This window comes from Dasypus novemcinctus, chromosome 3, assembly GCF_030445035.2.
Source record: "Dasypus novemcinctus isolate mDasNov1 chromosome 3, mDasNov1.1.hap2, whole genome shotgun sequence".
Taxonomy (NCBI): Eukaryota; Metazoa; Chordata; class Mammalia; order Cingulata; family Dasypodidae; genus Dasypus; species Dasypus novemcinctus.
In genome coordinates, this window is record NC_080675.1 from 124,802,636 (window position 1) to 124,946,814 (window position 144,179).

Genomic DNA, 144,179 nt, shown 5'->3' on the forward strand with positions numbered 1-144,179 from the left:
ATTTATTATTGTGACTCGAAACATTTCTTTATTTTTAATTTATTTTTTTTTTTTTTTATTTTTATTTTTATTTAATTTCCCCCCCTCCCCTGGTTGTCTGTTCTTGGTGTCTGTTTTGCTGCGTCTTGTTTCTTTGTCCGCTTCTGTTGTCAGCGGCTTTGTCCGCTTCTGTTGCCGTCAGCGGCACGGGAAGTGTGGGCGGCGCCATTCCTGGGCAGGCTGCTCTTTCTTTTCACGCTGGGCGGCTCTCCTCACGGGAGCACTCCTTGCGCGTGGGGCTCCCCTACGCGGGGGACACCCCTGTGTGGCACAGCACTCCTTGCGTGCATCAGCACTGCGCATGGCCAGCTCCACACGGGTCAAGGAGGCCCGGGGTTTGAACCGCGGACCTCCCATGTGGTAGACGGACGCCCTAACCACTGGGCCAAAGTCCGTTTCCCGGTAGAGCTTTTTTTGCAAAATTTTTTTGCAAAAATTCTCAAGTGCTGGCTCACAAGCAAAACTAATTCTGAATTATTGGCAAAATTCACAAAGATAAATTTTCAGAGTTTTCCTTAGGCCATCCTCAAATGTCTTATGCACATTAAGTGCCCATGAATTGTTGATTGTTAGACGTGATGAGTGGGGAGAGGGATTCTGATAAGTTTTCTCATGAGTCACATAAAGGAATGCGTTTTTAAAAAAAGTCCTAGTACCATTTTGGGAATGGGGGCACTCTGTCTGCAGCTGATATATGCAGAGGCAAGGAAATACATGCAGGGAGAGAGGCAGCTCAGTGTAAGGAGAAGGAACTCCTCCAGAGAAGTTCCCAAACCCTCCTTGCCACATCAAAGGGTCCCAGGCCCTTGAAGAGACTCCTGTCGGCCAGAGGCTGGGGTGAAATAAAACCAGGCCAGGCCTGATGAGCACGTGGCACACCCCACAATCACACAGGGCTGGGGGCACTAACTAGAGATCTGGGATTCATCTGGTCCACAGATACGTTTTGTTTGGTCCACATAAAATTTTTAATAATTTTGGCATTTTCTATTTAAAAATGGGGAGATTCACATAAACATCTGGATTTCTCTTTTCTGTGTAATCAGCATATCTGTCTGTATCTGACCTGTATCCCTACAGGATAAGCAGCTGACTGAAGCTGAGTAGTGGCAGTCCCCAAGCTTGCCCCATTCATTCCTGTCCTGCTTCTCTCACCCACTTTACTTATGTGAGTCCCACAAATGCTTGAGTTTGCAAACACCGATGTAGCTAAAAATCATGGACTGCACACCTTTTATGTGAAGAACCTTTTATGTGAAGGCTACAGAGTTGGCTCTGTCCAGGAATAGAGACGGCATTACATCTCCTGGATAATGCTGTTTGTGGACTGTGGCCAGGATGCTTCTGGTGGGGAGAGCTGGCCTCCCTATAACTGAAATCAGCTGGGTTTCAACTGGGTTCTGCACCGGTGAGAATGCCATGACCACAGTGAATGGGACATCCACAATTAGCTACCTGTGAGGCAGTCAGGCTTCTGGAGTGGCTGATGTGGCCTTGAGGATAAAGTCAGGAAAGAACACGAGAGACAGTACTATCGCTTACATTGGCGTTCATTTATTTTATTACACATTAAAAAAAAAAATAGGGTCTCCTTCCAACAAGCTTAGTTTGCAAATAAAAACAGGTACGAATTGAAAAAATTATGTCTAAGTCCTTTAGCTTGCAAAGGGTCAGGTATAAGTTTTAAAAAAATCTCCCCTTACGTGTATGCCTAATTTCCTAAAAAAAAAAAAATTGTACCTCACAATCTTCAATCAAATCAAGGTCAAGAGGCTAGGTCCTTTCTGCTTCTTTCTGGATATATGAGTTGTCTTCCTGGGAATATTTAGAGTTTCAGACGTTTATCACTTATGGCATTGTAAATGTCCTCAGTCATAGGTACATATATATTTGCTTTGTCATCCAAGAAATACAAGGCATCTTTGACGACTGCGGGGTCAAAGCCCTCCTCCACGAGGGTCACTTTGCGGTGTTTAAAAGTTCCAGTGGTCTCAATGTTGTCCTGAAAAAACAAAACAAAACCAACAACAAACCCACGTTGTGATAGTTTTACAGATTAGTGGCAGGGTGGGCAGCAGGGGTGGGGGCAGGGACATTGGCAACCGCGTGGCATCCCTGGCTCATTTGAGAATTGTGGGAAGTTTCCTATGACACTGATAGCTCCTGTTCTGAGAACACCACTAGGGGGCCATTTGCAGGGGGTATTTTTCATTTCCTGAAATGCTTTAAGATGACGAGTCGGGGAGTGAGGGGCTGTCAACAGTGAAACGCTTGTGCCTGTAGATTTCCCAGCAGCGGGTGGGCAGTGGGTGAAGCTTCAGGTATTACTGGAATAGCTGATAAGTGGTGGGGGTGGGGAAAAGAGACCATCTATACACAGACAACTCTTTTTCAGCCTGTTTGTAAGGCTGAAGACTGGTTTCTCTTCCAGTTAAAAGGTGATGATTGGAGGCCATCTCATGTCTTTCTACCATCTAGTTGCAAAGTGAATGTTGGTTCTTAGGACTATCAAGAGACATAACCCTGTAATCTCAGCAATCTGTGGACTCTTCACATTTGTCTTCTCAAATTTTCAGAAGCAGAATCACAGAGCTTAAAGTCTGACAGTCAGAGTGTTTAACCAGAGGGTTAATGTTTGAGAAAGGAAAAAACAATCCCTCTAGTGATAAAAATTGAGCCCTTGGCTAATGATGCCACATTAAAATTCACACCATAGCAAGGGTAGGCCTTCAGTGGATTCTTCCATTCGTTAAGGCTGGAAACAAAAATAGGAGTCAGAATGTTTCAGTGTTAAGTGATTGTCACACCTTATCAAACAGACTTAGTGAGTTATTTGTTGAATGAACTGGCCTGTTATTTTAAGGAGAAAGGGATTAGGATTGGGTTTCTGCTCGCTGTACTTTGTTATTTCTCCTTCCTTTTCATCCATGACACTCCTTTCTGAGCTTTCTGGAAAGGGAGTGAAAAATTGGCTGACGTGGTCACCATGGTAGGAGGGGAGTTGTTTCCTAAGAGACAGTGGTCTTCAGGAGAAAAGATGATTGACCTTGATAACAAGGGGTCTCACCTGTATTCTTATAAACCGGGGCCTTGCGTAACTAGGCAGGTAATCGGCAATTTGTCTGAAAAGTTTCTGTCCATCAAATTCATGGTCCTCCTTCAACTTGATTGAAGCCATGCCAATTCGACCCTCGTGACCTACAAATAAAGTGAGAAAAATCACGTGTCATAGCTATTTATTTATGATGCTTCAATTTAAGGAACTGTGAACCGAGACAATGTTATGGCATGGGCTTCTTTCAGATGGCTGGAATTTTTGTTTCAAATTTTTATATTGAAGTTACTCTAAAGTGAACGTAATTGCTATGCACTGATCGAATCTTTATTATGTGCCAGGCCTTGCGCTAAGTGTGTTTCATGGATTGTTGTATTTAATTCTTACAACAACCCTCTGAAGTGGTACAGATGTCATCGCCCCTTTGCAGATGAAGAAACCTAGGCTTAAAGATGCTAAGAGACTAGTTGAAGGTAGGTCACACAGTGACTTCTAGGCAGGGTGGGAAACTAAATCCAGGCAGGCTGGCTCCAGACCTGGGCCTGTCATCAGCATCCTTCTCCTTAGCAGCCTAGAAGGAAAGCTGTGGAGCGGGAGGCAGGTCAGACTGGTGGCGAGCGGAAGGTCTTGGGGACTCCAGTCAATAGTCCTTGTTCCACACCACGAATTGCTGCGCTCAGGTTGCTCTTTAGGTTGCAGTGTCAGGTCTGCGGCTCCCCCAGGCACAAACGCCACCTTTGAGACTTACTTATTTAATCAAGCGTCCTGATAGCTTTGCCTCCCTGCATTTCAGGGAAGCTGAGGGACAGGAGGGTGAAGGCGAGGTGCAAGGGCGAGTCATTTTGTGCCCTCGCATTGATGCCCCTTAGTCCTGAGAGGCTCTGCTCTCCACAGAGAAAGCAGAGCCTAATAACGGTTCTCTCCTCCCTCTCCGGCAGGGCGGTAACTGGAGAGGTGTTTAGAACAATTACCATTGTTTTCTTTGGGAGGACAGTAGTAATTAGGTATTACTATAATTTCTACCTGGTCCAACCAACCCAGCGGGAGTCCAGCTCCACTTCCCTCAACTACTTAGCTGTAATCAGAGCCGGGGAAGGAGCCGGCCTTCGTCACCTGGGCCCTAGCTTTTGAAATCTCTCCCATGGTGATTGTGTGTTTACCTATCACTCTAAGGCAGGCAAGTAAAAACAAAAAACAAAACAAAGCCAAAAAACACAGCCCCCCAAAAAACCCCAACAAAACAAAAAACAAAACAAAACAAAACCAAAAGCAAATATTAAAAGAAAGGAAACACACCCTCATTTAATTTGCCTCTTATCTAAGGGAGGGGGTAGCGTACCAGACCGTCTTTCTTTAGGGGTCCCTGGTAGTTATCCTAAAGGCTCCTGTCTCAGGAATCTCAAATGTCTCCATAAGCTCCTTTTAGAATTAAGGTAGGGACTGATGCAACAGAAATTCTCAGTGTCGACTGGCTCCTTGCTTCTTGCTCTGGCAGTGGAAATCCCAGACGGAGAGGTGAATGATCCTGCTGGGTCTTGGGCCTTTCCTCCAACTTCCAGAGTGTGGTTTGGGGCTAGTTCAGCTCCAGCTCCAGGGGAAAGGTTCCAGTATACAGTAGTTCTGAGCTAGGTCTAACGATCACCTCTGGCCATGGGTTCTCTAGAGCTGCACTGTCCAATATGGCATCAATGGTCACATGTGGCTATTAAAATTAAAAATGAGTTATAATTAAATAAAATTTAAACTTCAATTCCTCGGTCACACTAGCCACATTTCAAGCGCTCAATAGTCACATGGGGCTATTGGCTATCATGATGGACGTTGCACAAACAGAACATTTTCATCACTGGAGAAAGCTCTGTTGAGAATAGAAAGTTCTAGAGGGTTGGGCAGTCCTGGTGATACCTAGAAAAAAACTCCGTTCTAGGCCTGAACCTAGAAGTTCACTCCAGTTCCAAAGCTGAGATCTATAAAAGCACTGCTCAGACCTCTATGAGGGGGAAATCACCATGGTGGATGGATGCCTCAAGGGCAGAATCCCTGCATTTCCACACTGGAGTGGGGCCTGGCCGCTGTGGAAGGAAGTCCAGATAACAAGTGAGACCCTGAGAATCTCAGAATCTGAATGGTGGGAGGGACGCAATGTCCATCCTTAATCTTTCACTGCTGCAAAAATTCTCAGGATCTCTGTCAGACAGCCAACCTTCTTTTACATGCCTGAGCTAATGGGATACTCCCTACCCTAGGAGATAGCCCATTCTATTGTTGGGCCCCTACGGGTACAGGAGAATTCTCATGCTAAATTTTGCTCACTGGTCATTTCAACCACTGGGTTTTAGTTCTCATCTCTGGTACAACATGGAAACACACTTGTTCCTTGTACTACCCGATTGTCTTCCAGTCATTTGAAGACCATTATCCTCCTCTTCTTGGCTCTATATTAGTGGCTCCCAAGACTTGCTGGTCATCAGAATCACTTGGGAATTAAAAAAAGACATACAAAAAACAATCCAAGTGATCATCAACTGATGAATAAATTGTGGTGTATCTATACAATGGAATATTATTCAGGCATAAAAAGGACTGAAGCTCTGATACACGCTATGACATGGATGAGCCTTGAAAACATGCAAAGTGAATAAGCCAGACAAATATTGATTCCAATTACATGAAATATCTAGAATCTGCAAATTCATAGAGACATAAATTATACTAGATGTTACCAGAGGATGGGGAGATGGGGGAATGGGCAGTTATGGCTTAATAAGTACAGAATTTCTGTTTGGAGTGATGAAAATTTTTGGAAATAGTGGTGGTGGTTGCACAATACTGTTAATGTAATTAATGACACTGAACTGTACACTTAAAATGATTTTTAAAATGGCAATTTTTATGCTATTTCACTGATATAAAATTAAAAATGAAAACACACACACACAGACAAACAGATTCTGAGATCCAAACCCCAGAGATCCATAAGATCTGGGCTTCGGTGCTTCTCAGATGTTAGTGTTTCCAGCACTGACTGGGACAGCTTGTTAACACGCAGCTCCTGGGCCCGGCCCCCTCTGATTCAGGAGGATTGGAGTGGGCCTCAGAAACTGCACTTCCAACAAGCTCCTGGGTGAAGGTGTCAGTCTGTGGACTCCACTTGGAGGAGGCCTGGGCTAGTTCCTTCCATTCCTTTTTTTTTTAAGGTTTTTTTTTTTTAAATTGTAACATATGTATGTTTTCCATTTTAATCACCATAATGCACACAATTCAGCCAACATGATAATTACATTCACAATATTTTGCCACAATCACCACCATTCATTCTGAAACTTTTCTGTCACCCTAAATGAAATCTCTGTACCATTAAGCAATAACTCTGCATATGTCCCTTCCCCAACCCCAGCCTCTGCTAACCTGTAATCTACTTTCTGCCTTTATATTCTCTTTTATTTCAGCTATTTCATGTAAGTGAAATCATACACTATTTGTTCTTTTGTATCTGGTCTATTTCATGCAATATAATGCTTTCAAGATTCAACCATGTTGTCATAAATGTCAATACATCATTCCTTTTTATGGCTGAACAGTATTCCATTGTATATAACACATTTTGTTTTTCCATCCATCTGTTGATGGACACTGGATTACTTCCACTTTTTGCTATTGTGAACAATGCTGTTATGAACATTGGTGTTCAAATATGTTTGAGTCCCTGCTTTTAAGTCTTTTAGATATATTCTTAGAACTGGGATTGCTGGGTCATATGATAATTTTGTATTAACTTTCTCAGGAACTCTTGAAATGTTTTCCACAGTGGTTGTACAACTTCCCCACCAAAAATGGGCAAGGGTTCCTATTTCTCCACATCCTCACTAACATTTGTTATTTTCCCTTTTGTTTTTTGTTTTCTTTAATAATGGCCATTCTAGTGGATGTGACGTGGTATTCCACTCCATTTTTTTTAGTTCCGCTTTTGTGTTTTCACCCTTGTAAGCTTCAGCCTTTAGAAGTGCACACAACATTCCAGGCGGGGTCTGTGAGCCTGGCAACCATGACTCAAGAACATGTGCTAGTCCAGCCCAAGGTCCAGCGCTCTCTCCTCGGGACTCGCATGATGAGTATTCTGCACCCCTCACACTCCATGGCCTGAGATGTGGCTATGCCTCTCATCGTGTCATTGTCACAGAGCTGGAGAGAAGCAGGCAAGAGAAATCCACCAATATTCTCTAAACTAGGATAGCACAAGGGCATGTGAAAAGGGAACTTTAGAGCTCCACTTTATCATGGGTGAGAATCCTGAATACTGAATCCTGGGGGGAAACTATTGCTACCACCTAATATTTGGGCACAGCTTTGGAGGTTTTACAATGAAAAACTATATACAGTACTTATATAATTACAATGAATTAATTTTTGGGACAATCTTAACGGCAGAGCACATATGATCCCTAAATTTAGTGATTTGCCTGAAGTGAAAAAGCCAGTAAGTGCCAGAGCCTGGACTCAAACTCAGACCGTGGCACACCTCACTCTCTGGGCAGAAGCAGAACATCAGGGGAAGCCTTGGTGACAACATGCTGTATGATGATTTTGAAATTTAGTGGGGGACCTTCTTTACAAGAACAGCCTGGACCAAATCAACTCCTTCCCAGTTTAAATTTTAGCAACTGCACTTGCTCTTGTGTCTCCTAGTTCCAAGTCTGAAAAACATTTTTTCAGCTCTCAAGCATGACACTTCTTTTCTTGAGGCAGGCCAAACACAGCATGGGACCTTGCAGCTCAGAGAGACTTAGCTTGAGAACAGCTGGGGGCTGAACCACAAGGAAGGCCTGGCTCAGAGGCAATGACTTGGCTTTTATAATGGAACATAAACCAGGCATAAGCTCCTTGCTCCCTGGTAGCTGAAAGAGTTGCTTTATTGTCCAGCCGGCAGGAGAAAGAAATGACAAGCTCTGCCCCGAGGTTAAAATTGTTTTCAGACACTGTACTGAATTAGGCCTAGGTTTATAATATCTCTGTGTGTACCTGGCACAGGCACTCCATAGACATTCACTTCTTGGATAAAGTCAACCAGACCCAGTATGTCAGCGACTTCAGTGGTAGCCACATTTTCTCCTTTCCACCTGGGAAAAAAGGCAGTAGTCAGCAGAAGCCACTGGTTTGTGGTCCAGGTTGACTGAGAGAACAGGTGATTCCTTCAGAACCCTGCGGGGTGGCTGCTCTCGTCTTCCCCATCTTGGCCCCCAACTCCCAACTTAGTCACGGTTTGAAAGGCATCATTGCTTAGAGAATAAAAGGCAAGGACACAGGGAAGCAGACTTGGTGCAATGGACAGAGCATCTGCCTACCACATGGGAGGTCCAGGGTTCTAACCCAGAGCATCCTGACCCGTGTAGTGAGCTGGCCCACGCGCAGTGCTGATGTGCACAAGGAGCGCTGTGCCACTCACGAATGTCCCCTGTGTAGGGGAGCCCGACGCACAAGGAGTGTACCCCGTAAGGAGAGCTGCCCCGTGCGAAAGAAAGCGCAGCCTGCCCAGGAGGGGCTTGCACACATGGAGAGCTGACGCTGCAAGATGCCCCAACATAAAGAGACACAGATTCCCGGTGCCACTGTCAAGAATACAAGTGGACACAAAACACACAGCGAATGGACACAGCAGACAACTGGGGGGGATGGGAGGGGAAGAGAGAGAAATAAATAAAAACAAATCTTAAAAATAAACAGTTAAAAAAAAAAAAAGGCAAAGACACAGGCCTAGGTAATAAAATGTGGAATTTAAATCTTGCCACATGAAGCATAATACACAGAATGTTCTAATGTTACAATACAGCCCTGGCCTAAGAAAGGCACTAGAAATCACAAATAAACCTCACCATGTCTTGCTGTGTTTAGGCCTCTTATTTTTCTCATTTGCTAACTTATATTGCTTTCTAATTCAGTTTGTGAACTTCTATTTAATAAAACTTTATACTTGTATTTCTGACTCTTCTGGTAATGTCAAAGTTTTTAATTAGAAAGAAAAAAATCATGCTTTAATTGTAGGGAGAAGGTAATGTTAATACTGAATCAGGTGCTAATTTTCACTCAATAGAGTTAAATTTTGTTTTACATTTAAAAAATTATTTAGATCTCCTAGAAGTATCTAGGCATCTCAAAATATCTGGATAGAAAGTGGCATAATGATATAGACCTTGAGTTGTGGATATTAGAAATGCAAGGGACCTTGAAATGACTCGGACAATCATTTCGTAAATGAAAGAACTGAGGGGAGAAGGTTACCTGTCTTGATCACACAGCTGATCAGAGGCAGAGGCCTGGGGGCTTGGGTCTCCTATCTGGCAATTTCCTTTCTTCCTTAACCAATAATTATGAGTGTCAGACACTGTACTGAGTCCTGGCAGCGGGAGTGGAGTAACAAAAGGCACAGAGCCGTCCTCAAGGAGTTTACGCAAGAAGAAAGTCTGCATTGTGCTGCTGTTGGGATTGAGTAGACCATGAAGGTCTCGTATGAAGATTTTCAAACTCATCGTGCTGACCTGGGGGGTTCTGTGGGAAACCCCTGGAGGAAGACAGAGTAAGAGGGCGGTGGGCAGGTGGGGTTCTGAATGCCTCACCTCCTTTTCAACCAGAGCAGCGCCACATTAATTTGCATTCCATTTTATCTGGAAAAAGCCCATGATTGGAAACAGTGTGAAAATCCCTGGCTGTCCTAAGGGGCCAGTAAGAACAACGGAGAAATAAGAGGAGCTGGATGGACTAAGATTTTCAGACTCCAAAAATCAGACACAGGTTTCCTGCTATAGTCTCATCTGGTGTTATTGCACCAAAAATAAATGAACTGCACGGAAGAGTTACATTACTTATTTCCCTTCTTATTCTCTGGACTACAGACGGTTGAATCACCATGTCAAAGAGATAGAAGGACATAAAGCACCATTAACGAAAGTGGAATGCAATTCCAATGTCTGTCTTAAGCCAAACTGAGCATCTGCTTATTTCCAGCTCACTAATCCAGAGAAACCAACCGGAATGTATCTCCAACTCTGTCGTGGAAGTAGATGAAATTTCCGTGGTCAACCATTAAAAGATCTCCTGTGTTGAAATAGACATCTCCTTTTTTAAAGACATCTCTCAGTTTTTTCTTTTCTGTCTGAGTCTTTGCTCCAGCATAGCCACTAAATGGTGTAAGTTGTGTGATTTTGCAAACAAGGAGTCCCACTTCACCTAAAGGAAAAGAAAATAATATTTTATGTGCTATCAGGAAGCAAATTTTATTATCAACCTTCTCTTAAACTGGTGCTTTACAACACACTGGCTATAAGCTGGCTGCAGCAAGTGTCATTTTTCTATGCATATTTACATATACCTTGTTTATCATGCCTTCCCATATACAGTACATTATTCTCTATGGCCACATATTTGTAATTCTTTTAATGCTACTCTTTTACTGCAGGATTTACACAGACAGACAAATGCACAGAAGTTTAGGCTTAAAAGACCGCCTAAAGCTAAGTTTAATTTTGCAACCATAATTACATATCCCTTCCCACAAAATGCTTACCTCATAAGCAAGAGGTTGCTAAGCTGTGTTTAAAAATGTAATTATGTAAAATGTAGTGGTAAAATGCATTTTTTTTGGCATTTCTATAACTATTTTAGCTCTGATATATTTTTCCATATAGTCATTTTAGCAATAATATCTTAGTCCTTAAAAGTCACTTAGCTAAGGTAAGAAAAAACACCAATTAATTTAACAAAAGTCCACTGTACCTTTGGGAACTCTGATGCAATATCCATTTCCATCTCGAACAGGTTCATCTCTCTCCACGTCATATTTAATCAGCTCATAAGTTATTACTTTCTAGCAAAATTAAAATATATCATTTTTAGTAAAATTCTTTCACATTTTTCCTTTTTACTGTGGTAGAAGATATATGCAGTAAAGTACATAACATGCATGCATCTTAAAGGTACAGCCTGGTGAACAGTTGTGTATGCATATACCCATATAACTACCACCTATGCCAAGATATGAAACATTTTTGTCATCCTAAAAAGTTTCCTCCCGCCCCTTTCCTGTCAATACCCATCCCCTCACGAAGTTAACCACTGCTCTGACTTTTATCACTGTCAATTAGCCAAACTTAAAATAACCGAAATAAATGTCCTCCTTTGGGTCTGCTTCTTTCATCAGCATAATGCCTGTGATATTCATCCATCCACGTTGATGTGTGTCAAGAACTTGCTCTTCTTACTGCTGTGCAGTTGTCCCTAGTATGAATATAACAATTTATTTATATAGCCTCCTGTTAATGGGCAATTGGAGAGTTTTTGGACTATTTCAAATAAAGCTGCTATGAATATTCGTGTACATGTCTTTTGGTGTGCATACCACAAATGAGTTTTGACCCAGGACCCTGTATGTGGGAAGCTGGTGCTCAATCACTGAGCCACATCGGCTCCCTGAGTTTGTTTTCTCGTTTGCTCATTGTTTGCTTTTGTTCTTTAAGGAGGCACAGGGGACCCAACCTGGGATCTCCCATGTGGGAAACAGGCACTTGACCGTTTGTGCCACATCCGCTCCCCACAAATGAGTTTTTAATCTTGTATAACCTTATATCAGTACGCTATTGTTAGATGTTTCACATCTCCAAAGGCATTTCTCAAATATATTAAGGTTCAATGGTATAAATATTTCATTCTCATGACTATAGAATTATTAAAACTCTATTATATTTAATATATACTATAATTCAAAGGCAAAAGAATTTAAGTATTTCAGTAAGAGCAATGAGCATATTATTTTCCTTTATTGACAGAAAAATTGCAAATATGACAGTAATTGGATTTTACTAATACCCATGATTACTGTGTCCATTTCAAATTTACATGCAAATCTACATAATAAGTTAACCTTTTAACAGTAGTGGATAAGGTCATCAAAAAGCAAGTAGCATCCATGCCAACTAATGTAGATTTGTTTATTTACAAGAATGTAAAATAATTTCTGGATAGTAACTAATGCTTCTTTCTTATTTGCAGGGACACCTTCCTTCTTAAAATAAAAAAATGGCTTTGTTTAAAACAGCTATAAACATGGCAATCAACGTGTGAGGAAGGAAAGAACTAGTAATATATGACATCAGCCTCTAAAACCTTCAGGTTTTTTTTCATTACAAAAACTTCTTTGCAACCCATCCTTTTGAGGATCAATAGTAGAAATATGGGTATCTTGCACCATGTCTTAGTTTTACTTGCTATTAGACCAGCTGGAAATTTTAAGAAATTCTCTGAATGCTTGGAGAAAGCCTCATCTTTTTAAAAATAATTTTATTCATATACAGTTCATAAACCTTATAATTCACACTTTTTAAAGTGTACAAGTCAATGTTTTTTAATACTTTTTGCTCTTCTGCTCGTTTTTGATCATTGTCGGCTTGTTGTTTTTTCTCTTTTTTTTTGCTCATTGTCTGCTTGTTGTTGTTGGTTTTTTTTTGCTTGTTGTCTGTTTTTCTTTAGGCGGCACTGGGAACTGAACCCAGGACTCCCATGTGGGAGGCAGGTGCCCAACTGCTCGAGCCACATCTGCTCCCCAGACCTCCCTTTTTTGAATTGGAGTTAGCCCGGGTTTCTAAGGTTTTGACTAGTACAGATTAGACTGGAGTTTACTAAAAAGACCGACCTCTTAGTAGTGGTTACATTTGGGAATAGGAAATCAATTCTCCGTTGTAGCAGTGCTGCCCCATCAAATTTTCTGCCATGATGGAAATGTCCCATACCTGGACTGCTCAATATGGTAGTCACATGTGGCCACTGAGCAATTGAAATGTGGCTAGTATGGATGGAGAACTAAATTTTAAATGTAATGTGCACAATTTAAATTTAAGTAGTCACATGCAGCTAACGGCTACCATACGGGATGGCACAGGTCTGGAGGGCAGTGGACAACCTGCGCAGTACAGGTTTGGCCGTCATTGTCAGAGAGGCTCCTTGGACTTGCCTTGTGATCAGGAACTTAGTGATAGTAATAACTATAGCTAATAATTATTCAAGGCTAGCTGTTATCTTACAGGCATTGGGGCTACTAGCCTCTAAGCGTTCTTTCATAAGTTATTTAAATTTAATTCTTCCGGCGGCAGACTTGGCCCAGTGGTTAGGGTGTCCGTCTACCACAGGGAAGGTCCGCAGTTCAAACCCCGGACCTCCGTGACCCGTGTGGAGCTGGCCCATGCACAGTGCTGATGCGCGCAAGGAGTGCCCTGCCACACAGGGGTGTCCCCCGTGTAGGGGAGCTCCATGCACAAGGAGTGCGCCTCATAAGGAGAGCCGCCCAGCACAAAAGAAAGTGCAGCCTGTCCAGGAATGGTGCCTCACACACGGAGAGCTGACACACAAGATGACGCAACAAAAAGAGACACAGATTCCCGTACAGCTGACAAAAACAGAAGCGGACAAAGACGACAACGCAGCAAATAGACCCAGAGAACAGACAACTGGGGTGGGGGGTGAAGGGGAGAGAAATAAATAAATCTTTAAATTTAATTCTTCCAACAACTCTTTTCCCTTATTAACAATGGATTTTGGCCAGTGACTGGGCTCACATTTTCTCTTTTTCTCTCTCTTTTACAGATCATGAAACTGAGGCTTAAGGAATATAAGTAACTTTCCTGAAGTCACTCAGCCAGTATTTGGTAGAGCTGGGAGTTGAACTCGAGTCAGAGCTCTCTACTCTGCTGGTCAGCCCGTGGGGATGCAGGTTACTGGGGAGCTCCAGTGCGGCTGCTGCGTATCCAGGCAGGATGGGCTGTCTCCAGTGACAGCAGTTGAGTGCTCAAGCCAATGCAGGCTCAGCATTCTCTAAACATTCCTGGTATTTTGAAAAATATAGGTTATCTGGAAGACTGATGGCTTGACCATGAAAGAGGCAAATGGATTGTCCAGAGAAACAGGTAATCAAGTGACTGAGAGGGTAAAAAGACTGCTACATAAGCTGGCATAAAAATAATAATTATTATCCTGGTGGAAATTAAACACAGATTTGTTCACCAGATCCTGGAACTGGGAAGTACCCCAGCTCTCCTTAAAGTCTAAGAGAGTGGTTCTAGAGCCTGGTTGCATAGTTTTTTATTTTGTTTTTTTGAAATACTGAAACCGGTGCTCAACCAATGTGCCACATGGCTCCCGAGTTGGTTTTGTCATTTGTTCGCTTGTTGTTGTTTTTGTTTGTTTGTTTTTAGGAGGCACCAGGAACCAAACCCAGGACCTCCCATGTGGTAAGCAGGCACTCAACTGCTTAAGCCACACAGTGTTTTAAAAAACACTGATGCCAGAGAGCAGATGTGGCTCAAGCAGTTGGGTGCCCATCTCCCACATAGGAGGTCCTGGGTTTGGTTCCCAGTGCCTCATAAAGAAGACAAGCAGGCGCCGCAACAAACAGATGCCTCAATTGCCAGAATGAACAGATGATGCAACCAGCAGGGAACTGAAGTGGCTCAAGTGGTTGGGCCCTCACCTCCCATGCAGGAGGTCCGAGGTTCAGTTCCTGGTGTGCCCTAAAGAAGACGAGCAGACCAGTGAACAGACAGACAAGGGAAGCATCTTGGGGGGAGGGAGATAAAAAAATGTATATACATAAATAAATATATAAATTTATAAATATATATATATATTTATAAAACAACAAAAACAACAACAAAAACACTGATGCCTGGATTTCTGGTTGAATATATAGTGGTGTTAAGACGCTCCAGGGTTTTGTCTACCCAGAGAATAATCTGAACAACTAGCAAAAACTGGCAGAGCCATCTTTCTCAAAATTCCAGAAAACAGTTAAAGGGTTACTGTAACTTTGTGAGGGCCAAATCAAGAAAAAGCAGTTTTAACACAGTAGGAGTACCTCCTGACACTCTTGCTAGCCCCTCCTTCTCCTAACACAGTGTAGAGCCATCCTGCACTCCCACTGTGGGTCCCTGACCAGAGTAACCACTGTGCACACACTAGAGTGCCTGTATATCAGTGCCAACCTATCCAGTGGTAGACTGAAAGGCTGAAACAGGAAACTTGTCCTGAAGGTAGAAAAGCTGCCTGCAGACAGCTAAAGCAGTGCAAGAAACAAGAGTCCAAGCCGCCTGGTTGAAAGGGCTACTTGCACTAAGTGATACAACAGAGCACCCAGGAGGGGATAAAAGTTTATTTCAAAAGGAGTAGGGGGGTATTTGAACTTGTGTCAACTGTAAATGGGATAATTCCTAAGGTCATGAGCAAGCACAAGCCCAGGAAAAGAAGCAAGCTCCATGGCTCCATGCAGTCCATCTTCATGGATTGGAAGACTAAATATTGTTAAGATGTCAATTCTACAAAACATGATTTACAGATTCAATGCAATCTGAATCAGAATTATAACAGCCTTCTTTGTAGAAATGGAAAAACCAATCATCAAATTTTTATGGAAGGTTAAGGAGCCCTGAAAAGCCAAAACCATCTTGAAACAGAACAGAAGAGGACTCTTACTTCCTAATCTTAAAACTTATTACAAAGCCACAGGAATTAAAAGAGCATGGCAGGGGTGTGCATGTGGCTCAAGCAGTTGAACACCTGCTTCCCAAATTGAGGTTTTAGGTTTGGTTCTCCATGCCTCCTAAAACAGAAAACAAACAACAAGCAAACAAATGAAAAAAGCAACTCAGGGGAGCCGATGTGGCTCAGTGGTCGCATGCTGGCTTCCTACATACAAGGTCCCAGGTTCAACACCTGGGCCCCCATGCGCAGTGCCGATGCACGCAAGGAGTGCTGTGCCACGCAGGGGTGTCCCCCACGTAGGGGAGCCCCATGCGCAAGGAGTGTGCCCCGAAAGGAGAGCCACCCAGTGCAAAAGAAAGTGCAGCCTGCCCCGGAATGGTGCCGCCCACACAGAGAGCTGACACAGCAAGATGATGCAACAAAAAGAAACACAGATTCCCGTGCCGCTGACAACAACAGAAGCGGACAAAGAACACGCAGCAATTGACACAGAGAACAGACAACTGGGGTGGTGGGGAAGGGGAGAAAAATAAATAAAATAAGTAAATCTTAAAAACAAAGACAACCTGGGCCCCGTATGTAAAAAAAAAATAAATGAAAATAAAGAGCAGGGCAGTGGCAGAAGGACAAACATATAGAACAGTAGAATTGAATTTTGAGTTTAGAAATCAACCCTCATATTTATGGTCAGTTAATTTTTCAAAATAAGTTTTTTAAATTTTTAAAAAAGATTTATTTATTTATTTCTCCCCCTTCCCCTTCTCCCACCCTGTTGTTTTTGCTGTCTGTGTTGTCTTCTCATTTTCTCTCCTCTAGGATTCACCAGGATTCAATCCTGGGGACCTCTGATGTGGAGAGAGGTTCCTTATCAATTGCGCCACCTCAGTTCCTGGTCTCTGCTGTGCTTTAACTTGACTCTCCCCTTGTCTCCCTTTTGTTGCGTCATCAGCTGCTGTGTGACTCACTTGCATGGGCACTGACTCACTATGCGGGCACTCACGCTCACCACGTGGGCACTTGCATGGGCACTGGCTCACCACGTGGGCATGCTTTCTCTTCTTCTTTTTCACCAGGAGGCCCCAGGGATAGAACCCGGGACCTCCCAAATGGTAGGCAGTAGCTCATCACTTGAGCCACATCTGCTGCCCTTAATAAGTTTTAATAAGTTTTTTTAAAATAAAAAAATACATGAAAAACTGAGATGGGGTTTGCTTATTGTCTCCTTTTTTTTTTTTTGCCTGATGTCTCTTTTTTCTTTAGGAGGCACTGGGAACTGAACCCAGGACCTCCCATGTGGGAGGCGGGTACTCTACTGCTTGTGCCACATCCACTCCCTGCTTGTTTGGTTTTCACTTGTTTTTGCTCATTGTTTTTGCTTATTATTTTTTCTCATTGTCTGCTTGTTTTTTTTGCTCGATGTCTGCTCATTGTCTGCTTGTTGTTTGTTTGACTTCTTTAGGAGGCACTGGGAAATGAACCTGGGACTCCCATGTGGGAGGGGGGCAGTCAACTGCTTGAGCCACATCCACTTCCCCAGCTGATTTTTGACAAGGCTGCTAAATCCACTGAATTGGGAAAGGATAGTGTCTTCAAAAAATGGAGCTGGGAAAACTGGATCTCCATATGCAAAAGAATGAAGGTGGATTCCTATCTTACACCATGTACAACAATCAACTTAAATTGGATCAAAAACCTAAGTATAAAAACCAGAACAATAAAACTTCTAGAAAAGTAAGGAAGTATCCTCAGGACCATGTGTTAGGTGATGGGTTCTTAGACTTTACACCCAAAGCATGAGAAACAAAAGGAAAAAAAATAAATAAATGGGACCTCATCCAGATTAAAGACTTTTATGCATTAAAGGACTTTATCACGAAAGTAAAAAAATAAAATAAACATATACCCTTTAGAATTGGAGAAAATATTTGGAAACAATGTATCCATATATCTGGATAAGGGCTTAATATCCAGAATATATAAATAAATCTGACAGCCAGACAATATGACAAACAACCCTTAAAAGTGGGCAAAATACTTGAATAGACATTTCTTCAAAGAAAATACACAAATGGCTAAAAAAGCACATGAAATTATGCTCAACATCATTAGCTATTAGGGAAATGCAAATCTAAAGCACAATGAAATACAATTTCTCACCCACTAGAGTGACTACTGTTAAAAAAACAGAAAATCACAAGTGTTAAAAGTGGGGAAATAGAAATACTCATTCAGTGCTGATGGGAATGTAAAAACGGTGCAGGCTCTGTGGTGGTTCCTCAGAAAATAAAGTATAGAATTACCATATGACCCAGGAATCTCACTGCTAAGTATATATCAAAAATAATTGAAAGCAGAGACTCAAACAGATATTTGCACACTGATGTTCATAGTGGCATTATTCAGTTTCCAAAAGATGGGGGTAATGCAAATGTCTATCAACTGATGAATGGATAAACAAAATGTAATATATATACATGCAATGGAATATTATTCAGCTGTAAAAACAAATGAAGTTCTGATACATGTGACAACATAAATGAACCTTGAATACAATCAAGCTGAGAGACAAGCCAGGCCCAAAGGACACTTCTCACTGATAGGAAATAATTGGAATAAGGTTACTAGGGGCCATGGTAGAGGTCAGGGAATAGGGAGTTAGTTGCTTAAATTTTACAGCATTTCTGTTTGGGGTGATGGAAAATTTTTTGTAATGGTTGGTGGTGATGAACGCACAAGATTGTGAATATAATTAAGAGCACTGAATTATATTTTTGAATGTGGTTAAAAGGGGAAATTATACATTGTATATATGTTACTAGAATGAAAGAAAACAATACCCAAAAACCACAGGAGTGTACCACACAGTGAACCCTAGAGTAAACCATGAGCTATAGTTAATAGACAATTATAATATTATCCTTTCATCAGTTTTAACAAATGTACCACACTGATCCAAGGTCTTAATAATAGGGGGGTATATGAGAACTCTGTATTTTCTACATACCTATAGCTTTGCTAATAAAATAAAAACAAACAAAAAACAAAGAAAGAAACAAAATTTAAAAATAAAAAACACTAATGCCTAGCCCCTACCCCAGAACAAACGAATCCAAAGTTCAAGAGGTGTGGCCCAGCACCAGTGTATATTAAAAGCTCATGGACAGGACAGTTAAAGGGAAATACTATGTTTCACAGTATATGGTAAATTTATGGAACTGGGAACCTTCAGGTGTTTAAGTATACAAGTGTAAATGGAAGACTTCACTTAAGGTGCAGATGGCAAAGTTATGATGGGTTGTTATAAATGGAAATTTAGACTTTTTTTTATAAGTCTGAGGATGCTGATTTTTTTTTCAAGGTTACAGTCATAGAGAATGAGCAAAATCTCTTTGGTGATACTACTAGAGATACCATGACCACAGCTCTGATGCTGCATGAAATCCTGATACCATTGTGAGGTAAGCTTTTTCTTTTTCTTTTTTTTTTAATATAATAAACTTTATTTTTAAGGAGGTTTTAGGGAAGCAGATTTGGCCCAATGGATAGGACGTCCACCTACCACATGGGAGGTCCAAGGTTCAAACCCCCGGCCTCCTTGACCAGTGTGGAGCTGGCCCATGCACAGTGCTGATGCGCTCAAGGAGTGCCCTGCCACGCAGGGGTGTCCCCCGCGTAGGGGAGCCCCACGCCAAGGAGTGTGCCCCATAAGGAGAGCCGCCCAGCATGAAAGAATGTGCAGCCTGCCCAAGAATGGTGCCGCTCACATGGAGAGCTGACACAGCAAGATGACGCAACAAAAAGAAACACAGATTCCAGGTGCTGCTAAGGATAGAAGCAGTCACAGAAGAACACACAGCGAATGGACACAGAGAGCAGAAAACTGGGGCGGGGCGGGGGAAGGGGGAAGGGGAAAGAAATAAAAAAAAAAACTTTAAAAAAAAACCCCAAAACTTCATTTCTTCTTACAGCTGACTAATAAAATAACAATTTGTTTATCCATTCATCTGTGGATGGACACTTGGGTTGCTTCTAACTTTTGGCAACAGTACATAATGCTGCTATGAACACTGGTAAGCATATATCTGTTTGTGTCCCTGCTTTCAATTCTTCTGGGTATTTATCTAGCAGTGGGATTGCTGGATCATAAGACAATTCTCTAGTTGCTTCCTGAGGAAACATGAAACTGTCCTCCACAATGGCTGCACCATTCTATATTTTCATATGAGGTAGCTTTTAAGAAATCTCTATTTTCTGAAAACTGGCTTCACATCCTCTCATTTTGCAATGTACTTACTCTCTGTAGGTAGTTTACTCTTCCAACAGCCCCGATTTTTTTTGTATAATTCACAAATCCAATATTTCCTTCAGTGGCAGCATAGAATTCATAAATGTTGATATTCCCAAATCTCTTGATGAACTCTCTCCAAACATCTCCTCGCAATCCATTTCCTATTGCCACTCTCACTTTATGATCACGATCATTTGGTTTCTGTGATAAGGGGAGAAGAAGGTGAAACTGAAACATCTCTGGAGTCTGTATCTATGTGTTGATTATTGCCTGTATATTTTTACACACTTAAGTAGATTACAAATTCACCTCAGAACATGCCTTTTGTTGCCGCCTATACACACACCTGATTCCCTGGACCTCCCTCCCATATATATCCAGTGTGGCCTGGCAGCGAGAATCTGATTTAACAACCAAAGACTCAGATTTTCCCACTTTGATTTTTAAGGGGCAAGACGAAATGATCTGATGGAACTAGATGATAACAAGATTTCAGCCACATCCAATCTTAAGTTAGAATAATGTGTTAATAGTTTCCTTGATGATGCTGGTGAGTCTCAGTACTTGCCTGAAAGAAGAGCCCACATAGGAAAGATGTGTCAGAGGCTGATCATCTCTCCCCAGTAGGGCCCGGGGTTGTGTCTTTCATGCTGAAGCAATGATTTTCACTTGACCTCAACGATGGCTGAGAACACAGTCCAAAGAGAGAGCCATTTTCCAAAAAGTCATTAGAGAGCAGCACTGCTAGGCCTGCAGGGCCTGGAGGAACGCGGCCATTCCCTTATTAAACAGGCCACGTAGAGGCCGAACCAAGACAAGGAAACTGTCCCCATGGGCTGGGAGGGGCAAGAGGAGGGGGAAGCTGGCTCCCAGGTGTCTGAGGTGCCAGGGAGGAACATGCTTTGCTAGAAATAAAAATCACAAAGGAAAAGCTGCTTTGAGTGTAAAAACTGAATTGAGAGCTTTTTGCCTTTGAGGGAGGTGGGCCAGGACTAGGGTGCTTTTTCATTCGACCAGAATCATTTATGAGGCCCCTTCAAATATGTCCAAACCTAGAGAGGTTTTAATGATTTTTTGTATTAATAAGGTCATTTATGTCCTCAAGGAGATCACATCTTGAGCAGATAAGTAAGTACAATTTTAATGTGCACATTCTGTTAGTCTATGACCTTCTTTCTAATAGAAAACAGAATAGGAAAGGGTAGAAGTGCTAGGTAATGAGGCCTCTCCTCTCACATCAAATGTTCATTTTTTTAAATCAAACAGCAACTAACTTAAAAGAGTAAATGCTCTCAAGAGATTTTCTACATTGTTTCCTATACTGTGAAATGACCATGAAGTGATTTTGGAGCAAGAGTTCCTTTTTGAAAGAAGTGTTCAAAGAGAGAGGCCAGCCTTTCTGTTAAAACAAAAGAAAACACGCTCTGAAGAGATTTCTAGGCGGGGAAGTGGTTAGTAACCTACATGTACAGTGATTTTGTCAGGTGCTTGTTGGTGGTGAAGCTGGTTAAGGAGTCCTGCCTGATGAGGTAGACACGTACTGGTTGCTGGTAAAAACTGGGCCCCCCTGAGCTTAACTGCAATAAAAACAAACTTCTTTTGGGGACATGTTGGTGTGGGTGTGATATATTTATTAAATAATACACGGTATAGTGTGGACTTAGTAAGGGGTCCGTGGAACAATAAAGGTGAAGAACTCCTGGTGCAAAGAAAGATGTGTGACCCCAGGCCGGTGCTGCATTTCTTAAATGACTTACTTCTCTCTCCTCTCCCAGTTATTTGGGCTCACTGTCTGCTCCTGTGTACATTCGCTGTGTGTCTTCTGTGTCTGCTTCTCTTCTCTTTAGGTGGCACTGGGAACTGATCCTGAACCCTTGTGGAGAGGGAGAGATGCACTCATTCTCTTGTGCAACCTGAGCTCCGTGGTCTGCGGTGTCTTATTGTCTCTCCTCTGTGTCTCTTTTCGTTGTGTCATCTTGCTGTGCCAGTTCTCCGTGTGGGGCGGCACTCCACGTGGGCCAGCTCTCTGCTCGGGCCGGCTTGCCTTCACCAGGAGGCCTGGGAATTGAGCCCTGACCTCCTATTTGGTAGACAGGAGCCCAATCGCTTGAGCCACATCTGCTTCCCAGGCTGGTGCTTCTTATCAGGGTGTCGAGGAGAGTCCCCTGAGAAGCTCTTTGAACGTGTAGGAGTCCTAGAGCTTCTGACTGAGAAGGACTCTATTCTCCTAAGCAGCTCCTGAGGTCCTGAGGCCATTAAATCATTTCCCTTCTGTAATTACCAGTGCCTGCAGGTAGGGTGGCCATTTGTAGGGTTGACCAGGGCCAGGCCTTCTTCATGGCTGTCCTCTGGTGGATTACTAATCACGTTCCTTTCGCCCTTAAAAATGTCTATTTGGATAATGAATTACAGGGTGACACTGTCCACGAGGCATTATGTTGCTCAGTAAGAATTTTTAACTTTCCTGACACAACCCCTGCCCCCATGCTGCCACCCTCACTACCTTTCCAAGATATTTGAGGATTACTTATTAGCACTCAAAAGGATCCACCTGACTTGGCTGCTTACCTGCTCCCAGGCCAATAGCACACCCAGGACCTTACTTACCCCCCACAGCTACAATCAGCCCTTCTCCCTCCCCTTCATGCATTTCCATAGTCTAAAAAATTAATTATTTTTTCAGGAGGTACCAGGGACTGAACCTGGTTCCTGCAGAGCAGGCGCTCAACCACTGAGCTACGCCTGCTCCCCTCACTTCCATATCTAATGAGTGGTGACATCTATTTCCTCCACTAGACTGTAAGCTCCTTTGAGGCCAAATCTCTCCTTATATCACCCACCATGCCTTGGACCTGAGCTTTGCAAAGAGCGTAATCTCTGCAGCAAAGGGAATCACTTTAACCAGGAAACCCTCCACTTCCCTGTGCAACAGTTAATGCCAGGACACCTGCACAAGGGCAGGACTTAAGGTGCCCCGGGTGTGTGGAAGCTGGCTGGCCGCACAGGTGCATCTGTCACCTGAGGGCCGCAGGTAGCTGGGCTCACGATCACAATACCACAAGCTCATTTTCATCATACAACTGAGGGATCTTATTCCACCAGCAGGAGGGATTAAGGCTCAGGTTAGAAATGTCTGTGGACACAAACTGGGAGATTCTGGGGCATCTTAGATGTCTGGTTCTCAAGCTTTCACTCTCAGGTTTTCTTTTCCCACATGAGAAGGAGTTTTCCTCCATTTCCAAAGCCCTCAAAAGGACATGGGTTTGAGCTCAAGATTCACCTCTTCTTTTTTTTTTTTTTTTTTTTAACAACGATCAAACCTTTTGTAACGCATTAGAGCCAAGGTGTGACATGTCAGCACACCTGGACTTAAGCCCACCTGAGATTTAATGACAGATGATGGGTGAGAGGTCAGGGTGTCCAGAGAAAAATGTAGGTCTCCAGGTAATTAGAGTTAGGAGAAAACGTTTACTAAGGGCTTTTCTATGTACCAGGCACTATATTAAGCTATATTAAGTTTCAAAAGGACCCTACCAAAATAGGATAGGTAATAAAGAATCTGCCTCATGTTACAATTGAGGAAATGCAGGGAGCCTCAGAAAGCTTAAAAACAATTTGCCCACGATCACACAGGTAGCGAAAAGAGTGGCTTTAAGATTCAAATCCAGATTATGTGACTTCTGAGAGTCCTCTTTCCCTTAGTGGAAAAAAAAATGAGTGACACACAGTTTAAGACTCAAGTAGTATGGAAATGCTTTAAATGAAGAATACTGTTCATTTCACTTATCTGTTCCCATCTCTTGCTCCCAGTTTACCATTCAGAAGCTGACAATTTTAATTCTTTTAGTTGTTTTTCTTACTCGTAATTTAAATGTTTAAATTATTCCTAATTCCTAATTTGTTTTATTTGTTTTTTAGGAGGTACTGGGGATTGAACCCAGGACCTCATACATGGTAAGCAGGCACTCCACCACTGAGCTACATCCGCTCCCCCCAATTCCTAATTTAAATGCTTATACTGCCATCTCCTGATTCATCAATTTTAGACATTCATTGATTTCCTATCATGACACATGAGAATGAAGCTCCCTCCCTTTTTCTTCTTCACATTCCCAATATTACAATTTTTTATTAAATCAGTATCTAGTGCTCACATTTTTTTGCCCATAATACACACTGATGAGCCAAGTAATATACCCTAAGTTCTTGAACAAATTTTTGTTTTTCCTGGAATTAACTGTCTCTCCACCCATTTGCTTGGTGCTTTTGGTTTCTAATTTTAAGTGTTTTCAGCCTTCCAACAACCTCTCGATAAAAATTTTCTTCATGGTGAAGTCTATCAGCTAGTTTTTTTTTCATTATTTTGAAGTTTAACCTTCTGCTCTAACATGGACTGGTTGCTCTCTGGCCTCCCTTTCCTGTAGACTGTGTCTTCCTCTCTTCTTTTGCTCTCCTGTTGGGGTGGAGCACTTTCTCCAGTAACTTCCTGAAGGAAGGTATAAACTAAGTTTTTTTGAGTGTCTCAATGTCTGAAAATATTCTTATTGTACACTTGATTGATAATTTGAATGGATACAGGATTCTAGATGGGTAACAACTTTTACATAGAATTTTTAAAAAATTTTGTATTTTGTTTTTACATAGTTTGAAGGCACACTCCTTTGCTTTTCAGCTTCCAGAGTCTCTGTTGGCAAGTCAAATGCTATTCTTACAGGATCTTTTCTTTATCTTTGGTTTTCTGGAATTTCATCATGGTATTTTTTTCCTTTCTATTTTTTCTTTTCATTCACTATATCAGGCAATCAATGGGTCCTTTCAATCTGCAGAGTCATGTCCTTCAGTCTTGGGAAGCTTTCTTGTTTATGTTTCGTATTATTGTATTACCTTATATCATGTATTCATTATTTCTTGCCTAATTTCTTCCTATCCATTTTCTCTGTTCTTTTTTTAATTTCCTATTAATTAGATGCTGGGCCTCTTGGTGGTTGTTCTAGTTTTTTTTTCTTTACTCATATCCATCACTTTATCTTTTTGTTCAACTTTCTGTAAGATTTCTCAACTTTATCTTAACAATCTTCCTAATAATTAAAAAATTTTAAATGATGCTTTTCATATTTCAGCAGCTGTTATTCTCTGATTTCTTTGGTATCACATTATCTTTGTTTGGTGGAAACAATATCTCTTGCAATCTCTTTGAGGGTATTAACTATAGGCCTTTGTTCAGTTTCCTCCTGCTCCCTGAATGCCAGATATTATTTCTTCTTCTTTTCTTTCCATGATCTTTCTAGTTAGAGGCTTCCCTCAGGTGTCAGGTGATCCTTCATGGCTGTATGTATTTAAGAGTAGGGTAACAAAGGGATGTTTTGGCAGCTCTGTGTGCTGAGGAGGGGATACCGCCTGGTGGGCTGCACAGCCAGGTTGGCGATGGGCCAGTGAGCCCGTCTATTTCTGTAGGTCTTTTCTGGGAAAGTTTAGCTCTAGTAGTGACCCTCCTCTGGTCTCCTGTCTACAAGCATAAACCTGGCTCCTGGGGTTTGGGACGTGTGTAAGGAAAGGGAGCTGGGGTCTCTGGTCAGTGTGTAGACATATATTCAATCTGCTCTCGGCGCCTGGCCCCTGCGCTCCTCTGCTTTTAGGGTCTTTGTGTTAGAAGCTTGTCTTCATCTTCTCCAGAGAGTAAACCTCCTGGAACCTCAGGGATGTAGGAGGGTGGTGGCAGGTCTAGCTCTTCCTTCACAGACATTCAAACAATCTTGTTTTCAAGCCTGATACCTCACCCTCACCTTGAGTGGTACTGGGTACCTCCACTACTCAGCCTTCAGGAAGTCAATCGGCTTCCTTCTTTCTGAACCTGCCTCTTAAGTTTTACTTTCCTCAGTCCTACTAAGAAAGCCACCTTCGTCTTTTAGTTTTCTAGCTGTAGATACGATATAGTCCATGGTTATGATGTCTCCTAGTTTCTTAGATGGTGTTTCTTAGGATTTTTTACGCACTTTTATCTGCCTTGGTTTTGGGTGACAGCCAAGAGGTGAAAGGGACAGAAAGTCTTCACCATCTTAGAACCCAGAGTTCCAGAGTCCATGTTCTAAAAAATTAATGTGCTATACTTCTGCCAGACTCCATGAGGAGAAAAGAAAGCACCCTACTGGCAGAAACGAAAGGATGAGGCTCAATCTGCCTGCTTTAAAGAAGAGGACTTTTTCCTGGCCCTGGTGTTGCCAAAGGGACCCTCTGGAAAAGCCATCTGCCATGTCATTGTTCCAAGTAAAGTTCTTTACTGATGCTTTGAGACATTTACATTTACGTCACAGCCTAGTTATGCTCTTGCCACTTGGCCCCAGCCCAGCCAACCAGTCTTGCCTCCTGTAATGGTTTTCCCAGTTCCCAGCAGGACGGGTCCTTCATTCCACTGCTCTGCACAAGTGCTTCCTGCTAACCAGAGCCCTTCTTTGGAAAACTTCTCTGCACCCTTCAATACTCACCTTCTCTGGCAAACCTTCCCCGATTTCTGCTCTCCTTCTCTCTTTCTTCTGGCCTGCCCTGGCCCTGGCCCCCACTGTTCAAACTGGTCTCTCCCACTCTGTGCAGCTACAAACCCCTCCATTCTCTTTTCCTATGGAATGAAGGTCATGCAGAGACAGAAATTTTAACCCAGAAGGGACCGCAGAGGTCATCTAACTTATGAAGGATGGTAGACAACTCTAGGGAAGTGAGTTGTGTTGATTTGGTCTTTCAGCATTCTGATCTACCTTATTTTCCAGTTCAAATATCATGATTTGTGCATGTGGCCCTTGGGACTCTTTTTCTTCCTCCTTCTCTTTCCACCTCCTTCTTCCTTCCCCCTCCTCCCCATCCTGGTTGCTTTCTCAGAAAGGAGCATAAAGCCTCATGTAGGCCCCTTTATGAAGTAGATAAACACTCAGCTTTAGCAATGTCCTGTGTTTCAATAAGTAATTTGTTCTTAGATGACATTGTTTTTCTAGGCAACTACACAAACAAAATGGACATGACAACTCTACACCACTGAAAATGAACCAGACTTGATGACCAAGGAGTCGGGCTAAGGCCAAACATATAAATACAAGACAGGTAAAATGGATAAAGGACTTTACTAGCTACATGATTTTTCTGTAAACCTACAACTGCTCTGAAAAAATAAAATTAAAATTACAAAATGGATAATGAAGATTCAGCTATAATACAGTAAAAATAACTTGGAGTCAATAGCTTCATCCAACCCTTAATCTACCTTAGCTCAGAATGATTATCTGACTAATTTGAATTTCTTCTCTTATTTTTTCCCTTGTGTACATTGGGCAGAAATTTCATTAATTCATTCAAAAATATTTATTGAACACCTACTATGAGCTATACACTGTCAGACACTGAAAATAATAATACTAATGGCTACAATGTGTTGAGTATTTATTAAGTGTCAGACACTTAGCTAAGTACTTTGTGTACATCATCTCATTTGGTCCTCCCCAACCCCCCTGTGAGGTAGGTACTATCATTTCCCCTTTTGGTTGCTGGAAAACAGATTTAGAGAGGTTAACATCTTGCTCAAGTGGCCGAGTCAGGATTGAGGTCTGCTGCCTCCTGAGTTCATGCTTCCACTATACCAAGTCCACTGAGCTGACAAAACCAGTGATCTAAGGGTGGCTGGGAGCTCCTCCCCCATAGGCCTCTGCTCTACTAATGGAACTACTGAATATGGTTCAGAAAAAGGAAGCAAAAGAGGAGTGGCCTCTACTTGCCTGATATTGGCCCAGATTCTCCTGAGAGCTGCCCTGTCTGTGGATGGGTCTTATTAAGTTAGTTGTTCAACTAAGACAGGAGCAGCCTCTCTGATATCCGTACCTGGGGCTGGTGGAGGTGTTAGCCGTCCAGGGACAGCCTATTCCTGCAAGCAGCTCTAAGAGTGAGAAAGTCCCTGGTTACATTAAGCAGAGCCCTCCACCATCAGTTCTAATATTTATCCATTTCTGAGAGGTCCTTTGGATATAATTATTCTTTAAGCTCCCTTTAAGGCCACAGAATGTGTACTCCTATGGTGACTTATGACTTTTTAAAATCTTTAACTGAAAATTTTTTGAGGTAACTAATCATTTCATAAAATTCTTTAAGGTATTTTCCCAGCCAACTAGAATTCAGGGGTTTGGAGAAGCAAGAGCAAATGAGAACTGCAAATCTACCTCTAGATTAGGGGTCATCCATGAAACGTACACCAAATAATAAAATACTTTGAAGATATAAAACCCACACTGTTTTTGTTTTCCAGAATCATTGAGACAACATTAAGAAAAATTTGACAAGGTGGAAATGTGTGTGTGAGCCTGCAGAGAGTGATGCCCAAATGTCTCTTTTCCTCAAGTCCAAAGGGGCCCATTAGGACAAATAAACAACATGCGCCTCTCCAGGAGATTTCAGACTGACAAAGGGGTGCCGTGAAGGCAGTGGCCCCATATGGATTACTGGGTTTTAACAGAGAGGCATGCAATCTTGAGGACCAGGATGAATATGTAGTCTAATGTGAAAAACATTCCTTAGTGACATCAGCAGAAATTGCTGTAGAAAAGGTTTCGAACCAGCTCACAGGTAATTCTGACCCTGGGCCATGATTCTGTTAAACCTGCCAAAAAACAAGAATAATATGTGCTAAGCCTGAACTTCTAGGGGAACGTATTACCTCCTTCAACTCAGTTATACATTTTTCAGGGGCAAGAATTCAGAGGTTCATTCAACAGAATTTATTGAGTGCCTATGATGTGCCAGATACAGATCTTGGTGCTCTTGTGGAACTTTCATTTAATCGGGGAGACGGAAATAACCATACAAACCTGTAATATGTCAGAAGATGATACTATCATGAGCAGCAGTAATGAGATGGCAGTGAAGGGTGGAGCAATGTGTTTGATGATTAGTAGGAGGGGCTTCTGAGGAGGTGACATCTGGACTGATAACGAATGAAGTAAGACAGAGAGAGAGAGAGAATGAGAGAGAGAGAGAGAGAATGAGAGAGAGAGCTGGGAGAAAGCATCTTACACTTATTCGTATGTCTTACAGCAGCCAGTATATAAGCTGAACATAACAGGTGCTTATACAAAAGCAATTTTTCAATTTAGTGATCCTTTGAGGTTGTTTTCTGCTGATTGAATGAATGAAATGAATTAGAATATGGTGGGTTTACTGTATTAGCTAGTCCAGTGAATCTCACCTGGCGGTGATTTTTACTTGCCTGGAGACATTCTGATTGTCAGGACTGTGGTGGGGTGGAGTATACTACTGGCATCTTGTGGGTAGAAACTAAAGATGTTGCTTATAATGCAGAGGACAAGCCTATACAGCAAAGAATCAATGGCCTCGAAATGTCAGCAGTGTCACTGTCGAGAAACCCTCATTTCATCCCAAGGCAGGTCATCAGATTTCTATTTGGCTGAGACACTGGGCAGGATGAGCTCTTGTGTTCAACCCTGTCAGTATATCTGGATATCTGCAAACAAGGTGGATCTAAGGCCCCTGGAGTGACCTTGGGACATGTGTTCCAAACAAACTGACATACTCGCTTGGTTGGTTGGTTTCAAGTCCACATGGAGGATTATGCATGAAACAACATTAAGCAAAAGTTTACTACAGGCCTTTGGTGAGAGAGAGAAGGGAAACTTGATGTGATCCCTGCCACCAACAATTCTATACCCTGGAGAGGATGGGAGGCAGGGAAAAAAACTCCTGTAATGTGATGAGGGTCACTGGAAGGTAGAAATTAAATGAGGTAGGGGAGGAAGTGGATGTGGCTCAACCAGTTGGGTGCCTGCCTACCACGTAGGAGGTCTTGGGTTCGGGCTCCAGTGCCTACTAATGAAGACAGGCAGACACTGTACTTGCCATAATGAGCTAGATGCCACATCACCACAAAAATGAACTAGACTCTGCACATGGTGCAACGAGCAGATGCCACAAGGCAGCAGATGCTGCCACCCATGGGGAGCGGATCTGGCTCAGGCTGTTGAACACTTGCCTCCCATGTGGGAGGTCCCAGGTTTGGTTCTCGGTGCCTGCTGGAGAAAGTGAGCAAACACTGAGCAGACAGATGAGAGAACCATCTGAGGGGGGGCCCGGAGGGGGTTGGGGATATAAAATTAATACTGATAAATAAATCTTACAGGAAAAAAAGACAGAGAGGCAGAGTCAATACCAAAACAAAACACAATAAAAAAAAAATGAGGTAGGGGAAGAGAGCCATGATTTTGGTTGGAGTGACAGAAAAAGGTTTAAAAGATGAGGTTAGCATTTGAAAGCGGCTTTGACAGTGAGTGAGCTTTTACCAGGCAGAGAGGGGAGTGGAGGATATGCTAGGTAGTGGGAAATATATGAAAGCAGAAAAAGGGGCAGGAAATAAATAGCAGTTCCCACCTAATAAACCCTCTCTACAGGGGAGGTGTGGTGCCAAACTCTTTATCATGACAAACAATTGTAGTTTAAATGAATGAGCTGAAGCCTAGCATAATTCACAGTAACTTGACTTCCCAGCTTATCCATTCCAGTAAGGTATTGAAACACGGGGAGTATTACCTGGGGTGTGTTGCATAAATACCGAAGCAGTTCACCAATATACTGAATGACAGTGACATTGTATTTTCTGCAGTCATCCCAAAACTGGCTGGCTGAAAATTTGGTCCGCAAAACAAGAGTAGCACCTACAAAGAAGGCATAGAAAGGTGTCAACAAAGAAATGCTACAAATAATCCCTCCAATTATACTAACTTGTCATCTTTGAAAGACAGAGATTACAAAGTGAATTATATTTACTAACAACTATTGATTACCTATTACACACAGTTCAAAAAATGAATAGGACAGGTTTTTTTTCCCCAATAGGATCTTCAAATCTTGGGGAGAAGATGTATGCAAAAGTCTTTCTAATACAAGCAGCAGGCAGTAAGTAAGAGTCAAAGGAAGCCCTAAAGGGAGTGCGAGTGTGTGTGTGTGTCTGTCTGTATGTAGATTAATTCTGTTTGGGAAGAAGGGCTGAGAAAGACCTTCTGATGGAGTCAGGAAATTGCCTTAGGTCTTGATAAATAGAAATATAGAGAGTTGGAGGATTTCAGGCAGAGGGGAAAACTCAAAGATAGGAGAGTCGGGAGGGGGTACAGCCATGACTCAGTCTGCCTGGTGACTTGGGGTGGTGAAGGGTGGACAGATCATGGGAGAGGAAACTGGAGAAGAAACTAGGGGTGTAAACATGGAGATCTTGGGAATGCCAGGTGGAGGAGCCAGACTCAGTTCTGTAAGCAGTGGAGAGCCAGGGTCTTGAGCAAGCAGGCGATAGTATTCCTTTATTCTTCTTTTTTTTTGCGGTACCAGGGCCGGGGATTGAACCTGGGACCTTGTATATAGGAAGTTGAAACTCAACCACTGAGCCACCTCGGCTCCCTGATAGTATTCCTTTTTGATGGGTGTGATAGAATAATAGTCCCCAATTTTTTCCATATCCTAATCCCCACAGTCTACGAATATGTTACTTTCCCCGGCAAAATGGATTTTGTAGATGTAACTAAGGGTTTTGAGATGGGAAGATAATCCCAGATTCTCTGGGTGGGCCCAATGTAATCATAAGGGCCCTTATAAGGAGGAGGCAAGAAGGTTGACGTGGACGGGGATGAGAGGACAGAAACAATAGGTTGGAGTGATGCCCTCTGAATGGAGGAGGCAATGCAGCTCTGCCAACTCCTGGATTTCAGAACTTCCGACCTCTAGAACTGTAAGATAATAAATGTGCACTGTTTTAAGCACTGATTTTGTGGTAGTTTGTTATAGTAGCAATTATGAATCTAATACAATGGGTAAAAATGTATTTTTAATCTAATTATAGGGATGAAATATAGTAAAAGTGACATCTTTTAAATCTCACCTTTTTTTTCATGTTCTTAGTTTAGTTTTACTCCTAATCACACAAAGTCCAATGTTTCAGAAGAGGAGACATTTTCTTCAGCATGTCTTTATCATGCTTAAGTGAAAGAGGAAAAACGATTGATTTGCCCCTGTTCTTGAAGGGCAGAGCAATATAACCAGACCCCGGCATTCCTTGCTGATTTAGAGGTCGGTTCAGTGGCTGGACTAAGGATGCTTTACCGTTGATCAATTAGCTGACCAAGTGAAAGAAGTGGGGGCTTGGACAAATAGATCTCATAATGTAAAATGAAATGCCTCATGGGAGAAAAAGTTAACTTAGTAATTCTTTAGCTCAGAGTTAGAGATGGCTTCCTGGAAGAGGCAGATATTGTCCTGAGCCTCGATGCATAAAAACAGCATAAATCCTTACCGCAAGGAGAGTGAACGGCAACTCTAATTTGAATGGTAAAAACTTAAGAAGGAAAGAGAAGAGATGACAAGTCAGGTATTCAGACCAGAGTTGAAGAATTGTGAGAATATGGAAAATTACGTAGAATAGGGACAACAGAGGAAGTTTAAATCAGATGTTGATGCAGATCAACATGCAGATTTCTAAGGAAAGAAATGACACAGTAGAACTATTTAATGGATTTAAGACTCAAGTATTTTAATCTGGATAAAGACCTAAACTATTTTAAAGAAGTTTCCTGCTGGATATAATTACAGTATTGAGTAATTATAGTATTATATTATTAGACAAGCAAGGGTGAGAAAATTTAAGATACTTGCTTGTGAGGTATAAGACAAACAGCTTTGTTATTAATGTAGAATTAAACAGAATTCCTAGCAGACACAAAGAAAAATAGCCAGATTTTTATCACTTTTCCTTATGAGTAGATGTAACTGTGTATTGACCTCCAATGCCTTGTTTAAAGTAAAAGCTTACCTTTCAAGATACATCCGTGTAGTCCAATTATAAGTGCAGCACTGTGGTACAATGGCAGAGTGGTGTAGATGACATCATTTTCCTTAACCCCACTTGAAAGAATGAGGCCAGTTCCATACCACAGGCGATGATGATTGACCACAGCAGCTTTTGGGAGACCTTTACAAGATACAAAAGCATTCGTGAATGAGCCAGGATTGGCTCATGTAGTGTAGGAGAAAGATCTGGTTTAGGAGGACTCATTTTCCTGTGTTTACAGAACTGCACAGAGGAGGGCCACGACCATTAGACCAGGAGTCAGTAAATTTTTCTGTGAAGGACCAGAGAGTAAACGCTTTAGGACTTGTGAGCCATAGGTCTCCATTGCCACTACTCAACTCTGCCATTAAGCCCCAAAGCGGCCATAGACATATGTAAAGAAATGAGCATGGCTATGTTCTGATTAAACTTTATTTACTAAAACAGGTGGGAGTCTGCATTTGTCTGGCCCTGAGTTAGACAGTTATTACAGCAGTAATCTGAATGGAAAGGGAAGAGAAGGGAATGGATATCTATTGAATTTATGCTCTTTGCCTAACATACTGCGATGTATTTTCAAATATTTCATTGAATATTCATAATGACTTTATAAGATAGGTAGACTTACATTTTCAATCTCAAAGCTGAGAAAGCTGAGATTCAGATATTGGTACAGTCACATAGCTGTAAGCAGCTGAGCTTTTTTCTTTCCCACCAGGCTCCAAAATTTTGAAGGATGAGGCTGGCAAACAGCAGTGGTGATAAAAAGAAAAGGACAGATTCCAGAGATACATATTTTTTTCCCTTAGGGATATTTTATGGGAGAGAGAACGAATGAAGATGATAAAAGAGTCACAAAATGACTCTAAGGCTGAGGAGTTGAGAAGTTTGGATTTTTAGGCCAAAGGTAGCACAGGATGATTGTAGGCTCTCCAAATCTGATTTCAGGGTCAGTAAATTTAAATTCAGGCAAAATATTCAAATTTATTGTAAAGAAAGCAGCATATTATTTGAAATGATGGAATAGCATACCAAGTTCATGCAGTTATTCAAGGATAAGACAAGAAACCTCGAAGACTTTTGGTCTTGGGATGGGCTGGTTTAAGCCAATTCCCCCTTAAGCCAAGACTCTTAGAGGCATGGGTCAAATTGTATTCCAAATTGTATTCCAATTTGGTGGGAAAAGTTCCATAAACACATTTACAAAGCCCTTTTAAAAAATTCACTTTTTACTAGATGGTGTATATATATATTTACACAGTTCAAACCCTAAAAATATGAACACAGCAAAAAAGTCTCACTTCTACTTCCATCCATCTAATCACCTGCTTTTGAAACTACTTTATTATTATCTTATGCACTCCTATAGAGTTTCTCTATGCAAACACAAGCAAACATGAACATTTCCTCATGTGTCCTTTTCCTTTCCTCTACTTGAAAAACAATGCACACTACTGTGCTTCGCCCCCTCCTCCCCTGAATATGTCCTGGGCTTTTGCCCCTCTTTGTTTTTTTTTCTTTTTCTTTTTTCATTTATTTCTCTCCCCTTCCACCCCTCCCCTCCTAGTTGTCTGCTCTCTGTGTCCATTCGCTATGTGTTCTTCTGTGACCACTTCTATCCTTATCAGCAGCACTGGGAATCTGTGTTTCTTTTTGTTGGGTCATCTTGTGTCAGCTCTCTGTGTGGGTGGCGCTATTCCTGGGCAGGCTGAACTTTCCTTCGCGCTGGGCGGCTCTCCTTACGGGGCGCACTCCCTGCACACATCAGCACTGCGCATGGGCCAGCTCCACACGGGTCAAGGAGGCCCGGGGTTTGAACCTCGGATCTTCCATGTGATAGGCTGACGCCCCATCTATTGGGCCAAGCCCGTCTCCCTCTTGCCCCTCTTTGTACCTAGAGATCTTCCTCATTTATTTGTTCATTTATTCTCTTTCTCAGATGCATGGCGTTCTTTGTATGAGTGTATAATAATATCATTTTATTTACATTATTTTGGTATTTAAAATGATGCTGTAGTGAATAACGTTATCCACATAGCAGTTCACCCCTATGATGGTGCCGCTGTAGGATGAATTTGTTGAAATAAGGTTGCTGGGTCAAAAGGTGCAGGTCTGTGTAATTTCAACAGACACTGCCACATTGCCAGTCATTCCCTCCATTCACTTCCCTATAAGCAATGTCAGAGCGTGTCTGTTTCCTTCTAGCCTCGCCAAAGCATGCCCTCGAACACTGGGATTTTTGCCAGCCTGAAAGGTGAAAAATGGTATTTCAGTGTACTTTTAGTAGGTCTTTCCTTAATATGAGTGAATTTGATCCATTTACATTTTCTTAAGTATAATGTACATATTTTTTGAGAACTTATATTGAAAGGTTATTCCTCTATTATATCCCTTGGAAGACTAGTTTAGTTGGGGGGAGTATGAAGTCACTGCTGAGTTGGGGTTAGAGTTTAAGACCGAGTGGGAAAACTGGCTTTGTGAGGAAAAAAGACAGTTCTCTGTAGATTTAACCTTTCAGTACTTGCTGGTACCTGTGGTGGATTGAATTATATACAAGTTCCCCAATTTAGGCTTCTCTTGGTCTTGGTCCCCATTTCTGTGGGTACAAACCCACAGTAAATAGGATCTCTTAAAGATGTTATTTTTAGTTAAGATATGGCCCACCTAAATTAGGGTGTGCCTTAATCTGGATTTCTTGAGTCCTTTATAAGCAGAAAATATTAAGACATAGTAGGACGGGAAGCAGAAGCTAGAAGTCAATGGAAACTGAAAGAGAAAGGAGAGGTCATAGCCATGTGATAGGAAAGCCAAGGAATCCAAGGATTGCTGGCCAGCTGGAATGCTACTGACTCCAGGAGAAAGTAAGCTTTCTAGCCTCTGAAACCATGAGCCCAAAAATTCCTGCTTTTAAGCTAACCTATGTGTGGTATTTGACATAGTAGCCTTGAAAGCTAAGACATTACCTAAGACAGTACCTAAGCAAATAACAGCTATTGTAAGACAAAACTAGGGAAGTGGACTTGGCCCAATGAATAGTGCGTCCGCCTACCACATGGGAGGTCCACAGTTCAAAACCTGGGCCTCCTTGACCTGTGTGGAGCTGGCCCATGAGCAGTGCTGATGCACGCAGGGAGTACCATGCCACACAGGGGTGTCCCCGAGTAGGGGAGCCCACGTGCAAGGAGTGCACCTGTAAGGAGAGCTGCCCAGAGCGAAGGAAAGCGTAGCCTGCCCAAGAATGGCGCTGTGCACACGAAGAGCTAACACAACAAGATGACCCAACAAAAAGAAACACAGATTCCTAGTGGTGCTGATAAGGACAGAAGCGGTCACAGAAGAACACACAGCGAATGGACACAGAGAGCAGACAACTGGGGGGGAGGGGAGGGGAAGGGGAGAGAAATAATCTTAAAAAAAAAAGACAAAACTATGTGGCTAGCAAACTACCATTATTGCAATTACAAATCAAAAATACTGTATTTACCATGGAAAAAATTGTCTGAGTAAAGATCTGAATTTGTTTTTAAAAACAAATGAACATTTCTGTTGCTCTGGTACTTTCAGAAACTTCCCTAATTTAAGATTTTGTATTAATGAAGAAATAAGAATACTTGGTAAAGAATTTTAGGCTGTAAATGTGTTTAAAGAATTTTGGCCTTTGAGGAATGGGGAAAACATTTTGTTCCTAATTGCTTAAATTAGTTCTTTTAATTAATGTGTACAAGAATAACCTAGCAAATATTTTAATCAGAGATAAAGAAAAACTATTAATAAAATAAACATCAATCCAATTGCCTTCCAATAAATTTAAATTCTGAATTATGGGATTAAATTAGTGTCAGTTTCTTTTGTTTTTCTGCCTAATATTAGTCAGGGTTCTCTAGAGAAACAGAAGTAACAGGATACATATGTATATATATGTGTATGTATGTAAAAATTTTAAAACTTATGTAGGAATTGGCTTACTTGGGGACTGGCAATTTCAAATACCATAGGGCAGATCACAAGTTGGGAACTCTGAGGAATGTTCTGATGAATTCCCCAGGAGAAGCTGGCTGGCTCAAATAAGATAGATGTTTTCCTTCTGACTCTCCCTTTAAGGGCTTCAGTTGATTGGATGAGACTTTTCCCATGGCTGAAGATTAACTCTTTTGATGACTGTAGATGTAATTAACCATAGATGCAATCAACTGACTAATGATTTAAGTCCATGAAATGGGGGGGAAACGGACTTGGCCCAGTGGTTAGAGCATCCGTCTACCACATGGGAGGTCCGCAATTCAAACCCCGGGCCTCTTTGACCTGTGTGCAGCTGGCCCATGCTCAGTGCTGATGCGTGCAAGGAGTGCCGCGCCACGCAGGGGTGTCCCCCGTGTAGGGGAGCCCCACGTGCAAGGAGTGCGCCCCGTAAGGAGAGCCACCCAGCGCGAAACAAAGTGCAGCCTGCCCAGGAATGGCGCTGCACACACGGAGAGCTGACACAACAAGATGACACAACAAAAAGAAACACAGATTCCCGTGCCACTGACAACAACAGAAGCGGACAAAGAAACAAGACACAGCAAATAGACACAAAGAATAGACAACCGGGGTCGGGGGGAGGGGAGAGAAATAAATAAATCTTGAAAAAAAAAAAAGAATCCATGAAATACCCTCACAGTAACCATCAGGCCAGTGCTTGCTTGATCAAAAACTGGAAACTATAACCTAGCCAAGTTGGCACATGAACTTAACCATCACAATGGGTTTTATATTTGACTGCCAAACACACATTATGAAACATTTCCATACTTGTCTATTCAATAATAAGACTAATATTAGGACAAGTTCCCATCACTAATCAAGAACTTATTTTATCTCAATTATTTCCCAAATCAAAATTCATAATTTTCAACTTTACCATTCTATTTAGAAATGAGGATGAAGTCCCATATATTCAGGTAATCTCCATACACAGTAGAAGCACTTGGTTAATTATGCCATCCTGCTATTCTGGTGGCATGGTGATAAACAGCTTTTGACAATAAAATGATAGAGATTATGGTTGGGACACTAGCTTTAATATGTCACTCTCTGCCCTCCTCAATTTACTTAAAAGTAAATATTTAGCAAAAGTGATTATGAGAGGAGGCATTCAGATTAAACTCAGGTCCAGAAACTGGGAAGATGGTTGCTGAGGGCCTGTGAGGTGAAAAACAAGAGTACCCATTGGCTGCTGCTGAGATAAAAGGCTTAAAGGAACCTTTAGCCTTAACAATAATGCTTGGTTATTTTACAAAGAGAATGCCTTCAAGTATTACTTGTTCAAATTAAAAATTTAATCAAAAGATATAGACTCATATATGTAATTTTCCAATATTAATAATAAAATAATCAGTATTCTGCAGCTAGCTTCCTGTCCTTTTACACACATTCCTCAGGCTACATATTTATTACATTTTGGTAACATTGTCCCTGACTTAGAGTTGGCTAACCATAAATATCTGTTAAATGAATGAACTAGGACAGGGTTTCTTAACAAAGGTTCCGGTGAGCTTGAATTGAAATTCAAAACATTATTCTTGTGGGAATATTTTGGTACAGGTTTGATATATTTTTTAAATAATACGCAGTACAGTTTGGCTTAGTAAGGGGTCCATGGTTTTCACCTGACTGGCAAAGGGGTCCATGGAACAAAAAAGGTTAAGAACCCCGGAACTAGGAGGTATTATGGCAAAGGTGTCAACTGTACAGAGCTTTGGAGTCAGGCTATCAAATGAAGCCTGATGCTCCTATTTCTTATCTTGGGAAGATCCTTAACTCCCTTAGTATCACTTACTGAATCTGAAAAGTGGGAATAAGAAACTGACCCACTGCAAGAGGTGGTAGGATAACTGTATGAACAAATGCATTAAAGCTTCTAGCATAGCACCTGGCATATGCTGCCCCTAATATAGTCTGTTTCAGATCGAACCATATTGTAGGAGGCTCCTAGTATGATTTGTCCTATTTTATCAATTCTAAGATGTGCGTTTTTTTCAGTTAACATCTCTGAAATCAGGATGAGTCTTAAAATCAACAGGTTGACATGAATTAACTGGCAGAGTTTTTTGTTTTTTGTTTTGGTGGCTCATAAAACAATGGTGCTGCTTATAGCTGAAGGCATTCTAGATTTGATGAAATATAGTATTTTAGGTCCTGAGCTAGAGTCATCCTACAGTCAAAGTTACCAGGCAGCTCTGAGTCAGTATTGCATGGGAAGAAAGACAGTGATCAAACATTCGTAAAATATAAACCCAATACTATCCTACGGTCTTCTTTGGTATTCCATTTATATGACCTATGGACTTTTGATATATTATCATCAATACAACAATCATGAAAAAAAATTCCAACAACCTATTCAGTGCAAAATCTCATCCATTAACATAACAATTTATTCTTGCTTAACCTCTTTATCATACCATACGAAGTAGGGAGGATATATTCATAGCTTGGAGAACCCAAATGAGATCATATGTGAGGAAATAAGGTCTGTTCCCACATTGAAAGAGTTAAACTCCCTGAAGTATTAGTTATCTGACGAGTTTTGCCAAAGAAAGAGAAATTTGAAAACCTGACCCAGTGTATAACTCTTTCAGAACAGGTCCATTTCTTTCAGAACCCTCTGTTTTACCTGTAGTCCCAGAAGTGTAAATGTATAAGGCAGGAGTAGAAAAAGTGACTTCAGACCTCCACGACTCTGGGATAGGTTCAGTTGACACTTCATCCACTTTGTCCAGGAAGGAGTCAACCCCCTCTGTGTTAGACGTTCTGCTCACATAATAGATGGACACATTGTCTTTTTTCAGGCTTGGCAGCACCTCTTCAACAGCTGCTTGTAGTTCTTAATTGAATAACAACAAAGCCAAACAAATTAAATTGGTCAATTATAGTTCCCTTAATGTAATAAGGTTTATGGTAAATTTGCTTTTAGCATAATTTTTGTTAAATGTGTGCACATAACAAGTGACACTTACCATTATGCATTTTTAACACAGAATTTGTTACATTTGAAAAATATCACCAAGTTCCAATTTTTGAGGGAAGGTTGGCTTTTGATGGTTTTTAAGCATAGCAGGAGGCTGGTCGAAGGTTGTACTTCATATAACATGTGCAAAGAAATGGACACATGTATAAAACCCAAGAAACACAAGTGTACAACAAATGCATAATTCAGAATACTCCAGAGATGAATTTAGCTCTTCCTAATATGTGCTCCGCAGGACCAGTGATGGAAAAAAGAAAGTTTTAAGGAAGCAAAAGGGAAATGTAAAGAAGGGAGATGTGGTAACTAACAAAGATGATAGAAATTGACAATTATTTTTTTACACATCAGTAACAAGTATTCCACAAGGAAGGTTCATCTGACCTCAGAAATAAAGCACTAAATTTCATAAGCACATTCTATGATCTGAGAAAGAAAAGAACTCAATTTAGAGCACTGGTTCTCAGAATGTGGATCATAAGACAGTGGCAGATTGTTAAAATCTTTTAAGTTGGCCAATATTTTAGAAATTAAAAGAGAACTGAATAGAAAATTTTGAACCACATTATACATAGTAAGAGATAAGTATTGTTTTGTAAAACTTTTTTTTCAGTTATGTGGATGCTGGCATACATTACCACACAAAAATATATTTCTTACTCATGGTGAAGGTAAAGCATTTTTACAGGCACTGATTCCGATAATTAATATACAATCCAAATTTCATGCTTCCATGAGATTTTTTGCATCCTTAAACCATAAGAAGAGTCTGCATTTAAGTTTGAGTTGTAGTAACTGAAGTGAATATACTATTGTTAATGGGAAGGTGATTCAATATCTCAGGGAATTACATTGGGAACACTATAATTTATTCATTTTATATGCTTTTTTTTTTTTTAAAGATTTATTTATTTATTTTTCTCCCCTTCCCCCGCCACCCCGGTTGTCTGTTCTCTGTGTCTATTTGCTGCGTCTTCTTTGTCCGCTTCTGTTATTGTCAGAGGCACAGGAATCTGCTTTTCTTTCTTTTGCGTCATCTTGTTGTGTCAACTCACCGTGTGGGAGGCACCGTTCCTGGGCAGGCTGCACTTTCTGTCGCGCTGGGCGGCTCTCCTTATGGGGCCCCTTGCATGTGGGGCCTCCTACGCGAGGGACACCCCTTCGTGGCACAGCACTCCTCATGCGCATCAGCATTGTGCATGGGCCAGTTCCACACGGGTCAAGGAGGCCCGGGGGTTTGAACCGCGGGCCTCCCATGTGGTAGACGGACGCCCTAACCACTGCGCCAAGTGCGCCGCCTATGCTTTGTTTTTCAGATGTTTATGTATGATGTCTCCATTAAGGTAAGAAATATCACCAGGATATATACATTTTAAAACATCTAAAACATTTTAACCAAAGTATTCATGCACATGGTAAAAAAATAAAACACCACACACACAAGTGTTTATAATGAAAATCAGTAGCCCTTTATCCCACCCCTCCTCATAACTAAATCTGCTACCTAGAGCCAACCACTTTCAATTTTTTAAAAGTTGTTTCTTCTGGCAATCACTTTTTTATTACCAAATAATGTGCTTTTCCTGCTACTGGCAATTTTTAAAACCTTTTTATTTTGGACTTAAAGGATAGTTACAAAAATAATACAAATCCCATTCAGAGAACACCTACATATCCCTACCCCCCAGATTAAGTAGATACAACAATTTAATATTTCGCTATTTTTGCCCTTCCTTCCTTCCTCCCTTACTCCTTCTCCCTTCCTTCCTTTTCTTCCTCTTCATCCATCTACCCATCCATCTTCTGAACACCTGATACATCATGCCCTTTTAACACTTCATATGCCATGTACATTTCCTAGGAACAAAGATATTCACTTATGTAACCACCTTAGGTGCAGTTAACAAATTCAAGAAATTTAACATTGATAAAAACCTTAGGGAAACGGACTTTGGCCCAGTGGTTAGGGCGTCCGTCTACCATATGGGAGGTCCGCGGTTCAAACCCCAGGCCTCCTTGACCCGTGTGGAGCTGGCCATGCGCAGTGCTGATGCGCGCAAGGAGTGCCGTGCCACGCAAGGGTGTCCCCCGCGTAGGGAAGCCCCATGCGCAAGGAGTGCGCCCGTGAGGAAAGCCGCCCAGCGTGAAAAGAAAGTGCAGCCTGCCCAGGAATGGCGCCGCCCACACTTCCCGTGCCGCTGACGACAACAGAAGCGGACAAAGAAACAAGACGCAGCAAATAGACACCAAGAACAGACAACCAGGGGAGGGGGGGAATTAAATAAATAAATAAATCTTTAAAAAAAAAAAAAAAAACCTTAGCCATATTCCAATGTTTTCATATACCCCAATAATGTCCCTTTGACCTTTTTGCCTCCCTTGCTAGCTCCCATCCAGGATTATGTATTGCATTTAATTGTCATCATTTTTTCAGTTGCTTTTTTTTTCCCCAATTGTGGGAACATATATAAAACATAAAGTTTCCCATCTCAAGCACTCCCAAACATCTCATTCGATAGGATTAATCACAAATATTTGGTACCTTCTCCACCTTCCATATTAAAGGTTTCTCACCTCCTCAACAGAAACTCTACATTTATTTGGATTTGACTCCGCATTGCCCATGCTCCCATCCCTGGTCATTTGTACTCTATTTTCTGTCTCCGTAAAATTTGCATATTCTCTATTTTCTTTCTGATCACTATGGGGCTTGTTTTAACATCCTGCCTATGTAACAATCTCGTTCGCTTCGATACCAACTTAGCTTCAATCGTGTACACAAACTGTTCCTGTAGCCCTTCCTAACACCTTGTAATAGTGACGTACATTTGTTCTCATTCATAGAAAGAACATCATCGTCTTTCTACTATTAACCACGATCCTCATCCACCACTGAGTTCACTCTCCCACCGCTTTTAAGTAGCCTTTTGCTGGATTTGGTGCTTGCCCTGTTACTGCAGCCCTTTAGCTGTTTCCTGGAGCTTTGACTAAGATGTTCAAGTTCTTGTTGGTTGCTCAAAGCTCCTGTTGGGAAACAGAGGCCCGAAGCATCTCACTTTGCCTTCTTGATGGGGTGGGGTCCACCCTTGGCCTATAAATTTTGATTCCCCACCCCCTACTTTACCTCTGAGCACCTCCACCTTAACTTTACTTTTACATTTTCTGGATTTATAGTATTAATATCTCTTCTGAGACTGATACTTTTAAAAAAATTTATTTTGCTTATTTTTCCCCCTCCCCCTTCCCCCTGCTGTTTTTGCTGTCTGTGTCCATCTGCTTTGTGATCTTATGTATCTGTTTCTCTGTTTGTCTTCTCATTTTTAATCCTCTAGGATTCACTGGGATTCAACCCTAGGGACCTGTGATGTGGAGAGAGGTTCCCGGTCAGCTGTGCCACCTCAGTTCCTGCTGCGCTTCACCTTGATTCTCCCTTGCATCTCCTTTTGCTGCATCATCATCTTGCTGTGTGACCCACTTGCGCAGGCACTGGCTTGCCACTTGGGCACTGGCTTACCATGTAGGGAGTCGTGCGGGCACTCAGCTCACCATGCAGGCACATGGCTTTCCGTGTGGGCACTTGGCTTGCCACGTGGGCACTTGCATGGGCACTCAGCTTGCTGTGCGGGCACTTGGCTTGCCATGCAGGCACTTGGCTCACCTTATGGGCTCAGGCTAACCACGCAGGCACGTTTTCTCTTCTTTTTTACCAGGAGGCCCCAGGGATTGAATCCAGGTCCTCCCATATGGCAGGCAGAAGCCCTCACCAGCCACACCTCCCTGAGACCATGATTTTTCATCTTTCTAGTTTTGTCTGTGGGTTGTCTCTAGAAGCTGAAAACCAATAATCAGGACTGATATCATTATGACTATGTAAACATTATTCCCTGCAGCGGCAAGAAACCTATTATAATATTTCCATTCTTGAACAGTTTTTCCTTGGAGTGTCTAGTTGGCTTTCTTCAATGTACTATTTGCATCAACTCTTTTTCAACCCCCATCAGTTCAGGGTCTTCTTCATCTTTTTCTGACCCCAAGAACCTCTATTTTTTTTCTCCTTGACTCTCGTATTATGGCCTGGCTGCTCTCTCGGCTTTCTGTGCTTCTGATCATTTACCCAAAAATATTACTGTTTTAAAAAGTCTAAGTGACACACCACCTTGGGTTTAAGTCCTCCTTACCTCTTACCTGGATTACTGCAATAGCCTCCTGGCCTCCTTGCCTCTACTCTTGCTCTACTTAGAATTTATCAGCTTGCCTATTGCCAAGCTACTCATCCTTGGGATAGATCCACTCTCCTTCTGCAGCATGTGAGGGCCTTTACAATCTAACCCTGCTGACCTTTCTGATGTCATCTCCTAATCTTCTCTCTCTTGCCCCTTTTCCACTGCCATACTTAACTATCTGAAGTCCCTGAATGTACCACATCTCATTGCCTTTGTCCAGATGGATTCATCTGGGGGGAATGCCCTTCCACCCTGTTTACCTGGAAAACTCTTGCTCATCCTTCAAAATTCAGCTTTCTATTCTGTTGCCTTCCCTCCCCCTGCAAAGCCAGATGCTCCCTTCTTGGACTCCTCTAGGAACCTGCACATACTTCCTTCAGGGTATATATTACATAGTGTGACAATGATTCAATTCTTTTTCTCCTTTACTCTAACAGTGAAATCATTGAGATTAAAGGATAACTTAACCGTCTTTGCATCTCCAACTCTAAATAAATGCTCAGTACTTGTTTATAATTGGAAGTATGCAGACACCATTGTCTCTGTTAATGTGGAAGAGGCAAAGGAATAAGCTAGAGATGATGATTTAAAAGATTCAGATTTTACAATACTGTGGAATTGAAAAATTTCTAATAAAATATAATGTACAAAAATGTATATAAAATGTACAAGGAAATACTTTCCATGATACGGGGATGCCTTTCATACCAGTAAAGGCTCACAGAGATAAACTGAAAAGCAACTACTATTATAGGTTTAAGAAATCTCTCTTCCTCCTTTCCTCTCTCACTCCCTTCTTATCTTCCTTCTTCCATACAAACATTTATTCAACACTTATTAAAAAGGTGCTTACTGGGAAGAAGATGTGGCTCAAGTGATAGGGCCTTCACCTACCATATGGGAGGGTCCTGGTTCGATCCCTGGGGCCTCCTAGTGAAAAAGAAGAGGAGAAAGCGTGCTTGCATGGAGAGCCAGTGCTGCACGGTGAACTGAGTGCCCATGTGGGTGCCTGTGTGGCAAGCACAGTGCTCACATGAGTGCTGTGTGGGAGCCAGTGACCGTGTGGTGAGCCAAGTCCCCACACAAGTGAGTCATGCAGCAAGATGATGACGCAACAAAAGAGACATGAAGGGAAGAGTCAAGGTGAAGTGCAGCAGAGACCAGGAACTGAGGTGGCACAATTGATAGTGAACCTCTTTCCACATCAGAGGGCCCCAAGGTTGAATCTCAGTGAATCCTAGAGGAGAAAGACAAGAAGAGAAGACAAAAAGAGAAATAGATACAGAAGATTACACATTGAATGGACACAGACAGCAGGGTGGAAGGAGGGGGGAATTAAATAATCTTTTTTTTTTTTTAAAAGGTGCTTACTATGTGCCAGGCATGGTTCTAGGCACTTGATACAATAGAGAGCAAAACAGACACTGACCCTGTTCTCATAGAGCCTAGGTCTAATGGGGATAAACAATGGATTAAAATAAAATGTCAAAGGTGTCATAACAGGGTAAGGTGAAGGTATTTTAGGACTGTATGGGAGCAGGATGAAGACAACAGAGGGAAATGATGGATTTAAAGGGGATTTAGTTGTTTTTTTCCTGTATTTTTTTGTTGTTTTGTTTTTTCTCTATTTTTTTTAAAAGTTACATTAAAAAAATATGAGGTCATATACCCTCCACCCCACTCCTCCCACATCAACCACCTTTTTCATCATCATGGGACATTCATTGCATTTGGTGAATACATTTTGGAGCACTGCTGCACCACATGGATAATGGTTTACATTGCAGTTTACACTCTCCCCCAGTCCACCCAGTGGGCAATGGCAGGACATACAATGTCCAGTAACTGTCCCTGCAGTACCAGCCAGGACAACTCCAAGTCCTGAAAACGCCCCCATATCATATCTCTTCTTCCCTCTCCCTACCCTCAGCAGCTACTGTGGCTACTTTCTCCACATCAATGCTACAACTTCTTCCATTACTAATCACAATAGTTCCATAGTAGAATATTAGTAAGTCCACTCTACACCATACTCTATTCCTCCATCCTAGGGACCCTGGGATGGTTATGTCCAATCCACCTCTATATCGAGAGGGGGCTTAGATTCTACATGGATGATGGATGCAATTCTTCTGCTTGCAGTTGTAGGCACTCTTGGTTTCCTGGTGTGGTGGTTGACCTTCTTCTCCTCCCTGTTCACCGTCTAGGGTAAGTCCAATAATCCCGAGGATAGGAGTTGCAAGTCTGCTGAGGCTCAGGGCCTGGCTGTCACATGGACAGTCCAGGGATACAGGTCTCCTGAGTATATACCAACCACAGTTCTGGTAAGAGCAACAGAAGAGGCATGTGTGGAAAGGTCATATCTGAGTCCAACTCCATCCCACTCAGGAACACAAACTCCAAAATAGGGCCAACTGACATGGTACTGAACTCCAGAGCCATCTGCCATGACCATAGAACCAGTGGGTCTCTGTAGCCCTCAGGAGAACCAGTACCAGGGTTTGTATCTACTTTGGCAGTCTCTGGGACCCTGCTGAGGTGTGCATAAGCGTGACCCCTCTGATGACCTCCCGGCTCTTTTTTGGAGACTCATAGCCATATAAACTCATTTGTCCTTTCCATTTCCCCCTTTTATTCAAGGTCAAAAAGCAGTTTTTAACACCTGATATTACATGTAGCTGAGATATTCTGCTGGTTTGAGTTGACCCTTTTATTCAAGGTCTTTTTCTAGTTACATCCTCAGCTGGTGCTTGGTAGTAATCCCTTGGTGCCAGAAAGGCTCATCCACGGGAGTCATGTCCCATGCTGGGGGGAATGTAATGCATTTACATGCTGAGTTTGGCTTAGAGAGTGGCCACACTTGAGCAACATGGAGGCTCTCAGGAGGTAACTCTTAGGCATCCTGCAGCTCTAGGCCTAGTTCATATTTCAGGTGCAGAGGCTCATAAGCATAGTCATCAATATCAAGGCCTCATTGCTGGACCATCCTTCTTTATTGGTCTCTGCCATTGCATTTGGGGGATTCTTCCTGTTCCATTAGGGAATGTGATAGAGTTTCTCTGGCTAGGAACTCAGCACTGCCTCAGTTGTCATTTTCAACTGTAACCACTACGAAAATACCAAACATTTTTATGTACTCTGTATACATGCCCTGAAGAACTTCCTCCCCATCATGTGTCCCCCCATCAATAACACCCACACCAGTGTTCCTCCCCTGCCATAGTTGAACCTCTCTGTGGTCTGAAACTTCTTCAAAAATGAAGCCTAATATATTACCAGGTTCCAATAAGAGTAAAATGGAATATAGTGATGGGCTTAAAGGTTAGGTAGAGAATAATACCAATTTAGAAAAATTAAATACAGTAAAAATAAATTGGGGTATCAAAAAATGAAAGTTTTGTTTTTGATGTTTTGCCTTTCATCACTGCAATATTTTTCCTGTATTCTTAAAAAAGGAAAATGTACTCAGGTATTAGTAGGTATATAAAGTTATTAACAGTAACAATAAAAAGAACTGTAACTAAGCAGGTGTCCTGCTTGACCACATGCAAGCAACTCAACACCAGGTGTCTTCTACTTGATTTATTTATGTTCCCTGCTGGCTCTCTGCAGGCTTATAATTTGTGATCCATGGCCTTCTACAGAAGTCATTTCATAAGGGAAGGCCCCTGCCTCTGTCCAACACAATTTCTATCTCCTCTGGGCTGTTAATAGAGATCTGATCACTTGGGCATTGACTTGAGGCTGCTCCAGTGGCTTGCTGACCCTATTAAGACTTCCTTTAAACTAAGGATGCTGATATAAAAACTGAAATTTGAAAGAAAATTCTGAATGTGAAGGAAACCTCTCGACTATCAGATGTTTACTGTACTTTCTTTCTTAGAACTTTTATAAATATGATTGGGCCTACAGGTTTCTCCTTCACACATGGATTACTATCATTATTGTAATTCTTACTGTAAATTCGGCTCACCTAAAATAAGAGTGGCAGTCAACCAGGTCATATAAACGAAAGTAATTCTACCAGTCACAGGTTGTGTTCCGTGGGACTTTGAGACTCTGAGAGTTGTGTGTAGGACTGTTCTTGGGGATGATACCTGTGAGGGAAGAAGGGAAGCAGAACTGGATCAAGAGAGAAGTTAAGGGAAGCAGATTTGGCTCAACTGACGAAGCAGCTGCTTACCATATGGGAGGTCCAGAGTTCAACCCAGGGCCTCCTGACCTGTGTGGTGAGCTGGCGCATAGGCAGTGCTGATGCACGCAAGGAGTGCCATGCCACACAGGGGTGACCCCTGCTTAGGGGAGCCCCACACGCAAGGAGTGCACCCTGCAAGGAGAGCCGTCTTGTGAGAAAAAAGTTCAGCCTGCCCAGGAGTGGCGCCACACACACGGAGAGCTGATGCAGCAAGAGGACACAACAAAAAGAGACACAGGCTCCGTGTGTGTGGCGCCACTCCTGGGCAGGCTGGACTTTCTTTCGTGCTGGGCGTCTCTCCTTACGGGGCGCACTCCTAGCGCGTGGGGCTCCCCTACGCGGGGGACACCCCTGCATGGCACGGCACTCCTTGCACATATCAGCACTGCGCATGGGCCAGCTAGCTCCGCTCAGGTCAGAAGGCCCTGCGTTTTAACCCTGGACCTCCCATGTGAAGAAGCAGCACAAGAAGCACAAACACAAAGGCAAACAAAAGAATAAAAAATCAGAGAATAGTAGTAGTTCGGAGAGTACCGAAAGCAGTGAAAGCCAGAGTGATGCAGAAGGGCCCAGAGACATGTCACCCCAGGAGCTGCTGAGATGCTGAAATGTCTCCCGGGGAAGAGGCAGTAATTCTACCCTGGCCTGTCCCAATACTAAGTCTCCTCCATGATGGAAGAACATTGATTGTTCAGTTAATACATTGCACAGATTGTATTTATATGTAAATTTGTTTTGTAAAATAACTTTTAAAACCTTGGCATTTCACAAGCTGCTCTGGAAAGGTTGCAGAAATTGATTCCTATTTTTAACTTCAGTTAGTGGCGAGGAAAAATTCAAACTGTACAGTTAAAGTGCAATTTTTTCTATTAAAAAAAAAAAGACACAGATTCCCGATGCCCCTGACAAGAATGCAAGTGGACACAGATGGACACACGGTGAATGGACACAGAGAGCAGACAACAGGGGAGGTGGGGATGGTGGGTGGGGAAGGGGAGAGAAATAAATAAAAATAAATAAATCTTAAAAAAAAAAAAGAGAAGTTGAACTGCAGTGTAATCACAACATTAGCCTCCTCCAGCTGATCCTCTGATCTTATGGGAACTCCCGAGGTGGAATAGCCCTTTAGGGTTGTACCAAATGAAGGCCAGTGGGCTTTGCCTTTGTGCCCCGACATCAACCAGTCCCTGGATGCAGGTTGTGGGTGGTGGTGCTTGACCCTGGGCAAAGCAGCTCTCTTCAGCAAAGGGCAAATCCTGGAAAGGGTCTCAGCTGACAGCTGTCAGCTGCCAACCCTCCCAGCAGCTAGCTAGGACTGCCTCAGTCCTGAAGAGGGGATCTGGGTGGGGCATCACATCAACCACTACACCCCTCATCCCTATGAATAACAAAGATCAAAACAGGCATATGTATAGAGCAGTTTGTATAGAGTTCTACATACAAATTTAATGTAACTTTCACAAGCCTGTGATGTAAATACTAATCACTTTGTTTCTACAAATGATGAAGGAAGCCAGGTGAGGTTAAGAGACTTGCTGTACATGCTGGTGCAGAGATTTGTATTCAGGTCTCCTCACTCTTAGATTAGACCACTTTTTCACCATCTTTGGGGGGAAAAGTGCATGTGTGGAAATTATGTGAGCAAATATGGTAGTTGAACATTAACTCTAGAATTTGTACTTTGTTCAGAAAACTTGGTGAAGTGTTTTTAAAAAATGTGTTAAAGCATATCAAATTGCCACACTTGTCTGGGCAACACTCTTGTTGTTGGGCTGTAGATCCCTTAATTTTGGATATATAGCCTCTATTATTTTAATTATACTACAATAATTTTATCTGTTTAATTTTAAATGCCAATAGCTGAATACAATTAGGCTTTAATATTTTGTAAGTATTTAAACTTCAAAAGTTTTAAAGCCCTGCATGAAATTGTACTAGAGCAGCTCTTATCAATCTACTGTAACCTATTTGCTGATGGCTAGCATTTCTAACATTCTTTTACATGCACTTCCCCAAATAAGAAGGTTTTATTGAAAGTGGAGCCATTTGATAGTGAATGGGTGATAGAGAACCTGAGGGTTGGTGTAATCTCTGCTCTAGAACCGAGGAAAGAAGTGGGTGGGGTGAGGACTGGTATCTTTCAAAGGCTGGCATTACCATGGAGCTTTGCCAGATTCTGTTCCAGTTGTTGGTTCACTGGAGAAGAAACACAAGCATGGAAGTGAAGAACTGGAAAGGTGTTAGATGTTGTCTACAAATAGGAATTTTCTTAATACCTTCCCTAACAGAAATCACCCACATTCTGCATGAAGTCTTCTGGTGATAGGACGGCTCCTGCCACTACTGTATAGTTTTGTTTTTGTTTTTTTTAAGATTTATTTCTCTCCCCTTCCCTCCTGTTGTCTGCTCTCTCTGTCATTGTTGTGTGTCCTTCTATGTCTACTTGCATTATCTGGCAGCACTGGGAAACCGCATCTTTTTTGTTGTGTCATCTTGCTGTGTCAGCTCTCCATGTGTGCAGTGCCATTCCTGGGCAGGCTGCATTTTTCTCATGCAGGGCACACTCCTTGTGCGTGGGGCTCCCCTATGTGGGGGCGCCCCTGCATTGCACGGCACTTTGTGCATGGCAGCATCATGCATGGGCCAGCTTACTACACGAGTCAGGAGGCCCTGGGGATTTAACCCTGGACCCTCCATATGGTAGATGGATGCTCTATCAGTTGAGCCACATCTGCTTCCCTATTGTATAGTTTTAATGTGGCTCCTACCACTGTTGTATAGCTCTGATTGAGTTCTGCCTTCTAATGAGAATAATCTGCCTCCTTTGTAACTTGCCCTATTGGTCCTCTCTCTGGCCTCAGAAACAATATGACATTATTATTTCAAATACCTGAAGACAGCTTTTATTTCTCTTCATATTTTCTCACAGTGAACTGCATTGAGTGGGGCTGGGAGACGGAGTAATTGAAGGACACTTTCACAATTTCAGGCCTCATTATCTCACACATAGATTCTCCAACAGCCTCTAAATTTCCCTCTAATTTGCTTTCCAGAAAGATCCTTCTAAAAGTCTTCTGCCTGCTTGAAATACTCCAGTACTTTCAGTACTTTCCCCTGCCCTCAGAGCTCCTCCACAAGGCTCACCAGCCCAATGTGATCTCAGCTCTTGACCTCTATGTTCTAGCCAGCCTGAATTACTGTCTCTCACTAGTTGAATATAATTGGCTTCCGAGTTAGGATGACAGGAGTTTGGATAGCGAGGATCACTAGTACTTTCAGTTTTCCTTGAACATACCATCCTAACTCTTTGGGCTTTGCAGGTGCTACTTGTTCCCTCTGCACCTAAATACGTTTCCGTAGTGAAATCTGCAGCTAAGATATCTCCCTGACCCTTCTTCTGGGTGAGGTTTCATGCCTTTGAGCCCCTCCAGCACTAATTCTTCCCCTATGAAGCCCTGCTCCTGCTGTAATTGCTTACTCACTTGTCTGAAAATCCCACCATCCTGAAGATGCTTGAGTGCAGGGACTGGGTAGCAGAGGTGGACTACATGCTGTTGGTCACCACACGTTTATTGACAGAGGGTGTGATCTGGGAGATTCAGGGTAGTACTGAAGAAAGAGCCCTGAATTAGAGTTCAGGAGACTGGGACCCAGGCTTTACCCTTCACTCTCTGCATGAGATGGGACAAATCACGTAAACTTTCCAGGCTGTGGTTACTTTCTCTCTGTAAAATCAGAGGGTTGGGATTTCTTGATGATCTCTTCAGATCTAATATGGTGTCTTGCTTTGCTAAAAGGCTGTTGATGCAAAGTACCAGAAATGGGTTGGCTTTGATTAAGGGGATTTATTTGGGGTAAAAGCTTATAGTTCCAAGGCTGTGAAAAGTCCAAATTGTGGCAACATGAGAGCTGCTTTCTCACTGACTTCAGCTACTGTTCATTCTGTTGTCCCGGCACATGGCAAAACAAGATGGCCACCAATCTTTACTGCAGTCTCAGTCTTCCCCTTTGGGCTCACCGTCTCCTCTTGAGCTGTTCCCTGTGCCCAGCCTCTTTGGGGCATTGTGCTTAAGAAATTCGCTAGTCCTCTCTCACATGAAAGGATAGGATATGGCAGCTTCTTTTTTTCTGCATCTGTGTGTCTTTCTCTCTGTTTTTATCAGACCCAGGAAAAAGGTGGAAACTTGACCTGAGTTATGCCTCACTGATGCAGTTCAATCAAAAGCCCTAAATTGATTTTATCAAGTAATCCAATCAAAAGTCCTCAACCAAATTTAATGTAATCAAAAGGTATATCCACAGGACTAGATTAGTTTAAAAACCTAATCTCTTTTTGGAATTCACCAAATTCAAACAGTCACACATGGTATTATTAGTTATAACCTCGTTTTATTTGGCAGATATTGGCAAACTTCTAACTGTTGTGTGTGCTTATTTACTTCTAGTAATGCCAAAGCACTTTTGAATATAATAAAATAATATATACCAAACCATAAATAAATCACAACCTTTGAACCTTATCATTTTGCATTTAAATATCTCCTAAGGTGATAAAGATGTTCACGGTGGTATTTTTCTAGAGCAAGAAACTAGAAATGACCTAAATGTCCAACATAAGGAAAATGGTTTAATAATGGTACCGTAAAATAATAGGTTTACATGAAGCCATTAAAATGATTATAAAGAATATGTAGGTAAGACTAGGGGAGGAGGCAAGATGGCGGCTGAGTGAACTTCCCGGTTACTAGCTCCTGGAGGGAATCGGCTGGGAGGCCTCGGAGACTCCTTGGGACCGGGCTGTTTCGGGATTTTTCCTGGTCCCAAGGTGTTTAGACATCGATTTGGAGGGAAGGTAACAGAGAGGATCCATCTGTGAAATATACACGGAGATCCCAGCTACATGTGGAGGATTCCCTCCTTGGGTAGGCAGAGCCGAGGCAGCTAGCACCACGCCGAGCCCCGGCGGGCGGCGGCCAGGGTAGCCTAGCTGGGCCGCGGTGGGCAGCGGGCGGGGGATCCGAGCCACGCCGCGGTGGGCGGCGGGCGGGAGAGCCGAGCCGCGCTGCGCCGCGGCGGGCGGCGGGCAAGGGAGCCGAGCCCAGCCTATCTGGGCCGCGGTGGGCGGCGGGCAGGAGAGCCGAGCCGCGCTGTGCCGCGGCGGGCGGCAGGCAAGGGAGCCGAGCCCAGCCGAGCTGCGGCGGGCGGGAGAGCCGAGCCGTGCTGTGCCGCGGCGGGCGGCGGACAAGGGAGCAGAGCCCAGCCGAGACTAGCCGCGCCGCGGCGGGCGGGGAAGCCGAGCCGGGCCGAGCCCAGCTGAGCCGTGGAGGGCGAGGGGGCCGAGCCCAGCCGAGCTCAGTCGAGCCCAGCTGCGCCGCGGAGGGCGGCGAGCGGGAGAGCCGAGTCGCGCTGCGCCGCGGAGGGTGGCGGGCAGGGAAGCCGAGCCCAGCCGGGCCCAGCTGAGCCCAGCCGACCCGCGGCGGGCGAGGGAGCCGAGCCCAGACGAGCTCTGCCGAGCCCAGCCGCGCCGCGCCAGGCGGAAGAGCCGAGCCGTGCTGCGCCGCGGCGGGCGGCGGGCGGCGGGCGGGAAAGCCGAGCCCAGCCGAGCCCAGCCGAGCCACGATGGGCGGGGGACCCGAGCCCAGCTGAGCCTAGCCAAGCCCAGGCAAGCCCAGCCGAGCCGCGGAGGGCAGGGGACCAGAGCTCAGCCGAGCCCAGCCAAGCCTAGCCAAGCCTGGTGGCGGGGTTTCTGTTCTTTGTTTTTTGTTTTTTTTTGTTTTGTTTTGTTTTTTATTTTATTTTATTTTATTTTTGTTGTTGTTGTTGTTGTTTTTTAATCCTCTCTTTCCTGTCCCCAATATTCTTCTTATACTGTTTTATCTTAACAATACAATAGGTCCTATAGGAAATACCTCACATTTGCTGGGTTTCCTCACCCTCCACTGCCTCATTTTTCTGTGAATAGATTTAGCCTATCTACACTATCCCCTTTCCCCTACAACTTGATATCCTCCACCATCTGCTATCTCTCCTATATTCCATCTCCCTTTCTTTGATCCGCAAAGTATCTAACTCTTAATTTCTAATACCTTTGTTTAGTTTTCCATCTGGTATTCGTCCCTGAAACTATTACCTTTCTTTTCTCTTTCCCTCTCTCACGGAAACAATAGCCTCTTAGTACGTACCACATTCCTCCCATATTCAGTCGTCTACCTCATTATAGGTACTTTCCTACTACTATAACTCTACACAATTTACATGATCTAACCTCCATCCTCCCAGAACTCATATTGTTGCTTTGCTAACATATATCACCAATACTACTTCACACTTTTTCCTCCCTTACACAATTGCCTTTCCCCAGCACTAATACTTTCCTTTAAAGTGAGCTTAACTAGCAATAAGAAATGGGAATAAGAAGAACAAAGTGACAAAGAGAAGATATAACACTTACGCAAAAACAACAGCTAATTAATCTCCAAGACTAGACAAAGAAGCTAAGGAACTGATTAAACCCGTCAAGAAAAAATGTTGACAAGACAGCAACAAAAATCTACAAACCAAACCAGTAATCAGGAAAACATGGCTGAATCCAATCAGGAAGGGGGGCAGGACTTCGCACAAGCAATGAAAGATCTCAGATCATTTATCACCGACAAATTTGATGAAGTAATGAAAGAGGTTAACAGCATGAAGACAACACTTGGAGGGGAAATTGCAGACATGCGCAAAAAAATAACAGATATGATGGAAATGAACACCACAATTCAAGAAATCAAAAATACACTTGCAGCAAATGTCAGCAGACTAGAAGAGGCAGAGCAGAGAATTAGTGATGTGGAAGACAGTGCATTGGAAATCAAACAGATAGTAGAAGTGGTCAATAAAAAGGTAGAAAAAATCCAGATAGGACTTAGGGACCTGAATGATAATGCAAAACGCTCAAACATACGTATTATAGGCATTCCAGAAGGAGAAGAGAAGGGAAAGGGGTCAGAAGGAGTGTTGCAGGAAATAATGAATGAAAACTTCCCAAATCTACTGAAAGAGACAGATGTACATATCCAAGAAGCGCAGCGCACTCCACTGGTCATAAACCCCAACAGGCCCACCCCAAGACATATACTTGTCAAATTATCCAATGCTCAAGACAAAGAAAAAATTCTAAAAGCAGCAAGAGAAAAGAAAACCATCACATACAAGGGAAACTCCATAAGATTAAGTGCTGATTTCTCATCTGAAACGATGGAGGCAAGAAGGCAGTGGTATGATATAGTCAAGGTACTAAAGGAAAAAAATTTCCAGCCAAGAATACTCTATCCAGCTAAACTAGCATTCAAAAATGATGGAGAGTTCAAAATATTCACAGATAAACAGAAACTGAAAGAGTATATCAACAAGAAACCTCCCCTTCAAGAAATTCTTAAGGGAGTTCTGCAGGAAGAAAGGAAAAAACAGGACAGTCAGAGATGGAGGAGAGTGTAAAAGCAACAAGAAAGACAAAAATAGAAGGGGAAAATAAAATAATACAAACAAAATATAACAAACACAAATCCAACCAAAATATGGCTACCATAAATAACTCTCTAAACGTAATAACACTGAATGTCAACGGACTAAACTCACCTATCAAAAGATTCAGACTGGGACACTGGATAAGGAAATACGACCCATCTATATGCTGTCTACAAGAGACACATCTTAGACCCAGAGACTCATGGAGGTTGAAAGTGAATGGCTGGAAAACAATCATACAAGCAAACAACAACCAAAAAAGGGCAGGAATAGCTATATTAATATCAGACAAAATAGACTTTAAATGCGAAACAATTGTGAGAGACAAAGAAGGATACTATATTTTAGTGAAAGGGACAATCTGTCAAGAAGATCGAACAATCATAAATATTTATGCTCCTAACAAGGGCGCCTCTAAATATGTGAGGCAAACGCTGGAAAAACTAAGTGAAAGAATAGATGCATCTACAATTATAGTGGGGGATTTTAATACACCACTATCAAAACTGGACAGAACATCTCAAAAGAGAATCACTGAAGAAACAAAACATTTGAACAGTATATTAGAAGAGCTGGATCTAATAGACATATATAGATCATTACACCCAAACACAGCAGGATATACATTTTTCTCAAGTGCACATGGAACATTCTCCAAGATTGACCATATGCTAGGCCACAAAGAAAGGCTTAATGAATTCAGAAAGATCGAAATCATACAAAACAATATCTCTGACCACAGTGGAGTGAAGCTGGAAATTTGCAAGGGACAGAGACCCAAACTCCACACGACAATTTGGAAATTAAACAGTACACTCTTAGAAAAACAGTGGGTCAAAGAGGAAATCTCAAAAGAAATCAATGACTACCTTGAAACAAATGATAATGATAACACAACATACCAAAATTTATGGGATGCAGCAAAAGCGGTACTGAGAGGGAAATTTATAGCCATAAATTCATATATCAAAAAAGAAGAAAGAGCAAAAATTGGAGAACTAACTGCACTTTTGACGGAATTAGAAAAACAACAACAAAGTAACCCAACAGGAAGAAGAAGGAAGGAAATAACAAAGATAAGAGCAGAACTAAATGAAATAGAAAATAAGAAAGCACTTGAAAAAATAAACAAGACCAAGAGCTGGTTTTTTGAGAAGATCAACAAAATTGACAAACCTTTAGCGAGACTAACAAAGAAAAAAAGAGAAAAGATGCAAATACACAAAATAAGAAATGAGAAAGGTGATATCACCACTGACCCCACAGAAATAAAGACTATCATAAGAGGATACTTTGAAAAACTATATTCCAACAAAAATGACAATTTAGAGGAAATGGACAAATTCCTAGAAACACATAAGCAGCCCATACTGACGAAAGAAGAAATTGATGATCTTAACAAACCAATCACAAGCAAAGAGATAGAATCGGTCATTAAAAATCTCCCAACTAAGAAGAGCCCAGGGCCAGATGGCTTCACAGGTGAATTCTACAAAACATTCCGGAAAGAACTAACACCAATCCTGTTGAAACTATTCCAAAAAATCGAAACAGAAGGAACACTGCCTAATTCCTTCTATGATGCCAACATTACCCTAGTACCAAAGCCAAACAAAGACACCACAAGAAAGGAAAATTACAGACCAATTTCTCTAATGAACCTAGACGCAAAAATACTTAACAAAATACTTGCTAATCGTATTCAACAACACATTAAACAAATTATACACCATGACCAAGTGGGATTTATTCCAGGTATGCAAGGATGGTTCAACATAAGAAAATCAATCAATGTAATACACCATATAAACAGATTGAGAGAAAAAAACCACATGATTATATCTATAGATGCAGAAAAGGCATTTGACAAAATACAGCACCCCTTCCTGATAAAAACACTCCAAAAGATCAGAATACAAGGAAACTTTTTGAACATGATAAAGAGTATATATGAAAAACCGAAAGCCAACATTGTTTATAATGGCGAAATCCTGAAATCCTTCCCTCTAAACTCAGGAACAAGACAAGGATGCCCATTGTCTCCGCTCCTATTTAACATTGTCTTGGAAGTACTTGCTCGAGCACTGAGACAAGAACCAGATATAAAAGGCATTCAAATTGGAAGGGAAGAAGTCAAAATTTCATTATTTGCAGATGACATGATCCTATATATAGAAAACCCTGAGAGATCTACAACAAAGCTCCTAGAACTCATAAATGAGTTTAGTAAAGTCGCAGGTTATAAGATCAATGCGCAAAAATCAGTAGCATTTCTATACACCAATAATGAGCAAGATCAGGAGGAAATCAAGAAACAAATACCATTCACAATAGTAAATAAAAAAATCAAATACTTAGGAATAAATTTAACTAAAGAGGTAAAAAACTTATACATCGAGAACTATACAAGATTGTTCAAGGAAATCAAAGAAGACCTAAATAAATGGAAGAATATTCCCTGTTCATGGATAGGAAGACTGAATATTAATAAGATGTCTATCCTACCAAAACTGATCTACAAATTCAATGCAGTCCCAATAAAAATCAACACAGCCTTCTTTAAGGAACTAGAAAAACTAACTATGAAATTTATTTGGAATAGAAAGAGGCCCCGAATAGCCAAAGACATATTGAAAAAGAAAAACGAAATAGGAGGAATCACACTTCCTGACTTCAAAACATACTACAAAGCTACAGTAGTGAAAACAGCATGGTACTGGCATAAGGAGAGACACACAGACCAATGGAATCGAATTGAAAGTTCAGATATAGAACCTCATGTATATAGCCATATAATATTCGATAAAGCCACCAAACCCTCTCAACTGGGAGAGAATGACCTATTCAACAAATGGTGCCTGGAGAACTGGATAGCCATATGTAGAAGAATGAAAGAGGATTACCATCTCACACCTTATACAAAGATCAACTCAAGATGGATCAAAGACCTAAATATAAGAGCCAAGACCATAAAGACCTTAGAAAGCAGTGTAGGGAAACATCTACAGGACCTTGTAATAGGAAATGGCTTCATGAATATCACACCAAAAGCACGAGCAGCAAAAGAACAAATAGATAAATGGGACTACCTCAAAATTAAAGCCTTCTGCACCTCAAAGGAGTTTGTCAAGAAAGTAAAAAGGGAACCCACACAATGGGAGAAAATATTTGGCAACCATATATCTGATAAGAGACTTATAACTTGCATATATAAAGAACTCATATATCTTGAAAACAAAAAGATAAACAACCCATTTAAAAAATGGGAAAAAGACTTAAACAGACACTTCTCCAAAGAAGAAATACAAATGGCTAGAAAGCACATGAAAAAATGCTCCAAATCTCTAGCAATCAGGGAAATGCAAATCAAAACTACAATGAGATACCATCTTACTCCCATAAGATTGGCAGCCATGAAAAAAACAGTAGAATACAAATGCTGGAGAGGATGTGAAGAAAGGGGAACACTCATCCATTGCTGGTGGGAATGTAGAAGGATCCAACCTTTCTGGAGGACAGTTTGGCGGTTTCTCAAAAAATTATCCATAGATTTGCCATATGACCCAGCAATACCACTGCTGGGTATATACCCATCAGATCTGAAAACAAGGACACAAACCGATATATGTACACCAATGTTCATAGCAGCATTGTTCACTATCGCCAAAAGTTGGAATCAATCCAAATGTCCATCAACAGATGAGTGGATCAATAAAATGTGGTATATACACACAATGGAATACTACTCAGCTGTAAGAACCAATACACTACAATCGCACGTGATAACATGGATGAACCTTGAGAATCTTATGTTGAGTGAAGCAACTCAGGCATTGAAGGACAAATACTATATGACCTCAATGATATGAAATAAGTTAACTGCCTCAGAGAGCTAGAGTCTGGAAAAGTGGCTTACAGGAAATCGGGGGGTGGAGGAAGGATGTGAGTTAATGTCTGCAGGAGTGGAATCTGTGATGAGCTGGGGGTAAGTATGAGCACAAAGAAGGGACAAAATGGGGGCAAGGGGTTACCTTCGGGTGGGGTTTTCTGGGTTTGAGGGGGGCTGGGGATGGGAAGAGGGGTAATATTGTCCAAGAAATAGGTGGGAGGGAGGGGCAACATACGAATATGGGAGAGTGTCAGAAGTTCGTTGAGAACTAAATGTTGAGTAAAACGTATCAAAGTATAAGTAGGAGGGTTACCTGGTTAGGACGCTCAGGGGGTATGGTCTGATGCGTGACGGACTCCGGAGGGAATAGCTGAAGGCTCATTTTGCCAAGGTGGGTTCTACCATTGGGTGGGGTGGACCCATATCCTGGGGAAGACTAATGCCGTCGAATAGAGAGAACTGTATCTCTCGTGAGAAAGGACGGCTCCCAGGGTATTAGATTGGCAGGCGTTGTGGGCCCTAAGGGGAGGGGAAAATGGATGTGGAATGGATGGAACAAAGGTAAATAAGGGGGAAAAAGAGGAGTTATGTGAGAGTACACGAGGATGAATATAAAACAGCTAATATTACACCAAAAACATATAGGGGACGACAGACTAATAATGAAAACCATAAGACAAAACATAGGATAACTAAAAAATTTAGAAAACTGTACAGCCTAAAATATGGACCACATAGTAAGCACAAATGTCACCTTGTTTGAAAACTACAGTGTTGGAATCTGTACATCAGTTTCAGAAAATATGATATGAATAAGTTAAAAGATTATTGCTGTGCAAGGGAAAAGGTTTTATGGTGGATCTGGGGAAATACTGTATATTGTATATATGAATTTTGGTGATCTAAGACTCTTCTGAAGCTGACATTATGTTGGGATTCACTTTACGGGAAGTTTTGGATCACAGAGTGGTTCAACAATGGCAGCGGAGGAATACTGATATGGGATGTTATTGACAGGATATATATGGTTGACAGGGAGTTATACAGGGCATATGCCCAGGGTATATGGTAATGTCTATATATACTCATAGTGGAAACAAAAACAACAGCTGGGGGGGTACTGGGCTCCTGGCCGGGGGGTCACTGTTGTGGGCCCTGGGAGAGCAGCGGCAATCCTCCAGGTGCAACGGCAAGAACCAGGAAGGAAGGAGGGCCCAACAGTGGGCTCGTGATACTAATGGTTACACTTTTGAGCCCATACACCTGCAATAAGAACAAGGCCTAGAGTAGCATTGTGCCTGGGGGTTTCCTCCTGACAGCCTGCATGTTACTCAAATGTGGCCACTCTCACAGCCAAACTCAGCGTGTAGATGCGATGCATTCCCCCCAGCGTGGGACATGACACCCGGGGATGAGCCTCCCTGGCACCGAGGGATCACTACCACAAACCAGCTGAAGAAGCAACTAGAAAATGACCTTGAATTAAAGATTCAATGCGGAACAGCAGAATATACCTGTCTACATATAATGACATGACTTCGGGAAGCTGTTTGACCTAATGTAAGGGGGAAATGGAAAGGAGAAATGAGATTATAAGGCTGTGAGTCTCTAAAAAAGAGTCTGGAGGTTGTCAGAAGGAATACCCCTATGTACAACTGAACAGAGTCTAAGAGACAGATAAGGTAGATACAACCCCAGGTATTGGTTCTTTTGAGGGATAAAGAGACCCACGGGTTCTATGGTCAAGGCAGAAGGGGTTCACTGCCATGACAGATAGCCCTTCTTTGGAGCTGGTGTTTCTGCGTGATGGAATTGGACTCAGGGGGATCTCTTTTCACAAGACTTGCATGCTACTTTATTGGAATTGTAGTTGGTGCTGGGTTTAAGATATATGTAGGGGATTTGAATCTCTGGACTGATAATATGACACCCAGGCCCAGAGCCTCAACAGACTTCAGCTCCTACACTTTGATTTATTGGACTTACTCCACTCAGCTAACATGGAGTTGAAGAAGGTCAACCACCACAACATGGAGCCTAGAGTGTCTACAACTGGAAGCGGAAGGAGTGCATCCAGTACCCATATGAAATCTAAGCCCTCACTTGACATAGATGTGCAATGGACACAACCAACCCAATGTCCACAGAGAAAATGTGGAATGAGTGTGGGAACGGTAGCCATGGTGGCTGCTGGGTGTGGGGAACGGGAGGAAGAGATGAGATGTGGAGGCGTTTTCGGGACGTGGAGTTGTCCTGGATAGTGCTTCACGGACAATTACGGGACATTATAGATCCCCCCAGGGCCCAATGGATGGAACGTGAGAGAGTCTGGGCTATGATGTGGACCATTGACTATGGGGTGTAGTGATGCTCAGAGATGAACTTACCAGGTGCAATGGATGTGTCATGATGATGGGAGAGAGTGTTGCTGTGGGGGAAGTGGGGGGCGGGGGCGGTGGGGTTGAATGGGACCTCATATTTTTCATAATGTAATTAAAAAAAAATAAATAAATAATTAATTAAAAAAAAAGAATATGTAGACCTGGAAATGTTTAATAATAAAGGAAATAACACTACAAAATTATTAATACATATACTATACTTGTATAAATACATATAGAATTTAGCCTGGAAGATTACATACAAAAAGGAAAGAATTGTATTAGGACTCTGGGATTCCCAACTCCCTATATTGCCAGCCGTTTGTGTATAAGTTTTGGTGAAGAACCTTCATTTTTGGAGAGATGGCCTACTTTATATTTGGTCAGTCCTTGTTAAAGCATGTGGACTGGCCTTTAAAGAGTGAGACATACTATCTCTTGCTCCTCGCCTTGATGAAATACTCAAACTAGAACTTTATTAAAAGCTTGGATATGAGAAATAATATTCATGGAGAGTTGCCTAATGTATATGTACCTGTTGCTCTAGTCTAGGTATAAATTATGAATTGAAACAGACCCTAAGAGAAAACAGTACATACTTGGGTGATGGGAAATCAAGCAGTTAAGACATTTTTTCTCCCTTAAAATCTATCCCATATTACCTTGTTTTAGTAGTCAGCCAAAGGGGTGCTGATGCAAAATACCAGAAACTGGTTGGTTTTTATAAAGGGTAATTATTTGGGGTAGGAGCTTATAGATACCAGGCCATAAAGCATAAGTTACTTCCCTCACCAAAGTCTATTTTCATGTGTTGGAGCAAGATGGCTGCTGATGGCTGTGAGGGCTCTGGTTTCCTGGATTCCTCCCTTCCAGGGTCTTGCTTCTCTCTAGGTTCAAGGTTCCTTTCTCCTCAGGGCTTGCTTCTTCCTGGGCTCAGTATTCCTCTCTTCCTTGGGCTGATTTCTCTTTCCTCTGTGAGCTTATTTCCCAGGGTTCCAGCTTAAGGCTTCAGCATCAAACTCCAACATCAAAAACCTTCAACTCTGTCCTTTGCCATGCCTTTTATCTGTGAGTCCGGTGGGTGGGGACTCAATGCCCTAATGACATGGCCCAATCAAAGCCCTAATCACACCCAGGTACAGACTAGATTACAAACATAATCCAATATCTACTTTTAGAATTCATAATATCAAATATCAAAGACAAGATAATCAAGGTTCCCTTTTTTTTTGAGGAAAGGGAGAAAAGAAATTTCTGAATAAATAGGCCCATTCCAGAAAGGCAGGGAGAGAAGGATGGTTAGCTGAATTAATCTTTGTTACCAATGTGGCACAGTAACACTGGCTAAAGCAGCAGTTTTCCAATAGGAACAGCATTGTCTATGGGATCAATCTAGCAGGTGGGCCCTGCTACTAGATTGCCTAATTGGATGAGTAATTGCGTGAGGTAAATAAAACACCCCAGAAATTTTTGCCAATAAGATAAGGTCTGAAAAAAGGCAGTGAAAGGAAATGTGTTCTGATAATAATGAACAGGATAAATGTAAAATGGTTGGTAGAGAAACAAGTCAAGAGCAAAGGTTTATCTTTTCTTCATTTCGAAAGGCAACCGAGACACCAACTGGTTCCAATGCAGCCTTTGGAGACAGTTTGAAAATAATTATTAAAATGCCATTGAGAACTGTGACTTTGCATTTCTACCACAGCAATTTGGAATTATAGTATTCATTAACCTACTGCCTATGTCTATATCCAACAGATGTGTATGTGAGAACACTGTTCAGAAAAAGACAAAGTACAGTGCACATATCCCTCAGTCCCCACTAAAAGCAAACTGCCCTGAGTTAGAAAAGTGTTTAAGGTCAAGTTCCACTAGAAGTAAGTAAATATTTAAAAGGGAAAAATATACACACTTATTTAATTATGTAATTTACTTCATTTTGTCATTTCTCTTAAAGTTCCTGCTTATGTTCTTGCTTTGCAAAGAGCTTTGGAATCAAGGGTAATTACTTGTCCTGAGGTTACCTGAACACGCCACAGACTTACATAATTGGTTATCATTTGTATCAGTCAGCACCCATGTCACCTACCTACCAACTATCTACTTCTTTATTTCTTTGAGGCTCTGGGGAGGTCCTTTCCAAATACTGGTCACTTACACTCATTATGCAGAATAACTCTATTTCTACCCTTCTGTTTTGGATTCAGTACCATCAACAGCTGAGTCAGAGTCTGTCATCTCTACAATCCCTTCTTACTTCTTAAGAAAGTGAACTGTTAGGCATTCCTACACATGCTGGCAAAGTGAAAGCTTTTTTTCATTTTTTCCTTCTAGCTCATTATTGAATGGAGATGCTAAACAATCACCTCCCTTCACACATTTTGTTATAAGCGAGGCAAAAAAAAATTTATACTAAATCTTTAAGTTCGCTCCTCATTTAAATCTTGGGCTACCGGCCTGAGAATCGCAGCCCTGAACAGTCTACTCACTTGGTGTCGGGGTTTCTAATCCAGAGTCCTCCCTTCATCCCCTTCACAGACCTGTCCCAATATGGTCTCAGTCTGTCTTTTGCTCATTACCTGCTGCCTCTCTGGAACCGAGACTGAGAAGGGCACGTCTTTCCCCTAAAGTCCCACTGCCAGAAGGGCTGGACACAGCGCCTGGCTAGGAGGAACTGTGGTGAGTGAGTGAGTCTGTGGAAGAGTGAAAGGCTGGGCCTGGGGGAGAGTGCGTCGAAATGGATGTTCTCACATCAGAGTATTTGATTTGTTACATCCCTTTTGATGCCCTCATACCCCAACTCAATGGTCCTTAAGCTTCAGGGAAGAAAACCAGCTTATAACCAGAATGATGGAACTCATAAATTCAGCATTTATCGAGTGCCTAATGTGCACTATGCATTTCTAGGGCATTATTCAAAGATAAGAGAGAAGTCCGAGCCTTTGAGGCACCCATAGTGCAATGAAGTAAAGCATCAGAGTTACTCCTTGGGCTTTCCAGAGAGACGAGAACAGTGGGGATTAGATTTTCTCTATGTCTTGATTCTAGACTAAAGTTTCATTGGAAAATCATCTCCTTCTGAGGAAGTGAGGCCACCACGGTTGGCCATTCCTTATATTCTCCGAGTCCCTATTTCCAGTACATGAAAGATCCCTTCAGTAAACAGTCTCAAAATGATCACGTAATTGTCTTTATTTTCTCCCTTCCTGGCCAAAGACCTGTAGAAATTACCATGATTTAAGTTATTGTTATCCAGTCTGTTATTGTTCTTACCTAGTAAGAAGCATTTCACTGTGTTACGAATCTGATCAAAACTGCCCTTGGTGGTGCCCTCCTCCCTTTTTTTTTTTTTTTTGGTACTGGGGGCTGGGGATTGAATCCGGGACCTCTTGTGTGTTGGAAGACAGCATTTGATCACTGAGCCACATTGACTTTTCTGAGTTGGATTTGTTTGTTGTTTTTTCAGGAGGCACTAGGAACTGAACCTGGGACCTCCTATGTGGGAAGCAGGTGTGCAACTGCTTGAGCCACATCCACTCCCCCTAAAGCATTTTCTTATCTCCCCATCCCACTGGGGCAACTAGCTTGTACCCTGATGGACTCACTAAATGTTTGATATTAAATTGTTGTACAATCTTTTTTTCTCAATCTAATCATAGATTTGTATGTTTGTATGACAAGAGTTAGCCTTGGTACAAAAACTAGTTTTAGAATGAAGTTCTTATGTTTTGGAACTTTCAATGCAGTATTTTTTTTGAAAGCTAGTGGAAACACTTTCATTTATCACTGTGCTTAAAGGAGGACCATTTTAATTTTTTTTCAGCCTTGTAAAACCAGGTCAAAGATAAGCTGAAACCTAAATTTTTTCTATTAGAGAAATTGTAGGTTTACAGCAAAATTAAGCATAATGGAACGTTTCATAACCCTGCTAGGTCTCAGCCTTTATCTTTAATGGTTATCAAAGCTTTGTACAATGCCTACACCTGGGAGCCGTGCTTGGTTATCCTAAGCCAGCAGAGTTGACCTGGCCATTGGCTGATGAAAGGACACTCAAGAAACCTCGGTTATTCTTCTGGTAGGGATGATCTTAATTTTAGCACAAAAGGAAACAATGCAAATTTACTATTTCAGCTTTCTTTTAGTTTTGTTTTTGTTTTTGTTTTTTTTTTTTACAAAATATGCCATGTTGTGTTCCTGTTTTACCCATATTCTGTTTGGAAAGTTACTTGAAAAACTACTGGCCTCAAAAGCTGACCTATACCAACAACAACATTGATACACGTATTAGTTCAGATAGTTGAGAACATTTCCCCCTTTCTGTATAACTAGATGGATCACACTGTGCCATGGAGAAGGATCCTGAAATGCACTTCCAAGAGAAAATCATGTTCTGTGGACAAGTGCTCTATCTGATTCAGGGAAGTGCTTATGAGCCTTGCCTTTCTGTAAGTATAGTAAATTCTAGAAGGGAAAGTGTGTACTGAAATTCCTGGTAGGGTTTAGCCCTGCTAAACTTTATGAAGAGCCTACAAAATTCATGACAACTGGATCAATTACCATGATAAATACCACTGTTCTTGTCTTTTACATATACTTTGGAGTTCTGCAGACAACCAGAAATTAGAACTCAAGAGTTCTTACTAGACCTTAAGTCCTGAGGCTCAAGTTCAAAGTACAGAATCAAACTGTTGAATTGTCATCACAAGGTTTCAAAAGCTTCTTACCTCTATACTACATGTTCAGATGGTGTGATATAATAAAAAGTGCCCAGGAGTTGAGTAAAAAATTTGGGTTCTGTCCTCAGCTGGCTGTTGCTAATTAGCCATGTGATCCTGGGTAATGGATATCATCCTTCTGGGCCTTTGTTTGTTCAGCTCTAAAATGGGTGGATAAAACTACACCTTTTGCTTCTGACAGCCTGGTCCTCAGACCACCTCCTTCAGTATCATTTGGGGTTGGGATGAGGCTTATTACAAAATATACGTTTTGGGATGCTACCACCTTCCTACTGAATCAGTGTTTTGGGAATGGGGCTCAGGAATATGTTTGTTTTTTTACGGTTTTTTTCTTTAATTTTTAATTATTTTTGAAGAAGCCTTAGATTACATCTTACATAAAAAAACATAGGGGATTCCCATATGCCCCACCTCCATCACAGAAATATGTTTTTAAAAATAAGCTTCCTATGTTAGTTTCTTATCTAAACTTTCTAATGAAGTAGAAAACTCATTAAAGTTGGAGAATTATAGGATTAGAATGTCTCTAAGATCCCTTCTAACTTACCCATGAAAAATTCTAAGAACCAGTCCATTTAACAAATTCATATGGGCACATTTACAAAACACATGACTTTGGTTTCTGAGTTACCCCTTTGCAGTAACTACTTCAGGGTAGAGTAAAACTCTACAGTTTTTGCAATGGTACCTTGGTAATTTACAGAACTGCAATGTTTTTCAAAGGTCAGTTTACTGCCAGGGAGTGTTCTAGGTTCACCAAAGGATCTGTTTCAAGTTTGATTTGGACATAAGACTTTCATCATATTCTCCATGTACACTGACTAAAACACAGTGTTTCATAGCACAGCCCTACTGCCTGGGTGGGGAAGGCGCTGTTGTATTTCTGACTCTATTACAGAACGCAACTCACTTAAACCCAAGCTTATTTTTCAGTAAATATCCAAGCTCTCTGACCTCTCTCAGAGGACTTGGGACACTAAGCAAATAGGTAAATAATACTTAAATACTTCCTGAAGTAGTACAAAGACACTCTGCTAATAACTTCACTCTATGCCAACTGGTAAAGTAAAAGGCTTAACAGTCCTTCATTTACTAAGGAGGGAATTTTTCTCTTTTTCCAGGCAACTTGATAGGTAGTTGAAAACACATTTCTTGAAAGGAGTGTCCCTTTAAACAATTTGACTGCTTTTAAAATTGTACACCCTCCCAGCCCCTTTTAAAACTTTTATACAAAGCCTTCACTTGTTGGACAATGCATTTTATGTCACATGAAACAGTTGTGTAAGCTTCCTGGTTTCTCACAAGCAATTGACATCTCATCCTCTGTGACTCTAGGCAAGGTGTTTAGCTTGCCTGTTTTCCCAGCTATAAAATCAAGGGGTAGACCAGATGGATGCTTGGTCCCTTCTAGTTAGTTCTGTCTGTAGGTATATAGATGGCAGCAGCATGATGTAGGAAAGAGGATGGGCTTTGGAGCTGGACAGACCTAAAATGGAATTCTAAGCTTCAGTTTCCCCAGCTGCATAATGGTGCATAAGTATACGCTTTCTCCCAAGGTAACAAAAGCACCTAGCGTAGGGCTCAGCACTGAGAGGCATTTGTGAAAGGTGAGGCTTCCTGGTTCCCTATGCCCACACCCCATCACCCATGTCTTTCGCCCACACCTGGGTAGCCTCCTCTTACTGACAGAACAAGAGGCCTTCTGGTCCTTATTCAAGCACAGGGATGAGCTCTCTGGGAAGGGAGCACCACCTGCCCTGTGGGTTACCTTCCTGGCTTTCCCCCTAGTTCTTTCTGGAGTGGGACACCACTGCGGCATGAAGTTACTTCAAGTCTAGTTGAAATCTGGAGGGAGGCAACCACAGAACTGAAGGGGTAACTATGGCTATCCATGTAATGGGGCCTCACAAGGGCAATGGAGCAGATTCCGTCCTCACCCTTGGGGTCACCTTCTTTGCAGGGAGAAGCCAGGGATGCTAATAGCACATGAGAACTGGAAGCAACTGTGAAGACTGCTTATTTTAAAGGAGGAAACCAAGGCACACAGAGGCAAGTGACCCAAGGCCATACAGCCAGCCAAATAGCAGAGGTGAAATAGTCTTTCTGGAGAAACCGGAGGGTCACACTCCAGACCCTCTGCATTTAACACAGATGTTGTAAAGACTGGCTAAGAGCTCGGCCTTTAGCTAGACAGCCCTGATTCTCCCCATCACCTGCCAGCTCTGTGAGGAGGAGTATGAGCTTTCAACTCTGATGGCCTCGGTGTCTCAACTCTATAAGTCTGATAGTACACCGTATTTGTTTTAAGGATTAGAACCAATTCAGCCTGGCAGTTCTTAACACAGTGCCTGGCATAGAGTAGCTTCAACAACAGGTGATTCTAGTTATCATAAATTAGCGTCTCAAGGAGCTTTGTTGATTTGCTCCCTCTGCGCCTTCCACGCCCCCCACAGCACGCTGCCTCTGGTTCTCCAAGAGTCCGAGGAGCCCGGCGGCAGGGAGGGGCGCATCCCCGGGGCTCACCTGGTGCGGCCAGCAGTACCTTCGCCCCGCAGCACTGGAAACAGTGCAACAAGGACTTCGCGCGGATGCTGTAGTTGAGGCACGCCATGGCACAGCCCAGTTTGGCCAGCCCCAGCCCCAGCCACACGTAGGCCGGCTCGTTGCCCATAAAGATCGCTACGCAGTCTCCCTGGCGCAAGCCGAGGCGGTCGCGCAGCGCTCGCGCCACCTGGTTGCTGCGCCGGTCCACCTGCGCGTAGGTCAGTGTCTCGTCGCCGAAGAGCAGGAAAGGCTTGTGCGGAGTTTGGCGCGCCTTCTCAATGAAGACCCGCAGGAGGGTGTGCACCGGCCGCCGCTGCCCGTAGCTTCGCGCCCGCCGGGCCACTCCGGCCGCTCGCAGGAAGAAGCCTATGTCCTGGAAGAAGTAGGGGCAGCATAGGTTCACCAGCAGCGGCAGGAGCACCAGGCCCGCTAGGACGCTGTAGATGGCGGGCAGCATGACGGCGGGGCCCCCGGTTCCCGCAAGGGCAGACGGCGCGCTCGGGCCCTGCAGCGCGGCGGCGGGCGGGCTGCGGGTGGACGGCGGGCGGGCTGCGCGGGCGCGCGGCGGCTGGACGCCTGGCTAGCGGCGAGGTGGGGACAGCGCGGCGCTTCCCTGCCTGTCCGGCAGCCGCCTCTCTGCAGGTTGGGGTTCTGCGAGCGCGGGTGGCTTCTGGGCGGCACCGGCCGGCTGAGCCCGCCCCCTCCTGGGGCGCAGCCACCTGTGCGCCCCGCTTTGCCCGCCCCCGCCGCCCTGCCCTGGCTGGGGAGGAGGCTCTGCGGCTCCGCCGGGGTCTAGGCTGGTTCCAGGGGTCTGGAGTCGGATTTGGACTCTGCTACGCAGTCACCAAAGCACTTTACCTGCTCGAAGCACAGTTCCTTTATCAAAATAACCGCACTTTGCGGATGAGAAAATTAAAGGAGATAATGCACGCGACAGGCTATTGTTATTTATTGTTACTACTGATAGAGTGCCTTATTAGTATGATTTATTATTTTAAATAAGCCTGATAAATGTGAGGCGGACCTAGTACTTATTAACAGGTGGTACCGGGTGCCACTGCCAAACCAGAGTCCATTGCTCCTTCCATGTCCCAAGGGCTTTCCTTCTGGTGTCTCTTTGTTTCTCACATTTGCTCCCCTGGCTCGCAGCCCCGCCTCCGCCTCTTGCTTGGAGCTGTCTAGTGGGGAAAGCTTCACGTCTGAACAAAGCTCCAGGGACTGTCTTGCCCAACTCATGCCAGCCCTGGGCCGGTGGTCGGGGGCGAGAAGCTCTAGTCCTAGCTGGCCGGGCCCAGCGAGCCCTGGTTTGGTGAGAAGTAACGCCATGTACCCACACATCACCACGTGAAATCAAGACCCGGTTTATGTGCTCTAATAGTTTGTACTGTTAAGTGATTTCTCACCCCACGTGTTGAAAATTCCCAAGTAATGCCAGCCAGAGTAAACGTACATTAAGTGCCGCTGTCAGGGACTAGTACCACACAGCGGAAATTAAGCACAATTGGTTGACTTATTTCTCAAAAGCCCTCTCTTTTATTTTTATTTTTTGACAGCCCTTTCTTTTAGAGGAAGTGTGATCCTCTCTTTTAATTTCTCTTGCTCCTGCAGAAGGAATGCGCACTGCTCGCTCCTGACAAGGATCAGGATCTAAGTAAAAGCAGCCTTTTACTTTCTTCCACTCTTGTCCTCCTGTGTTCATTTTTCTTCTTATAAGAAGATCACTACAATTAATGAATGCTTACTCCATGCCAGACACTCCGCAGGTGGCTTTATTGTATTATATTTTTGGAGTCTCACAGTGATCCTATAATGGCACTTTCATGCTCGTTTACAGACTAGAAAAAGGAAGCTTAAAGAGGTGTATTGAGACAGCCAGTTAGTAAGGATGGGTTTTGGAACCCAAACTTGTCTGGGACAGGTACCCTGGCTCTTAGCCACTCTGCTGTGCTGCCCTCTTATTCTTCATTTCTGCGCATTTATCCACAATTTCCTTTTTTTTTCCCTTTTCACTCTTCCCCTCCCAAAATTTTTTACCCCTCCCCCCCTTTTATCCCTAGTATCTTTTCAAGGAACTCTTTACCTTTCCTGATCCTGTCTGCACTGGTCCAGCTACAGTATAGTGTGACTGGTTACATCATTTCCCTGGGGATGAATTGGGGGCCTTTGTCATTCCTCAGGAGAAGGACTTGGGCATGATGTGAAGTAAAGTGGGGTCAGCGCAGAAATCATTCTGGTGGCTGCTGCTTTCAGATTGAAGCTCAAAGCCAGCCTTTCCTTTCCATCCCAATGTCACCTCTCTCTTCTCTTTGTTGTTGATCAAAGTGGGGGTTCTCTGCTGGATGCATTCAAATGACCAATTCCTGAGACAATGGGGTTTCAAAGGGAGAAAGAGTTTATTGCTAAGCAGCAAAGCAAGGCCTAGGGCCTTGCAATCTGTCTCCTGGAGTCTAAAAAGTTTGGGGTTTTTATGGATTCAAACAAGGGGATGTGGATTTATTACTATTACAATAACAAGTATAAACAATTACAATTTGCAAAATGTAAAGAAGTGGAGTTAAGCTGAAGTAACCATTGCAAATACAAATATAGACAACTATAATACCAAGTTAGAGGCTCGGACTGAGCTAGAAGTAAGCTAAAATAACCATTACGATAGCAAGTATTAACCCTGTAGTCAGCAGTTACACTTCATGACCAGTTAATGTGGTTTCCGAGGTCTTTCTCTTTCTACCTAGAGTGCTATTAATAGATTACCCCAGATGCCCACTCTTTTCTATCCTGAGGATCACTTCACTTAGGACTTTTTCAGCTGAAGCCGAAAATAAACAAGACCCAAATTGGCTTAAGCTGAAACAGGGATTTAAGCTGTAGCTGGAGAGTCCAGGGGTAGGATAGGCTTCATGTGAGCCTTAATTTTACTGCTGGAGTGCTGGGACCAGGATCCAGTCTCTCTCTCTCCATCTCTGCTTCACCAATTCAGTATTGCCTCTGTTGTCCCTCAAGATCCAAAGATGGCTACCAATAGCCCTTGGGGTTATATGCTTCCTGGGAATACAAGAATATTTTCTTAGGAGTCCTTGTTAAAAAAAAAAATCCCGGATTTGACCTTATTAAATGCCAACTCTCCTTTAAGGCAGTGGTTCATAGACTTCTGCATTTCTCAGTCCTGTAACATTTCAGAATAATGTGCCAACTTGTTAATTTTTCAAGTGAAGGTAAACCTCTCCTAAACTAACTACAGTCTATTTTCATTATTTCATAAAAAACGACCTTTTTTTAGCACTAAGAAAGGAGAGTATAGTTCTTTTCCAGAAAGGATAAAGACTCCATTACATCAATATATAAAAATTATAGCAAGGGGAAGCAGATGTAGCTCAGGCAGTTGGGCACCTGCCTGCTACATGGGGGGTCCTGGGTTTGGTTTCTGGTGCCTCCTAAAGAAAGTGAACAAGACAGTGAGCTGATGCGATGGGCTGGCACAATGGGCTGGCACAATGGGCTGACACAAGATGATGTAACTGTTGTAGCAGTTATAGATGTTCGATTATTTGCATATAGAAAGGCCAGGACTCAGGAATGATTTTGAGAAGGAAAAATGGTTTATTGACGGACGGCCGGACTCGGGAGCTTTCTGTTTCAAACCCGAGCCCCAAATCAGAATTTTGAGTTCCTTTTATACAGAGGAAGGGCTGAATTGTTCTTTGTTTCAGTGCTCAATAGGTTTGAATTAGCAATTATGTTCCACATCCTAGGTAAGCTTTTAGCATGGAATTAATATATTCTAGATAAGCTTTTAGCACATTTGGTTTGCATTTTCCCTGAATAGTTAAAGTTTTTACAGTTTGCATTGATAAACTGTTTCCTGGGACTGGAGTCGTTGCCATGGTTACCAAGGGCAGGGCTGCAGGCTTTTACCATCCCACACCCACAAGTCAGGACAGACAGCTTAGGTTAAGGTTATCTCCAAAGAGACAAAGAGCCTCCCACCCATAGCCCACATCATAACAAGGAGAAACAATGAGGAGATACGATGAGAGCTATAACAAGCAGGGAGCGTATATGGCTCAAGTGATTGGATACCTCCCTCCCACCTGGGAGGTCCTGGGTTCAGTTCCCAGTAACTCCTAAAGAAAAAACAAATAGACAATGAGAAAAAGATGAGTAGAGAATGAGCAAACAGATGAGGGAGCCATCTTGGAGTCGGGGGTGGTAAATGATAGCAAGGAATATATTTTTGAATGCAGAAGAAATTAAAACCCCAAATCTTATTTCGTTTATTATATCATACAGAAACTGTTTCTATAAAAGATTGTCCATTTAGAAACAGAAATTCAGCAGTGAAACAAAATAAAGCCAAAGCTCGGGCTTTGATATAACAGAATAATTTCAGCATGGTGTTCTCACACACAGAGCTTTCTAATTCCTTCAAAGAAGACTCCTAATCCCCACCTCTCCCATTCACCCACTAAACTTGCTGGTTACTCTCATTAAGGTCTAAGTCCCTTCATGACCAGTCACGTCAATGTGGCCTCTTAGTCTCTTCTTTTCCTTAAACAGATATTCTCTAGCCCCAGTGCTAGATTACCCCAAATGCCCACTGTCTTCTGTCCTCTTCTGAGGCATTGCAGAAGTGCAGGGGTAGATGTGGTTACTTGTGTGTGCACACTGACACCGTCCAGCCTTGCTCAGGACTTCCCTGCTGCCTCATCCCCATTCATCCATCTCTGCTGATATCTTTTTTTTTATATAAAGTTGAATTCTTTTCTTATTTTTTTTTTTTTTAAAGATTTATTTCTCTCCCCTTCCACCCTGCCCCGGTTGTCTGTTCTCTGTGTCTATTTGCCACGTTTTCTTCTTTGTCCACTTCTGTTGTTGTCAGTGGCATGGAAATCTGTGTTTCTTTTTGTTGCATCATCTTGTTGTGTCAGCTCTCCGTGTGGGCGGCACCATTCCTGGGCAGGCTGCACTTTCTTTCCCGCTGGGTGGCTCTCCTTACGGGGCGCACTCCTTGCGCGTGGGACTCCCCTACGCGGGGACACCCCCGCGTGGCACGGTACTCCTTGTGCGCATCAACACTGCCCATGGGCCAGCTCCACACAGGTCAAGGAAGCCCAGGGTTTGAACCGCGGACCTCCCATGTGGTAGACGGACGCCCTAACCACTGGGCCAAGTCCACTTCCCTCGGCTGATGTCTTAAGGAGGGCCTCTCTGTGGCAATTCCAGACCTTCTCTACTCCCTTCAAATCCCCCTAATCATGTCAAATGTACTCTCCAAGCACATGTTCTCCTCAACTACTCTACAAAGATGAAGCAGCCCTCTGGTTCTCAAACTTTAGCAGGTATGAAAACCTGGAGAATTTGTTAAGATTGAATTTGCTAAGCCTCACCAACAGAGTTTCTGATTCAGTAAGTCTTATGGGGACCAAGAATTCACATTTGTAAGAAGTTCCTAGATGCTGCTGCTGCTGCTCCAGGGACTACACTTTGAAAACCATTGATTTAGCCCAATCATTTCCAAACTGCTCAGCAATGCTTAGGACTTCTGAGGAACCATAGAGGAGAACTCATTACGGGAGAGTGGGAAGGGGGCTCTGCGACCTAACAGCTTGGTGAATATCTTTCATATAGAATGGACTTTCATATAGTGTTCATGTGACAAAAGGGTTCCGAAACAATTTGCATTAGTCAGGGTTCTCTAGGGAAACAGAACTGTAAATAGTATGAAATTTTATCTGTAAAAAGTATGAGCTATCTGTAAATGGTATGATATTTTATAAAATTGTCTCACTTGACCGTGGGGAAGCACAACTCCATATTCTGTAGGGCAGGCTGCAAGCCTGGGAATTCAATGGAGGTCCTTCATGAGTTCCCCAGGCGATGTGGGCTTTGTGAGGTGGTGATGGAAATTTTCTCCCTAAGTGCTGAAATCAGCATATATGCAATCAACTCGAAGATTAAAGTCCATGAAATGCCTTTGTGTTGGAGTTCATCCAGTGTTTGCTTGACTGGCCGAGTTGAAACATTAGCCTAGCCATCACGGTATATCCCTTATTGTTTTGGCAGCCATATACATCACTTAAACCATAATTAATCTCTAAATAAAACCAAATGGACATATATATATATATATATATATTTTTTTTTTTTTTCCCCCTCACCTAACAATACTCAACTGTCCTGCATACATCCAGAAATGCAGTAAATTTCTCCAGAATAAGGGTCAAGTCCTTGGGTAATAGTCACTCTTAAACTTGACATCCTTAAATACTACAGCACGAAACTAATACAACTTACGTAATATGGCAAGGGGAAAAGATAGGAAAGAAAACAAAGATAATTTTGGTTTTATGTATGTATACAAACATACTCATAACAAAAGAAGGAAGAAATATTCATGATCATTACAGTCTTCATTTCTGTAACTGTTCCTGTTCATCACAACCTTCTTCCACTATCCATTTTCTGTTCCATTTACCCTCAGCAAGCACCTAAACGCTGTGGGTCTGTGCCTGGTGGGGTTACCCAAATCTTCATTCCTGAAGATTCTGGGCCATTGTTAGTCCTGCCTGGATTGGGCTGTTGCAGTTTTCCATTGACTTTAATCACAGGGCATCTCCTGTATTCCAGGAAAATTCTTCTTTGTCTCCACTGTGTAGTTGTAGTCCGATTTCCCCTTGATAGTCAGGACCAGTCACCCAGCCAGTGCAGTGATTGTCTTCTTTGCCTGTTGATTCAGAGGCATGAGTAGCCCAGTGTGGCCAGGTGGCAGTCTTAACTTCCAGTTCAGTGGAATCATTGATGTGTTCCCTGATAGAAGCATTTCTCCTTTTGAAACTAAGACTTGTAGATAAGCAAAGCTTAAGGTTGAAGGACAGGAAGCAAAAATCTTCCTAGTGGATCATGAGGGGGTAACAGTGGTAGCACTCCCATTTCCACCCATGAATCCTGGCTATGGGAGGAATAGCACAGTAGAGTGGATGTTGAGTTAGAGCATACACGGCCTTCTGGAAAACATTGCCCCAGCCCTGCAAAGTATTGCCACCTAGTTGGCACCATAATTGCATTTTCAAAAGGCCACTCCACTGTTCTGCCAATCCAGCTGCTTCAGGATGATGTGGAACAAGGTAAAACCAGTGAATTCCGTGAGCATGGGCCCATTCCTGCACATCATTGACCATGAACTGAATTCCTTGATTGGATGCAATCCAATCAAGGATTGTGTGAAATACCATGGCAGTGGATAAGACATTGAGTAAGTCCACGGATGGTAGAAGCATTGCATGCAGGGAAGGAAAACCCATATCTGGAATATATTTCTATTCCAGTTAGAACAAATCGTTGCCCCTTCCATGATGTAAGTGGTCCAATGTAATCAACCTGCCACCAGGTAGCAAGCTGATCACCTCGGGGAATGGTGTCATGTAGGGGACTGAGTGTGGGTTTCTGCTGTGGGCAGATTGGGCACTTAGCAGTGGCTGTAGCCAGTCAGCCTTGGTGAGGGGAAGTTCATGTTCCTGAACCCATGCATAACCTCCATCCCTAGCACCATTGCTATGAGTGGCTGAGTAAAGAGACTGACTGCTATCCACAGAATGGGTCATCTTGCTTATTATTATCTTCCTCTGCTAAAGTCACCCTCTGGTGAACATTCATATTGGAAACAAACATTTTCTTTTTTTTGCCTATTCAGAAAGGTCTATCCACATATCTCTTCCCCAGACCACTTTGTCACCAATTTTCCAATCATGTTCTTTCCAAGTCTCTGCTCATGCTGCAAAATGATTGGCAGTTAGGTCATGAATCAGTGTACAAATGCACCTCTGGCCATTTGTCCTTTCAAGTACAGTGAACAACCAGGTGCACTGCTCAAAGTTCTTTCCATTGGGAGGATTTGCCTTCACCACTGTCCTTCATGGACAGTTCAGAAAGGGGCTGCTGTGTTGCAGCTGTCCATTTTAGGGTGGTACTGGCAAATCGTGTAGAACTATCTGTAAATTAGTCTGAGTTTTGTCTTCCTCAATCAACTGATTGTAGGGAACTCCCCAAGAGGCCATAGCTGTGGGCTGGGAAAGAGAAGGTAACATGGCAGGTGACCAGGGGCATTTGGGCACTTCCTCATGTAACTTACTTGTGCCCTCAGGACCTACTCGAGCCCTATCTCATATATCCCACTTCCACTTTATTATGGAGTGCTGCTGTGCATGCCCAACTTTATGGGTTGGCAGGTGTATTCATCAGCCCAAGGGGTCCTGATGCAAAATACCAGATATTAGTTGGTTTTTATCAAGGGTATTTATTTGGAGTAGGAGCTTACAGATACCAGGCCATAAAGCATAAGTTACTTCCCTCACTAAAGTCTATTTTCACGTGTTGGAGCAAGATGGCTGCCAATGTCTGTGAGGGTTCAGGCTTCCTGGGTTCCTCTGGGCTCAGCTCCTCTGTTTTCTCCACAAGGTCAGCTGTAGACTATGAGGCTCTCTAGGCTTTGCCTCTCTCCACAAGGTCAGCTGTAGACTATCAGGCAAATGGCTCTGTCTCTTTCCCTGGGGCTCCAGCTTAAGACTTGAGCATCAAACTCCAACATTAAGAACCCTCCAACTCTGTCCTTTGCCATGCCTTTTATTTATTTATTAAAAAAAAAAATATTTATTTCTCTCCCCTTCCCCCCCACCCCGGTTGTCTGTTCTCTGTGTCTATTTGCTGCGTTGTCTTCTTTGTCCGCCTCTGTTGTTGTCAGCGGCACAGAAATCTGTGTTTCTTTTTGTTGCGTCATCTCTCTGTGTGAGTGGCACTATTCCTGGACAGGCTGCACTTTCTTTTGAGCTGGGTGGCTCTCCTTATTGGGCACACTCCTTGTGCGTGGGGCTCCCCTACACAGGGGACACCCCTGCGTGGCAGGTCACTTCTTGCGCACATCAGCATTGTGCAAAGGGCCAGCTCCACACGGGTCAAGGAGGCCCGGGGTATGAACCGTGGACCTCCCATGTGGTAGACGGAGGCCCTAACCACTGGGCCAAGTATGCCGCCTGCCATGCCTTTTCTGCCAATGCCCTAATGAGGTGGCCCAATAAAGCTCTAATTATAACTCAATCATGCCCAGGTATAGACCAGATTACAAACATAATCCAAAATCTATTTCTGGAATTCATAACCATACCAAACTGCTACAGCAGGTGTGGCACTTTGAGTTTATTTCAGGAATAAAAAAATACTATGCTTATGAACTAATGTATTGCTCTGGGTATCTGAGTGGATTAAATTCAGTTGAGGGGCCTCTGATTAGATTACCTGCTAAGGCTGCTTTAGAGCTTCTCATTGGATTATGTTAGTGAGGCGAGACACAGGTTGAGTCCCCTCCCCCTTGCTGGGTCCAATATGAACAGGCTCACAGGAACAGAGACAGGGAAAAAGAGAACTGCATATTTGATTTTGCCATGTGAGAGAAAAGACTCCAGGTTTGCCCGCAGCTGAGCTGCAAGGAGAGAAGCCCTATACCAGGTGAAAAAGGACGAGCAGATTATTTAAGTAGGAAACCCCCAAGAGGCTGGGCCCATGGAGCAGCTCCAGAAGCGATGAGCCTTATGCCTGATGGCTTGCAACTGAAATTAGTAAGAAAGCAGAGCAGCTGAGCCTGAGAGAGGAAGACTGGAAGGGAAGGCAGAGACCAGGCAGAGACCACCTGCCATCTTGCTTCAACATGTGGCAGATGACTTTGGTGAGAAAGCACCTCATCTGGTGCCTTGAGTTGGACTCTTCACAGCTTGAACCTGTAAGCTTTTACCTCAAATAAATACTCTAAAATGTCAACACATTTCTGGTACTTTGCATTGGCACCCCTTTGTCAAACCAAAACAGTGGGTCAGGCAATACCCAGCTCATGGTAGGCCACTCAGGTCTCATGGTAAATGTGTGGCCCATGATTAAGGATTTAGTCTCTACAAGGCCCAGTAGTAGGCCAAAACCTGTTTCTCCAAAGGAGAGTAGTTAACTTTAGAGGATGACAGGGCTTTGCTCCAAAATCCTAAGGGTCTTCATTGTGTTCCCCCATAGGGGCCCGCCAAAGGCTCCAGATGTCATCTCTATTTGCTATTGACACTTTCAGCACCATTGGATCTGCTGAATCACATGGTCCAAGTGGTGGTGCAGCTTCCACAGCAGCCTGACCTGCCACAGAGTCTCCTCTTGTTCTGGTCCCCACTCAAAACTAGCAGTTTTTCTGGTCATTTGGTAAATGGGCTGAAATAGCACACCCAAATGAGGAATATGTTATCTCCAAAATCCAAAGAGGTCAACTAAGCATTATGCCTCTTCTTTGGTCATAGGAAGGGCCAGATGCAACAGCTTATTCTTCACTTTAGAAGGGATAACTCAACATGCCTCACACAACCGGACACCTAGCAATTTCACCGAGGTGGAAGACCCCTGTATTTTTGTTGGCTTTATCTCCCATCTTCTCTCACACAATTACTTTACCAAGAAGTCTAGAATAGTTGCTACTTCTTGCTCACTATGTCCAATCGACATGATATCATCAATATAATGGACCCATGTGATGTATTGTGGGAGGGAGAGATGCTCAAGTTCCCTGTGGACAATATTGTGACATAGGGCTGGAGTGTTGATATGCCCCTGAGGCAGGACAGTGAAGGTATATTTCTGGCCTTGGCAGCTGAAAGCAAATTGTTTCGTGTGGTCTTTACTAATGGCAGTTGAGAATAAAGCATCTTCTAGATCAATAGCTGCGTACAAGATACCACGGTATGTGTTGATTTGCTCAAGCAATGATACCACATCTGGAACAGCAGCTGTAATTGGAGTCACCACCTGGTTAAGTTCACAGTAATCCATAGTCTTCCTCTGAGGTCCATCTGTTTTGGCACAGACCAAATAGGAGAGTTGAATGGGGATGTGGTGGGTATCACCACCCCTGCTTCCTTCAAGTCCTTGGTGGTGGCACTAATCTCCGCAATCCCTCCCAGAATCTGGTATTACTTTTGATTTACTCTTTTGCTAGATAGGGCAGTTCTAGTGACTTCCACTTGGCCTTTCCTACCATACCATAATAGCCCTCGCTCCACAAGTCGGGGAGCCAATGTGGGGATTCTGTCAGTTGCTGAGTATGTCTATTCCAACTATTCATTCTGGAACTGGGGAAATAACCACTGTAAGATGGACTTGAGTTAAAACTCCATCAATCACCTGACCTTCATAAGCCCCCACTCTTTCTGGTAGACCACAGTGACATTTGGGTCTCCTGGAATTAATGTCACTTCTGAGCCAGTTTCTAATAGTCCTCAAAATGTATGATCATTTCAGTTTTCCCAGTGCACAGTTACCCTGGTGAAAGACTTCAAGTCTCTTTGAGGAAGGCTGGGAGGGAGATTAATAGTGTAAATTTTGGCAGTGTAAAGGGTCCCTCCCCAAGAGGACCTGGATTCCCCCTCATTCAGGGACTCTGGGTTTGTAAACTGTCTCAAGTTTGGGGATTTATTAAGGCGCCATGACTTTTTGTTTCTATAATTCAAGTTAGACTTTTGCTCACTCACCCTAGAACCCCTCTGCTTATACAAGTCAACTAGGAATTTAGTCAACTGCCCATTGATTTTACTTTTAGGCACCCTATGATCTATTAGCCAATTCCATAGGTCTACAAGACTCAGACTATTTTGATGGCTGGTTTGCGTCTTCTTTTCACTGTGGTAGCCGTACTTCCCTTGTCTTTGGTAATTAAGTGCTGACACTTGGCTTTTGCTGGCCCAGGATCAGATCATCCCATAGTGTTTAAGGAGTCTACTTCCATGACAGTAGTTCACATGGTAATAGCTGACCTACAGAGAAGAGCACCATGACCTCTCCAGGGAAGATGGACTTAGTCTCACAAATTTATTCCTCACAGTCCTGGTGAAGGATATGTCCTCTGGATATTCCTGGGGTGGGTGGACAGGTCTTAAACGGTCAATCCATCCTAACATTCCAATCTCTCTAAGCCTTTGGATCTTCTTAGCTACAGTATACCTGGGTAATTCTGGCATATTGGCCATCTTTTGGTCCATGTTTCAGGCAGCCACTTGAACAAACTATAAGCTCCCTTTCTACCATGAATTAAAGGGGGAAATGGTTGGGTGCTTGTCTCCTTCAGGCAGGAAGGAAGTTGGGAATCCTTGGGGCATCCTGGAAGTTGGGTGACCGACTCCTTGAAGCAGGCTGGAGGTTGGGCAGTTGTCTCCTCTGGGTGGGGAGGAGGTCAAGTGGCTCTCTCCACAGGAAAAATCATTACAGGTTTATCTGGAGAGTGTCAGCAGAATTTAGGGTTTCAATGTCCCCACTCCACCATCATCAAGCCATATGCCTGTTTAAATGCTTAAGATTCCACTCCTTTGCAATCAAGGCCCTCCCTTTAACAGCAGACATCCTGCTAGGTTGAGATTGTATTTTCTGTTGTAACTCTGCTACTCACATGATGAGATTCTGGGTTTGGTTCTCGGAGATCTCAAGTCTGTGGCTGCATGAAACTAGATTTTCTTTCAGGGCACACCTAGAAACTTTCCAATCATTCATGGGGCACTTAAATTGCAAATTTGAAGCCTACAGCTCATCCCTTTCTTTTGTAACTGTATCCAGCATACTTAGGATCAGCAAGCCAAAAGCATTGTGCCTTTTAATTCCAAAAACTCTTTGAAGGTGTTAAAAACACTGTTACCCAGAGCCTTTTCTCTTACAAGCATGGAAATAGTCCTATACACTGGTAATATTTTGCAAATCTCCATTGCCAACTCACGTCATGTATTATCGGTGACCTCTTGATTATTAGAAATGAGGCAGGTTAGCCAGGTTAACCAGGGAAACAAGGAGAAGACAAGCGACAACATGGCCAACAGACAACATAGCCGACAGGACGACATTGCTGTAAGTCCTCACTGAAACCTTGAGTTTAAACTTGAAGTCCCAGTTTCTCTTTCCATGACTTCGCCTTGGCCCTGGATATTCCACCATTGGCCCCCACCATTGGTGGGGTAATCTATAACAGCTGGGCCCATCCCTTATTATTAGCAAGGGGGAGGAATAATAGTTTGAAGGTAACCACACGAGGCAGTGTGCTCTCTCTGCCTTGAGGAGCCTGCACCAAATCTTGGTGTGTATTTCCGTCTCTCTCTCCCATTTCTCAGCAACCACCATTCTTTTCCCCATTACCCAAATAAATTCTTTTTACTGGTGTAACTAAAGTGGCATGTTCTTAAATTCATTTAAGCTACATAACAAGAACCTGGGGGCATCCAGTGCTTCCTTATCTTCATTTAGCAAGTCAGCCAGGAGAAAGATAAGTGAGTGGTGCTCCCTGATCCCCACTAGAGACTAGTAAATTTTAATTAAGGCCTATGTGTGCCTTCTGTTAGTTTTTCTATTTCAAAAGGGGTTAATGGCTAGGAGATTCCTGGATAAGCTCCCAAAGGACATAAATTCAGCCTGCCCATACCCCCAGCTCCCTCTCCAGATGTGGTAGGGGCCAATCCCTACATCACATAGATACAAGGAAGTTCTAGGTGGTGGGTGAAATTGCCCTTGAGACCTGAGTGGACACATGGTCTAAGTTAAGCAGGAGTCCACAGGCAGTTTACCAGACCCTTTCTAAATTCAGAATGACTCTCACCCGTTGTGTTGCTTCCTTAGATCCTTGTTAGCTTCTGATCTTCTCCCTACTGCTGTGTTCATTCTGGGTCTGTGAACGCCTTTGAAACTCTAAATGCATTTGTTATAGGAAGGCATAAGCTCCACCCTCAGCAGTGCCCTGAGGCTTTGCTTCTTCTCCACCCTGGAGAGCTGTGGAGATTGTCTGGGGTGGGGGATAGTCTCTGAGGGGGTTTGCCCAGAAGTCACAGGACAATTAGACTCTAGTTTTTTATGGGCTTTCAATGTCAACTTTAACTGAGGAACTTGGTCCCTGAGAGTGGCTATGGGATGAGCTCACTAATTGACAGCTGCTAAAACCACGGCAAAGTAGGCAAAAGGTTTTAAAGTTACCTAGCCAGCCCCTTTCCTAGGGTCAGCTTGGTTTGGTGTTTCCATCTGGGAATTGGATCCAGATGCTCTCAAGACCTCTAAGACTCTGGGGACCCCTAGAGACAAAACTTCTGATCCCCAGAACATGGGACAGTGAGCAGAGCTCCCTGATTTCCAGGACTTTGCCTCAGCGAGCAAATCCGTTCAACCAGGTATAGTGGTTGGACACCATCCAGATTGATGAATGCATTTAAACTTCCCCTAGCATAAGGGTTGGCTCTTAAATTGGGTCAACCTCCTTAGTCTAATCTTTCCCTGCCACTCCACATGGCTGCAGTATGGTCGAGAGTGAGCTCTGTATGGGACCCTGAACTCGAGTTAAACCTGTTTAAGAGAGGAGAAGACATATGGATCTGAAGACCAGGGATCACGACAACATGGTCCGGAAGCTGGCTACTGAGATAGGGAATGAATAGATGGATCTGGAACCTGGCAGGAAGTCCACATGGACATCAATAGCCCCAAGAAGGCTGCTGGAAGACCCTCCCCAAAATTCTGCCATTCAGGGCAGGATTTCCTCTGGAAGCCAGGAAAAGCCCCAGCTATTCCCCAAGGACTTTATCACTGGACCCTCCTGTGGGGATTGATGGGAGGGTAATCCATCAAAACAGCAAACAGCTGGAGCTTCAGCCCTGCCGTTAGCAAAGGGTGGAATAAATTAATGGTTCAAAAAGGAGGTGAAAGGCCTGATCGTGCTCTCTTGCCTTTGGGCCCCTGTTCCTGACTTCTGCGCTGTGATCTCGCCATTTTTCCTCTGCCATGGTGGCCATGCAAGTAAGGCTGGACATTTATAATCCATAATGGGGAACTGTAGTCTGTAAATCAGGCCTCTTTATAATTTTTCAGCCCCTTCCTCTCTACCTGGGACCCATGATCTGTTATTTTCTCCCATTTCTCGTCCCTCCCTACCTGAATAAATTACTGGCCTAACTCACCCGACCTGCTCTTGAAATTCCTTTCTGCAGCATGGTCAAGAACCTAGACAAAACCCAGTAACAGTCCTGTCTCTTTAAGGCAGGGGTTCTTAAGAGATCTATGGGCAAAACAAAGGTTAAGTGCCCCTGCTTTAAAGGAATGAGGAAATGCACCTAATTACCAAACCTCTCCCCTGTAGAATAAGGAACCTTTTCATGTGCCATCAATGACGGTTAAAATGTTCCTTGTAACTCTCCAATTCTTCCAGCAAAAAAGGTTTACAAGGCTTTACCCATTGTGGGAAGTAACTAATGGGCTTTAGTCCCCAGAGCAGACCCAATTTTTGTCTTGTTGGGGGCAGGACTTCTCTAGACTCCTTAGGTCCATACCTAGCAGCTTCCCAGGGATTTTCCTGGAGGAAAGAAGCTGGAGGGTCCTGCACAAAGTTTCTGCCATGGACAGACACTGGGAGCTTTGCATCCTGGTGATTCTAAAGTCAAGTCTTTCCCTAAGTTAAGCTAAGTGTGTAAAATTCTCTCTTCTGTTCTGATCTGTGCTTATGCTTTAACTTTGTTAATCTGCTCATGCCTAGGAACTTGTAAATCAGATTTGGGTTTGTCTGTTACAAACTGGCTAACAGTGAAAGGTGACCTAAAAAAATGAGTCTTTAAATGTTAATACCATCTTGCAATTAAATTTGATGTATAAAGAAATGACAAGTGGAATTAATCCAACCGTGGGAAAAGTGGAAAACCTTAGCAAAGTTGTTACTAATAAAGTTGCTTTAGTTGCTTAAGGAATGGAAGTGCTCAAATTGTTTTTAAGTGAAAACTTACTAGAAACTCTAAGAGTTAAGAGGATTATATAGGTGCCTTTATACAATAAAACTGCAGGATAGTAACTGAAATTATTATAACTGGGTGGATGTAGCCTAGACTTCAGCTATTGTGATGGTAACTATAATCTCAGTTTGCTTTTGTTTATGGTTACTTCAAGTGTAGCCTCACCCCTTGCCTTTGCTTATGGTATTTCATAACAACTGCTGCCCCCTATGGTTCAGGGGAAAGCAGACTTGAAACACCCTGGTCTCCTGTCCTTCCACCGGTATTAGTTACCCTGCTTTCTCTCATGGCACCAAGTGTGGACTAAATTGCTACCTGGTGGAATTCTTGAAAGTCCACTCTTCCAGGCCAGAGGCTGCCAGTGTCCTGTTATCTCCAAGGACTAGGGAGGCAGACCTCCCACCTCTGAATGTTAGGATTCCTAAAAGCTGCAATTCATGAGAGAAACCAGTTTCCCTGAGGCTTCAATGACCTCATTGTGTATATACTAGAACTAGTATTTTTCATGTAAGTTCTGCCAAAGTAAAAATGGAAAACAAGCAAAGCTCTGAAGTAAAGGAAAATGGTGTAAACTATCTTTTAAAGCATTGGGAACTTTTTAGTTATAAAACAGTAATTAAAAGGAATGAAACTATTATTCATAGTACATGGTCACAGTGCAAATTAGATTAATTAGAAATAGCCTTCAAAGAAATCTTTAAATGTTATTTTTATTTAAAATTTTTTTTTATTTATTTCTCCCTGCCCCCTTGTTGTTTGCACGTGCTGTGTCTTTTGTCTTCCTTGTTTCTTTAGGAGGCACTGGGAACTGAACTCAGGACCTCTGATGTGGGAGGTAGGTGCCTAATCGCTTGAGCCACCTCCGCCCCCTGCTTTGTTTTGTCTTTATGTTTTTCCTTCTTGTGTCTCTTTGCATCATCTTGTTTTGTTACCTTGCCACTTTTGCCCGCCACATCAGTTGGCTCTCTTGCTCATCCTCTTTAGGAGGCACCAAAAATCTCTGCTCCCTGCTTTATTGTATCTCTCATGATATTTTCCTTCTTGTGTCTCTTGTTGCATCATCTTGTTGTGTCAGCTTGCCATGCCTGTCTGTCATGCCAGTTTGCTGTCTTCTTTAGGAGACATCAGAAACTGAACCAGGTGGTAGACAGGAGCTCAGCTGCTTGAGCCACATCCGCTTCCCTTTTACACTGTTATTTTTCATTCAAACTTATTTTGTTAAAGAATGAAGGTTTTAAGTAACTTTAGTAAGGTGTGTTTCTGTGTCAAACTCTCTATTCATATCTGCCTCCTTGTTCAGTATATATATCCATACATTGGGATGATAATATCAAATTAACAAGTGAAAAGTATTAACAGAGCTTTATTCAATGTATAAAATCAAATATGCAGTTATTCATGTTAATAAGTATTCCTGGTCCCAAATAAGGCTAAGCAGGAGGGAGAGGTCATTCAGAAATCTTAATCGAGGAGCTTTCGGAAAAGGGGAAGAGATTTTTATGAGCTTTTTGACCTACTCAGCCCCCAGGGCCTTCTCTTTACAAGAGCTTTGAGGTGTGACAGATTTAAAACTATCTTCTAGCCTGGGGAATTAAAAATCATAGTTTATCCTGTAATTCCCCAACATAAACCTCTTAGCAGCCTTAAAATAAGGGTGGTTAACAATTCTATTATCAAATTTCAGTACGAAAGGAAAAGTCCTTGAAAGTTATGGAAAGATCTTTTCTAAATTATGATTAAAACAAATTAAGCAATTGTGGTATAATTCCAAAACCTAGCAGTCAGTACACTTTTAAGATCATTCAGTTTTAGAATTCATTAAATACGTTTTACCTTCCTGGAAAGGAAGGAAAATAATATTTCTTGCATAAACTAAAATGGTTTCAATTTTATTTAAGTTGGGTGTTATCTCCCTGGTTTATGGAATACCAAGTAAATAAATTTACATTTTATGTACTAAAACTTTACAATGGTGAAAGATGTAAATTAATGAGATTAAGCTAAAGAAGAAAATGTCAATCTGCCCTCTCTTAAATGGAGAAAGTAAATTTCTTTGGTTGCTAACTGTAATTTAATAAGCTTATTTTAATGTAAGGCGACTAGTCTATGTTGTTATGGTTATTTATAAGAAGTTTGTAAAAGCATCTTTTAAATGACTAATTTCAAGAAGCCATTTTTAGTGTTACCAGATTTTGTCTAGGTTCTTGACTATGGTGCAGAAATGAATTTTAAAAGCACATCAGCTTAGTTAGGCCAGTAATTTATTCAGGTAGGGAGGGAAGAGAAATGGGAGAAAATAACAGACTATGGGTCCCAGGTGGAGAGGAAGGGGCTGCAAAGTGATTAAGCGGGCTGATTTACAGACCACAATTTCCTATTGTAGATTTTAAATGTCCAGGTTTATTTGCATAGTGATCCAAGTGGGTGAGAAGGCAGCCAGAATCCGGTTCCAAAGGAGAGAGAGAGAAAGAATGAGAGAGAGTTAGTTCAGCCTTTGTGCTTGCTTTTTATTGTTTTTTTATTTTTTTAAAGATTTATTTTTTATTTATTTCTCTCCCCTTCCCCCTGAAGTTGTCTGCTCTCTGTGTCCATTCACTGTGTGTTCTTCTGTGACCGCTTCTATCCTTATCAGCGGCACCAGGAATCTGTGTTCCTTTTCATTGCATCATCTTGTTGTGTCAGCTCTCTGTATGTGTGGTGCCATTCTTGGGCAGGCTGCACTTTCTTTCCCACTGGGCAGCTCTCCTTATGGGGCACAGACCTTGCGAGTGGTGCTCCCCTATGCGGGGGACACACCTGCATGGCACGGCACTCCTTGTGTGCATCAGCATCACGCATGGGCCGGCTCCACAAGGGTCAAGGAGGCCTGGGGTCTGAACCATGGACCTCCCATGTGGTAGGCGGATGCCCTAGCCATTGGGCCAAGTCCACTTGCTGTGCTTGCTTTTTTAAACCATTAATTATTCCACCCCTTTGCTAATGGCAGGGGAGGAGTCCCAGCTGTTAGCTCTTTTGATTGCTTGCCCCACCCATCAATCCCCCAGGAGGGCCCAATAATAAGGTCCCTGAAGAATATCCAGGGCTTCTCCTGGCTTCCAGAGGAAATCTTGCTCTGAATTGATTTCTTGTGAGAGTCTTCCGGCAGCATCTTGGGGTTATTGATGTCCACGTGGACTTCTTATAACTCCCCCTCAGAGAGTTTACACCTTTATTCTTAAAGGGATGCTGAAGGATGTTGATCGTTCTTCTGTAGCTACTTCCTGCTGGTTAGGGGCAGGAAGCCCTACCTGACAAGGTGCAAAACCCTCCTGCTATTCTATCTTGGTTGGAGGAAGATGGATCTGGCATCCTGGGTGAAGCTGGATGAAGTCCCCAAATGGCTAGCAAGATGTTGATTATGGAAGAAATAAACTTGATTAAAATCTTGAGAATATGTGGTCCCATGAAGCAGATACTGGACCACAAAAATAGAAAAGGCCAGGAGCATGCAAAGGCTGCATTTTCCCAAAGTTGGTGGGAAACAGTATTTTTCCTTTAGTTATTTTATGCTGTTGGTTAACTCTTAGGAGAGACTGCAATAGATAATGGGGCTTGGTATAAATTGCCAGTCCCAGTTCCTATGGTAGAGGAAATGAATGAGAAGAGGCATTGCCCTTTTAGTTATAATATATGGAGAAATTAGAGGAAGTGAAAACAGACAAGGTTTTTTAAAGAGGTGTCTGGTTTGCCCTTCCCCTAGCAATAGGCATTTGGGCTATTGTTAGAGGGAACAGCTGACTCTGACACAGACACTACTTAGCTTTTTCTCTTGAAAAGGTATTTCAGGCCATCCAATGACTGGCATTCGTACATCCTATCAGGTGCTTCTGGTGAGTTGGTACTTCCTTGGGCAGCTGGCTTCACTTGGGATTAGTGTACCAAGCTGGAAAGTCCTTTAACTTTAATAGCTGTGGGAGTGATCAGAGTGGCAGGGTAAAGTTCCTTATATTTTGGCTTTATTCAGAGTGAGACTCGTTTTCTTGCCAAGTTTTGATTAGAACCTGGTTTCCAGGTCCTGGGTGAGGAAAGGTTTTCCACGGACCAGCTCACTTCAGCTAAGCTGAAGGGGGTTTAGCCACCTCCTTTGCCATTTACCTTCTGGTGGGAAATGCTTAGTCCTGGTAGGATGGTGTGTGGGTCTGCCAGTCCTCCCCAGGATATGAGTGGGACAGGATCTAGAACAAGGTTAAGAGGGATACCTGGGTGAAGCACGTTCATTAACTACTTAGAAAATGAAGTTTACTAGGAGTCTTAACATAGTCAGTTTCTCTACATATGGTCTAGAATAGAAAAGTGATCACTATAGTCATCAGATATCTATGATAGGATATAGGCACAGTACTTAATACTAATTAATATACTACCCCATGCATAAGTTTCTCTTTGAGCTGCAATTAATAGATTTATGTTCCAGGTTTGTACTACCTTACATGTTATCTCTGGATGGGAGCAGGCCATAATGCCAATTGTATTTAAGTTCTACTCATGGTAATTTGGTGCTCATTGCTCCACTTGGTATGTTCTTCACACAGCCAGCATCCTGTGGCACTGTTGACAGCAGAAAGAAGCTAGGAAGGTAGGCTCCATTATACCAGTGGCTTAGTGCCTAGTGCTCTTTGGCACTAGGAGCACAGCCAGTTTGGAGGTGATATCTATTATACATTTGGCTATATCAAGCCATCATTAGCTGCTGCAGGAGTTTGAAGCACAATGTAGTCTCCATCAACTTCAGGAGCACAATTAGAGATGTAGTAGATAACTTTTTGTTTTAGGGGTCAGTGACCAACCTGGCCAATAACTCATGAGGCAACCTGCAGTGTACTGAGGGTGTGGATTGAATGCAAAAGAGACTTGGAACATGCTGAAGTCTATCTCTTGATTTTATACACTTTTTAAACATTTCCAATGCAACATGTAACATATCAAATGAACTTAGCTTTTAGCACTTTGCCTCTTACTTCTACACTTTTACTATGAAGACATTAATTAACAGGTACTTAACTTTAGCAGTACAGGAAAAACTACTTTTTCCATCCTTTTATGAAACTGAAGATCCCCAGTGGAATCAAGATAATTTTTCATTACCACCACTTGAGTATGCAGATTGAGGTGGCTTCCAGACAGATTTCCTTGTTATGAAGTTACTTTTTGTCCTTAATATCAGTTTAGGTTTCTAGTTACTGATGCCTTCTTGGAACTAGCCATTTAAATGCTTCAGTTAGAAGATGCTTTTACAAACTCTTTATAATTAACCACACCACATAGACTAATTTACCTTAGATTACATTTAGCAACCAATGGAATTTACTTTATCCATTTAAAAGGGGACATATCTGCAGTTCTTTAATTTAATTTTATTAGATATGAACTTGGCTTTCATCACCTTAAAGATTCAATAAATTTATATATTTGATATTTCATAAACCCAAGCTAAATAAAATTGAAACTGTCATAGTTTATGCAAGGAATGTTTTTTTCCTTCTTAATGTTGTTAAAAGGTTTAAATTAGAGACTACAGGACAAACTGTGATTTTTAATCCCCTGGTTTAGAAGATAATTTCAATCTGTGACACCTTGTCTTTCCCTCACAGCTCTTGCACAGAGAAGGCCTTGGAGGTAGGGCAGGCTAAAGAGCTGAGGAAAAACTTTTTCCTTTCCTAAGTTTCTACATTTAAATTTCTATATTTCCTTTCCATCCTGCTCAGCCTAATTTGGGCTCCAGGAGACTTTATTCCCATGTATAACCACATATTTGACTTTAGCTCATCTTAGAATTTTCATTTGTTAATTTGATATCAGCCAATGTATAAAGTTATATTGAGTAAGTAGGCAGACATGAATAGAGTTTGACACAGAACTCACTGTTGCAATTTTCATTCTCTTACAAAATAAGTTTAACTGTAAGATAACACTTAAAAAGGTTTCTCTGAAGGCTCTTTTTAATTACTCTAATTTGTACTGTGACCCGCAGTTTAGCACAAGAATTTCATTCCTTATTTATTGGCTTATAACCAAAATGTCCCCAATGCTTCAATACAATTTTCCTTTGCTTCAGGACTTTATTTCTCACTTTGACTGTAGCAGACCGTGGGTGAGCCAAACTAATTCTGTGTATACTCAGTGGGGCTATTGAAGCCTCAGGGAAACTGGTTTCTCTCATGAATTGCTGCTTTTAGGGACTTGCAACAGTCAAGGCAGGAGGCCTCCTTCTCTTTCCAGTCCTCAGAGATAACAGGACTCTGGTGGCTGCTGGACTGGAAGAGTGGACGTTCAATCCTGAGAGCTGAGAATTCCACCAAGCAGCAATTTAGTCCACATTTGGGGCCACTAGAGAAAGCAGGGCCACTAATACCAGTAGGACAGGAGGCAGGGATGTCTCAAGTTTCTTTTCCCCCTGAGCCATAGGGGCAGAAGCTGTTATGAAAAAAAACATAAGCAAAAGCAAGGGGTGAGACTAGACATAAACTGACCATAAATGAAGGTAAGTTCAGTTTAAGGTTTACACTTACAATACTAGGTTTAAGCTAATTCTACCCACCTATATTTTCAGTTATTATCCTTCTGCTGTTTTATAATATAAAGGCATCTATAAATGATCTTGACTGTTAGGTACAGTTTCTAGTAAGTTTTTACTTTAAGGAAAATTGGGTAACTTTATTAACTAAGTCACAAGAATTTTATTAGTAACAACTTTGTGAAGTTTCTCTGCTTTTCTAGCAGTTGAATCAATTCTACTTGTGATTTATGCATTAAATCCATTTGCAAGACAGTACTGACATTTAGAGACTCATTCTTAGGCTACTTTTGCCATTATCCAATTTGTAACAGGTGAACCCCAAATCTGATTTCCTAAGTGCAAGCAAACTGACAAAGTTAGACGTAGATTTCAAAGTTGAACACAGAGTTAAGCAGAGATTAAAGAGAGAATCTTTTACCCTTATCATTTCTGGGAACTTTTTTATTTTAATTGATGGCACATGAAGTTTCTTATTTTCCAGAAGAGATTTAGTAACCGGTCTGGATATCGATCTCTGTTCACTCCTTGTATAGACACAACTGAGTGTAAACCGAGAAGGCTGTTTCTGAAAGGGAGTTAGTCAAAGTTTGAGGTTTATTTCCTCATTTCTTTAAGGAGACATGACATGAGGTTTCTGGGCCTCAGATCTATCTGTCCTCTTTCCTTACACTGCTTTAACTGGAATTCAGGGTTTTATACAGAAGCTGATCTTGGCTCTACTGTGGCCATGTAGACCAGCAGGAGGCAGAACTTCCTGATTCTTGAGAAGACACTCCTATGGGGAGTTTACTGGTGGGCTAGAGACCATGCCCATTCTTCCAGGAAGAATGAAGAAGTGTTTATTTTTTTTAATTTTAATTTTTTATTTTTTTGTCTTTATTTTTTTAAAATGTTACATTAAAAAAATATGAGGTCCCCATACACCCCCCAACCCCCTCACCCCACTCCTCTCCCCATAACAACCTCCTCCATCATCATGAGACATTCATTGCACTTGGTGAATACATCTCTGAGCACTGCTGTACCTCATGGTCAATGGTCCACACCATAGCCCACACTCTCCCACAGCCCACCCAGTGGGCCATGGGAGGACATACAATGTCTGGTAACTGTCCCTGTAGCACCACCCAGGACAACTCCAAGTCCCAAAAACATCCCCACATCACATCTCTTCATCCCACTCTGGTGACCCAGAGTCCAAGTCTGACTAAAACGTTCAACACTCCAAATGATTTGGAGCTGATACTCTGGTCTCAGCGTCCTGAGAATTTTAATTCCAGAGCCTTGCTGACAGGTGTCCCTGTGGCCAACCTAGGTCTTGGGGGATGCCTGAAACCCCAAAGTTCAGACCAAAGTGCCCAAGTTGAATTGGTGGGAGACTTTGGGAGCAGATGCCAATACCGATGCCGAAAACATCAGGGGACGTTCGGCTGCCCTCTGAATGGAAAGACCCAAGGAATTTCTTGGGGGCTGTCCAGAGTTTACTGCTCTGGTTCTCGGCACCCTGACATTCCAGGGTCCAAGGCTGCCTGCACTGTTACCCACACAGAAGTTCCTGAGGTAAATTGCAGGGGACGTTTGGCTGCTCTCTGATTCCTGCCACCCTGGGAATCACAGAGCCCCTGCCATTGGGCATTTCTGGGGTCACTGTGGACTTGGGGGACAGGCTGAACAGATTTCTGCATTCAACAGGTTTCAGCCTGAAGCTGCCAAACTGAACATTGTTCCCTTTTGGAGAAGGGACAAAAAGCTTCTTCTTAGTCTTACAGAGGTCTTTAAAGCCATCCTAATTTTATGACTCTACCCTCTTGGAGTTTCTCAGTGAGCCCAGCCTTCAAAAGGCCATTTACTGATAGAGATCAATTGTTCTAGCTAACAGGCCTTGGGCCCTGAGGCCATAACTTCCTTGCTAGCAAATGCATTTTCAGTTTTACAATTTTTAAGGCATTCCAAAGCATTTAACACAATCCTGTAATGAGAAATTCAGTATTAGGAAGTAGAAAGATAAAACAGAGAAGCGGACTTGGCCCAGGGGATAGGGCGTCTGTCTACCACATGGGAGGTCCGGGGTTCAAACTCCGGGCCTCCTTGACCCGTGTGCAGCTGGCCCATGTGCAGCGCTGATGCGCGCAAGGAGTGCCTTAAGGAGAGCCACCCAGCGCAAAAGAAAGTGCAGCCTGCCTGAGGGTGGCACCGAGCTGCCGCAACAAGATGATGCAAAAAGAAACACAGATTCCCATGCTGCTGACAACACAACAGAAGTGGACAAAGAAGACGCAGCAAATAGACACAGAGAACAGACAATGGGGCAGGGAGAGGGGAGAAATAACTAAATCTTAAAAAAAAGAAAAAAGAAAAAAAAAGATTAAAACAAAATAAAATAAAACATGGGTAAAAGTGTCCTGGCCTATGACACCCCTGGGAAAGGGTACTCCCACGGCGCCCATTTTGGCTCTGTCTGCCGCCACCTTCCTACCCTATCCCAGTCCAGGTAACCGGGTGTGGTACATAGTAAGGCAAGCCTGCAAATTCGTGGACCCACTGGGAAGGACAAGTCCCCGGGTATCAGTCATTGCCTTGCTGCCTCAAGAAGAGAGGGCAGAAGAAGGCAATGGCAGCCAGGCCCAAGGCAGAGCCGATGGTGTCTAAAAGGGCTTGAAAGAAAGGCTTTGCAGAGCCTGGTGCTCTGCCGAGGAGCCGCTGTCTTGGCAGGACCCTGCTTTGAGTTGCTGTCCTGTGCCCCTGACTTCCTGGCTGGGATCAGGCCTAAGAAGCCTGAGCATGTGGCATGGACTGAGAGAGTCCCCACACCCCGGCCTCTTCCCTCCCAAGAGTATGTCCTGTGGGGGCTCGTAGGCTGACCACTTGAAAAGAATAACCAAAGGAAGGCATTAAACAGGCTGTAGGCCATTGTTCACTCACGAAAAAGCTCCTGGTGTGGCTTGCCAAATACGTAACCAGATTTTGTCTAGGTTCTTGAATATGCTTCAGAAATGAATTTTAAGAGCACATTGGTTTAGTTACACCAGTAATTGATTCAGGTAGGGAGGGAAGAGAAATGGGAGAAAATAACAGATTATGAATCCCAGGTGGAGAGGAAGGGGCTAAAAAGAGATAAAGAGGGCTGATTTACAGACTACAGTTTCCCATTAGAGATGATAAATCCTTGGGTTTACTTCCCAAGTAGTGGGAAGTAGTTACTTCCCCCATAGTGATCCAAGCAGGGAAGAAGTTGGCCAGAATCAGGCTCCAAAAGTAAGAGAGAGAGTTCAGGCTTTGTGCTTCCTTTTTCAACCATTAATTATTCCATCCCTTTGCTATCGGCAGGGGAGGGGCCCCAGCTGTTTGCTGTTTTGATTGCTTACCCCACCCATCAATCCCCCAGGAGGGCCCAATAATAAGGTCCCTGGAGAATATCCTGGGCTTCTGCTGGCTTCCAAAGGAAATCATGCTCTGAATTGGATTTCTTGCAAGAGTCTTCCAGCAACCATCTTGGGGTTTTTGATGTCCACGTGGACTTCTTGCCAGATCCCAGATCCATCTATTGATTCCCTATCTTACTAGCCAGCTTCATGGGAAACCTAAATTGATATTAATAACATAAAATAACTTCATAACAGGGAAACCTGTCAGAGGACACCTCATTCTGCATGTTAAAGTGGTGGTAAGGAAGGATAATCTTAACTCCTTTGGGAATCTTTAGTTTTCATGAAATGATTGAGAAAGTAATTTTTTCCTTAGCTGCTAAAGTAAAATACCTGTTAATTAACACCTTCATGGTAAAGGCTTAGAAGTTAAAAGCAAAGTACTAAAATAGTTAAGTTCATCTGATATGGTATACACTACCTTGGAAAGTGCATAAAAATCAAAAGAGACGGACTTCAGCATGGTCAACTCTCTTGTACGTTCAAACCAGGTCTTCAATATTCTGCATCTTGCCTCTCCACTTGAGTTATTGTCCGGGAAGTTCACTGACCCCTAAAACAATAAAGTTTATCTACTACATCTCTGGTTTTAGTCCTGAAGTGGATGGAGAGCATGATGCAGTTTCAAACTCCTGCATTAGCCAGTGGTGGCTTGATATGGCCAGATGCAGAATGGATATTGCCTCCAAACTGGCACTGTTTCCTAGTGCTGAAAGGCACTAAGCACCAGGACTGTGAAATACTGGAGCTGCTTTCCTAGCTTCTCTCTAGGGTCAATAGTACTGAAGCATGCTGCCTATGTGAAGGACATAACATGTGGAGCAATGATTACCAGAGTGACATAAGTGGAATTAAAAACAACTGGCATTATGGCCTGTTCCCATGCAGAGATAACAAGTATGGTATTGCAAACCTGGAGCTTAAATCAATTTAACTGCAGTTCAAAGAAAAACTTATGCATTGGGTAGTGCATTGATTAGTATTAAGTTGTGTACCTACATGTCTCCAATTTTAGATATATGCCTAATGATTATGGTGTTATCTTTTCTATTCTAAATCATATGCAAAGGGATATTGAACATATTAAATGCCCTAGAAAGCTTCACTTTCTAAGTAGTTAATAAACATGCCATAAGTTAAAGGAATCGCCCCCTTGCCTGACAGCAGTAGGGGCAACAGCCCTTTCAATTAAAAAAGCCACCAAATTAACATGGGGCAATCTCTCAGTTTTCACCCCATACCAGGTGAAAGACATGCTTAACCCAGGTCTCCCTCATAGCCTTTCTTCCAGAACCTGTCCCACTCATACCCTGGGGAGGACTGGCAAACCCACATGCCATCCTGCCAGGGCTAAGCATTTCCCACTGGAAGGGAAATGGCAAATGAGGTGGCTAGGACCTACTTCAGTTTAGCCCCTTCACGATGGTCTATGGGTAACCTTTCCTAGCCCAGGACCTGGAACTCAGGTTCAGATCAAACATGGCAGAACAGGCCTCACTCTAATTAGAGCCCATATAGAAGGGACCTTACTCTGTGGCTGTGATCATTCCCAGAGCTATTAAAGTGAAAGGAATTGCCAGCTAGATGCAGTTAACCCAAGTGAAGCCAAGTGAAGCTGCCCTAGGAAGTGGCAGCTCACCGAAAGCACCTGACGGGATATATGAGGGCCAGTCATTGGATGGCCTGAAATGCCATCCTTTGTCTTCAAGAGACAAAGCTAAGTAAAGACTGTGTCAAAGCCAGTTCTTTCCTCTAACAATAGCCCAAATACTTATTGCTAGTGGGAAGGCAAGCCAAACACCCCTCAAGAAATCTTGTCTGTTTCCATTTCCTGTCATTTCTCCCTGTACAATAACTACTTTTCTTCCTCTTAGTTGTCTCCAACATAACCACCACCGTGGAAAACTGTGATTGGCAATTTATACCAAACCCTATTATCTATTACAATCCCTCCCTAGAGGAAACTAACAGCATGAAAGAAAGTAGCCATGCCTTATCAGCTCTTAGACAGCAAATGGACTCTCTTGCTGCTGTTGTACTGCAAAACTGCAGAGCCCTGCTCATGCAAACAGCAGCAGAAGGAGGGATGTGCCTATTTCTCAAGAAAAAATGCTGTCTCTATGTAAATTGCTCTGGAATAGTCCTAGATTGCATCTGAGGCCTGTAAGATGAAGCCCTCCAACTTCAGGGGGTTGCAGCCCCTAAAACACCTGACCTTTCTCATTCTCATGGTCCAGTATGTCATGGCTGTCCCCCTTTTTGGGCCCCCTTCCCACCATCTTCTTTATCCTTTTAGTGGGGCCATATATCTTCAAAATTCTAAGTTTATTTCTTCCAGAATCAATGCCTTCCAAAACAAGGTTTTAGTATTGTGGGGATTTCAGCCATTTCCCACCACAGTCTTGGGTCCATCTTCCCTTAACTGCAATAGAATAGCCAGAGAGGTTTATACCCTGTTAGGCAGGGACTACTGCCCTAACCAGCAGGAAGTAACTACAGAAGAATGATCATGGCTAAACTCTCTGAGGGGGGAGTTGAGGCAGGTTAGCCAAGTTAGGGAAATGAGGAGAACATGGCTGATAGGACAGCATGGCCGACAGACAACATGGCTTCAGGACCTCATGGCTGCAAGACTTTATAGCTACAAGACCTCACTGAGACCTTGAGTTTAACCTTGAGGTCCCAGTTTCTCTTTCTGGGACTTCCTTTTGGCTCCAGATATTCCAAACAGGTCTCACCGTTGGTCCCACCACTGGTGGGGTGACCAATCACAGCTGGGGCTCATTCCCTTATTATTAGCAAGGGGGGGGGGAGGAATAATTAAGTTTAAAATGTAACCATGCAGCCTTGAAAAGCTTGTACCAAATCCTGGTGTGTATTTCCACCTTTCTCTCCCAATTCTCAGCAAGCTCTGTTCTTTCCCCTATTACCCAAATAAATTCTTTTTACTGGCCTAACTAAACTGGTGTGTTTGTCAATTCATTTATGGAACATAGTCAAGAACCTAGAGGAATCCAATGCATGTGCATACTTTTTTCCCAACAAATTTTTCATCGTTGGCTTCCTCTTGCTCAACTATTTCCCCAACTGTCTTCATATTCTTGAGATAACAAATCTGATAGCCTAGGCAAATCATTCACATACAGAATTCTTAAAACAAACATCCCATAGGTTGTTGTCTCCAATGAGCATTACTGCTATTGAATAAGGCGCATGGTCCTGATCCAATCAGCTGTGTGCATTCATTGGGATGAATGGGGGTGAGGATTGAGAGGGATGGAGTCTCCTGATATAAAACATGGTCACTTTACATTAGGTGCTCACCAGTAGAGACTATTAGTGAGTAATTCCTGCTCTGTCCTAAGCCTGGAATTACTCATTTCTCTGTTGAGCCCTGGTTCCTTTTAGTTGGGAACGCTTTTAGAAAGCAAGATCTGGGAGTTAGGTGAACTCCTTGCTCCTGGGATTTCTTTGTGTGGGCTCAGCTAGATAATATATACACACATACATACATGAACATACAAATATACTTCAATATAGGTATATGAATACATGTATACATGTGTACATAAACAGACACAGACATACGTATTTTAGAATTCATGAGTTCTAATCTATACTTTTAATTCCAATCTATTCATAAAAGATTTTTCTTGTCCCCATTCTATATTTGCTGTGAGAAACTTGGCTTCTAACATCAACACATTTAATCGTTTGTTCAATCCTATAATACATCTAAAATAGTTCCAGAATTGTTTCTTCCATACCACTCAATAATCAAACTTAATAAAACAAGTTCAGGGTTTGCTTGCAATTATTCCCACCACCCCACTCTGCCTAAGACTGAGAATTTATAATCAAATACTGTGTCATCAGTGAGGTGGATTGTATTATGTACCCCAGGGTGGGATGAGGATAAAGACAAGTTCTTAATTTTAACTCACACTTAACAGTGGGTTATAACCCATTGTTATTTTTATTGAAAGTGTGGCCAACTGAATCATGTCACAATCCAATCGAGAAATGGTTCTTTGTTCTTGTGTAGAATAAGAGAAGAGGACCCTCCAAAACGACAATTTTTAAGATTTTCAGTCAGCTCAGGAGGCACCCACTAATAGAGTTTTTTCACCCTTCCAATTTGCGTCAAATGCTGTGTGACCATGGAACTGAAATCCTTGGCACTTCTCATGTAGTTGTAAGAGGATCAACTTTGATGCTTGTTCTCAATTTGTTGTTGTCAACTTTAAATGGCCGACCAGTACGCTCCTCATGTTCGAGGCTCTCGTCTCCTTTGCAAAGCTTTGTTTTCTTAAAGATTAATTTACTTTTCCCCCTTCTCCTCCCTTTCCCCCTGCTCTGCTCTTTTTGCTTTCTGTGTCCATTTGCTGTGTGATCTTCTGTGTCTCTTTCTCTTCTTGTCCACGCTTTTCATTTTTTTCTCCTCTAGGATTCACTGGATTTGATCCTGTGGACCTCTGATGTGTAGAGAGGTTCCCTGTCAGCTCTGCCACTTCAGTTCCTGGTCTCTGCTGTGCTTCACCTTGACTGTCCCCTTCATCTCTCTTTTGTTGAGTCATCTTGCTGCGTGACTCACTTGCACGGGCATTGGCTCACTGTGCGGACACTTGGCTCACCGTGTGGGCACTAGCTCACTGCATGGGCACTTGTACAGGCACTCAGCTCACCACACAGGCACTTGGCTCACCACAAGGATACTAGCTCACCACACAGGCATACTTTCTCTTCTTCTTTTTCACCAGGAGGCCCCAGGGATCAAACCTGGGTCCTCCCATTATGGTAGGTGGAAACTCTATCACTTGAGCCACATCCGCTTCCCTGCAAAACTTCTTGAACCACCACTGCACTGTACATTCATTAACAGTTCCTGATCCCTGACCAAATGCTTTTTTTTTTTAAGATTTATTATTTATTTATTCACCTCCCCCCCCCCCCCATTGTTTTGCACTTGCTGTCTGCTCTCTGTGTGTTCTTCCGTGTCAGCTTGTCTTCTCTTTATGTGGCACTGGGAACTGATCCTGGGACCTTCCAGAGTGGGAGAGAGGTGCTCAATGTTTTGCACCACCTCAGCTCCCTGGTCTGCTGCATCTCTTATTGTCTCTCCTCTGCGTCTCTTTTTGTTGCATCATCTTGCTGTGCCAGCTCTCCTGTGCAGGCTAGCACTCTGTGTGGGTGAGACCTTGGCATGGGCGGTACCCTGCTAGGGTCAGCTCTCTGCTCAGTCCAGCTCACCATGTGGGCCAGCTTGCCTTTTACCAGGAGGCCCTGAGAAACAAACCTTGGACCTTCTATATGGTAAATGGGAGCCCAATCACTTGAGATGCATCCGAGTCCCACCAAATGTGTTGTTGATGTTGTGAGTTGACTCCCCTGCTTCAGGACACATTTTGAACTCACATAAGAAAGTTGCTCAAATTTGCTTTATATCTAATATTATTTCCATAGTCTAAAATAAATAGCAAGTAATAAGTCATTAGCAAAAAAACATAAAGAAATGGACATTAAAATGATGCATAACATAAACACATTTATTAAGTGTGTATTCCAATATCAAACAGCAAATTTCAACAACCATGCAAAACCGCCATTACTTTTGCACTAACCTTAATACTCATCATGGTCAATAGTTTACATTATGGTTTACATTTTGCACTGTACACTTTTATAGGTTTTGACAAAATTTAACATGGCATGTATCTGTCATTGCAAGATCATGCAGAACAATTCCAATGCCCTAAAAATGCCCTATGTTCCATCTATTCTATTCTCCCCTTCCCCTCCTCTTGTAACTATGGTAACCACTAAGTTTCAATTTTTGAAGAATAACATGCATAATTACATGAAATGATATTGAGGGCTTGACATATTGGTCTGTTTCTTTTATTAGGCACTGCCTACGTTCTCAAGAGATTCTTGCCTCTCTAATTCAGAGCATGGTAGGATCCCCAGGATCAGAGTTTAATATTTTCTTGTTTATTGTGTGACACTCCCACTAAGATAACACACTATGAAAAGATGAACACTTTTATATTACATAGACACATGCCCCAGGTGTGCCCTATTCTGCATATCCCTCCAACCCTTCATGGTGCACTAGTAACCCTCCCCTGCCTTTTTGCCAAAAGAACATTCCCACTATAGTAGTTTTAATCAGGGACCTAAAAATTCCAGATCCTCATAGTTCACCTGTTCCTTCCTCTAGCCCTCCCCTAGAGGATAGGCTCTATCCTCTATCTATCATGGATAGTCCAACCCAACTCCCCCACCCAACTCCACCTCACATTCCAATCACATCACTGCACCACTATGACCCCCATCCACTGCCCAACCATCTCCTCCCACCTTATCATAGATTTTGCCCATATTGGGCATCAGCTGAACACCCTCTACTCCCTTTCTGTCTCCTCATAACTTATTTTCCAGACTAGCTCTGTGAGTCAGCCGAATTTGCTTAAGTCATATAAGTGAGGTCATATAACATTTGTCCTTCAATGACTGGCTTACTTCACTCAACATAAGGTCTATGGGATTCATCCATGTAATTGTGTATATCAAACTTCATTCCTGGGCAGAGGATTTGACTCAATCAGTTGGGCACCTGCCTCTCACACGGGAGGTCCTGAGTTCAGTTCCTAGTGCCTCCTAAAGAAGACAAGCAGAAATAATGAGCTGACACAATGAGTTGGTACAATGAGCAGATGCAATGAGCAGACACAATGAGCAGGGAGTAGATGTTGTGTCCTCCACATGGGAGGTCCTGGGCTTGGTTCACAGTGCCTCCTAAAGAAGATGAGCAGATACTGTGAGCAGAAAATGAGTAGAAACAGCAAGCAGACAGATGAGGAAGCCATCTCAGGAGGGGAAAGAAAACTTTGCTCCTTCTTGCAGCTGAGTAATATTCCATTGTATGTATATACCACATTTTGGTTATCCACTCATCTGTTGATGGAGACTTGGGTTGCTCTCAACTTTTGGCAATGTTCATAGCCATGAACTTGGTGAGCATATATCTGTTCATGTCCCTGCTTTCAATTCTTCTGAGTATATACCAAGAAGTTGGATTGCTGGATCATATGATAGTTGGACAGTTAGCTTCTCCAGGAACCGCCAAACTGTTCACAGCAATGGCTGCCCCATTCTACATTCCCACCAGCAGTGGATGAGTGTTCCCTGTTCTCCACGTCCTCTCCAACACTTGTAGTTCCCTGTTATTTTTAAATAGCTGCCAGTCTAATGGGTTTAAGATGATATCTCAGTATAATTTGGATTTGTGTTTCCCTAATAGCTAGTGATGTTGAACATGTCTTCATGAGCTTTTTAGCCATTCGTATTTGTCTTTGGAGAAGTGTCTATTCAAATCTCTTGCCCATTTTAAAAATGGATTGTTGGTCTTTTTATTTTGAGATGTAGGATTTTTTTTAAATATATGCTGGATACTAGGCCCCTATTGGATAAATGGTTACCAAATATTTTCTCCCATTGAGTAGGTTGCTGTATTAGGGAGCCAAAGGGGTGCTGATGCAAAATAACAGAAATCTCTTGACTTTTATAAAAGGTATTTATTTGGGGGTAGGAGCTTACAGTTACCAGGCCATAAAGCATAAGTTACTTCCTTCACCAAAGTCTATTTCCATGTGCTGGAGCAAGATGGCTGCCAACATCTGCCAAGAGTTCAGGCTTCTTGGGTTCTTCTCTTCCTGGGGTTCCCTTTCTCTCCAGGCTCAGCTGCTGTTTTCTCCACAAGGCCAGCTGTAGCCTACAGGTGATCAGCCCTGTCTCTCCCTCTGGGACTTGATTCTCACTGGGCTCTGCTGTTCAGCTCCTCTGTGTCCTTACTTCCCAGCTCAAAACTCCAGCATCAAAACTCCAATATCAAAACTCCAACTCTGTCCTTTGTCATGTCTTTGATCTGTGAGTCCCCATCCACCAAGGGGCAGGGACTCAACACCCTACTGACATGGCCCAATCAAAGCCATAACCATAATCGAATCATGCCCAGGTACAGTCCAGGTTACAAACAATAATCTAACATCACTTTTTAGAATTCATGAACCATATCAAACTGCTACAGCTGCCTTTTCACTTTCTTGACAAACTCCTTTGAAGTGCAAGAGTTTTTAGTTTTGAGGAGGTCCATTTATCTATTTTATCTTTCATTGCTTATGCTTTGGGTGTAAAGTTTATGAAACCATTTCCTACTACAAGATCTTGTAGATGCTTCTCTACATTATTTTCTAGAGCTTTATGGTCTTGGCTCTTATATTTACATCTTTGGCCCAACTTGAGTTACTTTTTGTATAGGGCACAAGATGGTGATCCTCTCATTCTTTTGGATATGGATATCCAGTTCTCCACGTACCATTTGTTGAAGAGGCCATTCTGTCCCAGTTGCCTGTGTTTGGTGGCCTTGTTAAATATCCATTGACTGTATATGAGAGAATCCATATCAGAGCCCTCAATTTGGTCCCATTGGTCAGTATGTCTATCCTTGTGCCAATATCATGCTGTTTTGGCCACTTTAGCTTTGTAGTATGCTTTAAAATCAGGAAGCCTAATTCCTCCAATTTTATTTTTCTTTTTCAATATGTTTTTGGCTATTTGGGACCCCTTGCTCTTTCAAATCAATTTCATAATTAGCTTTTCCATTTCAGTAAAAAATATGCTATGGTAATTATTATTGGGATTGCATTAAATCTGTAAATCACTTTGGGTGGGACAGACATCTTAATATGTTTAGTCTTCCAATTCATGAACATGGAATATTTGTCTATATTTAGACTTTTTGATTTCCTTTCACAATGTTGTATAGTTTTCTGTTGCAAGTTCTTTACAACTTAATTTTTTTCTAGCTATTTGATTATTTGTTTTAGTAAATGGAATTTTTTAAATGTTTTTTCTTTTTTGATTTATTTATTTATTTCTCTCCCCTTCTCCCCCCACCCCAGTTGTCTGTTCTCTGTGTCTATTTGCTGCATCTTCTTTGCTTCTGTTGTTGTCAGTGGCTGAGGGAATCTGTGTTTCTTTTTGTTGCGTCATCTTGGTGTGTCAGCTCTCCTGCGGCACCATTCCTGGGCAGGCTGAACTTTCTTTTGTGCTGTGTGGCTCTCCTTACAGGGTGCACTCTTTGCACGTGGGGCTTACCTGCACGTGGGCACCCCTGCGTTACATAGCACTCCTTCTGCGCATCAGCACTGTGCATGGGCCAGCTCCACACAGGTCATGGAGGCCCGGGGTTTGAACCGCAGACCTCCCATGTGGTAGATGGACGCCCTAACCACGGGGCCAAGTCCGCTGCCTGTAACTGCTTTTATTTAACATTGTGTTAGAAGTACTTGCTCAAGAACTTAGTCAAGGAAAAGATGTTAAAGGCATCCACATTTGAAAAGAAGGAATAAAGATTTAACTATTTGCAGATGACATGATCCTACACATAGAAAGTCCTGAGAAATCTACAATAAAGCTTCTAGAGTTGATAAACAAGTTCAGTAGAATGGCAGGATATAAGATCAACATGCAAAAGTGGTTTTTAGCCATTTGTATTTCTCCTTTGGAGATTTATTTTTATTTATTGCCCCCTGACCCAGTTGTCTGCTCCTCTGTGTCCATTTGCTGTGTGTTCTTCTGTGACTGCTTCGATCCTTATCAGTGGGACTGCGAATCTGTGTTTCTTTTTGTTGTGTCATCTTGTGTCAGCTCTCTGTGTATGTGGCACCACTCCTGGGCAGGCTGCACTTTCTTTCACGCTTGGTGACTCTCCTTACAGGGTGGACTCCTTTTGAGTGGGGTTCCCGTACATGGGGACACCCCTGCATGGCACAGCAATCCTTGCACGTATCAGCATTGCACATGGTCAAGCTGCACACGGGTCAAGGAGGCCTGGGGTTTGAACCGCGGACCTCCCATGTGGTAGGCGGACACCCTATCCATTGGACCAAGTCTGCTTCCCTGTATTTTTGGTTTCTTGGATTGTGCTATTGATCCCCATCATCTTTGTGATCTTTTTGTGCATGATCACAATTTCTTCTGTATGCTCTCCAAGTGTTTTCTTAATATGCTTAATCTCTTCCTTCACTTCATTGAATTGGTCCATGATACTTGTTTTGAGAGCTTTAATTGCTTGTTCACTGTTTCACTTCTCTTCCTGGATTTTAGTTTGTTCATTGTATTGGGCCATGTTTTCCTGATCATTGGTATGGTTTGTAGTTTTATGTTGCTGTCTGGTTATCATTTTATCTTGTTGGGTTTATTCTGTTGATTATCTTCTTATTCTAGCCTTGGGGTTTAATTAGGTGTTGTTTTTCCATGCGTGTTAAGTCTTCTCTTTGTCACTTTTTTCTTTTTATTCTATTTCCTTGTTGTTGGCTAAGTTCCCTCGAAGGAAAATATTAGGTCCAGAGAAAGCGAAAGGGGTAAGAATAGAAAAATATAATAGTAGTATTGGTAGTGAGTGTTAGCAGAAGAACCATGTGAGATCTAGGAGAATGGATATAGAACTATAATGAGATATTAAACTGAATATGGGGAGGAATATACTATGAACTAAAAGTTCAGTGTGATCAGTAGAGAGGGAAAAAGAAAAGATAGGACAGTAACACAAAGAATGAATAAATGATAGAAAACAGATTAGAGGTATTAGAGATAAAAAGAAATATTAGGGACTAAGCAGAGAGATGTGGAATGTAGCATGGGCCGCAGGGGATCAGGGGACACAGGCTTGGTGTTCACACATTTGGGGGACATGGGGCCTGGAAACTCCACCCCACGACTGGCAGTTCTCAGTGAACACCGTGGCTCTTAGCCCTAAGGGGGGAGGGATTTACCTTCCCACGGATTCCGTGTTCAGTGTTAGAAACCCACATTTCCAACCTTGAGCAAACACTATTTCTGCTGCAGCCTCTGCAGATTGATATCCAGACACCTCCCGTCCTGCAGGTTCCCGAAATAGCCTTTTTATCTTTTTAGTTATTCTTACTAATAATCTTCCTTTCTATACTGTTCTCCAATACCCTCTCTCCTGTTTTTTCCTTTCAACCTGCAGAACTCTCAAGTATTTCTTGAAGGGCAGGTTTCTTGCTGACAAACTCTCAATTTCTTACTGTCTGTAAATATTTTGAACTCTTCTCATTTTTAAATGCCAGCTTTGCTGGATACAGAATTCTTGGCTGACAGTTTTTTTTCTTTTAGCCCCTTAACTATGTCATACCTTGCTTTCTTCCTTCCAAATGAGAAATCAGTGCTTAATCCCATGGCACTTCCCTTGTATGTGCTGGATCTCTTTCCTCTTGCTGATTTTACTATTCTCTCTTTGTCTTGAGTGTTTGCCAATTTTAAAGTATATGTTTCTGGGTAGGTCTGTTAGGATTTATACTGTTTGGGGTGCATGCATTTCCTTGACATGTCCATCCATGTCCCTCAAGAGATTTGGGAAATTTTCAGCCTTTGTTTTACTCCAACTTGCCTTCTGTCCCCTTTCCCTTCTTTTCTCCCTCTAGGATGCCTATAATTTGTATATTTCTGCAGTTCATGTTGTCTGATAATTCCTTGAGTCCATGCTTAATGTTTTCTATTTTTTATCTATCTGTTCTAAATCTGTCTGATTTCAGATGTACTGTCTTTGAAGTCACTAACTGTTCCCTCTGCCTGTTCAAATCTGCTGTTACGTGCTTCCAGTGTATTTTTGATTTCTTGTATTGTGCCATTCATTGTCATCAGATCTGTTGTCTTTTTATGTATGTTCATGATTTCTTCAGTATGTTCTCCCAGTGTCTTCTTCACATCCTTTATCTTTTCTTCACTTTATTAAGTTAATTCATGATATTTGTTTGGATATCCTTGATTAGTTGTTCCATGTTCTGCCTATCCTTCTGTTTTTCAGTTTGTTCCTTAGACTGGACCGTGTCTTCCTGTTTTACAGTATGGCTTGTAATTTTTTGTTGGTGTCCAGGCATATGATTATCTTGATGAGCTTATTCAGATGGTTATCTTCTCTCTCTACTCTAGGGTTTTATTTTGTTTGTTTTATTTTATTTAGCCTCCCCCCACCCCCAACTTTGCTGCCTGTGGGCATTGTCTGTTCTCTATGTCCATTTACAGCATGCTCTTCTGTATCTGCCTGACTTCTCTTCTCTTTAGGAGGCACTGGGGACTGATCCTGGGACTTGTGACATGGGAGAGTGGCACTCAATTGCTTAAGCCACCTCAGCTCCCTGGTCTGCTGTGTCTCTCACTGTCTCTCCTCTGCATCTCCTTTTGTAGTGTCATCTTGCTCTACCAGCTCTTCATGGCATAGCCATCAGCTCTCCACAGCATGGGATATCAGTTCTATTTGCTGTGTCTTCTTTGTCCACTTCTGTTGTCAGCAGCATGGGGATCTGTTTCTTTTTGTTGCGTCATCTTGTGGTGTCAGCTCTCCGTGTGTGTGGCACCATTCCTGGGCAGGCTGCACTTTCTTTCGTGCTGGGCAGCTCTCCTTACGGGGCACACTCCTAGCGCGTGGGGCTCCCCTATGTGGGGGACACCCCTGCATGGCATGGCACTCCTTGCGCACATCAGCACTGCACATGGGCCAGCTCCACACGGGCCAAGGAGGCCCAGGGTTTGAATCGCGGACCTCCCATATGGCAGACGGATGCTCTAACCACTGGGCCAATTCCACCGCCCTAATACAATGTTAAGTAAAAGCAGTTACAGTAGGCATCCTTGTCTTGTTCCAGATCTTAGAGGGAAAACTTTTAGCATTTCACCATTGAATATGATGCTAGGTACGGGTTGTTCATATATACCCTTTATGATGTTGAGGAAGTTTCCCTCTATTCCTAATTTTTGAAGTGCCTTTATCAAGAAAGGATGCTATATTTTGTAAAATACTTTTTCTGCATCAATAGAGATACTCATATGATTTCTTTCAGTCTGTTAATTGGTGTATTACATTGATTGATTTCCCTATGTTGAACCATCCTTGCATACCAGGGATGAAATGCACTTGGCCATGGTGTATAAGTCATTTGAAGTGTTGTTAAATACCAGTATCAAGTATTTTGTTGAGGATTTTATCATCCAGTCTCATTAGAGAGACTGGCCTGTAGTTTTCTTTCCTTGTGGCACCTTTATGTGGCTTTAGTATTAAGGTGATGTTGGTGTCATAGAATGAGCTAGGCAACGTTCCCTCCACTTCCAGTTTTTGGAAGAGTTTAAGCAGAATTGGTGTTAGTTCTTTCTGGAATGATTGGTAGAATTCATCTGTGAAGCTGTCTGGTCCTGGGCTCTTCTTAGTTGGGAGATTTCTGATGACTAATTCGATCTTGTTACTTGTGATTGGTCTGTTGAGTACATCAACATAGGCTGCTTGTGTGTTTTTAGAAATTCATCCAGTTCACCTAAGTTATCCATCTTGTTGGCATACAATTTTTCAGAGTATCCTCTTATGGTACTCTTTATTTCTCTGGTATCCTTGGTGATATCCCCTCCCTCATTTTATATTTTATGTTTTTGCCTCCTCTCTCTTTGTATCTTTGTTAGTCTAGCTAATGGTTTGCATTTTTATTAATCTCAAAGAACTAGCTTTTTGTTTTGTAAAATTTTTCGAGTGTTTTTTTTTTAACATTCTCAATTTCACGTAGCTCTGCTTTAATCTTTGTTATTTCCTTCTTTCTGCTTGCTTTGAGATTAGTTTGTTGTCCTTTTTCTAGTTCCTCCAGGTGTGCAGTTAGATCTACGAATTTAGCTTTTCCTTCATTTTTATCATAGGTATTTATGGCTATAAATTTCCATCTCAGCACTTCTTTTGCTGCGTCTCATAGGTTTTGTTATGTCGTTGTCTCATTTTCATTCATTTCAAGGTAGTTACTGATATCTTCTGTAATTTTCTCCTTGACCCACTGATTGTGTAAGAGTGTGTTGTTTAACCTCCATTTCTTTGTGCCTATTCTGGTTCTCTGCCCTTATTGATTTCAAGCTTCCCTCCATTGTGGTCACACATATTACCTCATATAATTTCAGTCTTTCTGAATTCATTGAAAATTGTTCTGTGACCTAGCATGGGGTCTCTTCTGGAGAATGACCCATGTGCACTTGAGAAGAATGTATATCCTGCTATATTTGTGTATAATGTTCTGTCTCTTAGTTCTAGATCCTCTTTATGTATTATTCAAGGTCTCTGTTTCTTTATTGACCCTCTGGCAATCGTTCTGTCTAATGGTGATAATGGTGTATTAAAGTCCCCCGCTATAATTGTAGAGGCATCTATTTCTCCACTTAATTTTTCCAATATTTGCCTCGTGCATTTTGAGGTACTCCAGTTAGTGTGATTGTTCTTTCTTCTTGATAGAGTTCCTCTTTATTAAGATAAAGTGCCCTTCTATGTCTCTTACAATAGTTATGTGTTTACAGTTTGTCTGATATTAGTATAACTATTCCTCTCCTTTTTTTGTTCTTTATTTATTTTTTAATGTTACATTAAAAAAATATGACGTCCCCATATGACCTCCCTCTTCCGTCACCCCACTCTTCCCATAGCAACAACCTCCTCCATCATCATGGGACTTTCATTGCACCTGGTGAACACATCTCTGAGCATTGCTGCACCACATGGTCAATGGTCCACATTACAGTTTACACTCCCCCCCCTCTCGTCCACCCAGTGGGCCATGGGATGACATACAATGTCCAGTAACTGTCCCTGCAGTACCACCCAGGACACCTCCAAGTCCTGAAAATGCCCCACATCACATTTCTTCTTCCCACTCCTCACCCTCAGCAGCTACCATGGCCACTTTCTCCATCTTAGTGCTACATTTACTTCCATTACTAATCACAATAGTTTCAGAATAGAATATCAGTAAGTCCTCTTTAATCCATACTATATTCCTCCATTCTGTGGACCTGGGAATGGTTATGTCCACTCTATGTCTGTATCGAGAGGGTGCTTCGATTCCACTTGGATGATGGATGCAATTCTCCTGTTTGCAGTTGTAGGCACTCTTGGCTCCTGGTGTGGTGGTTGACCTTCTTCACCTCCCTGTTAGCTGGCCGGGGTAAGTCCAAAAAAGAAGAGGATAGATAGGAGTTGCAAGTCTGTTGAGGCTCAGGGCTTGGCTACCACATGGAGAGTCCAGAGACTCAGGTCCCCTGAGTATACACTAAACCAACCACAGGTCCAGTAAAAGTGATAGGAGAGGTTTGTGAACAAAGATCACATCTGAGTCCAACTCCATCATGCTCAGGAATACAAACTCCAAAGTAGGGCCAACTGGCATGGCACTGAAGTCCTCCTGCTATGACCATAGTACCTGTGGGTCTCTGTAGCCCTCAGAAGAACCAATACCTGGGGTTGTATCTACTTTAGCTGTCTCTGGGACTCTGCTGAGGTGTGCATAAGGGCGACCCCTCTGATGACCTCCCGGCTGTTTTTTTTTTGAGACTCATAGCCACATAATCTCATTTGTCCTTTCCATTTCCCCCTTTTATTCAAGGTCAAAAAGCATTTTTAACTCCCGATATTACACGTAGGCTGAGATATTCTTCTGGACTGTTGACCCTTTTATTCAAGGTCGTTCTCCAGCCACCTCATCAGCTGGTACTTGGTAGTAATCCCTCGGTGCCAGGGAGGCTCATTCCTGGGAGTTATGTCCCACACGGGGGGGGGGGGGGGGCGGGGAAAGGCAATGCATTTACATGCTGGGCTTGGCTTTGAGACTGGCCATATTTGAGCAACATGGAGGCTCTCAGGAGGTAATTCTTAGGCACCCTGATGCTCTAGGCCTAGTTCTTATTTCAGACCCACAGGCCCACAAGCATAGTCATTAGCATCAAGGGCTCATTGTTGGACCATCCTTCCTTATTGGTCTTAGCATTGCACTTGGAGGATTGTTGCTGTTCCATTAGGGAATGTGACAGTCCTCCCTTGGCCAGGAACTCAGCACTCCCCCAGCCATCGTTCCCAACTGTAACCACTATGAAAATATCCAAACATTTTTATGCACCCCGCACATATGCCCTGGAGAACTCCCTCCCAACCACACTCCCCCCACCAATAACAGCCACTCCAGTATTCCTCCCCTGCCACCATCAAGCCCCTCTGTGGCCCAAAACATCCCCCCAAATGAAGCCAAATATATTGCCTGTTTCCATTAATAGAAAAATGGTATATGGTGAAGGTTTTAGAGGTTAGATATAGAATACACACTAATTTAGAAAAATTAAAGTAAAAATAAATTGGAGTATTAAAAACTTTAAAAGTAAAAAGCTTTGTTTTTGATATTTTGCCTTCCATCACTGCAATAAGTGTTGCCCTGTGTGCACATTGGCAAGGCAGCTTCTTCCATCTCTTCCTCAGTGTCTATGTCCTTTCTTTTTCTTTTTCTTTTTTTCTAATTATTCAGCTTTTCTTCACAAAAGTTTTAGGCCACAGTAATTCATATATACAATATATACTCCCACATATTCAACATCAGACACTTTGTCCTTTCCCCAGCAATAATCTTTATATTTTTATTTTTTTAAAGATTTATTTATTTTATTAATTTCTCTCCCCTTCCACCCCACCCTGCCCTGGTTGTCTGTTCTCTGTGTCTATTTGCTGCATCTTCTTTGTCTGGTTCTGTTGTTGTCAGCGGCACGGGAATCTGTGTCTCTTTTTGTTGCATCATCCTGTTGTGTCAGCTCTCCGTGTGTGTGGCACCATTCCTGGGCAGACTGCACTTTTTTTTTGCACTGGGTGGCTCTCCTTACGGGGTGCACTCCTTGCGCGTGGGGCTCTCCTACACAGGGGACACCCCTGCATGGCAGGGTGTTCCTTGCGCGCATCAGCACTGCACATGGGCCAGCTCCACATGGGTCAAGGAGGCCCGGGGTTTGAACCATGGACCTCCCATGTGGTAGACGGATGCCCCAACCACTGGGCCAAGTTGGCTTCCCAATCTTTTTACATGTTCATCATATATTTACTGCAACTGATGTACGGATATTGAGACAATAGCTTTCAAACAAGGTTACACTTGGGTTTACACTGTGGTTCATATTTTAGACTATACAATTTTCTAAATTTTTAGTTATCTTATGTTTTACATCATGATTGACATTTTAACCTATAGGCCCCTATACATTTTTGGTGTAATTTAACATGTCCTATATCCATTCTTGCATAATCTTGTGGAATACTTCCACTGCCCCACAGTTACACCGATTCCACCTATTCAATACGTCTATCCTCCTCCCCTCAGGGCCCACAGTGACAATCACTCTTCATTGCTTGAAGGGCCATGTTCAGATTTACTTGCAACAATGCTGAACAATGCTGACATGCTCGACTGCCCTAATGCATTGGGAGCCACCATTTCTCTCGAGAGATACAATTTCCTCTATTTGAGACCATCAGTCCTCCCTGGGATGTGGGTATACCTTTACTCTCATTGTATGAGTCTCCATCCAATGATATAACCCACTATAACAAGATGAGTACTCACACACTCCCTAGAAGCCTGTCCTGTGTCAGATTCTCCCCTTTAAGCATCTTAAACAGGCTACCTTCCTTATTATATTTTTGAAAAAGTTTTCTCAACATTATACTCTCAACCACATACCTGACAATCTCCTATATTCATATGTTCCCCCCACCCTTCCCCCAATTTCTTGGGCCATATTACCCATCCTCCCATCCCTAGCCCCCCTCAAGCCCACAAAGCTTCTTATAGCTGAGTAATATTCCATTGTATCTATATACCACATTTTGTTTATCCATTCACTGTTGCTGGGCATTTGGGTTGATTCCAACTTTTGGTAATAGTGAACAATGCTGCTATGAACATTGGTGTGCATATATTGGTTTGTGTCCTTGTTTTCAGTTCTACTGGGTATATTCCAGCAGTGGAATTGCTGGGTCATATGGCAAATCTATAGCTGGTTTTTTGAGAAACTGCAAAACTGTCCTCCAGAATGGCTAGACCTTCTGCATTCCCACCAGAAGTGGATGAGTGTTCCCATTCCTCCACATCCTCTCCAACACTTGTAGTCTTCTGCTTTTTCATAGCTGCCAATCCTATGGGAGTAAGATGGTATCTCATTGTAGTTTTGATTTGCATTTCCCTAATAGCTAGAGATTTGGAGCATTTTTTCATGTGGTTTTTAGCCATTTGTATTTCTCCTTTGGAGAAGTGTCTGTTTAAAACTTTTTCTCATTTTTTTTTTTTAAAGATTTATTTTTATTTATTTAATTCCCCTCCCCTCGTTGTCTGTTTTTCTGTGTCTTTTTGCTGCGTCTTGTTTCTTTGTCCGCTTCTGTTGTCGTCAGCGGCACAGGAAGTGTGGGTGGCGCCATTCCTCGGCAGGCTGCTCCCTCCTTCGCGCTGGGCGGCTCTCCTTATGGGTGCACTCCTTGCGCGTGGGGCTCCCCTACGCGGGGGACAACCCTGTGTGGCACGGCACTCCTTGCGCGCATCAGCACTGCGCATGGGCCAGCTCCACATGGGTCAAGGAGGCCCGGGGCTTGAACCGCGGACCTCCCATGTGGTAGACGGACGCCCTAACCACTGGGCCAAAGTCCGTTTCCCTCTTTTTCTCATTTTTTAAATTTGTTGTTTGTCATTTTATTTTCAAGACATAGGAGTTCTTTATATATGCAGGATATAAGTCTCCTATCAGATATATGGTCACCAAATATTTTCTCCCATTGCATAGGCTCTCTTTTCACTTTCTTGACAAATTCCTTCGAGGTGCAGAAGGCTTTAATTTTGAGGAAGTCCCGTTTATCTATTTATTCTTTTGCTGCTCGTGCTTTGGGTGTGAAGTTCATGAAGCCATTTCCTATTACAAGGTCCTGTAGATGGTCCCCTACACTGCTTTCCAAAGTCTTTATGGTCTTGGCTCTTATATTTAGATCTTTGATCCATCTTGAGTTGATTTTTGTGTAAGGTGTAAGTTGGTAATGCTCTTTCATTCTTTTACATATGGATATCCAGTTCTCCAGGCACCATTTGTTGAAGAGGCCATTCTCTCCCAGTTGAGAGGGTTTGGTGGCCTTATTGAATACTATATGACTGTATATATGAGGATCTATATCAGAACTCTCAATTCAGTTCCAATGGTCAGTGCATCTATCCTTGTGCCAATCATGCTGTTTTCACTACTGTAGCTTTGTAGTATGTTTTGAAGTCAGGTAGTGTGATTCCTCCAATTTCATTTTTCTTTTTCAATTTGTCTTTGGCTATCTGGGGCCTCTTTCCTTTCCAAATAAATTTCACAGCTAGTTTTTCTTGTTCATTAAAGAATGCCGTGCTGATTTTTATTGGGACTGCATTGAATGTGTAGATCAGTTTTGGTAGGATAGACATCTCAATAATATTTATTCTTCCTATCCATGAACAGGGAGTATTCTTCCATTTATTTATGTCTTCTTTGATTTCCTTGAACAGTGTTGTGTAGTTTTCTGTGTATAAACTATTTACATCTTTAGTTAAATTTATTCTTAGGTATTTGATTTTTTAATTTACTATTGTAAACGGTATTTTTGTTTGTTGATTTCCTCCTGAGATTGCTCATTATTGGTGTACAGAAATGCTACCGATTTTTGTGCATTGATCTTATAACCTGTGACTGTACTGAACTCATTTATGAGTTCTAGAAGCTTTCTTCTAGACTTCTCAGGGTTTTCTATGTGTAGGATCATATCATCTGCAAATAATGAAATTTTGACTTCTCTTTTCTAATTTGGATGCCTTTTATATCTGGTTCTTGCCTCAGCGCATGAGCAAGTACTTCTAAGACAATGTTAGATAGAAGGGATGATAGTGGGCATCCTTGTCTTGTTCCTGATCTTAGAGGGAAAGACTTTCGGATTTCACCATTGTACATGATGTTGGATGTGGGTTTTTCATACATACCCTTTATCGTGTTCAGAAAATTTCCTTGTATTCCAATCTTTTGCAGTGTTTTTATCAAGAAAGGGTGCTGCATTTTGTCAAATTCATTTTCTGCATCTATAGATATGATCATGTGATTTTTTTCTTTCAGCCTGTTTATATAGTGTATTACATTGATCGATTTTCTTATGTTGAACCATCCTTGCATACCCAGAATGAATCCCACTTGGTCATGGTGTATAATTCATTTAATGTGTTGTTGAATATGATTAGCAAGTATTTTGTTGAGGATTTTTGCATCTAGGTGCATTAGAGAAATTTGTCTGTAATTTACCTTTCTTGTGGTGTCTTTGGCTTTAGTACTACAGTAATGTTGGCATCATAAAATGAGTTAGGCAATGCTCCTGTTTCAATTTTTTGGAAGAGTTTCAGCAAGATTGGCGTTTGTTCTTTCCAGAATATTTTGTAGAATTCACCTGTGAAGTCATCCGGCCCAGGGCTCTTCTTAGTTGGAAGGTTTTTAAGGACTGATTCTATCTCTTTACTTGTGATTGGTTTGTTGAGATCTTCAATTTCTTTTTTTGTCAATAGAGGCAGCTTATGTGTTTCTAGGAATTTGTCCATTTCCTCTAAATTGTCCTTCTTGTTGGAGTATAGTTTTTCAAATTATCCTCTTATGATAGTCTTTATTTCTGTGGGGTCAGTGGTGATATCTCCTTTCTCATTTCTTACTTTGTGTATTTGCATCTTCTCTCTTTTTTTCTTGGATAGTCAAGCTAAGGGTTTGTCAATTTTATTGATCTTCTCAAAGAACCAGCTCTTGGTTTTGTTTATCTTTTCAAGTGCTTTCTTATTTATTTTCTATTTCATTTAGTTCTGCTCTTATCTTTGTTATTTCTTTCTTCCTTTTTCCTTTGGGGTTACATTGTTTTTTTTTAACTAATTCCTCCAAGTGTGCTGTTAGTTCTTCAATTTTAGCTCTTTCTTCTTTTTTGATGTATGTATTTATGGCTATAAATTTCCCTCTCATTACTGCTTTTGCTGCATCCCATAAGTTTTGTCATGTTGTGTTATCATTTTCATTAGTTTCAAGGTAGTTATTAATTTCTTTTGAGATTTCCTCCTTGACCCACTGTTTTTCTAAGAGTGTGCTGTTTAATTTCCATATCTTTACATGAAATCTGGGCCTCTGGCCCTTGCAGATTTCTAGCTTCACTCCACAGTGGTCAGGGAAATTATTTTGTATGATTTCTATCTTTCTTCATTCTATCTTGGAGAATGATCCATGTGCACTTGAGAAAAATGTATATCCTACTGTATTTGGGTGTAATGTTCTGTATATATCTATTAGGTCCAGCTCCTCTAATATAGGGTTCAAAGTTTTTGTTTCTCTTTTGAGTTGTTCTGTCCAATGTTGATAGTGGTGTATTAAAGCCCCCCACTATAATTGTAGAAGCACCTACTCTTTCACTTAGTTTTTCCAGTGTTTGCCTCACATATTTGGAGACGCCCTTTTTAGGAGCATAAATGTTTATGATTGTTCGTTCTTCTTGAAAGATTATGCTTTCACTAAGATATAGTGTCCATCTTTTTCTCTCATAATTGTTTTGCATTGAAAGTCCATTTTGTCTGATATTAATATAGCTACTCCTGCCCTTTTTTGGTTATTGTTTCCTTATAAGATTGTTTTCCAACCATTCACTTTCAACTTCCTTGAATCCCTGGGTTTAAGATGAGTTTCTTGTAGACAACATATAGATGGGTTATATTTCCTTATCCAATCTTCCAATCTGTGTCTCTTGACAGGTGAGTTTAATCCATTGACATTCAGTGTTATTACTTTCAAGGAATTACTTATATTAGCCATATATTTTTTGGGATTTGTGTTTGTCTTATGTTATTTGTGTTTTTGTGTGTGTGTAGATTTAGTTGTTCTTACACTCCCCTCCAACTCTGTCTCTCCTGTTTGTTTCTTTCCTCCTGCAGAACTCCCTTTAGTATTTCTTGAAGGGCATGTTTCTTGTTGGCATACTCTCTTAGTTTCTGTTTATCTGTGAATATTTTTAACTCTCCATCATTTTTGAATGCTGAATTTGCTGGATAGAGTATTCTTGGTTGGAAATTCTTTTAGTACCTTGACTATGGCATACCACTACCTTCTTGCCTCCATGGTTTCAGAAAAGAGATCAGCACTTAATCTTATGGCGCCTCCCTTGTATGTGATGGTTTTCTTTTCTCTTGCTGCTTTTAGTATTTTCTCTTTGTCTTGTGCATTGGGTAATTTGACAAGAAAATGTCTTGGGGTAGGCCTGTTGTGATTTATGTTGTTCGGGGTGCATTGTGCTTCTTGGACATGTACATCCATCTCCCTCAATAGGTTTGGGAAGTTTTCAGTTATTATTTCCTCCAGCACCCCTTCTTTCCCCTTTCCCTTCTTTTCTCCTTCTGGGATGCCTATAATGTGTAAGTTTGTGCATTTTGCATTGTCACTCAGGTCCTGAAGTCCCTGCTGGATTTTTTCTATCTCTTTATCAATTAATTCTACTATCTTTTTTATTTCAGATGTACTGTCTTCCACATCACTAATTCCTTCCTCTCCCTCTTCAAATCTGCTGTTATTTGCTGACAGTGTATTTTTTTTAGAGATTTATTTTTATTTATTTCTCTCCCTACCCCCCCCCCCATTTGTCTGCTCTCTGTGTCCATTTGCTGTGTGTACTTCTGTGACTGCTTCAATCCTTATCAGCAGCACCAGGAATCGGTGTTTCTTTTTGTTGTGTCATCTTGTTGTTTCAGCTCTTTGTGTGTGTGGTGCCACTCCTGGGCAGGCTGCACTTTCTTTCATGCTTGGCAGCTCTCCTTACAGGGCACATTCCTTGTGCGTGGGACTCCCATATGTGGGGGATACCCCTGCATGGCACAGCTATCCTTGCATGCATGAGCATTGCACGTGGTCCAGGTACACACGGGTTCTGGAGGCCCGGGGTTTGAACCGTGGACCTCCCATGTGGATGCCCTATCCATTGGGCCAAGTCTGCTTCCCTGTATTTTTGGTTTCTTGGATTGTGCTATTGATCCACATCATCTCTGTGACCTTTTTGTGCATGATCACAATTTCTTCTGTATGCTCTCCAAGTGTGTTCTCAATATGCTTAATCTCTTTCTTCATGTCATTGAATTGGTCCATGATACATATTTTGAGAGCTTTAATTACTTCTTTGGTGTTCCACTTCTCTTCCTGGTTTTTAGATTGTTCATTGTATTGGACCATGTTTTCCTGATTATTGGTATGGTCTGTAGTTTTATGTTGCTGTCTGATCATCACTTTATCTTGCTGAGTTTATTCTGTTGCTTGTCTTCTTATTCTAGCCTTGGGGTTTAATTAGGTGTTGCTTTTCCATGAGTGTTAAGTCTTCTCTTTGTCACTTTTTTCTTTTTATTCTATTTCCTTGTTGTTGGCTAAGTTCCCTCGAAGGAAAATATTAGGTCCAAAGAAAGCAAAAGGGGTAAGAATACAAAAATATAATAGCAGTATTGATAGTGAGTATTAGCAGAAGTACCATGTGAGATCTAGGAGAATGGATATAGAACTCATGGAAGCTGTGTATAGTTATAGCTGTAAAAAAGTGGAATATCTATAATGAGATATTAAACTGAATATGGGGAGGAATATACTATGAATTAAAAGTTCAGTGTGATCAGTAGAGAGGGAAAAAGAAAAGATAGAACAATAACATAAAGAGTAAATAAATGATAGAAAACAGATTAGAGGTATTAGAGATAAAAAGAAATATTGGGGGCTAAACAGAGAGATGTGGAATGTAAGGAAACAATAAATGACAGAGGGGAGAATGATGTAAAGGAAAGGGGATAGCATTGGTAGCTAAATTCGTACATACATAAAAGAGAAAATTGAGGATGAGGAAGCAGAGCAAATAAGAAATGTTGCCTGCAGGACTAATATGAAAAAAGAAAAAAGGGGAAAAAGAAGAAAGAATGAGAGTAGAAAATAAAAGCAGAGAGGGGAGAAAAAGAAAAGGAAAAATAGGGTGGTGGTGGGGGGCATAAAGAGGAAGAAAAAAAAGAAAACAGACCAACAAAAAAGACCAGACAAGGCCTCAGGCAAAGAATCCTCTTTGCAATTGAATAAACTGCTTAGAAGTCTGACCTTCCCCCTTTCTCCCTTCCTCACTTCCCTCTCTCCCAAGGAGCAGGAAGGCTGCATGAGGGCTCCTGTAGGAAATTCAAATGGGTCCCTGGTCAATCAACTCACCTGAGAAAATAATGACTCTCTTTGCTGAGAGAGCTCCCACCCCTTGCCAGGAACCCTAAATATGCTATTGGAAGCCTGTAAAGCACATCCTACTGTCCTTCTCCCTTAGGTGTGCCACAAGGGGGCCAGTCAATTTTCTGATTCCACCTTCTCCCAGAGCAAGTTTCCTATCCCAGGGCATTTAGGTAAGTTGGGCTCTTTCACCAGATGTGCCTCTTCTCTATTCCTAGGCTCTCCCCAAGTCAGCTAATATCTCCTCCAAAGGGGGGACCAGGAAACTGAACCTGCACTCCTAGGCCCCTCTGCACTCCCACCTAAACTCTCCCACTCCCAGAGTTAGTCTGCGCCTGGAGGGGTAGGGTAATGCCAGATTTCCGAGAGTGCTGGGCTTGGGAAACAGAGGCCCAGGAGAATGTGGACTCGGGGTATTTAGCATGGGCCACGGGGGTTCAGGGGACACAGACTTGGGGTTCACACATTTGAGGGACATAGGGTCTGGAAACTTTGCTCCATGACCGGCAGTTCTCAGTGAACACCGTGACATTTAGCCCTAGGCGAGGAGGAATTTACCCTCCCACAGCCTCCGCGTTCAGTGTTAGAAACCCGCAGTTCTACCTTGAACAAACATCAATTCTGCTGCAGTCTCTGCAGATCGATGTCCAGAACTGTCCCATCCTGCAGATTCCTGAGACAGCCTGCCCTGGCAGGACTCCGTCAACACACAGCTTGTCTTTAGTAAGAGAGATGACGATGGTGTACTTACTCAGATGCCCTCTTGCCCTGCCTCCCTCTGCTTTTTTGTTTATTGTCTACATGTAAAATCATTTTCCAACCATTCACTTGCAACCTTCTTGTGCCCCTGGGTCTAAGGTGAGTTTCTTGTAGACAGCATATAGATGGGTCATATTTCTTTATCCATTCTGCTAATCTGTGTCTCGAGATTGGGTAGTTAAATTGATTAGCATTCAGTGTTAATAATGTCAAGGCAGTATTTACATTAGACTTATTTTCTTTATGTTCATATATGTCATTTTGTTTTTATCTCTTTGGTTATTCTTACTAATAATCTTCCATTCTATATTGTCCTCCAACACCCTCTCTCCTGTTTTTTCCTTTCAACCTGCAGAACTCTCTTAAGTATTTCTTTTTTTAAAAAAAAGATTTATTTTATTTACTTATTTCTCTCCCTTTCTCCCCCACCCCCCCTCCCCAGTTGTCTGCTCTCTGTGTCTATTTGCTGCGTCTTCTTCTTTGTCCGTTTCTGTTGTTGTCAGCAGCATGGGAATCTGTGTTTCTTTTTGTTGCATCATCTTGTTGTGTCAGCTCTCTGTGTGGGTGGTGCCATTATTAGGCAGGCTGCACTTTCTTTCACGCTGGGTGGCTCTCCTTATGGGGTGCAGTCCTTGCGTGTGGGGCTCCCCTATGCGGGGTACCCCTGTGTGGCACGGCACTCCTTGCGTGCATTAGCACTGCACATGGGCCAGCTCCACACGGGTCAAGGAAGCCTGGGGTTTGAACCGCAGACCTCCCATGTGGTAGATGGATGCCCTAACCACTGGGCCAAGTCCGCTTCCCATAAGCATTTCTTGAAGGGCAGGTTTCTTGCTGACAAACTCTTAATTTCTGATTATGTGTAAATATTTTGAACTCTCCCCATTTTTGAATGCCAGCTTTGCTGGATACAGAATTCTTGGCTGATGGTTTTTTTCTTTCAGCATCTTAACTATGTCATACCATTGCCTTCTTCCCTCCAGAGGAGAAATCAGAGCTTAATCCTATGGCGCTTCCCTTGTATGTGCTGGATCTCTTTCCTCTTGTTGATTTCACTGTTCTTTCTTTGTCTTGAGTGTTTGCCAATTTTTAAAGTATATGTTTCTGGGTAGGCCTGTTAGGATTTATACTGTTTGGGGTGCATGCATTTCCTTGACATGTCCATCCATGTCCCTCAAGAGATTTGGGAAATTTTCAGCCTTTGTTTCCTCCAACATACCTTCTGTCCCCTTTCCCTTCTCTTCTCCCTCTAGGATGCCTATTATTTGTATATTTGTACAGTTCATGTTGTCTGATAATTCCTTGAGTCCATGCTTAATGTTTTCTATTTTTTTATCTATCTGTTCTAAATCTGTCTGATTTCAGATGTACTATCTTTGAAGTCACTGATTGTTCCCTCTGCCTGTTCAAATCTGCTGTTATGTGCTTCCAGTGTATTTTTGAGTCTTGCATTGTGCCATTCATTGTCACCAGATCGTCTATCTTTTTATGTATGTTTATGATTTCTTCAGTATGTTCTCCCAGTGTCTTCTTAACATCCTTTATCTTTTCTTCACTTTATTAAGTTAATTCATGATATTTGTTTGGACATCCTTGATTAGTTGTTCCATGTTCTGCCTATCCTTCTGTTTTTTGGTTTGTTCCTTAGACTGGACCATGTCTTCCTGTTTTTCACCTCAGTATGGCTTGTAATTTTTTGTTGGTGTCCAGGCATATGATTATCTTGATGAGCTTATTCAGATGGTTATCTTCTCTTTCTACTCTAGGGTTTTATTTTGTTTATTTTATTTTATTTAGCCTTCCCCCGCCCCCCAACCTTGCTGCCTGTGGTCATTGTCTGTTCTCTGTGTCCGTTTACAGCATGCTCTTCTGTATCTGCCTGACTTCTCTTCTCTTTAGGAGGCACTGGGGACTGATCCTGGGACTTGTGACATGGGAGAGTGGCACTCAATTGCTTAAGCCACCTCAGCTCCCTGGTCTGCTGTGTCTCTCACTGTCTCTCATCTGCATCTCCTTTTATTGTGTCATCTTGCTCTGCCAGTTCTCCATGGCATAGGCCATCAGCTCTCCCCAGCATGGGATATCAGCTCTCCATGGCACAGTCCAGATTGCCTTCACCAGGAGGTCACAGGAATCAAACCTGGGGCCTCCCATGTCGTAGATGGGAGCCCAATTGCTTGAGCCACATCAACTTCTTTATTTTGTTTTATGTTAAGTTTCCTTTTTAACACTTGGTTCCACTTATTATTCTATATCCTTGTAGTTGTCTGTGTTCCCTTGAAAAAATATTAAGTTCATAGAAAAGGAAAGATAGAAGAAGAGAAAAATAATAATAGTAGTAATAAAGAAAAGATAGAAAAGGAACCTTAAAATAGCCAAGAAAATAAATAATAAGAGTGAAAAAATAATAAAAAATGCAAAGGGGGAAGTGGTTGTGCCTCAAACAGTTGGACATCTGCCTACAACATGAGAAGTCCCAGGTTTGGGTCCTAGTGCATCCTAAAGAAGACAAGCAGTTGCCCCCGCCTGATGCAGTGAGAGCTAGATGTCCATACCCACCACAACGAGAGCTAGATACCATACCCACCGCAGTGAGCAGACACCTAAATGCCAGAGGCCAGCAGACACCTCAGTCTCTCCCTGCCCCCTTTCCCTCAGACAAGTTGGGCTTCTAGCAGTTCTCAGGGTATCTCTTCTGGTTTCCTTCTCTCCTGGGCTGATTAGGTGCCTGTCTCCACCTGCCCCTCACTGACCTAGTTCTTTTCTCTCCCAGGGTGGCTGGGTGTGACAGCTGCCCCATCAGATCCCCTCTTCCCTCTCCCTGGGGCTGGCTGGAGTGTTTTTTGAGATTCAAAGGCACTCAGTTGGCCAAACTCACTGAAGAGAAACCACTGTCCATCCTCTGCCAGACCTCTCTTCCTCCCAGGAAGGAGAACGGTCTTTCCCCACTTAGTTGGCTGCAGTGTGCTGGGGCTTTTACCAAGGCAAATGCCTTGAGAGGGGAATATATGTGCCATTCCAGCCACAGGGGTGAGTAACTCATGGTTTTCATTTGGCCTCTTTTTCTCTCTATTCCTCGCCCTCCTGGATGATGTGCAGCACTCTCCTGGTCTGCAGATTCCCAAAGCAGCAACCTTGGACTCCTTTTTTGCCCTTCCTCTGTTGTTTGTGAGAGTTGAGCCTTGCTCCCCTACTTTGATGCCATCTTCCTAGATGTCTCAACTTAAGTCATTATTGTCTTGATTTGATTTAGTCAGGTGCTCGCTGCCCACTTTTCATTGTAAAGATATGTACACTTTTGTCATTAAGGCATATTCTTTGGAGTGATACTTTGAGATTATATGAATATTCTTTTTTGCCTCAATTTCCTACTCAGTTATTTCAGCACCCTTTAATGGTTCTTACCTGATTCCATTATTCCTGTGGTGGTTATAAAACGGTGATTTACTATTTCTATCATTGCTGCTACATATATTCTACGGTATTTTTTATTTTTATTTGTCTCTCGCTTTAGGATAGGTGTAGACTCATGGATTTAAAAATTCACCGTGTTATAATTTTTTCCTTTTATTTATTTTGGCTGGGTCCTGTATCCTTTTGCATAACCCTATCAGTCCTTGGTCATGCCCTTACTTTCTAACCCAACTAGATGTTCCAGGATCGTGTTGTACTTTCCTATCTCCAGCCCCAGAATCAGCCTTTGCCCCTTGTTCCTTTAGGTTGACTGTGGTATTTAGACACTGAAATCAGAGCACAAAGTGTACTTGCTACTGGGGTATCACTGCTTCTAGGCTTTTCTTCGGTAGACAAAGCTGGGGAATATATACTTTTAGAAATCATCAATTCATGTGGATATTTCTAATTCTTTTTCTCTTATTCCCTATCTTTAAAAAATCTTCCACAGTGGGAAATCTGGATCCTAACAACATCAGTATATTTATTTACCAGGCATCGTAAAATACACATAAATTAGTTTCATAATTGCTATGTCAATATTACTACCAACAACAAACTTACCAGATCAAATTCCAGATTTCATTGCAGTTTGAGAAGGTCCTGGGGTGTTCTCAGCTGGGTTTGTATGCTCAGCATGGCAGAATAGACAGAACAACTGAGCTAGGCAAGGAAGGAAAAGAGCAGTTTTCTGCCAGCAGGAGACTGGAGATGTACAATCTCAAATCAGCCTCCTTGAACTGCGGACATTCTAGTATTTTATACCATTGGGCTGTGAATGAATAATTGTGGTTGAGCTTGACACATATTCCTTTATTAATAAACATGAAGGGGTTGAACATGGTGGGGAAGATACCAAACCAGGGTAAGTTACGGTCATTTTCAGAGATCCAGGATCTGAGAGAGCAAAGTACAGAGCAGACACCAGTCAGAAGGTTTTTCCATATGGAAATTAAACAGGAGGGTGGAGTGGTGACCCTCACAGTGGCAATTATACACAAGGGTGAGCCTAGATCTGAAATAACTGTAGATAAAGGTAAGTTCAGTTTAGAATTACCGTCCTGATAGAAAGCAACACAAGGAAGAGGCTAAGTTCTGGGTAACCATGGAATGATCCTCCTAACAACAGGTCTAGGCTAAATCCAGACAGTTTCCACAATTTCAGATATTAACCTTTGGCTATTCTATAACTTACTGGAAGTAAAAGGCACCTAAATCATGATTTGGTAATCATAATTACTCGTTAATTCTTAACCCTCGGTTACAAAGTTTCAGTACAATGCCTCAATATTTAAGTTACAGTGGGTTTCCTAGTACTACAAGGTCTCATCATCCTGAGATGAGAGATGTCCACCTGAGGGTGGACAGTCCGTTTTGCATTAAAAATTACTTGGATTAATTATTTCTCTTCTTCTGAATGGTAGTGTTATTAATGTGATGTATGCAAAGGTTGATTAGCTTCTGATTCTTTTCAAATAGGGCCCCTCCCAAACCTGGTGACTTAATTTTGTATTTTGAAAATGTTAACATTAACATCATTCAAAAGCGAAAACTATATAAAAACTGTCAGGATGTACCATGCTTTTCCCTATCTTTCTCACATATATTCATTCATTGTTTCCCCTTCTCACAAAGGTTATAATACCATATTAGCTTTTTGATTTTTCACCTTATTTTAAAAGTTTATACATAAATTCTTTAATTTCAATTTTGTATTATATATGGTTCTAATAAATTAGTATTGGCTAAATGGAAATTATTCTGTTGGACACAAAATCCCAAATTTCTAAAGATGTTGTTAGTTACTGGTCAAACATTTTCTATTTGGGGTGCCCCTGAGAGCACATAAGATGGAGAGAAAAGGAGAAAGAAAGAGAAGATGAGGTAGGGGAAGAGAGTAGGGGGAAAAGGCATTAGCCTCGAGGGAGCATTTGTCTCACATTCAGTGAAGTTTCCACTAGGTGGCAGTGACACTCCAGGAATAAGGCTCCTTAAGGGTCCTGGAGAGGAGATAAAGAAGGCACTATCAAGCTGTGCAAACCAATAGTCTCTCACCCAGTGCAGCAGTCTTTTAAATGGATCCACTCTTAAGATCATACCAGTTTAACTTTAATATTTAGATCTGAATGGTCTTCATTCCTTAGCACTCTCATATTATACCTAAAAAAAGATTGATCCCCTTTCAACTCAGAAATGTTTATAGAAACATTACATTTTAAAAATAATTTTAAGATTCAGTGAAATCCATTCTTAAATTGAGTTAATTAAAATTTATTTATTGAGATCATCTTACCTCTTTATTCTTATTTTAGTTTTGTTTGATCCTGATTTTTTAAAAAAGCGAAAAACAGACAAAACTGAAAAGTAAACTGAAAGCAAGATACATCATAACTCAGATTAAGACCTGGTAGCCCGTGTGGAGCTGGCCATGCGCAGCGCTGATGCGCGCAAGGAGTGCCTTGCCACGCAAGGGTGTCCCCCGCGTGGGGGAGCCCCACGCGCAAGGAGTGCGCCCCTGAGGAAAGCCGCCCAGCGCGAAAAGAAAGTGCAGCCTGCCCAGGAATGGCGCCGCCCACACTTCCTGTGCCGCTGACGACAACAGAAGCGGACAAAGAAACAAAAGCAGACAAAGAAACAAGACGCAGCAAATAGACACCAAGAACAGACAACCAAGGGAGGGGGGGAATTAAATAAATAAATAAATCTTTAAAAATAAATAAATAAATAAAAATTTAAAAAAAAAAAAAAAAAAAAAAGACCTGGTAGCTAACACCATACCTCTGCTTAATTTAACAGATCTTGCATAAGCCATTTCTGACTCTGCTGGGCTGCAGAAACTAACGTCCTCTATCTCTAGGCACATCCCAGATGCTCGGCAGGTCTAGAATTAGTCTTATTGCCCCAAACTGCCCACATGAGGGCCCGGGGAGACGCCTGGCGCCTGCAATCTGGGTGCCAAGCTGCAGGTTTCACCTACTTTTCATTTAGACTGCTGTGAAGAACCCGCATGAATTCCTGATAGCAATGAGCCGTCTACCATGGGATGGAGCATTACAAATCATAATTTGAAGAAGAAATAATATAAATCCAAGAAGTGGCTTTAACAACAAGGCTGAGCAAAATAATCACAGTGTAAAGTAATATGGAAACAACCTTGTCCACAATAGAGAAAAGGAGTGATATGACCACCTGGGACTGGTCAGAGAGGGCTTCCAGGAGGAAGTGACCTTTGAATGAGGTGCAAAGGAAATAGTGGATATGAGTTGGTGGTTGGAAAAAGGTGGACACTGTGTCTCGGAAGAAAGATGTGCAAACAAAATATGGATAATTGAAAATCAAGCCATTCTACATTAAGGGTTTCCTTCTTGATGAAATGAAGAAAAATGTGACTTAGATTTTATGGCTGCAAAAAATCTGTCAGTGGCTGAATGCCTGCTTCTCATGTATGAGGCTCTGGATTCAATCCCTAGTATCTCCTGAAAAAATAATAACCTATCAGGTTCACAGGAATTATTTTGAGAATGTCTTTTAATACATGTCTTCCACTCCTCTGCATTTCTACCACCAGTATTATTACCACAGCCTTTCCATATCTTGAAACTGATTCTTAATTGGTATCTCCATCTCCATTCTTTCTTCTTCTGATCGTATTGCACGTTGCTGCTAGGATTGCCTGCCTAATGTACTCCTTGACCAGGTATGCTTTCTTCTATAAAATGAGGGGATCTGATTTGGCTGACACCACCAAGGATAAGCTTCTCAGCTGCCATTAGAACAGACTGTGGACACTAGGCTCATCTCAAAGAGCCCTTCTAGTTCTAATATGTCATTCTTTTGCCAAGAAAGCATCAGTGATTCCCATTTATCAGTAGTCAAAGTCAGTCTTCCCTTTTCAGACATTCAAGCTGGTCCACAATGTGTACCTACATTTTCTAGGCTTTCCCCCTTCAACTCAAAATGAGTTCACTTCAGCCAAATCAGAGTGTGAGCAGCCCCTTGGAACGCTACCTTTAATCATGCTGCTCGTTCTCTCAGGAATGGGAGATGTCACCTCCCCATTTGCATTTTCAATGATCCACCACAGAACACTGGGAATCTGCACAGTCTCTCTTTGTCATTGTGGGAGCCAGCTTCCAAGGTGACCCCAGTGTCCCCTGAGTCCTAGTGTTCATGCCCTGTGTAGTCCCCCCACATTGAATCAGGGCTGACCCTGTATGACCAATAGAATACGGCAAAAATGGAAATGTGTCACTTCTGCAGCTGCTCTTCAGAGGCCTTGTAGCCCTGCTTTGGTCTCTTGGACCACTCACTTTGAGGAGCCAGTTGCCTTGTTTGAGGACATGAGAGCAGCTTGATGAAGAGGAGCTGAGTTTCCTGATCAACAGCCAACACTGATTGGCAGCCATGGAACTGAGCCACCTAGAAAGTGAATCCTCCAGCCTCAGTCAAGACTTCATAGACTACAGCCCCAGCTAATATGTGACTGAGGGCACCAAGCCAGAAGCATCCAGCCAAGTTGCTCCTGATTTCCTGACTCAGAGATGCTGTGTTGTGGTTTTCAGCCACCAAGTTTTGGGGTGAGATAATATGTCTACCAAGCCTCCGATGGCACCGTTTTGGCAGCCAACTAGAAAGACTTCCTCTTCCATTTCTGGTTTTAGAACAAGGCCCTTGCTTTTAAAGGAAATGGCATACTGACCAGATCCTTAAAGGAAGGCCCTGGCTTATCAGTCTTCAGCTTCTCTCCCAAGCTAGATATCAGATTCATTCTTAAACCCTTCTTTCCATGTATTATGAATATTCATACCCAAACCACTTTATTTCCTCTCAAAAGAGGGAATAGTAGGATAACGGAGGGACAAAAATAGAGTAGCAGGTAAAACCATAGACTGTGGAATCAGATGTTATCTCCATGAGATTCTCAGCTCTACCACTCGCTACCTGCGGGGCTACTAATTTTGTGTGGAGAATTCAATATTAAAACATGTGTGAATTCCTTAGTTCAATGCCTGGAAATATCTAGGGCTCAGTAAATGTTACTCTATTTATTATTAAATTCCCTGCATATTAGTCTCTTCTTTGTTACTGCCTTAATCTGGGATAATCTTTAGCATTCCTTCAGGTTCTCACTACTACCTCTTTTGACCACATTTTCTCCACCACAGAGCTGGTTTTCTTCAAAATGAAATATGACCATGTTCTTCTCCTGCTTCAAAATCTCTGTGAAGGAGGGAAAAAAATCCATGGGTGTCTACTTTGGAAAGAAGGCAGTGGATTGTGGTTGGGAAGGGGATGTTGGAGGGCTTTTGAGGTGCTGATAGTTCCTTGACCTTGGTGGTGGTTATACACTTGAATACACTTTGTGATAATTCATTGAGCTTGTGCTTTTCCTGTACGCACACTATATTGTGATTAAAAAATCTACCAAGAGCAAGCAGACACCTCTGTCGGTGCTCCCCTTTTAGATGCATCCAGGGTTACCCTAGAGCAACTTTATGGAGCCAACTTTTCCAGCACCATAAGTTTCTCATTATTCCACACATCCGATGCTCTAGTTATATTTCTCAGCATTCATTGAACACACCATGCTACTACTACTGTTTGCCTTTGCACATTCTGTTCCCTTCCTTTCTCCCTACCTTCCCTCTTATGTCATTCCACATATATTTTAAATTCAGGAATTAGAATAAAGGAAATCATGTCATGATTTTAATACATGATCAATTGTGACCTACTTTGGCTAACAACACTTAGTGAATAATGATATATATATCCTCTTAAACCTTCCCAGATGAAGGAAGGTCATTCTTGTTTATGTGAATATGCAGTTTTCCCAACACCACTTATCGAGATTATTCTTTCTACACCACATATACTTTACATCCTTGTAAAAAATCAATTGATCGTAGAGGTGTTGGTCTAATTCTGAACTTTGAATTTTGTTTCACTGCTCTATTTGTTTATTTCTATGCTAGTAGCACATTGTTTTGAATACTGTTGCTTTGCAATTCAAATGATTTCTTATGTGTATTCTCATAACTAGTCTGTGAGGTAAACACAGAACATTTAATGAGATCTTAGTGTTTGGTGGGCAAAGTACAGGGTAAACAGGGAAATAATTATCATTCCAATGTTGCACATTAGGAAATGGATTGCAAGTGACGTAACTAAGATCACGACGACAGTCATTAGAAGCGTCAGGGGTGACAACTGGGAGACAGTGGACCTGGCTCATTACATTATTAGGCTTTGCTGCTCAGAAACTTGTGAGTTTGTGAGTTTGAGCTGTACCACAGTTGTCACAATTACCGTGGAGGATGTCCTAGATATCACTGAGGACTGAATGCATTCATCTTTCTCATCCTTTCGTTCTTTTTCCATTGCATTCAAGCTTACAGTTACAGGGGAAAAAGGAAAAAGGATGTTTTGTCTAACTTTCCCTACCACCTATCAGCTTGTCTCATTTTCCTTCTATGCTTTTAAAACAAGTGATCTATAGCAACTGACTGTAGGATGGGTTTTTCTCTCTCTCTCTCTTTTTTTTTTAGGATTTATTTCCCTCTCCTGTTGTTTGTGTTCACTGTCTGCTTGTCTTCTTTTAAGGAGGCACTGGGAACTGTACCCGGGGCCACCCATGTGGGAGGGAGATACCTAATCCCTTGAGCCACCTCTGCTCCTTGCTTGTTGTGTCTTTCTTTGTGTTTCCTAACTGTGTCATCTCGTGGCATCATCTTATTGTGTCAGCTCACTGTACCAGCCCATTGTGCTAGCTCGCGGTCTTGCTCGTCTTCTTTAGGAGGACCAGGAGCCGAACTTGGGACCGCCCATGTGATAGGTGGATTCCCAACTACTTCAAGTCCGCTTCCCTTCTCTCTCAGTCTCTTTCCTCTCTCTTCACTCCATCCAAATCCTCTTCACAGTTAATCAGAATAGAATAAAAATCTTACCACCTTTTTCCATCTGTGTTAATAGCCTTTCCTTGGTACCTTTGTTTCCTATTCTTTCAGTTTTTTCTCCAGTCATTATCTTACATGAGGAACTAACTGTTCTCCCTGCTTCCACTCTCAGCATTCAGTCCCACTGTATATGTACCTACCAAGAATTAGATTCTCTTCAACTAGTCATTGCCCAACTCAAGTCACTGATCAACTCAAAGACCACATATAAACTCTTTTTTTTTCTTCAAAGTATTCATTTATTTATTTCCCCCCTACCTTTCCTCCTGGCCTGGTGCTTTTGTTGTCTGTATTGTCTTCTCTTCTTGTTTTCTCTCCTCTAGGATTCACCAAAATTCGATCCTAGAGATCTCTGATGGGGAGAGAGGTTCCCTGTCAACTGCACCAGCTCAGTTGCTGGTTTCTGCTGCACTTCACCCTGACTCTTCCCATGGCTCTCTTTTGATCCATCATCATCTTGCTGCATGACTCACTTGCACGTGGTACTGGCTCACTGCGCGGGCACTCATGCGGGCACTAGCTTGCCGCGTGAACATGCTTTCTCTTATTCTTTTCTCTTCTTTCTTTTCACCAGGAGGCCCCAGGGATTGAACCCAGGTCTTCTGATATGGTAGGCAGAAGCTCTATCACTTGAGCCACATCTGCTTCCTCACATATAAACTCTTTAGAGCCTATGATATTAAGTCTAGATTCTTAGTCTCTTTGACCTTCAATAAGCTCAAAGAGTTGGTCTTCAATTTGCTCAAATAGTTGTCCTTTTATTTATCAAACTCTTGCCTTGCTACCACTCCAAGCAACGTTATCTTTCTAGCCAGCCTAATTGATTTGCCACTTCCTACTCATCCCTGGCATGACATCCACCCTTATACAGAAGCTCATTCTCAGTTCTTGCCAGGTGGTGCCACGCAGCATCATATTCTTGTCCTGAAAGGAGTAAAGATCTGAGACAAAGCATAGACTTTGGTCTTAGCTAGACACTGGTTCAAACCTCGTTCTACCCTGCTAAGTTATGATACCTAGGGAGAGCTGCTTAACTTTGGTTTATTAATCTTTAAAAGGAAGCCATAACCTCTTTTGCAAGTTTATGGTGAAGATCTGTGATTATTTATGTGACGTATCTAGTACAACGACTAGCTCATAGTGGACACTCCTTAAAGCTAGGTGTTGCTATTCCTACATCTACTACAACATCTACGAACAATGTCTACTAACAATCACTTTTCTCCAATGAGTCCTTTCTAGGAAAAGTAGCAATTGATGGTTGTTTTCATGTTCTCCTCTTGCATTATTTTAATACACACATAATTTTGTTTCACTTGAGAATTAAAAAAAAAAAAGTACACGTTTGTGAATGGATCATGTTCCCAAGTAGATTCCATACTCTTCCAGGGAGGCTACATTATAAATGCTCCTATTGAGCCTTTCCATGGAGTTTAGGAGAGTTTAGTTCCTTATAGTAGTTGATTCGACATAATTTTCTTTACACTGATACCTCTTATTGCATTATTTTTCTCCATACTCTCTCAGAGTTGAATTTAGAAGTATTTTGAGGACCTATTTGCTTGTTTTCTATTTAGCTGTCTATTCTCATAACTGGAGTTCAGTTGATATGAAAAGGGCCAGACAAGGAGGAGCAAGTCCTGGCATATAGACTAGCCCTGGGGGGGGGGGGGGGGGGGGAACCAAACCTGGGGAAGTCCAACTGCTGGAGGCAGGAAGAATGGGGCTAGTAAGGGGGTAGGAACTGGTATGACTCAGAGACCTAAGGCCATATAGGTCTGGACTTCAGTATGTGGAGGAGGGGGATCCCCTCCCCCCAGTCTTCAAGGCGTGTTCCGGGTAGAGACTTGTGCAAGAGAGGCTAGAAACTTTACCCACTTTCTAGAACTGGTTCAGGCAACCAATAGTTATTGATCACCAACAATATGCTAGGCATTATGTTATACCTAGTGAATGAGACACAGTCTCTGTCCTGAAGGAGCTTAAAATATTGAGAAGATGGGAACAGATGTGGCTCAAGCAGTTAAGCACCTGCTTCCCACATGGGAGGTCCCAGGCTCGGATCCCGGTATCTCCTATAAACCAAAAACCAAAACCAAAAAACAACAAGCAAACAAACAAAAAACCAGCTCAAGAGAGCCGATGTGGCTCAGCAGTTGAGTGCCACCTTCCCACATTCGAGGTCTTGGGTTTAATTTCTGGCCCTGGTACCTCAAAAAAAAAAAAAAAGTGGAAGATAGGCATCATTAAAAGTCTTCTTATAGGAGGAGTGGGGTGAGGGGGATGGGGGATATGGGGATCTCATATTTTTGAATGTAACATTAAAAAAAATCAAGACAAAAAAAAGTCCCCTTTGGCTTTGAAAATAAATTAAGAATTTATCATGCATGGCAGACTTCTTGGAAGCTGGAGGTGGTGGTATGGTATAGTTATAAGAGAGCAAGCAAGGGAATAAAGATAAATAAAAAGGGATAGGAATGTACTGTTCTATTTAAGATTACTTTCTTTCCAATTTTCAGATTTGGAATCAGGATATGTACTGTCAGTGAAAGTTGGTTGACTGTACAAGGTCCACTTCTTATGCAATACTATTGGTCCTTGGCTTTGTGACTTCAGTTTTCATCCAGGCCACCAGGTTGGCTGCGGTGTGTTGTGGGGTGTCCAGGCATGGCTAACTGATGACTGAGCATAGGGTTCATTTGTGTATGTGTGATATATATATATGTATAATACATATGCCAGTGATGTCCTGTGCCCTGCCAATCATGTACACATATTTGCTACATTTCCAATGATTTCTTCAACATATATTCCCAGAAAAGGAAGGACTGCGTTCCAGGGTATACACATGTATGAGATATTTGGTCCCTTGTCAGGCTGCCTTGGTTGCACTAGTCCACCCTCTCACTACCAGGACATGACAGAGACTGTCCCAGTGTGGCTTTCAGATTGCAGAAAGATGAAGACATGATTGAGTCTCTTGGCCAGCTGTTGGAGCATTACAAAGATAAGCCTTACAATTGCTGGCAGGTTGTGCTCACAGCCTTTACCAAAATTAAGCTGAATAGAAAGTCTTGAAACCTCATCAGCTGGTATAGTACAGTAGAAAGTTTATGAAAAGTAGCAGTCAGGACGCCTGAGTTCTGGAATTTAGTAAAACATTAGATTCCTTCCATTCCCCTCCCTGAATATCACCTAATCTGTAAGATGGTGCCCCTTCCAACTGCAGTCCTCTAGGCATAGATAAGGGTCACGTAGCTCACCTCACAAGGGAACCAAGGTTAGAGTCATTGGTGCAGGAGAGACATCAGATGCCTCACTGTGAAGAGTGAATTCTGTGCCCCAGTTGGTTGTAATGCATTTCCTGTCAGTGTTATTGATGTCCTCAAAGGCAATGATTCAGAATGCATTCCAAGAGTACCCTGAGTCTGAGAAGCTCTCAATAACTGGAGCAAAAGGCTGCCGGTAGTTATCAAGGCGTTAAACCTCACTCAGTGACGGGTCAGTTGTGAGTCATGATCACGCACTGTGATGCTCAGCATTCAAAGGTCACAGTGGCGCTCTCAGCCAGTACTGCTCAGAAACACATATGCGTAACTTGCCATCCCTCTGGATGTGCCCTCCCAGAAAGATCTGGTTAACACAGGGAATATAAGCTTTTCACATTTATTAGAATTTACTCATTGATTGGTAAGAGCCTGGGAAATTGGGTGACTGCATTTGGGTAGCTTACCCGCTGCCTGGTACCTAATATGTTTCCTTATGGGAAACATAAAAATGAGTGAATGAGAAAGCATTTGTGAGAAGATTAGCATTAAATCAGCCCTAATATGTTGCTGATTTCTGTGGCTGTAATATGTATGAGAAGTCTCTTGCATAGTGTTCAATACATAGTAGTATATCAATATAAATTGTAAGTGCTCCATTAGAAGTATGAACAAAAGCTATGGGATACAAAATTCAGAATGCCAACTAAAACATTTTTATTGGTCTGTTAAAGAGTAATCACGGACCTGAAAAGAAGCACTTATTTCTCCTGTCCAATGTTTTTTTAATAATAATAATATGAAGAAAAGGATAACATTTCCATGTACTAGGTAGATATTATTTGATTCAATCTTCAAAGCTTGATGAGGTAGTACCATTATCATCATCCCCATTTTACAGTCAAGGTAATTGAGAACACAGAGTAATTTGTCCAATGGTCTCCATTTGCAGAGTGGTAGAGTTGGGCATCACACACAGGCAAGTGTGACTCCAGAGCCACAATTCTTTTCATCATGGAGCATGGCTTTTTAAGACATATAAAGCCTGTACTCTGTTCTCAGTGCCATGTCACAAAGGATAATTCCCCCAAATGGGACAATTGGTCACTTTCAAAAAAAATAGAGAAGGGAGGCAGTGCACTTGTTTCTACTTACCAATCAAGTACCATTCATGTAGAAAAGGAAACAATTAGGTTAAAATATCTCAATCACAGAAAAATCAAATGGTGCTTCCAAACAAACACTTAAACCACATTTGCTCCAACCTGGCTTTATTCCTGGACGGGTGGTAGAGTGGCCTTTTCATTTTTTCCTGGATGTTTTGAACCATTTTATAGACATGCAGAATGCATTTGTGAAGTACCCATGATTTGAAGTTTTCTGCACAGCCCTCCTCCCTTTCGGCCTTGCCATGATAAATGTGCCCAGATAGCAAGTTCACAGAAGACTGTGGTCTTTGAAGTCTTTGAAAAATCTGAAAATTATATGACAATGTTGTGTATGTAATCACTGGTGAGAGCAAGCCAACTTCTCCCTTAGCGCCAGACTCATGGCCACTATAAATCCTCAGCTAAGAGTGGACTTAAACTCGAGGATGGATGGGCATGTTAAGCATCACCGTAATTGAGACAATCAGGAGATGCAAACCAAATTGCTGCTACTTGTATGCATTTATTTTACTTATTTTATTTTTAAAAAAGATTTATTTATTTATTTATTTCTCTCCCACCGCCCCAGTTGTCTGTTCTCTGTGTCTATTTGCTGTGTGTTCTTTGTCCGCTTCTGTTGTTGTCAGCGGCACGGCAATCTGTTTCTTTTTGTTGCGTCATCTTGTGGTGTCAGCTCTCCGTGTGTGCGGCGCCATTCCTGGGCAGGCTGCACTTTCTTTCGTGCTGGGCAGTTCTCCTTACGGGGCGCACTCCTTGCACGGTGGGGCTCCCATACGTGGGGACACCCCTGCAAGGCACGGCACTCCTTGCGCATCAGCACTGCATGTGGGCCAGCTCCACACGGGTCAAGGAGGCCTGGGATTTGAACCCCGGAACTCCCATGTGGTTGACGGACGCCCTAACCACTGGGCCGCGTCCGCTTCCCATACTTGCATGCATTTAAGTGTCATGCTTACATCAATAGTTCAGAAGATGAAAGTTTCTACACTCAAGGTTGGATTAAACAAAACACCTTCTCCCTCCCTTGAAATGTATACGAGAGAATTATTAAAAGTCTGAACACTGTATAGTTTAATCTTGGGGAAATAATGGCTTTTTCAGGGAGAATTTAGCCTTCTTTTGGAGGCCCTTTGAAGAGACATCTGCATTCCCTTAAGTGATCTGAAAGTTTCCCAGACAATATAAGAGGAGTGTAGGATGCTTTTCTTAATGGTGTTCTGCCCCAAAGTTATCAGTATTTATTTAAGGTTTTATGTATGTCAGGTCTCAATTATAATGATTTATGAAAATATCTTCATTCTGCCTATTGTGTTGCCAGGTAAAGTCTTGGGTAGAATTCTTGCAGTTGGATTTTCAGTCTGTTTGCTGCATATGCTTTATTTTTTATCTATCTATCTATCTATCTATCTATCTATCTATCTATCTATCTATCTATCTATCTATCTATCTATCTATGTAACTTACTTTTCCCCCACCCCCCTGTTGTTTTTCACTTGTTGTGTCTGTTCATCTTTTTTGTTTCTTTAGGAGGCACCAGGAGCTAAACCGGGGACCTCTGATGTGGGAGGGAGGTGCCTAAGTGCTTGAGCCACCTCTGGTTCCTGCTTTGTTTTGCTTCTCATTATGTTTTTCCTCCCTGCTTCTCTTTTTGCATCAGCTTGCCATGCCTGCCCATCGTGTCAGCTTGCTGTCTTCTTTGGGAGGCACTGGGAACCTCTGTTCCCTGCTTTGTTGTGTCTCTCATTATGTTATTTTTCTTGTGCCTCTTGTGTTAGCTTGCTGTGCCTGTCCATTGTGCCTGCTCACTGTCTTCTTTAGGAGGCACTGGGATCAGAACCAGTGACCTCCCATGGGGTAGGTGGGAGCCCAGTCGCCTGAGCCATATCTGCTTTCCTCCTTCTGCTTTAGTAACATTTTGCAAGATGTGTCCAAATTGTTTTAGACTTGAAAGGGTGTCTAGGAACATAGCTATGTGTACACTGAAAAGGTCATGCAAAGCAATTTAGATGGTTAAATATGACATGCCAAATGTTGAACAGCATGAGGTGGGTGGATGTGCTCTGGGCATGTGTCAAGCAATTCCCACAAACGACAGAGATAATGAATCATGGGAACAGGGCTAAAACGAGAGGTTCTCGGAAGTGTGATACCATCAAGTGATGGTGGAGCACTTAAAGATTGAGAGCAATATGGAAAGACTCCTGAGAACATTTATTGAGGGTGAAATCCCAATGATGAAATCTAGAGTACCTCCTTGATCAACTTAGAAGGTGAGAATTTGTCACACTAAATATTTAATGTAGAAGATGATGAGGAATTTTGGAAATGAATGATATGTTACACCTACAAAGGAGAAACAAGAGCTTTCAGATTTCAACCAGCCAAGGAATAAAGGATTCTGTTGCTTGGAGACAGAAAACTTAAAAAATCTGGGGTTAGATTTTGAGCCTGTAGGTTAAGGCTTAGTTACCCTATAGACACCCACCTGAACACTCAGGCAATTTCAGGGATTTGGATAATAATGTTCAGGTTTTGTTTTACTGATGTGATAGTAAAAATGAATTCACCATCACATCTGATGATGTGCAAGGTGACTGCTGGGCTTGAAACAATCTGTACTCTCACTTGATAAATTAGCTGAGAATGATCCATATGAGTTAAAAGAGATGGACAGAACTTGTTTTATCATCTCATTCTCGATTACTGTCAATGTCTCCACATTCCCCAGAATATTAGGGCTCAGAACTTGGGATCATTTTTTACTTTTTCCCTATCCATTTCCCAGCTGTTGCCAAGGGTTGTCGATTCCATCTTTGAAATACTTCTTGAATCTTATACTTTGTTCTCCATTCTCATTGGCATTACCTTAATTTAAACTACTATTGCCACTTGCCTAGATAATTTAAAGGATGTATAATTTAACCCCAACATGTGTTTCCCCCACCCCACCCCCTTACTTCCCACCATCCCCTTCTGTACCCTCTATTTGCCAGACAGAATGAAGCACAGTATCTGATGTTCCTTGCAGGTACTTTTTGTATTCTGACCTCTATGTTTTCACTTGTGCTGCTCTCTACCTGGAATGCTATTCATTCCCTATGCCTGTATATATAACTGAAGCCAGCCTTTCACAGTCCAGCCCAAATGCTTTCTGTTCCCCAAAGTCTTCCCACATCTTGATCGCTTAACTTTCTCACTCTTCTAATTTTCCCATTGCAATTTCTTTCTACCTTTCCAAGCACACTTTCATTGCATAATTTGTTTGTCACAGTTATTTATTCTATGTTTGATTTCTTCTGATAAACTCCAACTTCTTAAGAAGAAACCTATGTTTAATTAATCCTCATATCTCCAACACAAGCTCAGCCTGACTGTTCCTGATGCTTAATGAAAAATTAAGCAATTCACAAAATAGAATGTGAATTATTTAATAGTATTACAGCCAAGGAGGAAGGGCAAGATGGCATCCAAGTGAATGCACCCTTGTCATCTCTCCTGCAAAAAACTGGTCGAGTGGGAACAGTATCCTGCCCGAGTGAGCAGTTTTGGGAACCCCTGTCTTCTGGAAATTGACCTGGAGAGAGTGTGACAAAAGGAGTGCTTGCTCAATTTTGTTTTCTTGTCTTTCCTTCCTCTTTATCCCCACATGGCCCTTCCTTTTTTTTTCTTTTTCCTTTTTTTTCTTTTTTTCTATTCGGTGTTGCAGGGAGTGTTTCAATTTTGCTGTGCTTCCTCATCCTTGATTTCCTCTTTTCTGTGTGTACCAATTTTTGCTACCAATGCTATCCCATTTCCTTTACATCTTTCTACCTTCCGTTGTCTATTTTTTTCTCACATTCCACCTTTTTGTTTATCCCCCAATTCTTCTGACTTTTTATTTCTAACATTTCTATTCTGTTTTCTCTTTTATTCACTCTATGTTATTGCCCTTTTTTTCTCTTTCCCTCTCTCCCCTTCACTCTTGCCTTTTAATTCATAATATATTCTTCTCTGTATTCAGTTTACCATCTCATTGTAGGTACTCCACTTTTTTACTGTTATCACTCTACACAGCTCACATGAGTTTAATATCCATTCTCCTAGGTCTCACATGGTTCTTCTGCTAATATTTACTATCAATATTACTATTATATATTTTTCTTTTCTTACCTCCTTTGCTTTCCCTAATATTTCCCTTCAAGGGAACTTGGACAACGACAAGGAAAAAGAATAAGAAGAACAAAATATCAAAGAGAATACTAAACACATATACCAAAACATCATCTAAATAAACCCTGAGATTAGATGGAGAAGCTAATCAACTGAACAAACCCATCAAGGTAAAATGATGGCCAGAGAACAACAAAAAATTACAAATCATACCAATAATCAGGAAAAAATGGCCCAATCCAATGAAAAATCTAAAAACCACAAAGAGGAGCGGAACATCAAACAACTAATCAGAGCTCTCAAAACATAGATCATGGACCAATTTAATGAAGTGTAGGAAGAGATTAAGGATATTAAGAAAACACTTGGAGAGGATATAGAAGAAATTGTAAACATACAGAAAAAGATAACGGATATGATGGTGATGAATGGCACAATCCAAAAAATAAAAAATACACTCTCAGCAAATAACAGGAGATTTGAAAAGGCAGAGGAAAAAATTAATGATCTGGAAGATAGTAGATCTGAAATCAAACAGATAGTAGAATTGATCGATAAGAAGATAGAAAAAATCAAGCAGGTACTTAGGGACCTGTATGACAACACAAAATGCACAAACATCTGCATTATAGGCATCCCTGAAGAAGAAGAGAAGAAAGGGGCAGAATGGGCGTTGGAGGAAATAATGGTTGAAAACTTTCCAAATCTATTGAGGGAGATGGATGTACATGTCTGGGAAGCACAAAGTACCCCATGAATCTTAACAGGCCTACCCCAAGACATTTGCTTGTTGTATTAGTCAGCATTCCCTAGGGAAACAGAATCAGCAAGAGATATCTGTCAGTAGTATGCGATTCTATAAGAGTCTCTCATGCAGCTGTGGTGATGCATAAGTCCAGGTCCCACAGGCAGGCTGCAACCAGGGGCTGTGAAGAAAGTCCAATGAAGGCTCTTGACAAGTTCTGGGAGATGTTGGCTGTCCAAAAATGAGCTGGGAAATTCTCTCCCAATGCTGGAATCACTTCCCCTTTTAAGGCATTCAACTGATTGGGTTAAGCATCACTCATTGCTGATGGCAATCTCTGTGATTGATGTAATTATAGCCATCTATCTATGATTTAGCACTGTAGTAAAGTTGATGGTGACTCAAGTCCATAAATGCTCTTGTATTACAGTTAGGGAAGTGCTTGCTTCACCAGACAACTGGGCATAATTACCTGGACAAGTTGACACAATAACCTAACCATCACACTTGTCAAAATATCCTACCCTCAAGACAAAGAGATAATACTAAAAGCAGCAAGAGAAAAGACAATCATCACATACAAGGGAAGCTCACTAAGATTATTTCTAGTGCTTATTTCTCATCCGAAACCATGGAGAAGAGAAGGCAGTGGTATGACATAGTCAAGGTACTAAAAAAAAAATTTCCAACCGAGAAACTCTATCCAGCAAAGCTGGCATTCAAAAATAATGGACAGTTCAAAATAGTCACAGATAAACAGAAATGAAGAAAGCATGCCAACAAGAAACCTGCCCTTGAAGAAATACTAAAGGGAGTTCTGCAGGACGAAAGAAAAAAAACAGGAGAGACAGTGTTGGAAGAGAGTTTAAGAACAACTAAAAAGACAAAAAGAGAAAAAGAAACATATGACATACAAAACTCCAAAGGATATATGGCCAATGTAAGTAATTCCTCGAGAGTAATAACACTGAATGTCAACGGATTAAACTCACCTGTCAAGAGACACATAGTGGAAGAATGGATAAGGAAATATGACCCATCTGTACACTGTCTACAAGAAACCCATCTTAGACCCAGGGATTCAAGGGTTGAAAGTGAATGGCTGGAAAACCATCTCACAGGCAAATAATAACCAAAAAAGGGGCAGGAATAGCTACATTAATATCAGACAAAATAGTCTTTAAATGCAAAACTATTGTGAGAGACAAAGATGGATGCTACATATTAGGAAAAGGGATAATCTTTCAAGAAGAAAGAACAATCATAAGTATTTATGCTCCTAACTAGGGCACCTCCAAATATGTGAGGCAAACACTGGAAAAACTAAGTGAAGGAATAGATGCCTCTACGATTACAGTAAGGGACTTTAATACACCACTATCACCATTAGACAGAACACCTCAAAAGAGAGTCAATAAAGAAACAAAAACTTTGAACAATATATTAGAGGATCTGGACCTAATAGACATATACAGAACATTACACCCAAATACAGCAGAATATACATTCTTCTCAAATGCACATGGATCATTCTCTAAGATAGACCATATGCTAAGCCACAGAAAAAGACTCAATGAATTCAGCAAGATTGAAATCATACAAAATAATTTCTCTGACCACAGTGGAATGAAGGTGGAAATCTGCAAGGGCCAGAGACCCAGATTAGGCACCCAGATATGGAAGTTAAACAACACTCTTCGACAAAGAGCGGGTCAAGGAGGAAATCTCAAGTAAAATCAGTAATTACCCTAGAACTAATGAAAATGACAACACAACATATTAAAACTTATTGGATGCAGCAAAAGCTGTACCAAGAGGGAAATTCATAGCCATAAACTCATACATCAAAAAAGGAGAAAGGGCTATAATTGTAGACCTAACTGCACACTTGGAGGAATTAGTAAAAAACAACAACAAACTAACCCCAAATGAAGAAGAAAGAAAGAAATAACAAAGACCAGAGCAGAACTAAATGAAGTAGAAAATAAGAAAGCATCAGAAAAAATAAACAAAATGAGGAGCTGGTTTTTTGAGAAGCTCAATGAAATTGACAAACCCTTGGACTAAGCAAGAAAAAAAGAGAGAAGATGCAAATACACAGACTAAGAAATGAGAAAGGGGATATCAGCACTCACCCCACAGATATAAGGACTAACATAAGAGGATACTTTGAAAAACTGTATGCCAACAAGAAGGACAATTTATAGGAATTGGCCAAATTCCTAGAATGACATAAGAAGCCTACATTGATGAAATTGGAAATTGAGGATCTCAACAAACCAATCACAAGTAAAGAGATAGAATCAGCCATTAAAAACCTCCCAACTAAGAAGGGCCATGGGCCAGATGGCTTCACAGGTGAGTTCTACCAAACATTCTGGAATGAACTAACACCAATCTTGTTTAAACTTTTCAAAAAAATCGAAATAGAAGGAACATTGCCTAACTCATTCTATGATGCCAACATTACCCTAATACCAAAGCCAAACAAAGACACCACAAGAAAGGAAAATTACAGACCAAACTTTCCAATGAACCTAGATGCAAAAATTCTCAACAAAATACTTGCTAACTGTATTCAACAACACATTAAATGAATTATACACCGTGACCAAGTGGGTGTCCTTCCTGGTATGCAAGGATGTTTCAGCTTAAGAAAATCAATTAATGTAACATACCACATAAACAAATTGAAGAGAAAAAATCACATGATCATATCTATAGATGTAGAATAATCTTTTGACAAAATACAGCACACTTTCGTGATAAAAACACTGCAAAAGATAGGAATAGAAGGAAGGTTTCTGAACATGATGAAGGCTACATATGAAAAACCCACAGCTAACATCATTTATTATGGTGAATTCCTAAAATCTTTCCCTCTAAGATCAGGAACAAGACAAGGATGCCCCACTATCACCCCTCCTATTTAACATTGATTTAGAAGTACTTGTTCACACACAGAGGCAAGAAGCAGATATAAAAGGCATCCAGGGTAAGTGGATTTGGTCCAATGGATAGGGCATCCACCTATCACATTGGAGATCTGCGGTTCAAACCCTGGGCCTCCTTGACCCGTGTGGAGCTGGCCTATGTGCGGTGTTGATGTGCACAAGGAGTGCCGTGTCACGCAGGGGTGCCCCACGTATGAGAGCCCCACCACGCAAGGAGTGCACCCCATAAGGAGAGCTGCCCAGTGCAAAAGAAAGTTCAGCCTGCCCAGGAATGGTGCCATACATATGGAGAGCTGACACAAGATGATACAACAAAAAGAAACACAGATTCCCATGCCACTGACAACAACAGAAGCAGACAAAGAACACACAGCATACAGACACAGAGAACAGACAACTGTGGTGGGGAGGGGGGAGGGGAGAGAAATACAACAACAACAACAACAACAAAAAGATGAATGGATAAACAAAAAGTAGTATATACTTAAAATGGAATACTACTCCGCAAACATATGGGATAACATGGATGAATCTTGAGGACTTTAAGTTGAGTAAATCAAGCCAGGCATTTAAGGACAAATACTACATGACCTCTCTGATATGAATTAAACAAACCAAGCCCTCTCAGAGAGCTAGAGACTGGAAGACAGGCTTGGAGGAAATGGGGGGGGGGGGTGGGGAGGGCAGGGGATGCAGGGAGAAAAGTTGTGAGTCAGTGCCCACATGGATGAAATCTCTGATAAAGTGGAGGTAAGTAGTTCTGCAATGAAGGGATAAGACAGGGGCATAGGGTTACTATTGGGTTGAGCTTTTCAGGCTTGAGGAGGACTAGGTTTGGGAGGATGAGTTTGATGGTCCAAGGAATTGGAGTGAAGGTTGGGGGGGAGCAAGTGAACATGGGAGTTTGTTGGGTATGGGGTTCAAACTATAATGTTAAGAGAACTCTTTAGAAAATGTGATAAGTAAGGGTTACGTGTATAAGATGTTTGACAGGGGCCATCTGGCACAGGGTGCACCTGGGGCAGTCTTCTAGGGAGTGTGCAAGTGCTTATCATGTCATATTGTGTTACGTCAGTGGGTGGAAACAGTTACAATGAGTGGGAAGGTGTTATGCCCCCATCCTGGGGAGGTCTGGTGTTCTCAGACAGAGGGGAGGGTGTCTCTTGAGAGTATCAGTGGCTCCCAGTGCATGAGGATAGACTAGTGTGTGAAGCCCTCAGCATTGTTGCAAGTATCTATGAATCTTGTCCTTCACGGAGTGAAGCTTGATTGTCACTGGGGGCCCTGAGGGGAGGGGGAGAGGTAATAGAATAGTTGATAGAGGGGGTACCTGGGGGGGCAATGGAAGTGTTCTGCATGATCCTGCAATGATGGATACAGGCCATGTTAAAATTCACCAAAAATGTATAAAAGTGTATTCTAAAATGTAAACCATAGTGTAGCCAAAATTTTATAAAAGTGTACAGTCTAAAATATGAACTGTAATGTAAACCATGATGGAACCATGGTTAGTAGTTATGTTTCAATATCTGTACA

General features: G+C 42.2%; 1 protein-coding gene across 1 annotated transcript; it reads right to left on the bottom strand.

Moving 5' to 3' along the window:
* Positions 1-1,571: 1,571 nt before the first annotated feature.
* On the bottom strand, positions 1,572-69,901 carry LOC101435979 (long-chain fatty acid transport protein 2). Its single transcript, XM_058294213.2, has 10 exons — positions 69,220-69,901; positions 39,410-39,619; positions 32,737-32,895; positions 30,471-30,595; positions 19,905-20,099; positions 10,862-10,952; positions 10,117-10,315; positions 8,114-8,211; positions 3,107-3,237; positions 1,572-2,041 (listed from the first exon to the last, which is right to left on the bottom strand). Exons 1-10 carry the CDS (start codon positions 69,695-69,697, stop codon positions 1,865-1,867), a joined length of 1,863 nt encoding a protein of 620 aa, XP_058150196.1. The 5' UTR covers positions 69,698-69,901; the 3' UTR covers positions 1,572-1,864.
* Between the last annotated feature and the right edge of the window lie 74,278 nt (positions 69,902-144,179).

Coding starts and splice junctions, on each gene's coding strand:
- LOC101435979 (XM_058294213.2), bottom strand. CDS start 69,697: ATGCTGCCCGCCATCTACAGCGTCCTAGCGGGCCTGGTGCTCCTGCCG. Junction 39,620..69,219: donor GGTACTGCTGGCCGCACCAG/GTGAGCCCCGGG, acceptor TATTCAATTAAG/AACTACAAGCAGCTGTTGAA. Junction 8,212..10,116: donor AGAGTTGGAGATACATTCCG/GTTGGTTTCTCT, acceptor CTTTTTTCCCAG/GTGGAAAGGAGAAAATGTGG.